The following is a 129,087-nucleotide window of genomic DNA, read 5'->3' as shown; positions in this document are numbered from 1 at the left end:
TGATACCCTCACTATCTGGTACCACCATCTCCCCTGCTCCCTTTCCCATGGTGTAACCTTACCTCCCAAACTGATCTTGCTCTAATGGACACACACTTGCATACAGCCTGCTTCTCCAGCTTCTTTAGTAGGCTATGACTAGTTTTATCTATCTATCTATCTATCTATCTATCTATCTATCTATCTATCTATCTATCTATCTATCTATCTATCTATCTATCTATCTATCTATCTATCTATCTATCTATCTATCTAATATAGGTTTTCACAGTCAGTGGCAGTTTTGTGGACAGCTACACTATATGGACAAAAAGCGTGGGCCACCTACAGGAGAAACTCAGCCATAGAAGCCTATCCAATGAAGCTACAGACTCACAGTTTTTGTGCTGATGTTAATGCTTGAGGAGGAAGGGAAGAAATTTCACAAACTGGCTTGTTGCAGTTGTGGCATCCTGCATGGCTAGGTGCTTGATTTTATACACATGAGGCAAACAGACCGAAAACACCCGAATTCATTGATTAAGAGGAGTCACAAAGTATTTTTGTCCATACGGTGTAGCTAAATAGCAAACCTAATGTTAGTGTAAAAAGCTGGTTGGTTGTCTGTCTTCAGATTAAGTTTTGATTTTGCGCTGTCTCATTTTACAACAAATATAAAAAAAGAAATCTTGTAATAATGTCTCCTAAATATCCATTTGATGGCTATATGTTAAAAGAGTGAAGTCTGCCCAGTAATTTTATGATTATTTTGATGTCATTACACTTGAGTCTATAGCCTGCAGCACTTTCAGAAGCGAACCTTTTTAAGTTGAGTTGACATCAGCAAACCACAGGTCAGCAGCAGCAGTGAGAGGACAGCACGACTCAGCACTTCACAGTCAGTGTAGGTTTGGGGTTTTCGTGTGTTGAGTCAGAAGGTCAGAGGATTGGGAGATGGCGACGTGGACAGAAGGGGAAGCCCAGATTTCCCAATCACCCCCCCCACCCATGAGAGACCCAGTAGACTGGGTGTGACGGTCATGGGACAGGGGCATAATGAGGATACATCACTGCAGCAATGAGATACTCTATCACAGGCACACACACCAAGTGACAGGCACTCACAAGCAGGCACAGTGTGTACCTACTGCGCAAAAGCATCCATGGAGGCCAACATCACACTGATATATATTGTTCTTATTATGCACAAAACATCAAATGATCCTCAGCTGCACAACATTCCCACTGTAAGAGACTAAGTTAACCATTATGAGTGATCCAAGCCCAGTGCGACTGTGGGAACACTCTTTCCCCTTATCCTTGTCACTGGAGTTGGTTCGTTTCTCTGGGAAAGAGGGAGAACAACTTTTCCTGTCGCCTTTAGTCACCGCCACTGCCGAGCAGTAAAGCAGCCAGCGTGCAGTAAAATAATGCGAGGTGCGGAGAGAGTTGGACTGATGTGCAAAGCTATTGGCTGCCGAGAGGCTCGTAAAATAATAACACTCCATCGTAAAACAAAGTGCTTATTAAATCATTTTAAACAATATCGCACAATGCGGTGCACTCTGTGAGCGGCTCCACAAAACACAAAGATCTCATGGGGAAAGAAGCCGAACAATCAAAAGAAATTTAATAAGCTGATAATCATCGTCACAGTGGGGCTCCTGGGAGACCCTAGTGCTTCTACCAGCACCATCAATAAAATGACACTTGGCCATTATGTGGCTATTACTTGGACTTGAAGAGAGAATTGTAATCTGCATCAGAGGAGTTGTGGAGTAGGACTTCAGTATTTTCTGCATTTCTAACTAGGCCTGTGGTGTAAAGAAAGACAAACACACAAACACACTCCAGGTCATGCGTGTGTGTACAACAAGTTTATTATTATTATTACCTGTTTATGAACAGGTTGTATATTTGATTTTTATGTCTGAAGAAAATACACCTTTCTCTGCACAGGTGGCCCATAAACACATAGACAAATACAGCAATCTTTTTTCCACCATCAGTGCATAGGAAGTGTTATTAAAAAAGTAAGGAGTCATGATTTCTGTCAGCAAAAAAAAGATTTTCTTATGGATCAGTGCAGAAGGACACTAGACTACACATGACAGGATGTAAACTGGGTGCAGCCTGGGAAAACAAACCGTGCTGAGTACACTTATCAAGATGGGACGGCACCTTTGTAACAGAATTATTTCAAGGCAAAATGCTTTTCCTGGCTTTTCCTTCCTTTTTTTTAATCATTGCACAACTCTATCAAACATTTATTGTGCCCTCCAAATGCAAAGACTTTTGATTTGATAAAAATCTCTCATATTACGTTAGTATAAAGTACACAAATGCCTCAGTTTATATGGCTGCCAGCAATTCTGTAAAGAGAGCAGATTCAGTCTTTTTCATTAAGTATCCAAATCACTACAAGACAGGAATAAGAGCTGATGATCTACTGGTTACGTCAGTAGTTCAGATTTCCAAATCATTCTAAAATGAATCAATCACCGCTGATAGAAAGTAAAACCAAATAAAGTTGGACATTTGGATGATTTTGGATGATGTTGTGCTGCTGCTGCCTTCATTACAGCTACTGAATGTAAAACAGTATTTTTTGTGGGCTTTATTTATTTATATTTCCTGCTCTTGTGCATGCTCTCTCTGTCCTCATATTTACTGTTTGTGCTCTGGTCAGCATTGGAATTCAGATATCTTTTTTTCCCCACTTTTCTCATATAAAGACTTTTCTGTTCCTCTTTCAAAACACTAACCATGTCCACTCATGTCCACAATCAAGGGTAAATCTGTTTTCCTTGTAAAATTTATTGCAGCAGTAACATCAGTCTCTGCTGCTTTGTCTCAATTGATGCAGAGTAAAGAAAGAGAAAGCACAATTCCTTTTTGTATCTGGATTAGATTGGACTGGACTGCCTGTGGAGTGAATTATAAATATTGCCAGGTTGTGTTCTGAAGAAACAAACATAAAAAGTGGAAAAACAATTCACTTAGCTAACACAACCAAACCATTGAGCGTATTGTACAACACCTGCATACTCTTTGTTACTGTACCTTGTACATTATATATATACAAAACAGTTTTCTTATATAGACTGCAATACTTCATGTTTTTTGTCCAAACAGTTCTGCCACATGTAATCAACTCTAGCTTCTCCACATCTTGAAAAATGTAATAGCCTGAATCCTGCAGATATTTTTTCTTTTCATTGAGATTAAATGCAAAACCACTGAATGGGTGCAGCTTATGTGAACGGCAACAAGCCAAAATCCAAACCTTTTGACAATCTGCATTTTAAGTAAGTAAAATCTAGTCCTATAGCACATTTAAAACCAAAGTCCTTTACACAAAAGTAAAATGGAACAGGTTCTTTAAAGAAATAATGATGCTACACACATTCACAGTTAGCCCTCCAATCACAGTTCTCGAAAACAGCAGTTTCCAACAGCTTGACTGGAGAGGTAAGTCCTCAGCTTAGGTTTGGAAACAGTCACACTTGATCTTTGTCTGGTCATTTGGGAGGTTATTCCAGAGCTTTAGTGCAACAACAGCAAAGGCGCAAACTTTTTTTGAAATAAGTGGAGTGATTGAGAAGCAGACCTTAATGATCTTCAGAGGGTATGGATGGAGCATATCTACCACATATGCAGGTGCAAAAACCCTTTAAGACTAAACACAAGCAGTGTCACTTTAACCAGATCCTCTAATCCAAATCCACAGGGAGGCAGTGAAAAACTGCTAACACTAGACTAATGTGGGCTTTCTTTTTTTTGTCCTGGTCAGTAATCTGGCTGCAGCACCTTAATTTTTATTTATTTATTGTTTTTCATCTGGAGATTGTTCTGAGCTGGAAGTCACTGCTGTTAACCACTTCATCTATTTGTCTGTGAAATTTCAAATTTGTGTCAAAGATTACCCCACTGTTCCTAACCTGTGTTTTAATTAAAGGAGTTAAAAAGTCCATGTTATCCTTTAACCTTTAGTGGAAGGCCAAACAATATGACCTCTGGTTTGAACTCCTTTAACTGTAAGAAACTGCAGGAAGTCCAGTTTTTATGACCAAAATGCACTCATTGAGCCTTCTTATGGAACAGTGATTTCCACGATTCAAGGGTATATACAGTTGTAAATCAGCTGTAGTGACGTTTTTTAAAATGGACAGTCAAAGGCATCCTTGTATCTTCCATCCCAGTCTGAAACCCCTCCAGAACCAGAAGCTCTAATGATGATAAAAATGAAACATGGATCCCAATATTGTTACCTCTAAGAGACTGAGTTCACCACAACAGCTGTTTAATAGAAGGTGACAAACCTGTACCCACTCTAAACCCTTTTTATACTCTATGCAGTGGATAATGAAACCTTTCAGCAACATATTTACAATTTACCTCACCAATCGTTGTCATCAGGCTTGTCTTCCCAGTACTTCCGCCTCAGGGATAGATTGCTGCACTCAAAACTTACAGTACACTGAAAAAAAGGCCATGTTGGATTTACTTGATTCAATAGTGGACATTTGTTGCACACAAATGTTTTGCTTTGGCAGAAACTTAAACAACTGAGTTAAATCAACACAACTTTTTCATATTCAATAAACCTGTGCATTTTGTGTTTCTAAAACGCGATTGAAACATGTTCAGATGAAGTAAGTTGAGCTCTTGGAATATTTTAATCCTTCACAATTTTGTCATTTTATTTCAACACTATTCAATAACTTTTACCCCAATACTACTTGGTCACTTAAATACTACATGTTGTCTTCATATTACATAATGTTCAACAAAGTCTAGATCCTGGTTACCATAAAAATTGAATGGATTTACAATGACTACCATCCTCTGGGTTGCAGGAGAGCTGGGAAATAACCCTGAAGTGATAGGTTACGAGGCAGGGTACACCCTGGACAGCTCACCAGTCTATCACATAGAAACAAATAACCATTTACACTTACATTCACGGATAATTTAGAATCATCAATTAACCTAGCTCTAATAGCTGCATGACTTTTAACTGTGGGAGGAAACCAGAATACCCAGAGAGAAACCAGTGCAAACTAGCCAGAATGTGGATTTGAACCCAGGACCTTCTTACTGTGAAGCAACAGCACTAACCACCATGCCAACAATCTAGGAAACACAGGAAAGCTATGATTTCCTGTGTTTGATGCAGAATTTTTTTGTTTTTATCCTTGACAGGTTAATCCACAATAAATAGCAATAGCATGCATGTGGTGTGTGTGTAGTTGTCTGCCTCTTATAACTCCACTGATTTTCCTGCAGTTTGAAATCTTGTGCGATCTTGTGAATTTCATGAGTTCAGCAACTAACCACTCTTACTAGATTGTATCCTGTCATCTCAACAAGAACAAATTAAGTTTTTGAATTCCATGCAAATCCTACATGATTTAATTACATTCATAGAAACATGAAATTATTGTGTTCAAATTACAAGGTAGACTTTTTTAATGTAACAACCACCCAATTTACTTTTTTTGGTATACCAAAAAAGAGTGCGAGACTGAAACCCATGCAGTGTCGCGGGATTTAACATTGCTATATTATTGACTTACTTCACTTGAACATGATATGAACAATTTAATCTACCCTCTCTGCATATCATGTAGTTTCTACACTATATAGTTACACCTAACTTTAAAGCATGAGGCAATTGTGTTAAATACACGCAAGATGCTTACGTAAATCCAAGAGCTGGCCAATCCCTTTTTTTCAGTGTAGACTTCTTACTCTACTCTGTAGTTTTGCTTCTTATTTTCACGATACGCCTGTTCAATACCTCGTGGACACTATTCATCCAATCATGTACAATGTAATGTCATAATCGGTGACTATCCCTTAGACACTCAGAGCTGTAGATCAGATGGAGAAAAAGATGATGGCTCAGTTATTTTGTTTTAGTCCTTAAATTTAGCATTTGTTTGTGTGTGTGTTTTGCAAGAGGGCATATTTTCATAAAACCATTCACACTGTACAGAATTGGTTAGACACATGTTTGTTGTCACCATCTTTAACATGCTGCATGGGTCAGCATTGTTATATCATTATGTTTCTTGTCATTGCACACAGAAGATTACAGGCTAGCAGGATCCGTGCTTTTCTTGAAGAGTTGGGCTTTTCAGTGGGTTTTCCCAGTGCATACAACTATAACATCCTCGTTTCACTAACATTACACACTTAGACTGACACCTCTTTGGACCGCATATTTAAAATGACAGTGAAAAGCTACAAGTAAATATAAAGTAAACGCTTCGACTCAACTTCATATAGTATGTCTGAACGAAAAAGTAGAAGAGAGGTCACGTGACCACAAAACTGCTTGTCAATCAATTGTCCAAGTGTTTTTAAACCTCTGAAAATGCGAGGCTGTGCATAAAAATTGCTGTAATTTCTAAACGGTTATTCCAGATTTTTTGTTTTGTTAAAAAAAATAAAAAACTTCAGTCTTGACTTAAGACTCAAGTTGCATCTTTTTGTGCATCTGAAACAAATTGCATCTTTGTCAACCACAATGGACCTAACTGTAAGTTTTGGTAACTCTTGAGTATTTAACACAACATGCCTTTGTTTAAATTTCGCCATATTCAATAGATGAAACCCTGGAAGGTTAACAAATAATGTTTGATGTGTGTTGCAAAGTTTGGCGTCAGTAATTTAAAACACTGTTTGTTCTGTGCTAAATCTGAATATAATCCCTTTTCTGTTTGGATGACGTGTATCAGTAGGTCATTTTCCGATGCAGCCTATGTATATTTTTTATTCCTTTTGCACTCAATATAGCCTAAACCTGTTGTGTAGAAGCCCCTGATAACATTTAGCAACTATAACTGCCGTTGTATTTTGTCTCCTCTGTGGTAGATGGGTCTGCTGGTTGGTACTTTTCAGTTACAAAGTTGATCCGGCTTGCAACACAATAAGAAGCCTGCAAACTAGATTTTCCTTGCTGTTTGAATTAATTGAACCGGTTTCCAAGATCTGCTTAGTACTCGCGATGTTTTGGGCCCAAACGAAAGACTTTCAGTTATCATATGTTTAAGGAAGTGGACATTTAAAAGGGATAATAAGAGTTTTTGTTATCTCTTGAGTCGTTAGGGCTGTAAACTTGTGTTGAGTTGTGCTCTGAGCCACAATTCTTTCCAAATTATGACATTGAGCTCTGTATTGCTTCAAAGAACCACTCTACAAAACCAACCCAGTTTATCTGGATTGCTCAGGGGACAGATTCTATCTTGGGTCTGCGCAGAGACCCTGAGAAACGGTGTAGCCGCCACTTAATTTGAACAGCTAACGATGAAGATTTAAGTGCATCTTTTGATAGCCCGGATGCGTCATGCTCTGTATTGCTTGCTTTTCTTTGTCACATAAGCACGCAGCAGCCGTCACATTTTCTTGCTGCACATAGCTGTCTCCGGTGCACCGTAAATAATGTTGATAAAGACGCCTCCGAAAACGACTTTCACGCGTCCCCCGATTGATTTAACGTGACCTCCGTTTTCCAAATGATATTGGAAGCCTATTTAAACAGATGAAGGCTCAAATTGTCTTGCTTGTATGCGCATTAATCTCTCATTCATCATCATTACTTGGTGATTGGTCCATCCACGCCTCCGCCAGCCTCTTGCGTTACGACAGGGGTCTGTAAATTAGGATGTAATCCAATTTAAACAGCGGTAACAGCAGCCACAGATCCTTTTTTTTTTTTTTTTTTTTTTTTTTTTTTTTTAAATTTGCTGTCGGTGGACAGCTGCACTACACCGCCCCTATCAAAATGCTTTGTGTTGGTTGTGGGAGCTGGGGAGACCTGAGCCAATTCGCTCTAATAGGATCTTATAAGGCTGATGTAATTGCTGTTATGTGCGCAATCTACGAGCCCATCATATCTTGAAGCTCAGTCACACGCAATATTCCAGCGATTAAATAGCATGTTGATGCCGGATTAGGCCAGTGAGGATTCAGCCGTATAGTTTCCGCGGCGAAGAGATGGGAGCCCATATGTGTGGCTGGGTAAATGTGGTTGTAATTTGCCTCACTTTAATGCGTCGTTTTGGCACAGTGTGACTCGAGGTTTAGATGGCCGTGTAGTGCTGCTGCTCCTGTTGAAAGTCAGATCCAAATTTCCCAGACTGTTAAAAAGGAGAGAGAAAAGAACCCACCATGAAACCATTTTCCCTTTCCTTTTAAAGAGACTACACATTCTGAATATTCTGTTAGTCCGCCCCGTTCATCTTTATTTTTATGGTGCGATTTTATTATGCACAAACTAAAGCAATTTTCTTGCGTGACCCGTGTCCCCATCAGGCTTAAAGACACCGGCTGATAGTTTACATAAATCTGCCTTGTGGTTTCGCCTCGACCCGGGAGGCTTAAACGGTGTATTATTCCAAACATATGCATTTTAATCAGCTCGGTCACACTTACAAGAACTCCAGTTAATAAGGCCATCAATCAAACGCGTGCGCGGGAGGGAGCAGGGTGGGTTGGGGGTGGACTCAACGGTGCCGTTTTTGTGGGTGCAGTAGAGTTTGATTAGAACGAGTCTAATAAAAAACAAAAACAAAAGCAAAAACAAAAAACACTGTACCTAAAATCATATTTGGTAACTAAATTGTTCTTCTTGGTGTCTGGCTTTACTGGCAGGAATCTTCATATTTCATATATTTCAAATTCCAAAATCTTCATATTTCGGAATAATCAGAATAAAGGCTCGAGGAATTTCACCTAAATTTGAAGCATTTAAAAAAAAAAAAAATCATGTTCGATTATGTAAGCGCGCAATTGGCCAGTTTTTCGTTTGTTGTTGTTGTTGTTGTTTGTTTGTTTTTTACTTCGAGGCCCAATTGAAATACCACACACTTTCTCGCCCATCACTGCAATAACTTCTAATCCACGACCTAAAACTCCCTTTAAAGGGTGATTTGTGTGTCTCTCCGCGGGCCGCAGCACTTAGCCAATCCTATTACGCTCCAAAAACTCTTTTAATTTGCTCGGGCCCGGTCAAATGCGGCCAATTAAGATCCCGCTGATTGTTGGCGCTCCTCTCCGAATGATCGATCTCTTTGCATTTCCAATATCTGCAGACACCTAATTCTGTCGCGTCTATTAAGTGGTCGCAGAAAAAAAATATGAGTGGCGTTAACGGAGCCCGGGGACCACTTAACTGTCACGGTCAATCTAACGGTCCCATCAGGAAATAGGAGGGGGCGCACTCTGGTGTTTTGACAGCTACCACTTGAGAACAAAATTAGTGTTATTATTGAGGGGAGGCGGTAGGACTGGCGGACCTGAACCAATTGTGAATGGAGAAGATACTCAATACGCTTGAAGCTGAACGAAACCAAACCAAAGAAGATGACCGGGAGAAAAGCAAAAACAACAACAACAATTTTTTTTTGCTTGAATCAGTTTTATTCTATTGCCTTGAGTTTAAATTGACATATTGGTTATTGGCTATTTAAATTGATCCGAAATACGCGTATAGATCACTCCGCACGCCTTCGATGCTTTGACAGTATTTATTTGCAAATTAAACGATAAGGACAACCCAGTCATAACACAAAAAACAAAAACAAACAAACAAACAAACCAAAAAAAAAAACAGCGAACCAAAAATAATAATAATAGTAAAACAATGAAGAAAAAAATCAGTCACACATTATTCCGTATTCCCACACAAAATGCTAAACCGGTGTAACAGTGCAAAGCGAAAAACGGTTTTAAAGAAGGCCCGTGGGCATAATTTAATCACACTGTCTCTTTTACGGTCATGGGAGAAAACAGAGAAAGAAAGAGTGTTGGGTGGCCTTAAAAATGCTCATTTCTTTTTTTTTTTTCTTTTTTGATTGTCCTCTCTCCATCCTCTTTCTGATCTTTCTCTCCCCTCCCCTCTTCAGATCGTGCCGGCTGTGGTAATCCGTTCCCTCGGCGCCTTGTTACCTTTTGCCTGAAACCTTCCTGGCATTATCATTAATTCAACACTCAAAATTCACCCGGTCTTACATATACATCACTTAATAATTTTACTAGCATCTGCACATTTCGGCCCGGGCCGTCGAGAGGGCCCCGGTGTGGAGAGCTAGCTATAATGAGACGGCCGCAGTCTTTTAACAAATACCCTTGTTAAAAAAGAGAGATGGAAAGCATCATTCTTGCGTAACTAACAATACGTGTAGGTTGATTTTTGGACGCATAAAATAATGATCAAGACCTTAACGTCATCAATCACGGAGATTTAAACGTTTCTCTGGACCACCCCGCTTATCTCTCCCCATCTCTCTCTCTCATAGCAGTCACAATAATCTTGTAGAAATCAAATCTGAATTTCTGTCTATGCGGTCATATTTCAGCCCAATGTCCCCGGCTCTTCGATGGGATTATTATATTTCAATAACAGCAGGTCTTTTGCGCGTCTTATAGCTGGAGAGCTTTCTCTTCTCCCCAAGTATAAACTGGCTTTCACTGTTTATATACTGGCTACCCCACCCCTCATGCTGTTTCAGTCCTGATCATATAATACGTTAGGGTTAAAAAGCTTGTGGTTAAAGGCTTATGTGGAGCAAGAGTTATTTTTTTATCTGGTCAGAGGCACTTCTTCCCTCTGGTCCAGTGTCACAGATGAGGATTTGCTGAGCACTGAAGGCGTGAAAGTGACAAACGCGTCAGTCCTGCTTGTTGGGGAGCAAGCGAAGTCCGAACCGGAAGGCCTGGTTGAGATGGCGTTGGACTGACTGGAGTGACACGCCAAGCAGGAGCACGGAGTTCCTCCGGGACCTAGGCCGTGAGTGGGACCTGAGTACAAGGAAGGGTGTCTGAAGGCGCACAGGAGCTCGGGCCTCTGGTAGGGATGAGACAGCATCCGGAAACTATCGAGAGAGCGCAGGGGGGTTGAGAAAGGGGCGGCTGCAGGAGCTGAGCCAGCCCCGACGCCCAGGTGAGAGTAGTAGGGCAGCGGCAGGTGCGATGGAAAGGGGTAGGGCAGGTTCCCCGTGGCAGCCGCGTGGCTCATCATGTAGGTGTAGAAGGCCGGGTCGGCGGGGTGAGGCCAAGTCATGGCCAGACGCTGTCGTTTGTCTTTCATCCTGCGGTTCTGAAACCACACCTGTGAAGGAGACACAGCGGATCAAATATTAACCACAATCCCCCCCGTGACCTGAAACAACACAAGCACATGCGTAGATAATGTTTGGCTTTTTTACTCATGACAATATTTGGATTTGGGTTGGAGAAACTTGTTACTGTAATTTATTTATTTATTTATTGTGGACTGCGTGACATTTGACTATCATCCAATCAAAAAATACCAACCCAAGTAAATAAATAAATATGACCTGTGGCTGCATAACGCGGTGCCTGCTTCTTAATCTTTTTTTTTTTTTTTTTTTTGCCTTTTTTCCTGTATGGACTATTTTGATCTTACTCTATGAGATTATTTTCCATGAGATTATTTCTATCCATACACAAATAAACCACTGGCAGTCATTTACGTAAGCCTGACCATTTTGCACTCGACGTGGATTTGATATGCATCACCACAAACTCACAGACTTATTGATGGTCAAGAGGCCCAATTCAGCCCCACTTTCCTAAGATGAAATCTTACTTTGATGGTGGTTTCGGGTAGATTTAAAGCGGCCGCAAGTTCGCATCTCCGCGGCCTGGACACGTAGTTTTCCCGGTAAAACTCCTTCTCCAGGCGTGCTATCTGCTCTCGCGTGAATGCTGTTCGGTACCGGCGAATCTGATCTGCTGCGTAAGACAGAGAGCCCTGACCCGGGACATTCTTACTCGGCTCAGTACCGCACTCGTTCGGGTGGCTTGGAGAATCCCCATTTCGACCTGAACCAAAAACAGAGAATAAGCATATTTTAATTAGAATCAGGTGTAAAACGCACACATTTACAATTTAAACAGGACCCAAAACAAATCGAAACGCTTTATTTATTTCATTCCCTGCCATTTGAAGACTAGCAGGCTAACTCCATTATTTGTTTGACTTTTAGAAAAATAAGAGACATCCTGACTGCTCGCTTAGCTTCTCATTTGGTGTGGTTTTTAAATTAAAATGCAATTTCCACTACTATTATTTTTTTGATTTGATATGAACAATAATTTCCCTTGGTTGAAAATAATCAATACTTAAACTGTATTGTTTTCATTCGTTTGTTACTTTACCATTCGTTTAGTCTGAGGTCTGCTACTTCAAATGTTTCATGTATGAATGTTTATTCATAAAGATTTCACACAGAATGATATTCACAATAAACTGAGCAGTGGGTGCTTGCACCTTCACAGCTGCCTGAACCAATTGACAGAATTTTTTCTTGAATCTCCAAATTTTTCCTGGTGAAGTAGCCCATAAGCACATTTGCAGTACGAGTAACTCGCTGTCAAAGTCAGTGAGGGAAATGTCAGGTTACACTGTGGGTGTCACCTCAGCGTTTGCAGCCACACCGATCAGTTGACAGAATAGCTGTATAGCACCGACTGCAGCTGCAGTGTTTGAACCTGAAGCAGACCCTGGATCTGTTTCATTGAGCATAAATATTAGATTTTCTATTCCACCCTACAGTGCCAATATGTTTATTGCTTTTTGCCTTTCCTTCGCACAAGCATACAATCCAACCTGCACCCACACAGCCTACCTTTAGCTGTTGGGTAGTCCATGCTTTCAGGCGTGCAGCTGACATCAATTTCCTCATAGAAGTCCGACTCTGTGTCTGAGCTGCTGCCGTCTTTGTGATGATGATCAGCCTGGTGCCTCTCTCCGGAGGCAGACGTGCCAACCAGCCTCGCGTCGGCGCTCATATTTCTCCGTGCGCTATCCTCCGCCGCTAGGTCGCTCCTGTCGCGGGAATAGGGTGCAGCTCCTGGGCTCAGACAACCTCTGTGGCCCGGCTTGCCTGGTGGTTCTCGCACGGGGCTCCCGATGGCTTCCGACAAATTAGAGCCGCTCTTGCCAAGCTGACCTCCCTCTGCCAGCATCACCATCTCCTCTCTGCTTTCCATCACAAGCACGACTTAAAAGCAAAAACAAAACAAAACAAGCAAACCTCTTCGTGGCGAACCGTCAAAACCAAGGAGATGAATCTCAGGTTGGAGGGGTGTGCGCGTGTGTGCGTGCCGCGGGGATGGCGGTGGGTGGGAGATTGCGTCCTAAAAGAGAAGGAGAGGCTTCTGGAAAAAAAAGAGGGGATGCAATCCGGTCTGAACCTGAGAGAAGACCGCTTCAGAGTGCCGAGTGGGAGCTCTGGGAGGGATCACCATTTACCCTCTCTCTCCTTCCCTCTCTCTCTTTCTTCAGAGCTGTCATTCTTAATGACCCAGTCTTCACGATGGTCCCCCCTGATGACGACACTCATTGACTGAATCTGTGGGTAAACAGAAGGAGCAACGGCAACGGCGAGATGGGGGGTGGGGATGTCAGAGGGCACAACAAGAGGCAGCAGAAACAAGAAAGGTTATCTATACAGAATATTTAGGATTTACATGGTGATGTATCTGTGGTGTTGAAATATTGAAATATGCATTAAGTCATTATTATTATTATTGTTATTATTATTATTATTATTATTATTATTATTATTATTATTATTATTATTATTAGTAGTAGTAGTAGTAGTAGTAGCAGTAGTAGTAGTAGTAAAATAATGTTTGCTTAAGACTTAGCTTTTTATTGTATCTTATTGTATTACAGTATATTTAAATTACTAATAAGCCTTTTTAACGCCAGTTAATATTCTCAAATATTTTGGTTTTTTTTCTACTTATTAAATAAAGTTCAGCTTTGCTTTTGCTCAAATATAACTAATTAACACAGAGTCATTTCGTAAAAATCATATCAGTCATTAAAGTTACATTATGTATTTACATTTTATTCACCCCTCCCTCCCCCGTCACCTTCCCCTCTCTCTTGTGATTGTTATCATCATCTTAAGTGGAGTCAAGTAAAGTCTCCAAAGGTCAGGTCTTGCGGTCAGGATTTAGATAAAGGCCGATTAGAGATGAAAAAAAAAGGAAACGTTGAACCGAAACCATTCTCTTTATTCTCTATGCCCGAACAAGTTATGAAATGTGGTACCGTGATTTGCATTGCTAATTTGTATGATCGTGTGTGCACAGCATTTGCTGTTCCAAATTAAAGAAATCCAAACAAAAGCATGACACTGTGATGGGGTTCTTTGGATTCTTATATTGGCAGTGGCCGTTTTTCCAGTTCAGTGTTTCAGCAAAAAGTCAATGAATGGTGATAATGGGAGCGCTAACCTGCTGCACATAGGGCTTATAGCTGCTGTTTAGAAGTGGTCACATTTGAACTCTGCCTCCGAGGCGTAAAGACATCTTCACTGCACCAACGTGGCCAAAACATTTATTTAACACAGTTGCAGCAAATACAGTTTTATTAAAAGCTGGTGTGACTGTTTCTAAACTCCCAGCTATCAAAAATAGTAGGCATTCGTGCTATAACTTAAAAACAATTACAGCTTGGGGACAACATTCAAACATCAACGTACCGTTTAAGTGCAACATTTTAAAGAGCCGAGGCTGATGACTTCCTTAATCACGTTTCTCTTTGAGCACACTGAGCTACTTTATCCAGGTGGGTTATGACAGAGGTGCCTCCACACATGCGCTTTTCGCGATTTTTGAACTGCGAGGCTGTGTGTGGCTGCATGTATGTGGATGCATATCGTGTGTCACAGATAGGCGGTGTCATGTGGTCTCACAGAGAGGAGAGGGACATACTGTGGGTTTCCAGCACCCTCCGCTGTCCTTGTGCGCCCTCGCCTGTCCGAAAGTGAGAAAAGGCCCCGAGCAGCAGCCACCCCTCCCCCAGAGCGACGGATGAGAAGTGAGGGAAATTCCTTTGGCTTTCGCGTCCAACTCTTTCATCTGTTTGGAAAAAAACCCTCACCTCTCTTCTTTCTTTTTGTTGCTCTATCTATCTATGTAACCTTACCTCCCAAACTGATCTTGCTCTAATGGACACACACTTGCATACAGCCTGCTTCTCCAGCTTCTTTAGTAGGCTATGACTATAGTTTTATCTATCTATCTATCTATCTATCTATCTATCTATCTATCTATCTATCTATCTATCTATCTATCTATCTATCTATCTATCTATCTATCTATCTATCTATCTATCTATCTATCTATCTATGAGTTTAGGACACCTAAACTTAAAATAAAAAATGTACTGCGCAGAGTTAAAAATTAACCTGGAGTTGTTAACTACAAAATGACATAATTACGCCTAAGAAATGAAAGAACTTGTTACCTTTGTTTTGAAAAATCATAAACACTGGTCATCGCGCAGTGTTTGTTGGTCAAGCGCCAAGATCCTCGCTCGTTACGTAATGGGTCGTGTCCGGGGCAGATAAAATCGTGTGATCACCCTGAGATAACGCTTCGAAAATGCTTTTGCGCAATTGGTGACCTTGTGCATTTACAGTACATATTGTGTCTGGCTTAGATAGTAAAGGAGAGCGGATTGGGTTGGAGAGCTTGCTGGGTGTGGAACGCGGTTTACTTATTTACATAAAGCAATTTCCAAGGCATGGAACGCAGTTATTATTATTTTTTATTCAATGAACATTTGATCCACATTCTTGTGGCACAAGTGCAGAAAACTGGACTGCAGTGTAGGCGCCTCTCCAGTGTCTACTTCTTCAGGGGAAGATCAAAGAGTGGGGAGCGCCCCCCGTGGCAGACACTGCAGAATGCGCCCCTTAGTTTTACTAGCCAGCACAACTTGAACTTGACCATGGAGCCTGCGCAGTCTGCGTGTAATCCAATCCTTGGCCCCGGCGGTGCAGATCTGTCACAATGTTTGCTTTTAGCACAAAATGTGCTTCAGTGCGCGATGGAATTGCGCACGAATTAGTTTGGTGGTTGTTGAGCCAGCCGCTGGCTGAGGCGCACTGCGTTTCACACACAAGGAACCTGGAAGAAAATAACAATCTAGACTCTCTTCACTAAGGTGGCCCCTCCCGTCTACGTTGCTTCAACTTGGCCTTGAAACGGGATGACGCAGCTACCAGAGAGTTAACTCGTTGACCTTGGAGCGAAACGAGTCCTGATGACTATACAGCTGGAAATCTCTGTGCTGTAAGAACTTCTTTTATCGCACTTCCGTGCTTCATCCCGCACACCCTACGCTATTACACCAAGGGCTTAGCAAGCCACTGAGATCAGACCTGTATTACCCAAATAAAAGGGGAAGCATCACGGGGTATGGCTTACCATTAGTTCAGCAGCAGCAGGACAACACACCAGGTGCAAAGCCCCGATATTTCACAAGAGTGCATGCAATTCTTTAGTCTGGTATGTGGGTCCCTGGCATCTTTGAGAAAGGTGATATTTACAAGTCTGCCTGGTTGCAAATGGGGTTTTTTCTTCGTTTTTTTTTTTTTTTTTTTTGCCAGAGTGCCGCTGTCATCAGTCCCCACTGCATGCTCATGTGCCTCTGTTTTCTCGCTGCTCTCCACTAATTTTAGCCTCTAATAATGAGCCCTATTGAGTTATACTGCCGGCAAGATCATCCTATTCACATTTCTGGCCTCAGTTTTCAGGGTTTTTTTTTTTTTTTTTTTTACCACAACCGCCGTTCAAATAATGATGTGTGGATGCAAAGCAACATACAAACGGGCATCCCGTTAATTTGCATGTAATTGAAGGCGTGAGACAGATAGGTCCCGCAGTGAATAAGCCCAATGTTTTAGGAGTTTTGTAGTTTTACAAATCTCAGTATAGGTTAAGTTGCTGCCTTTACCACACCTGGTTGACTAGAAAAATACCCGCACGGAGAGAGAGGGCCTCACATCAACTCAACTACGTCTGCAATTTTTTTTGAGTTGTTTGCCTTTAGATTGTTCATCCTGTGGAGTTTTGTTTTGTTTTTTAATTAAACTATCCAAGTCTTCATTTTTTCATTAAATTCCAGCCAAACGCCAAACTGTGCAGGCCTTTCCCCTGCAAATGCCTTAAAATCAATGCTACTTTGATAATAATGGTTTTTAAACTATTTTGCAAGTTTCAAAACTCAATAGAAAATTATTAGGAAGATAGGAAAACAGTCCATGCAGACGTATTTGATTTCTGAAGTAACGAAATGCAACCATTCTATTTCAATCTCCATATTCCGACAACATTTTAAAACGGGCGAGCCATTTCAGTCTCTATCTTTATAACCAGACAAACAAACAAGGAAAAATCACCTTAAGGTTAAGAAAAAGAAAACCCAATCAGTCGTTTTGTGGCGTTTTATTGACAGAGCTGCAGTTTTAATGACATTTACAATTTCGTCTTTGCTTTAAAGTGCAGAAAGAGCAAAACCTCTGTAACGCAGCTTAACAGGTGCACATATTTAACCTCACTCCATTGCTCAAAATGTATATTTACAGTTAAAAAAAAATGGTTAGGCTACAATTTAGAATGCAGTGTTGCTTATTTGGGAGGAATTTTAGCGCTCACGATGCTATTATTGAAAAAGAAAACAAATGCACTGAAAAACCCGCTTCGCTAAAAATATTTTATTTAAATTTTGCAAAAATAATAATAAAAAAATCCCCAAAACACAACAACAACAATAATAATGTGTGGATCAAATTAAAAATGTAACGATGATGCTAGATAAGGAAAAAATGACTTATTGTCGGCCTGATGGCATTTAAAAGCAAATAATACTCGCTGCAATCGGACGGTGGCCTCGGATCAGGAATACAACAGATGTGGAACCGACTGAACATGCAGTGAAAGGCAGCGCAGATCTGTATATTTACTGAGGTTCTCGCATGCCAATAAAGTGATTTCACATGCAGCTTACAGGCTATAGTTTAGCAGGCTGTTAAGGCAACGTTTGAGCCCACGGCGAGAGAAACTGAAGCAGAGCGAAAAGTTGCAGCAAATGTGTCAGTCAAGAGGGAACATTGGGAACACCGTGGGAGTAAGGATTTCTTAGAGAACTGTAGACCTTTAGTTTAGACTGCATGTGTCGTCGTCGTCCCCCCCCCCCCTCCCAAAAAAAGAATGAAGTGGGCCAGCTTTCCTTGTTACTTTTATGCAGTCCGTCATAATCACAGTGCAGGCAGTCGTCCAGAAAATATGGAAAAGACAAGTGTGTGACCGCCTTGTGGTTCCCTGCTTTAACCACAAAAACATACTGGCTCTTATGTTTTGACAGCTTTTTTGACAAAAGCACGTGCGATCAACACCGACATTTGACTGCACGTTCTTAGCACCCTGTTTTATGTCCCAATTTATGTTATTAAGGATATAAATTTATAGCTGAGCATAACTTTATATAGACTGCTTCACCAAGGCTTCAGAGGCTCAGGCCGCGGATCAAATGCGCTCTTTCTTTCTCTGACTGCATAACTTCAGTGCCAGTACAAACAAGGGATTGAGCCTTGATAATGACCTCAGAGAAAAGCCTCCAGGCTCTGCTGCCAAATCCCAAAGTGCAGTCTTAGAAACTTTGCAGGATGCTTGAAATAGATCAAGGGGTGCACGTCAAATTTATGCCATTTAGATTCACTTTGATTTAGTGGAACTTACAGATATAAGATTAATCACCGTTTAGTCTTTCATTTTTTATCCCGCTTACGTTTGTGCGTAAATCAGAGAATACAATGCAAATCCGACAAGAATTCAATAGTGAATCGTTTAAAAGGTGTTTCTAACGAAGGTTCCTGCCACACGATTTAAGCACAAGCCAGTGGTGAATTGTGCGTCTCCTCGGCGGGCACTGGCCCCCTCTTGTTGTGTGTTCATTGTACTTTGGGATGTCTCGTGTCTGGACTGACCACATGGACGCGCAGGCAGCCCCCATGGCCGGAGGAGAGTAACATGAACAATTAAAGGACAGAACGGAGATTAAAAACACGATTCCTGATTTTTTTTTTCAAGAGTCTCTCTGGGGCAAGAAACTTAAAAAAAATGGATAGAATACTGACATTAAATGCAGCTTGATTTAACATGAACAAAGTCCATATGCCACAGTGTGGATTAACGCAACCGTGTTTTGTTGTTGTTGTTTTGATTTTGTTTTTTTGTTTTTTTTTTTTTTTAAAAAAAGCTTTGCTTCGACGAGAACGCCACGAGGCAACAGGCCGGGCCTTGTAGCGAGACTCATAAATATTGTTGCATATTGCTGATGAATGATTTCATTACTTGAGCTTTCTTGTACGATGACTTCAGAACCAACCCCGACCAGCTCGTGTTGAATCCCCTTCACTTCAGCCTTACAATTATTCAAATCCACCGAATGCAATAACTTTTCCATTTGACTACTAAATAAATGTTGCATGTGACGCTGTTTATGGGTCTAAACGGAGATGTCTTTGAAAAGGTAGAGCCTTTGCAATCCAAATCCAAGGGAGGAACAGATTTCCCTTTGATCTCAAAAAGACAGACAGCAGCCTAGTTCTGAATGTCATAATCCTTCACATTAATAATAAGCGTTACAAACCCGCGTTTAATGGCTCGTTTGAAAAAAACAAAACAAAGAAAAAACTTGGTAACGATAATCTGCTATTTATTATACATTTTTAGTCAAACTCAAAACATTAAGATTAAATCTCTTTGGGTGTTCTCTCTTTTGGATAAATGTGGAACTCATTAAAAAGAAGAGAAACAAAAATATCCATCCCAAATACTCTCTCTCCATCTGCATCACATGCCTCTTAAATCAAGCACCTCCCCCCAAAAAGACAAAGCATCAGCACACTTTTTATTTATTTCTATTTTTTTTTTTAACACAAACTGCTGTCTTAAGCTTCCTTTTGTTTAACAACCTCAGTCCATCCCTTTTTTGTCGCCCGGTGCCAGCAAGTCTACGGTTCACAATATAAAACTAAACTGCCTAAATCAGTGTTTACTGTTTATTAATATCTAGTTTCACTTGATATATTATCGAAGTTAACGATGTGTTGGAATTTACTGTACAGTTGTTCATATTTTAGATAACAAATGTGACGGAACAATTTTTTAAAAATGACTGTTCTCATATAAAATATTTGGCTTGAAGCTAAACGCCTCCATCCATGAGAAGCAGCTTCTCTTTGGGTGTTTAGTTCCCCAGTCTCATAGCAGAAACAGTACACACGGGGACATGTAGGTGACAATTTATGGTGGATTTGGAAAACCTGGTAACAACCACGAGGGAAAATCCACCAGGTCCTACTGCAGTGAATAGACGGAGAGCCACTGGTCATAAACACTAACCAGCAGACCAGACACACACACACACACACGCACGCACACGGTTTCTTTTTCACACATGTCTACCAAAAGAAGAAGAAAAAAAGAGAGAAAGAAACACCCCCAAAAGAATAATAAAACAAAACTCCAGCACTATTCTTTTTACATTTCCAACGCTGGGATTCAAAGGTAGGCCTACGTGCCATCCAGAAGAAGAAGTAGAAGAAGGAGCGGGTTCGAACTAGTTCGCAAGAGTAAACAGGGGAGATAACAAAATGACAGTAAAAGTTAATGTCCTCCAATAGCGTTCATTGGGACAGGAATTCTCACCCCTCTTCCGCTCTTTTCAAGAGCTCAGACGGTCTCTTCAAAGCCTGAATAGGCCGAGGGACTGGATGGCTAGACAGCAACATTCAACTTGACCTTGGCCTCCAACCGCGTTTACGTCCTATGCAAAAACACGCACACATACCATGTCGAGAGCTTTTCTGATTTCTGATTTTGCATACTGTAAACATGTAAACATGTCTGAAGTCAAGTGTACAAAATAATCCCCCACAACACGAGATGATCTCTCATGTCCTCTTTTCTCTTTTTTAAACTGCTATCGAAATACACAAGTGAACCCTGTCTCCTTTTCAGAACTACACGCATGCGCCTCATTATACGTGTTTATATATATTATATATGTGTTATTTCAATACCTCCAAGTTACTAGGATCAAACTTTTTTTTATCTTACACGTCCTATCGGATAAAGCGCAAACAGAGGCGTATCAGCCAGACAGAAGTACCCTGTTTAATTCCGTGTATATCGGTGCAATGCACAGATATATCAGACTTTATTTTTACACTAAGAAGGTTCTGTTGTAAAGAGTGTTATAATATTAGAATTTGTACAGCGAGGCAAACAAAGGCAGGTCAGTATGCATGCTTAAAGGCCAAAAGCGGTGCATATGAGTCATATGTAACTGCCTGGGTCACAACGGTTTTCTTTCTTTTTTTAAAAAAAAAAAAGTTGCATACCTTTAAACAATCGACTCTTGTTTGTACTTTATATGTGAAAATAAGCATTTCTCCTCTCAAAATGACGAAATTCTATCATTTGGACGCATGAAACCTAAATGAGCGTAAGCACAGATTCATGTAAATTGTACCTTACGTTCTGTTTTGAAATTAATGCACATCATCCATGCTGGTTAAATCAAATATGACAAAAGTCAAACCCCTCGATAGGTGCAGTCACCTTCCCTTCGCCGCATTTTTCTCCATTTAATTATCTGCTGATGTTTACCGTCCTCTTTGCATAGCCCGGTCACGTGACCACATCTGGACCAATAACAGCGCCACATCTGCGCTCTTGTGCGCGTCAGAGTGGCTTTACTCTCCGGGAAGCAGTATCTCCCTTTTTTCAGTCTGAGGGCTTTTTAAAAAAGAGCCATAAGCTTCAATGTTGGATGCCGTGCTATGACAACGTCACTGCTCCTCCGTCCTCGCTGGGTCGACCCGTCGGTGATGTTCCTCTACGACAACGGCGGCGGTTCCGATGAAGTGAGCAAGAACATGGAGGGTTTTGCTGGTGGCAACTTTGCTGCGAACCAGTGCAGGAATCTGATGGCGCACCCCGCATCCCTGGCACCAAGCACGGCGTACTCGTCCAGCGACGTGCACACCTCCGGGATGGGCGAGCCTGTGAAACAGTGCAGCCCCTGCTCTGCAGCTCAGAATTCGTCCAGCGCGTCCCTGCCGTACGGGTACTTCGGTTACCCGTGCAGAATGTCGCATCACAGCAGCATAAAGTCGTGCGGAGCGCAGCCCCCCTCCGCGTATGGGGAGAAATACATGGACACGTCCGCTTCAGGCGACGATTTCGCCTCCCGGGCAAAGGAATTTGCTTTTTATCCAACGTATCCCTCTGGCCCATACCAACCTGTCCCCAGTTACCTGGACGTCCCAGTAGTGCCAACTATCAGCGCGTCTTCAGAGGCCAGACACGAGTCTCTTCTGCCTATGGAGAGCTACCAACCGTGGACTCTCGCTTCCAACGGCTGGAACAGCCAGGTCTACTGCGCCAAGGAGCAGCCTCAGCCCGGACACATGTGGAAATCCTCCATACCAGGTAGGCATGTGCCTTACACAGAATCCATCCTTTACAGGAAGCAGCTTTTTGACAATTTAAGTCCGATAGTACACACAGCAAATCCAGTATGTATGGTGCAGTAGTACATGGCGTGTTGATAAAATCTCCCTCACTGTGGGAAGAACATCTCAAATGTATGCTATAACCACGTTATAGCTGAAACTATATTTTAACCACAAATAAGCGACAATACAACAAAGAGCGTTAAAACGACTAGATTAATACCAGGACGCTTTAAAATTCGCTAAGTTTTCCTTTGAGAAAATTACACAAATACATTTTTCTATTGTTTTATCAATCACTTATCATTAGAGAGTCAAGCCTGTCCAGTTGATTTGAGGATTTCCCATTTTCATCAGTAACCTCAAATATCCTGAAATATTTTATTTTATTTAAAAAAAAGTTGAAAGTGTGTCACTCAGCTATTTACATTTTCTTTTTTTTAATTTCGTGGGAGGGAAATTTTATTCTGAGAGTAAGTTTAGAGGCAGATTATCACATGTTCTTTTGTCTCTCTCTCTTTGTCTTTTTTTCCTTCTCAGACGCAGTGTCTCACGCCGGGGGAGACTCCGGGTCTTATCGACGTGGAAGAAAGAAGCGCGTGCCATACACCAAGGTGCAACTGAAGGAACTCGAGCGCGAGTACGCCGCCAATAAATTTATCACAAAGGACAAAAGGAGGAGGATATCCGCTCAGACCAACCTGTCCGAGCGACAGGTCACGATATGGTTTCAAAACAGACGCGTAAAGGAGAAGAAAATCGTCAACAAGCTGAAAACTATCAGCTAGTTTCTTTTTCTTTTTTCTCTTTTTCTCTTTTTTCTTTTTTTTTTTTACACATTTTTTTGATTTTTAGATGACGGACAAAATCTATGGGACATTAAAACACACACGCACACACACGCACACACACACACACACACACACACACACACACAAACGGACACATGGATTAGGGCAAGCAGCTCTTTCATGACCGATTATGATTCATATGTATGTAGGCAAATGTTTTCCCGGAGCTCCCCAGACAAACTTTCCGGACCCACCTCTTCCTGCTACTTGTTGTTAAATATTGTTCAGAGACTCAAGTGGGAGAAAAGAGAAAATGTATAGCTGCAGTAGGCGTGACTTCTTCTTCTTCTTGTTAATATTATTATTATTTTCTTTTGGCATGCTCACTCTCAAAGTGACCTCAGGTGTGTGCGCCACCGAGCTACACCTTTATCTAGACTACAACTTTTTAACGAGAGCGATAAATGGAAGATTCACAGGAAGTGACGGTGTGACGAATTTGGACCTTCGGGGATGTTAAATATTAATCAATCCCGGCTTCTTCTTCTTCTTCTTCTTCTTCTTTTTTTTTTTTTTTTAAAACCTACCCACATGTTTAACTTGTATGAAGTGTAGTTTTATCATATGAATCCGTGCTCTCATGCATATTCAGTCCATGGTGCAATTCTTATTATCATGCTTAGATAATCGTCATATGATATGACTGATGTGTGTTCATGTCAATCATAGCTTTTATAATGTGTGTGCATATTCTTGTGTTTGTAAATAAGTGTAAAAGTAAATTCCGGCGTGATATCCAGGTTGTGTGTGAGTCCCAATATATCGGCGTTAAAGTCCGTCCCAATAAAAAATGGACTTGGTTGAATTTTATCTAAGTTTTTATCCTTTGAGTTTATTTGAGTGATTATAGCTCAATTTAATATAAACATTATTTTTCCTTTAAACGTATTTACCTTACTTAAGAACAAAAAAAGGCGAATTTTCCTTTTTTACGAGATAGGAATTTAAAATACGATGAAGGCCCACAGATTTGCTGTAGAGACGCACAGCCAGCTTTTACAGTTATACTATCTCGTAGTGGCTTTGCTGGGTTTGAGGTGAACTTTATCCAGAAATGCTATATACAAATTCTATTTAGAAAGTCAAATATTTGAACTGTGCTGTAGACTCCCGTTTGGCTCTGGGATTAGAGGAAATAAATCAGTTGAGGCTGGTCTGTGCTGAAATATAAGCTTACATCGCCATCTAGTGACGACGGTGGAAAGTACTGTAGTGGTCAGGACATCCCATTCAAAGCTTAGAGGCCTGAATAATAATAATAATAATAATAATAATAATAATAATAATAATAATAATAATAATAATAATAATAATAATAATAATAATAATAATAATGCACTTAGTCAGTAGCCCTAGTGTTTTAGCCTTGACTTTGACCACGCGGGAGAATAAACATACGCAGGAGGTGGAACCACAATTTCTTTTTTATTGAAGACATATTAAACTTTGCGATATGTCCGCAGTGCTCACACGGACTCACTGCACACTAGAAACCATTGATTTAATATTAAAGTTTTTTCTGTGTGTTAAAGTCAAAGTTAAGCGTTTGTAAAAGAGCGCCGAGATTGTGTGTGTTTTTTTTAAACACACACAATCTCGGCGCTCTTTCACAAACGCTTAACTTTGACTTTAACACACACAAAGCAAACAAAAATGTATATTAATATTTATATAATTTGCAAAAAGCCCAAATATTTTCCAGATTGATGAATCAGAAAGTTTCTTTTGGCAAAGTATTCACCTTCGTTGGTCTTTGTTGAAAATGTGAGAGAACAAAAAAAAACCCAGTGAACACCCGTATCTGTTTGATTATGCTTTATTGTTTTAAGTAGGCGTACATTGAAACTCCCTTTAAAAGATCTAAGAGAATGCCTTAGAAATTTCGACCTATTCAACCCGACGATTAGGACTGGATTGCAGAGTTTATTCAGAGGGTTACGTGTTTGGTGTCTTCCAGACAGCACTGTTTCGCACGGAACTGTTTTATTTCAAAACAATGAAAAATAAAAACATGGAAATAAATAACATATTTAATGTGTGCTTAGATTTATTTTCCTAACTAAAAAGTGAATTAAAAAGGTCAGAATTTCTAGGTATGGTGTAAATGTTGTTGTGTACATTGTGTCTGTCTGTTAAATTGTTATCCTTAAATATTTTCTTGAGAGACTACGTAGAGTTGCGTACTACAGTTAATCGCATTACCAGATAGTTGTCAGTCGTGAAATCGCAGACATCGCTATAGCCACTGAGTACTAGGGTAACCTTAAGGTTTAATAAAAAATAATACATTAAATATTTAAATGTTGTTAAATATATATATATATATATATATATATATATATATATATATATATATATATATATATATATATATGTATGTATGTATGTATGTATATATATATATATATATATATATATATATATATATTTATATATATATATATATATATATATATGAAGAATATTTAAATAAATATTTAAATACTGTTAAATATCATGATATATCTATCTATCTATCTATATATAGATATAGATATAGATAGATAGATAGATAGATAGATAGATAGATAGAGATAATTATTATTAATTTAAACATCTTATTTCATCTTATCATGTTTTTTATCACCTAATGACGAGGATAATGTTGTTAATTTATTATTATTATTACTTTTTATTATTATTATTATTATTACTTACTATATAGTTTATTCATTAGCATAATCAAGATCCTCTTTGTTGTTTGGATATAGCCAAAACCCCAGTCGCTTAATCTGACTGAAATTGTCAGCCTTATTTGTGTCATTTATATCCATAGGTCTAATATCTACTTTATGTTCCTTTTTTGTTTGCTGTTCTTAGGCTTTGAACAGATTTTGATCAGCGAGTTTAACCATTAATTTACCATTCATACGGTATTTGTTTCTTTTGCGCGTTAAAAACCCACCTTAGTAGGATGAAAACAAACATTTGCTATGGATTGCATAAAGTAAGTCAACAGTGGGACGGATTATGAACTCCTGTCACGCACATGCCCAGCTGGCTGATCAGGACAAACACCAGAGCCATGTGAGACAGCAGTCAGAGAGCAGGAAATGCGATGTTACGTCTCTGCCACGTTTTCTGACGTCGGCGCGGCGGGGCGCGCACGTGTTAAACAAGCACATAGATGTGGAGAAAAGTTTGATGTCTGACTCCTGAACGCGCCTCTGTTCCCGAAAAACACACACAGGAAAGCGTTGAAGAGGCGGAAGCTGCGGAGCGGAAGTTACTTGTGGCATTACCTAAGTGTACGTTTATTGGATACGAGGAAGTAGAGCGTGTTGCTATTGGCTTAGTGAAAACCAAAACAAACACGAAAGTCCCGCCTGCAGCCTGAGAAACAACGTGAGAGTCCAAAGCTCAAAGCGCAATGCTCCGCCTACCCCTCTCTCCTCGCGAGAGCCATCTTTGATTGGACAGCCCACGGACCGTGGCTGGAAAACTCTGGAGGCTGGACCGCACTGCGTTCAAAAATTGAATTCTGCTGCCACACTAAGGATAAAGAGTGTATTACAGCTTGTTTTAGAGAATAAAAAAGGTTTCAATCAGCATGTTCTAGAATGTCAAATAAACTAGAGAATGAGTTTTGAAAGCGCAGACATTTCAACGCGTTTCTATTTTACTATCAGCTTTTAATTTACAAAGTGGGAGGTAATGATAAAAACAAAACAAGCAATGGACAACAGTCACTGTTAGTGTTTTCTTTAAATAAAAAATTAAATAACACTGGACAATTTGACATGCTTAGATTGTAGAAACTGTGTTGTACACGATGCACAATATCACTCCACGCGCTGTCAGCCGTGAATGAGCTCTGCATTCAGGGCCGGCTCTTTGCGTTGCTCTTTACATTGACCTTCGCTGTCTCTGAGCGTAATGGAGGACAGGCCTGCAACCTTCACTTAGCCTGCAGTGCAGCTTTCAAGCTTGATAGCGTGATTTTGGAAGATAATCTTGTAATACAGCACAAAGACCCCAAGCGGACATAAGCTTACCCAAGACCGTGACAGCGGTCAAATAGAAGCACTTGACCGAGATTATATGAAAGCCTCCTCCATGCCCCAGTCGGCGCCTCAGTCTTTATAGGCAGAGCGGGTTTCCTGTCAGATCATCTCATTTGGTTTCAAGTATAAATGCCCCAGAATTTACTGTCTTCATTCACGAAGGGTATACAGACTAGATTTAAAAAGGCAAGTATGCGTCATGGACGCATACTTGCTAGCCACTAGCCACTCGTTTGTAGGTTTGCGAACACCCCCAGCACAAAATGTTCATTTTAAATGGTTGTCAATAATAACAAAGATCATTATACATAATATGTCGAATCAATTGTGTGATCAGTTGATCTGTGATAACTTGAATTCTTATTATGTGGGCAAGTCGAAAATACTCCACGGAAACGAAGGACATACATGTTGTTGTTGTTATTGTTGTTGTTTTTTAGAACCTGCTGTCCTTCTCTTATATAAATAGCAAATTCACAGAATCATCTCACCTGATTTAGAAGATTCACTTATAATAAGTGAAGCAAATTTCGGGAGTTTCACATTTGTTTGTGAAACCACGTAAAGAAAAAAAAGAATTAAAATCCACTTGACAGTTCAAAGTATAATCCGTTATTTCACGATGATTTGGTAACCATGAGGGCCATTTATATTTGTGAACGAAAGTAGAATATTTGAAGTCGCCCATTATTATTTGAGCTTAGATTCAGCAATTAAACAAAAGAAAAAAGAAAAGAAAAGAAAAGAAAAGAAAAGAAAAGAAAAGAAAAGAAAAGAAAAGAAAAAGAAAAAAGAAAAAGCAAGAAACTCGGCGTTGCGTCCGCAAGATGTCAACATCTTGAGAAGATCATTTCAGGGCCGAGCAAGCTGAAAAAATATACAACAGAAGAGGAAAATACTGAAGGTTAATGTGGTGTAAAAATGTGACTTTTTAGTAAGAAAGAAAGAAAGAAACGCAGGTCGGGATTTGCGTTATTTGACGCACACTGCGCCTGTTTTTAGACCCCAAACAGATTTTTTCTCTCTCCTCGTTTAAGTAAAACTAAACGTCGCATGGCCGTGTAATTTTTATCAAATGTCCTTTCAAAACGATCGTTTTTCATGTTGTGGGAGATCACAACTAAACACTGGAACTCAACCAAAGATCTGGCGCATGTAGGCTTCTAGTTTTATTTATTAGAGGACTGAAATCCAACTGGTTACCTATAAGAAATAAAATAACTAAGATCTTCTAAGAATCCTCACAATTTCTGGGTTTATTTGCCGAACGCTTTTTATGTTAAAAAAATTGAATTTTCTATTTCATTATTCTATTTTGTACTCTGTGAGGTGTTTTTTTTTTTTTAATTAATGAAGATGAAATCCTTTAATTTCGCTTCACTCGCGTCTTGGTTCTTTCTCGTATTCCTTGTTATTCTTTCAAATGACCACTTTGTAAATGTTCTTTTATTCCCACACTACAGTCCACTTTATGTCCTTTTGTCCAGTCCCGCTCCTCCTGGCGCCCTGTTTCTCATGACACCCTCTGCAGGCTAATCCAGCCTTGTGATTCTCCCCTGACTAGCCGGAGGCGCTCCCGTTGACCGTGGAGTTGGTCAGTTTCGCCCTGGAGCCCTTGTGTGGTCCGTCAGGCCTCTCTGTCATCGCCCTCGTTTCTGTCACCTGTGGATAAATCAACAGATGTTCGCTTAATCAGGTTCACGTTTGCTGATATATTCCAGCTCGTTCGTTTGTACGCAACCAAGTGCGAGCTCTGATTGTTTCATGTTTCAGTCTGATGGTTTTATAATCCCCCAGCAAGATGGTGGCGGCTGAGCAAGCCCATGTACAATTCAAGTTCAAAAACACTTTATATATTAAAGTAGTACGATTTTTTAGGACACACAAGCAGACGAATTTGCAGTTTGAAGAACTGCTTTGGCGAAACAGAAATAAAGGAAGCCATGATTAGCCTACTCTAGGCTAATCTGTTGGCTATTTTGGTAGTGCAGTTCCCGGCTGGTTTATGCGCAATAAAGCAAAGTGTTTAGTAAAATTGTGTTTTATTGAAAATATAGGAACACGCTCATTAAAAGGCACAATCAAACACCTGTGTTCTTTTTGTGTTGGTCGACTGTTTGTGTATTTCTTTAGACTAAGGAAGACTAAAGATTTTGAGATGAAGAATCTAGTCAATAGATCCTCTGAGGTGCAGGTGTGGTGGCCCATTTCTCAGCCACAGAATGAAAACAAAAAACAGCCTGTAGTAAAGCTCTAAGCTTTTTCTTTTCCTTGAAGACTGAAACTACAGGAGGTTTCACTGCAGGAGATTGAATACTCCTATTTAGCCCCCTTTACGGTCTACAGGGCCTACCTGACAGGGCGTTAAACTGTACTTTCAGATCCTCCCCACACTCGATTGTTTACTTGTTGTCTGACAAGGTTTTATGGCACAAGGATTGGGCAATCTACACGTCGCATTCTCTTCCTGACTACAAAAAAAGAAAAATAAACCCGGAAAAACAATGCCAAACTATGCCACTATGCCAAACCAAGGACTCTTATTTTGAAGTGTTGCTATGTTATGCACAATTTTCTTTAATTGCGTGTTTGTTCTAAAAAAGCAAATCCAATGTGTGTTTATCCGTGCTGTGTGCGTTAAAGAAAACACAACAAGGAAACTTTAAGGTCAGAAAAAACGAGTGCCCTTGAGTAAAGTCACTTATTTGTCTGTCTTGGTGTCAAATCTATTGAATAGTCTCGCGTGGTTATGTCTTATACCCCAACCCCCTTTATTATTACTATCATTGTTATTATTATTATCATAAAAATATCAACTAGATGCTGACTGTGGATACTAGGCACGAGACAAAGCTGAACTCTAAGGGGTCGCTTTGAGCACGAAGTCACACAAGGAGTGTGTTGTTTTCTCTTCTATTAATAATTTGGATAAAACCTAAAAACCACAGCAGACGATTAGGGCCCACAACTCTAATAACAGACATACTATTAGTTCCTTGCAGTTATAAATTCACGTTATCAGGCAATCTTGCGACTCAAGGCATGAGTGGATGCAAAGGCAATTAAATGGAACTCCATCCGGGGCAAATGGAGCCCTTTGCTCTTTGTGAAGGACCCCCTCTCTCCCCGAACTTGAAGTCGACCGAAGAGACAAAGCTTTGGCTTTGAGAGCTTTTACGCAGCGCCAGACGGCAGTTTTTTTTTCTGACCAAAAACAACACACGAAAGGCGGACTGAGGATCCACAGAACGACTTCCTTTAACGAAAGCACATTTGACATAAATCTGGCTCTCAGCTCACTTGTATCAACTGTTTTATGATCACTGTCTTTGTTAAAATTAACAAAATTTGTAATAATTTCTAGACATTTCTTAGAGAAATACCGATTTATTAAAAGGAGAACTCTTACCTTAGCTGTGTACAGACACATGTTTCTATGTTGCTGAAATTCCCCAGCTGCTGACTTTGAGTCAGTGTAGGTGGTGACTTCCTATCACGCTTGACCGATTTTGTGGTGTCTGTCTGGCTTGAGGGGAAAGGCGCACAAGAATACTATAGCAGCTATAAAAACCCAGGTCTGTGCAGTGCTGGCTTTGGTTTTCCTGGGCATCCTGTCCTCAATTACAGCTTAAAAGCTTCGGCACAACTCTTAGAATTTGTCTGGTTTGACCGAGAGGCGGAGCGTGTGACCGCAAAGACACTCAAGTTGTTTGTGTCTCTGCAATTTATCCATATTAAACTGCCTGTAAGGGTCGGGAACGATTCATATCATGGGTTTTTTCCGTTTTTCTTTTTGACACAATCGCTGGGTTCTAGCATTAGTTGGTTCTCGCACAGTATTATTAGTATGTATGATATTTCAAGGTCATGTTTCACATGTGCCATCAAGAGCCCTTCGAATCCCTATATGCACATTGGGCAGTGGGGGCAGACCAGCCGCGGCGGTCTTAATCCGAGCTCAGGTCTCTCATTCACAGCACATTAGAGTCAGGTTGCAGCCTCTCCAAAACAAGCTCCGCGGTGGCCTCAGAGCAGGGAGCCGGGGAATGTGCACTGTGGCGTGTTTCCCCAATTCAAATAGCAGAAATTTATTTCACAGGATTCAACACATTTCTTATCGTGTTTTACTTTAGTTTCTGTGAGGAATAGACCTCTGTCTGTAGGTTTTCTCTCCATATGACAATCTAAACCATTTGGATTATCTACATCCAATACTTAAAAATATTCATTAGTATTACATTAGTTGCTAACATGTTCCGAGCTATAACTGTAAAAATACTGACAGCGCTGTTATTTTAAAATAATCCATTAATATGTGTTTAGAAACGATTTTACACGGTGGTGAGATTTACGTAAATGTTTTTCGTTGTTCATCTGGGTAAAATATCACGGAACTGGTGGAAGTTATTATTTGTCAGTGCATAATGATATCTAAATTTCATGTAAATTTCTGGACGCCGTCTTCTTACTTAACAGTGCACATTTGGATACATATTTGGCCCTAAATGCTGCGAGATCGCCATGCGTAAAAGTGGAGCAAGCTTGAATGTTGCAACTGCCAGCAGATGCATAAAATTGTTAACTTGAAGCAAAGCAGAAGAGCGAGGCGAAACCCGTTAAAAATGGAACAATGTTGTTATTCAGCAACAAGCTAATTAAATATGGACATTGAAGCATTCTATATTTAGGCAACAGAGTGTAACTTTCAGCTGATGAGTAGTTTTCTCAACAATTGATCGCTGTTGCTTGTGGAATATCTGTCGGTTTCTTCTAATGTCGTGGGTACGTATTAACTATCACAATAATTTCAAGTAAACGTCTTAATATTATTATTTGATAATCCGTTAATGGCACAAGGTTTTATACACACACTGTGTGTTTTATGTCTTGAAGTTAGAAACTGTTCCTCGAGCTACCTATTTTAAAGACGTTTTGAATTTATCCTGTCAAAATTCCAGTTTGGTCTTATAACGGTTCTAACACAAGGCTGTGGCCAGCTGAAACATTAGCCACTACTTTGAACATGACCCTGATAACCAAATGCCCACTCAGCCAAATGCTGTGCCGCAAAAGCCACCTAATGATGACCACTCAGACATTTCTAAAAGCGGACTTTACAGATAAGCTGTTTTCTTCCTCTGATAATGTGTTGTTCGAGTTATATAGTTCATATTAGTACAATGAGATAGCGTTTGGACAATGTAGTGTTCATGATCCTTCTTTTTTTTCATTTTGCTATTAAAAAAATCTTCATGCACATTTCCCCCCGAAAGACTGAAAAGTGATTTCAGCATCTCAGGTGTCTGCATAAAACTTTGACTGCAACAGGCAGCATCCATTTATGGTTCATCATTCTCCTGACATGGTTGCATGTTAAGGAATTTATTTTTAAGCAAACATGGCGATAAAAGCACCAATGTCAAGCTTTAGGACACACAGCAGTCATGTCTCTTACACTCCTACACGCACACACTCTTTCCTGCAAGCGCACGCGCGAAGTGGCGCGCGCTTACACACTATACGCGCGCACACACTGCACGCACACACAAGTGGGGCCTGAAAATCTGTCAATTTCTGCCGTGTGGTCGGTCACGTGACCTCCTCCTCCGTGGAGTGGATGGAGATGACTCTCCACGTCAGCCTACGTCTCCCAATTTCTGCTTAGCGAACCTGCTTCAAAGAGGCAAGAGGCACGGCGCTTCAGAGCCATGTTCAGGGCGGTTATAGAGGAATCGTAGCCCAGCAGAGAGTTGTAGAAGTGGGTGAATACGATGATGGATTTTGACGAAAGGGTCCCCGTCGGATCGAACATGTATCTGCCCAGCTGCACGTATTATGTGTCGGCGGGCGCTGATTTCTCCGGTCTTCCATCGTTTTTGTCCCAGACCCCGTCCACTCGCCCCATGACATACTCCTACTCCTCTAACCTGCCGCAGGTTCAACCCGTCAGAGAAGTGACATTCAGGGACTATGCAGCCATTGATGCATCCGGTAAATGGCCGCACCGGGGGAACTTGCCTCAGTGCTACCCCAGCGCGGAGGACATGGTACACCGGGACTGCCTGTCAGCTCAATCCGCCGTCGTAGGGGACATGTTCGGTAAAAGCAGCCCAGCAGCCGCCGCTGCCGCATACCACCACCACCACCATCACCACCACGCGAGCGCTGGCTCCGCTGCCACCAATTTCTATGGGAATGTGGGCAGAAATGGAGTGCTGCCGCAAGCTTTCGACCAGTTTTACGAGACGGCGTACGGGAACGCGTCGGAGAGCTCCTCCGCGAATGGCTACTCAGGGGACAAAACGGCGACCAAGCCTCCCGGCTCCGTGCAGGAGGAAGCGCCATCGTGCCCGGACAGCGAGTCGAAGGAGCAGCGGGATGAAACGAGCAGCCCGGAGTTGTCTTCCGGCAACAATGAGGAGAAAACCGGCGGCAGCAGTACGTATTAAAGTCAGCGCCTCGGTTATGAGAGAAAGTTTGCAATCTTGCGCGCCGCTGTTAAAAATTTTATATGCTGTTTTATAAGCATATAAGGTTTATAGAGGGCCTGCAGACCCCCCCACCCCTTCCCCACCCCCCAACAAAACTTTGTTATAAACTGCAGGATCACGTGTTTGGAGTTGAAATTGGCCGTGAAAGACACCAAGGCGGATATTTTTCTGTAAAACTCCCTGATGTTTACCAATATATATAATATTTATAATATATTACCAATATATATATATATAAACCCAGTAATACCCGGCAATGAGTTGCTATACAGATCCGCGTAGATTATATCCACTTATTATGACCGTGCTTGTTTCACGGGTTCTTAGAGTTAAAAAGAGCCCTTGCATGTAATGAGGGTGGTGCCTCTGGTTTAAGGTTTAGCACACACGAGGTCTTATGTTAAAGCTATCATGGAGCTGCTGTTTCCACTTGTACGTTTTCCCTTCATTTGCTCTGTAAAAAACAAAAAACAAACAAACCAAAAAGTTTTAACGTAAAACTCAATGCAGCAGAGTCTCATTTACCTGCGTCTACCAGAGGCGTCTACTTTAAAGTGAACTTGTTGTTTTCACTTGCTAGTAAAGGTCAAAGCCCAAGTGTATTGTCTAGCGAGTCAGCAGCGAATGGCTTGGTAATCTTTCCAGTGTAATATAATATCAGTATATATATGACATTTGAAAGGTTGAAATGGGAAATATGTTATTAATGCTTCATGTTCAGGAAATCCTCTCATGCGTAATCTGGGCGACATCCCACCCGTATAAATCTCTTTCTGTAAAATAGTCAAGGCTAATTTGAAGTGTTTAGATTTTCTGTGACGCCTGTATTTCTTCTTCTTCCTCTTCTATTTTTGTGGCTTTCAGGTGGACAGAGGACCCGGAAGAAAAGGTGCCCTTATTCCAAATATCAAATCAGAGAACTTGAAAGAGAATTCTTTTTCAGTGTGTACATAAACAAGGAGAAGCGGCTGCAACTGTCTCGGATGCTCAACCTGACCGACCGACAAGTAAAGATCTGGTTTCAGAACCGTCGCATGAAGGAGAAGAAACTAAACAGAGACAGATTACAATATTATACGTCCAATCCTCTGCTTTAGGGGGGCCGGGGAGAAGACGGCCACAGCTCCATTAGTCCTCTGCTGTGTGGGACTGGTTACGTTTACAGACTGACTGACTCGCCTGGCTGTGACTCTCCCTGTGTACATTGTGTACCACATTGGCCGCAGCAGCAGTAGCAGCACTGCTCGATGGTTAATTTCAAGTTCGAGGACAACAGTATCTTGTGATCTGCAATACTCAAACAAAGAGGGAGTACGAACAGAGGCGGTCTGCGGACTTTGATTTCGCTCCTCATTGTCTCACTTTTGAAAATGTAGATTTTTTTGACATCGCCAAGACTGTGTTTGCGAAGGCCTTGTTCATAATGTGACCTAAGACGCTTCATTTTCCTTTCGCGCGAGAAAAAAAAAGAAAAGAAAAAAAGACGTAATGAATTGACTGATTTTGTATTCAAAAGATCTGATTTTTTCTCCTGTTTTTCAAATCAGAAAACTTGTGGATTTAGGCTGATGGTGAATATCTTGCCAACCGAATCTATATTGGTGTGACCAAATAATGAATCCGACGGATGACAATGATGTGTGTTTTTTCTTGTTTTGTGTGCTTATTTATTTTGTAGCCTCTCGTTTACCATCTTACTTTGATGCCACGGCTATCCAAGCTAAAATCGGTTAATACACGCTGACTACTGGGATCCCATGTAGTAGTTTGAGCTGACCTCAAAACGAGCTTTTGTCGTATTTTCTGTGCCCTGCAAACCAAGGACTAGCAGACTAATTTTGTATTTTGCGTATCTTTCAATTTTCCAAATCAATTTTAAGATGTCTCTTTTGATTTTATCAATCCAGTATTAATAATCCAGGTCGATGGGTCCGTGTGGATTTGCACTGAGGTACACGCCCCGAGATGTTCACAACAGGTAACCTTACGCGGTGGGCCCCTTCGTTTTAAACAAGATTTTCAGTTCACGATTCTTGAATCTTGATAATTGTCGTTTAAATAAAACAGAAAAAAAGAAGAGAAAAAGAACGATGAAGATTAAAAAGATTAATTTTCAAATGTACCGTCAGGGCGAGGCTGGCCAGGGTGATCACACTGAATTTAATTGCTTGGTCTGCCCGAAATATTGTGTATCATCATTATATCATTATATTTCCAAATAATAAAAAGTGGAATATTACCGAAAATCAACTTGACTTGTATTTTGTCAGTGACTTTGCTTTTTCAATGTGTGTGTATATATATATATATATATATATATATATATATATATATATATATATATCACACTTACAGCACAATCACAATGAGCTGCCTACAGGTATGAAACAAAACAACGTAAACAATGACTTTCAGGGAATTTAAAGGCTCAAATACGAAATATTAACCAAACAGTCGCACTCTCTACCACACTACTGCAGATTAAACTCCTTCTGTGTGAATGAAGCAAAATCAATAAATCATTAAATAAATACCCAACAATTCAGAGTCTTTGCCAGCTGTGTGCTTAGATAGGTAACACAAATATACAAATATAAAAACAATAATAAACCGGAATCGATACTTAAATTATGTTTGTGCTGCTGTGCTCTCCAAATATTTTTCAGTCTCCCTTGCTGTATTTTGAGTTATATAACATATTTTGCAATTCTTGCATTCCATCTAAAGGAAATCTTTGTTACTGAGTCTTTGCAGATAGCTTATAGGTCACCTTTTATCTGTTAGTCATATTTATTGTTGCCAACATATTGCACCATGTGTACTTTATTCTCGAATCTTTTCTCTCTGCTTGTGTCAGTCCGTGTGCGCAAACTGTCATTTTGCTGATTGGCTTTGGAAACCCTCTCCAACTGAGTCTCCTTTGGCGAGGGTCGCCATATTTGCTGTTGTTATCGCTGTGTTTATGGGAGCTAGCCGCGGCGCATTGGCGTTCATATATGACAGTCAAAAGGGCCATAAACTCAGGGAGAGAGGCTGAAGTTTATGGTTGCCTCTCGCTGCCATAGTCCGGCCTTGCCTTGCGCATCCTTTACTGCGCGCTGGAATTCCGTCCCTAATTACGGGACATCCTCCCCGTTGCCGCAGCAACGCGGCCATAAAAGCTGTCTGAGAGTCTGGAGCATTTGTACAATTGGAGTGCAGTGCAATAAACCGTCTGAGACCCAAGGTTATTAACTGTGTTACCAAGGAGGCGACAGCAACGACAGGCAGAGGACGGATAGGAAAAGCTTCTGCTCGCTCGCTGCACCGGCTTCATTTGAGAGGCTTTTCCCTGTAGCGTGGTTTATCCACCTCAAATCATTCCTACGGAAAAGGCTGCACTTGGGATTGGACTCTCCTACCACCAGGCGGCGCTATTGGGACCAATGTCACGGCCTTGGATCTTTTGATCTCCAAACTCACCTTAAAAGCAAACAGGTAAAAGTCGCCCGGGAAGCCTGTACCTTGAATAGTTTTGCTCTGCACTAAAAAAAACAACAATTGTTCATCGCTTGAATTCTTGCCTTGCATGCAAGCCCTGTTAGTCCGAGATAAGAGCCTCTTTTTTTTAGTTTAGTTTCCACATTTTTCCTCTGGTGCCCAAAGACTTACGCGCTAGAGAAAGTCTTCCTGGGGGCCCTAATAAGGCAGCACATCTGTGCCAAGGCTTCATGCTGCATGTGCTATTCATTTTGCTGGGCTAGAGCTTTTTAATGGTTGGAGTGTAGCATTGCCGCCTTGTACCTGGAGAGATCTGCAACCCCTCCCAAGTCTAACCACAAATGTTTTGTATTTCGGGAAACTCTGCCTTAATTATTAGATAAAGGTGGACATTGCTCGTACGTTAATAACACAAACTGGGCAGTGGGTGCTGGAAGGAAAACAAACGGTTTTATTTTTCACATACTAATGCAGTTCATCTTAAATCACAGTAGTCGCCTCTGTGATCATTCTTCTCCGTGCTCTTCCTATTAAATGAATCCATTAAAATCATTTGACGTCGTTCCAAAACACACAATTCCCTGTCTACGTGCCAAAGCTGTGATTAAAAAGGTCGATTTGATTGCGATAGGGCAGCAATCGCGTCTCCTTTTCCTTCCTGTAACAGACACTAGGGCTGAGGTTTGAGGCTATTCTGTCTCAGTCCAAGTGGCGAGTGGCTATTCTAAACCCTAATGCGTGTGGACCCAGTCTCTTTTTTCCTCTCTCTCTCTGCTTTGTCTCTCGTGAAAAATAAATGCTTCCGCTTGGACGTAATAAAACGCCGCGTTATTGTTCATAACTGCACTCGGGACGAACATGATACGATTCAAACGGCCTCTTCGGCCACGATTATATGGGCCTGATCAAAGCCAGTGGTGAGACTAAACTGTGTTCAGGATATAATAGCCGGGCAGCTGTGAAAATGAAGATTTAATAGCTACAATTAATAACTGCAACACAACGGTATCGATAGGCCCCCGTGCCACTACAACATCATGAAGTGTGCGGGCCAAAACACTTTAATACCAGGCACACATAATTAATTGAGGTATTTGGTTTCCCTGTTGGCTCATGTGTCCCACGTGCAACAGGCCACTGTGGGGAAAAGCACACATGATTTTAAACCTATTGTTGTTCGTTTATCTGTGTCACTGGGCTAACAGTGTTGTGGTTCATTTTATGTTTTGGGGGAAATTTTTACGAACGGACACAAACGCTCCGGCCGCTCACGGCCTTTATTCTGAAATCTCAAAACGCCTTTTAAAAAAATACAATTCCATAATAGATCATTTTCTTCTTAAATTGGCCATTGCATTATATTTTCATGCGCATAAATAACCCGCATCCAGCCTCAGTCATTTAAGTAATTTGAAGTATGCTCGCACTGAGCAGCAGCGATTGACAAACGTCCGCCGTGACTCGGTAAAACTCCAAGTCAGTGTACATATAGATGACAGAAAACCTAAATGGGCTCAATTTATGAATAACTCCCGAATTTCCTCTTTTTTCTTTCTTTTTTTTTTTGCAAAACAAACTGGGGGGGGGGGGGTTGTAAGGGCCACCTGGGCCTGGTAATGGCAAAGCTGGCCAAGATTAACTTCAACCTGGAGACACAGCAATGGAGTGCACATGGCCAAGGACACGACAAGATGGAAGGAGAGTTTTATTGTGGACCTTATTGCCCCAAATTGGACAAACAGGATGGCTTGTGTATGTGGAAGCTTTATGTCGGCTTTACTGTGGCGCAAAGGGACTTTCCCCTCACAACAACGTGATCAATATTTTGGGAGATTAACGAATGTAAATTTGCGTATTGAAGTCCGCTTTGAGTTTTTTTTTTTTTTTTTTTGAATGTTTGTAAGAAAGGAATCCAAACAGCGCGGTGCTGTATGGTGATATCATTTGTAGCGTTTGAGCAAAAGCACACGCAGGCGTGACCTTTTTACATGTTACCCGTAATGATTACTTGGATACAATTAAATACATTCTATATTTTGCGTTTTTGGAAAAAAACAGACAAAGAGCATAATTATTGCGTTGTCTAATTTGAAATTGATAGATTGAAAAAAAAAATGTGTTCATGTTCTTAGTGTAAAATTTAAAATTATATGGACACAGGATTTATATAAAATTAAGAAAGTGCCTTCAGAGGCTTTGTTGGATGGAAAGTAGAACGACAGAGAATTTTAGAAATTTGGTTTTTAAATGATTTAATTATTTAAAAAATGTTTCTATGTATTTGTGCATTCTTCAGTTGCGTCCAGACCCATCGACAATGTATTTTCTTTGTCACGCAGCACTGCTTTGTTAATCTTCGCGAATTTTCCAAGAATTTAATATTTGCCCAAACTCTCAAGTGAAAAGTGATTTTGCTACAAACATGTATAAAGTGACTTAGAACAGTACAACTAAACGATCCGGACTAAAATGAAAATATGAACTTTTCAGAGGCATTATCTTCCGCACGTTTGATAACAATCACTATATCTGTAGGCAACAATATTCCAAACACCTCTGTTTTTATTGCGGAGGAGCTCAGACTTGCTTTGGGCTGCAGGATGGACAACATAAAACAAGACATTTTGCCAAAGGCGCATTCTCCCTACAGTCAAAAAGACTTTATTACCGTTAAGCTTTGTCTTGTGTCTTTGTTGGTGGGTTTCAGAAGGCTCACACGTTTTAAATTGATCTGACACCTTAAAGCCACACCGGCTTAAAACGAAATTGTATAATAAATTGTATTATTTGCTTATATTTTCCCACTTACATCACTTTTATCGTTCAGGGGCTTGGCAGGTTATAAATATAGTATAGTTATATATAGCTAAGCGTTGTGCTAACATTTGATTTGCATTGCATTTGTTGGAAAGTGGAAGTCAGTGCTTCAGGCATTTGTGTACTTGTGCAATGGAAATAATGCTTCCAAAGCTTTTCTAAAGAACACATGCACAAATTACACAATTCAAAGACAGATGTTTTAGAACTTCTGAATCGTGTTGCACCTCGTCACTTCAAGGTAGCGCATAAGGAGAGGTGAGGCACTGATTGCTGTGCTGTCTTCTTTCTCTGCCTCAGCTCCAAGATGGATATCGTTACGTAGCCCCAGAGTGGGAGGGACTGCCCATCTTCCAGCTTTTCCATTGGTTTCACAGTCTGCTCGGCGGAGAGGGGGTGCCTCTAATCATATCCAGCATGTTTTGCACAAGAAATGTCAGCCAGAAAGGGCTACCTTCTCTCTTCGCCAAAATACACCACAATAATGTCATGTTCGGACAGCCCGTCAGGAAATGCGTTTCTAGTGGATTCTCTGATCAGTGGCCGCAACGAGAGCGGCGGAGGTCACTACACCGGGAGCGCATTGTGCGTGCCTCACAGCACTGCCACAGAAGTGCCTTACGGACTACACAACTATGGATACTTCCCAGGTATGGGTAAGCGGAGCGAGGTGGGTCCACAAAACGTGGTTTCCGCCTCGGGCGCCTACATGTCCACCATGGAAATGTGGATGGACGCACAGAGGTCATGTCGGATGGACCAAGATCACCCGGTAGGTCCTCAGGTCGCGCCCTGCTCGTTCCCGCAAAATATAAAGGAAGAGAGCACCTACTGCCTGTACGAGCAGGCGAAGTGTCCTAAAGCCTCCACCGCTGAAGATCTCACATATTCAAGGTTAACTGGAGCCGGCCAAGGGTCGAGTTCTTGTACAGTTACCGATGGCGGCGGCGGGGGCTCAGTGCCTGTGCCGGGCTACTTCCGCTTGTCTCAGACGCACGCACATTCTCATAAACTTTACAACTCCAGCGGCCCCCAGTCGAACCCTTCCCATTCCCATTTTGGCCTACACCCCACTGCTCCAGCTCGCTTCCACACACCTCCAACCTCGACTTCTGCTCCAGCCACGGCACAGGAGGGGAGGAACACCGAGGGGCCCGTGTCCTCGGGAAACGCAGACCTGCAGCCTCACGCTGCGACTGGGACCGAGGAGGCACGCGACTCCTCGGATGGAGACGCCTCGTCAGCTGAAGAAACAGAGGAGAACGACAAAGAGAGAGCAGTACAGTCTAATAAAGGTAATGTCACGGTTCGTCTGCGCACTTTTGTTTTGTTAGCGTTCAGGTAGAGTGGGGCTTTTTAATGACACCTGTCAAGTTTTATTTTACTGGTCAGGGTGAGGTGACAGTGAAGACACAGGTCTGTAAACACTGCTTTTGCATATCACGTTGTTTCTTATGCTAAAAAGACAAGATTCTGCGAGAGGAACGCCCTTAAATAAGCGTGCATTTTTCACGAATAGACAGAAATTGTACTGCGTAAAATTAAAAGAGAGAAGCAGTGATTATGAAGGCAAATTTAATTTTGCGTGATTATACAAACCTACAGAGTGACATGAAACTCTTTATTGTCGTTAAACAAGCACAACAAAATTAATAATACAAACCTACAGAGTAATATGAAATGAAGTACTTATTATACGATGCACGTTAAATACCTGCAGCTTTATCCAGTGTTGTTTTTGTTTTTGTTGGCTGCTGCATAAAAAGGGCCCAAATTTATTACTTAGGCTTTTATGTTTTTCCAGTGCTATAACGTTTCTGTAATTTGCATCCATTTATGATAGCAGCATAATGTTTGTGTCCCTGTTTACGATTGGCGGAAAATTATGCATATGTTGCTATAACGTCAACTGCAAGTCTGATGAATCTAACAAAGAAACTATACTTTCCGCATCACACACACACACACACACACACACACACACACACACACACACACACACACACACACACACACACACACACACACACACACAGAGTAATCCTTTCATTTCGTACTTATAATCAGAAACATTTGGTTTATAACACTCTTATACTCTGTTAATATGCAGCTAATGTTAAGTCTGTTTTACTCTCCACTCCAAGCATGCAGTGGTGTTTTATTATAAGGTCACTCATTATCTATTTAGATAATGTCAAGTTTTCAAATGCAGTTCATCAGTAAACTCTTACATCCACATTTTAACACGTCATAAAACATTTATTAAATGCACTGCTTACCAAATATAGGGAATTTAAGGTAAAGTGTTGCCTGTTGTTTTAATATGAGCGCAATGCAAACATATGGATTAAAAAAAACCTATGCTCTTTGTCTGCCTTTCTCTCTTACACACAGTGGAGTTTCTCATGTTTACAGTGCGTAAACCCGTTTATTTACCATTTTCTTTAGGAGACACAAAAAGTGAAAGCACGGCCAACTGGCTGACAGCAAAAAGCGGCCGTAAGAAACGTTGTCCATACACCAAGCACCAGACACTAGAGCTGGAGAAGGAATTCCTCTTCAACATGTACCTGACCCGAGAGCGCCGCCTAGAGATCAGTAAAAGCGTCCACCTGACGGACAGACAGGTCAAAATCTGGTTCCAGAACCGCAGGATGAAGCTGAAGAAAATGACGAGGGAAAACAGGATCCGGGAACTCACCTCCAACTATGGATTTTCGTGATGAACGAGAGAATCACGATGACACAGGAGAAGTAAAATAAAATTTAAAAACAAGATATATAGGTGAAATAAATTACATTCGCCACCTCACCTCCTTGTCCACACAAAGACTCGTTTCACCGTGGGGTGCAGCGTCCTTTAATTTCCAAACACGCTTAATGTCAATGAAACGTCCTCTGTGAGCTACTGAGAAAAAGGAAAAAAAGGATCATCTGAATGTTTTTGACTCTGTTTTTACCCCTGATTGTGTTTTTCTTTTTATATTTTCTTTTTGTATTGTTGATCCGTCACCTCCGTCGTATGTTTGGGTAGTGTCGTCAGTGCAGTTAAATCAGTGCAGTGAACACCCACTCACCCCCCCCCCCCCCCCCCCCCACACACACACACGCACGCATACATGCACACACACATGGACCTGCGCCCTGGAAAGTGACGGGGCAAATCATCTTTTTCATCTAAATTTTTAGAAATAATTTTGAAAAAATATTTAATTTTCAAATTGCATGATAAGAAGTTTTTATTTTATATATTTTTATTTTTTCGAAGCAAATTTAAACCAATCTGGAATATAATGCCCTTATATAACCAGGGAGAAATGACAAAAAAAAAAAAATCCTTCACCCTGTGACCATTAAATGTAGTACTATAAGTCTAAACTATGTATGAGCTGAATGTATAAATTGGAACTCCGTTCGCGTTGAGGGCGTTTACACGAAAACAGTGTGCAAAGTGAAGGAGGAATGTTCCTTTTTGTATATTTCTGTGTACATATGACATTGTGTTTTTTTGTGTAATGCTTAATAAATTATCAGCTCGCACTGAACCGAAGCCGTTTGAATTTTTTCTGTGTTCGTGTATGTTTTTTTCTATAGAAGGAGACAGGGACACAGAGAGAGGCTGGAGGGGGAAATAAGCCTTGTCTAAAATGTAAAGTTCAAAAATAACAGGGGATCCTACACTTGATATTCCTTCTTTATTATTATTATTATTTTTGAGTGTGTGTGTGTGTGTGTTTGTAGCAGCTGAGCAACAAACTGTTTCTAAGCACTACTGCACTGGCCATCGGAAATAATTAAGATATTAGGCTATAAGCCGTCTAGCTGCATACCCAGCCGGCTATTGTAGAGTTTTATGACTGGCTGGTATATGAGCTTTCTCCCTCTCCTCTAAGAGCTGCTTCAGTCGTGAGAGAGTCTTTCGGACGGAGAGGAGGCCCGGCTCACAGCTAGAAAACTGAACTATGCAAACACACTGTGGATAAAACACGATTTCTGCTCAAGTCTGGGAATAACTGGGATTAACGCGAGGATCGCGGTAAGTTCATTCATTGCTGTAAATTTGTCCATTTTGCGCCTTGTTGCAGCGGGTTCACTGGAGTGCATATAGCCCATTAAACACTGTTGTGGCTTTCTCAGTACATTTTTTTTGAACACATGATGACCGAAGCGACGACCACGGTGCATTATGAACTGGCTGGCTGTGCATTCTCTCGAGGCCCGGATCGACTGTCGAGTGGTTTAGGTAGTTTCATGTTGTTGGGGTCCATTTCTAACTCTGCAACATGAAACTGTCTTAATTGCCCCAGTTACATACATCGAAACCGAAAGTGAAGCAAATCTGGGTTATAAAGAGGGTGAGATTTGCTTTTTTTAAAAAGTGGGGAGCGGTGTGTTGGTGACACGTTACAAACCTTCCTATGTGGAAATCAGGGAGGGGTGGCTGTTGTGTACAAGCTCAACCTGTCTTCCGTAGTGCTTTCTTTGGAATCCTCTACTTGCGTTGCTTTCCTTCTTCTTTCTTTCTCTTGCTAGAATACGTCTGAATGGGCACGTGTGCTGAATATCAACGTGATCAAAGCTGAGTTGCATTATACATTGTGGACTTGGGATTAAGGGTAAAGCCGTGAGTGTTTTTCGTGAGTAGTAGTGACGCAGACACGCCAGACAAGGCCTCGGTTACGACCACTGCAGTGGAGGGGAAGGGGAAGGTGAATGGGGCAACAGCGACCTCCGTGGGCAATGAGACCGGATGCTTCCACTGCGCAATAGTGGCTCAGACAAAAGGAGGGGAAGGGCTTTATGGTGATATTTAGATCCGCCAGACAGGCTGTTATCTGCAGAGGCAAAAGAAGTGAATAGCCCCTGCGGTAAACTGAGTGAAAAAACACCCTGATTTAGGTTTACAGCCTTAGAGCCATTGGCATAGTGCCGTCTTTTCCTGCTCTGAAGGTGTTTGTCTATTCGAACTTTTAGTGCACAAATAGGCTCACAGCCGCTCCTTTCCCCCTTCGGCTTGTTTGATGTCTAGCCAAATATTGAGCAAGTACCAGCGAAGTGATAGCCCGCATCTAGAAAGCAAATTATGGACACCTTGTGCATTCTTCTGTGTTCCTCTTTTAGATGCATCAGCAGAGAGCAGATAATTTCTACGTGTTGAATTGCCTGTGGCCTTGTGGGGGAGTTGGCCAAGCTCTCACTTTATTTGCGGGTAATAAAAAAAAAAAAACGGGCATGCAGTACGTGAAAACTCAAGGTTGCTACTTTGAAACCTGCAGTAGTTAAATTCGCAGATTTAGGATTTAATGGACACGACAAGCTTAGGCTTACAGCACCATGTTTTTAAAAACACAAATAAATTCTGTGTTAAGCTCTATATGGGAAAAAACCTGAAAATACAGTATATTAAATGTATCCTGGTGCAGGACATTCCCCGCGCCATTTCCTTTTAAAAGGGGGAAACCACAAACACCACATTGCATTTATTTTTAGCTGCATCTAAGAGTAACGTTACACCGACGCCCTGGCACCTAGCTGGTATTACAGATAATTTGTTAATGGCAGTGATGATACAGGCGTATACTAAGTGATAACAGCGGTGTAAATAATAAACGGGTTAGAATGAGGCTCTGGTATTTTATTAAAATAATAATTACATATATTATTTATTAGTTAACCACTTCTATAATTTCTAAAGTTTTGGCCAGCGTGTTTGAATCCAGCGGATTATTTCAAATCAGCAAAAAATTATGCATTTAATTTATTTCTATTTTCTCTGTTCTTCTTAAAAAACAAAACACACACACACACACACACACACACACACACACACACACTAGGCCTGCTTCACGGCACGATATGTTTATATTTGTCAAGAAACAAATATATATATTATTTATATATTATTAAATTAATATATTATTAAATTCTGTTACAGCGTAACTGATAAATCCACTAAAAGTACTCAAATAAGAAACCCTGTTATTATTCTTTTTAAAAAAATCTAATTTACAAAAAATTTGAAAAACAAAACAAAACATTCTTTCAATTCTCCAGAAATAACGACAAATTTATTGATGTAGTTTTACATAGTTAATTTAACACTATAGCTTTGTTGAGAAAAAATACTCAAACTCCTGCAGAAGCGTTAATTTCATGGAAACTTCGTGTATTGTGATGAGGTTAATTAGGCGCCAGAGACTTAGTTCCAGCGTGTACAGTGACCTGAAGTAGGCAGGAAGCTTGATTATGGTAGAAAAATAACCCTATACGAGAATTCTCCATGTAGCCTGCGCTTAAGGTTTAACTCACATAGGAATACAACGTTTAACAGAAAACTACTCAGCCTCATAATAGACTTACGTATGTTTCATTATTGGCTAGCTTTTTGTGTGTATGATATGTATTTAATGCTTTAAGCTGTAGCAAAGAAAAACCTGCAGAGGAAAGCGTATGGCCTGTGGGGGGAGAAAAACTGTTATAAAGTGTTATAAAAAACGATTCATAATTCACTAGATAGTCTTATTCAGATCATTGAGCTGCAAAGTTTCTGTGATGTGGTGCTGTTTAAAATGCGTTTTGGTGAGCAGCGATCGTAGGGTGCTTACGTGTCCTATAAAATGTCTCGTAAAAGAAGGCTTCCAAATACATTTTGTTTCGTTTTGGATAACCGAGAGGGGATTGGAACAGCAGCAAGTGCCAATAAGAAGGAGCCCGGTGTCATTTATTTTATTCATTCATAATTTTCATCTCGCATAGCGGTTCCTGCTCAAATCTTGATAATTCTTAAAAAGTCGAAGTTGTTATAGGAGAGAGGGTGAGTATTTAATGACCGTAGGGATTGATTTATCCTTTATTGTTCAGCCTTATGATCACGTGTGTCTGCTACCCAATGGCATGGCAGCCTGTCTCCCCATTACTTTCCCACTGTAGTTCTCCGTGGAGCGAAGTTGCTACTTGATTTCTCCACATTGTTATTTTGTGAGGCTGGGTTTACTGCGTGTGTATGTGTGTGTGTGTGGTGTGTGTGCGCGTCTCGCTTTTGCATGCATCCGCTGTATGACTGTGTACATGTGAAAGTGTAATTTTTCTGCCATGTCGACATCTGGAACGCTGACTAGTTACTACGTCGATTCCCTCATTCTTCCCGAGAGCGAGGAGCTCTCTGTGCCGAGGTACACCTCCGGTCCTGGGCTCCAGCACGCCAGGCAGCATGCCTCCATCAGCGACCACAGCGAGATCGGGACTTGCACCTTCCCATCCAAGCCCCAGGTATTCGGGCCGTCTTGGAGCCACGTCCCGGCTCAGTTTCCAGCCACCGTCTCCTCTGTGTATCATCCCCACTACGGGCATCCCCAAGGCCCAGTAGGTGGAGATACAGATGGCCGGTATCAATCCTGGCTTCTGGAGCCCATGTCCGGTTCCCTGCCGTTGACCGGATTACCGACGACCCATCACTACGGGATCAAACCGGAGGGACTGGGGGCGCGGGCTGAAGGAGGGCTGCCCGGATCCCACACGGCTCTGCTGCTCTCTGATTACGCCAATGGCACCGTGGCGTCAGCATCACCGGTGGAAAAGGACGAACTCTCCGTCCAGGCAGGGGATTTGAGCGGAGAGGGGGAAGAGAAACCGGGCCTGGATCCAAGTAAGTCAAAGCAGAGTCTTTTATGTCATTTGCACAACATGAAGCTGGGGTGCCTTATGGGGGTGCGCGTCCTAACAGATGCCATTCTGAACGTGCCATTTCCTTATGGGGGGCTGTTAATAGCCCAGCTCACATTGCTGTATTAGATAACCTCTTGCAGCCTTTAAAGTGAGCGTGAGCAGTGAGGGAGGCAGAAGGGAAAAAACATGGACGGGGAGCTGTAGAGCTGTGGATATAGCAGAATTTAGAGGCGCACATCCGCTTTTACTTTATTTGTATTATATATATATATATATATATATATATATATATATATATATTTGGTTAGTCAGAAGCTCAGGACCTCACACCAGTGTCGCACCCCACTCTTTTCAGATAACCCAGTGTCCAACTGGCTCCACGCGAGTGCCACAAGAAAAAAGCGCTGTCCGTACACCAAGCACCAGATCCTGGAGCTGGAGAAAGAGTTCCTCTTTAACACCTACCTGACCAGGGACCGTAGGTACGAGGTGGCGAGGCTGCTAAACCTCACCGAAAGACAGGTTAAAATTTGGTTTCAGAACCGCAGGATGAAGATGAAGAAGTTCAATAAAGACGGCGCACCGAAAGACGAGTGACTGAACCTTAGACAAAAGCAGCATTAGACTGATAGCGAGCTTGATGTGTAAGAGCTCTTAACTCTGCTGGACCCTGTTTTTAAACAACATTGTCATATTGTTCTTAATAACAGCTATAGGGTATTTGTCTTGTAAAAAACAAAAACAAACAAACAAACAAACAAAAAAAACAGCATGTTGGGCTTTAGTTTTTGCAACTACCATTATATTGCACAGTTTTAACAGTGCACCCTCGTTTTTTTTAAACTTGTTCTTTTCTCGTGCTGATTTGAATTAATACCTCGTTAAAGTGTATTAGTTGGCCTTGCCCCTGTGCTTGTTTGTGTACGACTGTTTCTAGCTCTCTGTGTTCCGGATTGTAGCTATATTTGTTGTCTGTCTCAGAGCCAACTGAGCGTATAGTTTGTAAAAAAAAAAGTATTTTATTGTTGTTTCTCTCTTACTATTAGGATAAGACTTTGACTGAATTTGAATCTAACGTTAGAAACTGTAGGGAAAAACAGAGTAAAATAGGCGCATAAATACAAGGAACCTCCCGAGAACTCTTACGAAATTTCAGTATATATATGATAGGCTAGAAGTTGTATTACATAACATGATTGACTACCTATGTCTTTCAACTACCTACATACCTACATTGACCTTTGTTTTGCAGTGGTGGATTGTAATAGATTTGTTTGCATTACTGGACTACGTGTGACTGAATTTCAGGGAGTCATTTTCAAAGAGCGTAATATTTGTTAGTGAGTGCAAATGGAAGAAAACACTGTAGGCTAGCTACTCATTTTAATACCTCGCGGTCGTGCTGACCGTCTGACTTTTGGTTCACAAATGTAATTTGTACTTTATTTATTGAATAAAACAAATTATATCTGCGACTACAAGTATCTTACATTCATATCTCACTGCACCCCCATGCCAGACTGCATTTCATGCTTTCATAATATTTGAAATTCTGAATTCTTGATACGCAAAAACAAACAAACAAAAAAGCCTGAGCTGGCGCTGGTTTGCGCTGCCAAAAATTATGACACGTGAAAATACAGAAACAAAAAATAGAGTAATAATAATCAGTTATATTTGGATTATTGCATACTTAGTGAAAATGAGCTTTTGTGTTTGCTTCAATATTTTTAATTTGTAAAAAGCAAAAAAACAACCCCCCCCCCCCCAAAAAAAACAAAAAAAAACAAACCCGCACACACCAATGAAACCTAACACACCTAGAACACTGTGTGTGTGCGTGTGTGTGTGTGTTGGGGACAGAGCTGCATCTTGGCAGAGGATGTTGTTAGCTGTATACAGCCATAAAAGACAATTACCGCTATAACCTTTTATGGGGTGCAAAGCGCTGCGAGGCGAGAGGACACAAAACAAAAAAGACACCGTGGGCTTCGACTGCTGAAGCCCAAAATAATACAGCCGATGTGTTTCTCCTCAGCCCAGATATGACAAGGGCGCTTGGGCTAATCTGTCATGAGCCATCACAGACGGCGCTAAACAATTTACAAGAAGAGGAAAAAAAAAACCCGCATCTTTTTAAATGTATTTTGGAAATTTAGGAATTTGTTTAAACACACACACACACACACACACACACACACACACACACACACACACACACACACACACACACACACACACACACACACACACACACACACACACACATTTTGAGGTCAAACTGTCCAACTGGCTTTGGAGTAATGGTGTAGGTCTAGTTTAAAATATGGCCCCTTCGTTTTAGTGTTAAGACTGGTTCAAGTCTCTGCATGCTGGAGAAAATATTTGACACAAAAAAAGAGACCAGCAAATCCGATCTGAGCTACAGTTGCATGGTGTCCTGATCGATCAAAGACAGGAGGAGCAGGTAATTCAGCTTTCATTAAGGGGCTGTACAGAAACTATCGATTATGCTGCTTGGAGGCTAAGACGTACTTTAGTCCACAACTGGAGTGCTGTTGTGACGCGTTGGGGGGGACGCAGATGGACCCAAACTTCAAAGACTCGGCCAGAGACAGTGCAATAAAACGCCTGGTCTGCTATACTGTCTGGCATTCCAGTTTTAATGGCTTTATGGCCGTCCAGACACAATTAGGCCGCTTCCAGAATGGCACCCATTTGTTTTTTCTTCTCTTTCTGTGAGACTGCGGTCTGGACAAAAGGCCCGAGCGGAAACGATCAGTTTTATTGGATTCTCCTCGATGGGGACGCGCAGGACTCATGGTCATTTGGAGGGATCCTTTGTTTCTACCTGGGAACCTTCCGCCCCTTGCTCCTTTGCCGGGCCTTCCTAAAGGAAAAGGCAGCAATAAAGTGAACAGCTAGTTTCAGACACAGCAGTGAGACTTGTGTCTATAAACACGAGTATGTTGCAACACCCGAGCATTTCTCCAAATCATACCCAAAATAAACGAAACGTCACCTCCGTGACATCCTCCTTTCTTTAATCTGCTGCATTCTATCGGATTCGGCATTAAAATAACAACGCCTGCGCAGTGCTGCCTCCCCAACGCTGCAATTCCCACGAATCACCAGAGGGTGGCGACACTGTTCTACATCACCCCTCTGCTTTTTGTAACACCCCCTCCCTAATGAGCCTGCACTGGGAACAAACTGTAGCAACATTTTAAGAGTCCAGAGGAATAATTTCACACCTTTTTACAGTCTCAGTGCAGAAGCTGCTTCATGAACCTGCAGCTCTGCGGGGGGGAATGAAACAGCCTGTGACTGCTGGATTACTGCTTGCCAAGTAGTCGCTCTGTTCACTCTTGTCGTCCTGTTGTCGTGTTTAAAGGTAAACGCCTTAAATTAAATAATTAGTTTAACAGCAAGACTTTGCTAAAATCTGCATCCTCCCGCTCAATTGTTCATTAATTATTTCAAGAATGCATATGTTTAAAATATGATATAATATATGATTTTTTCCACAGGGAATAATTAAGTTTACAATCCGTATTATTATTATTATTATTATTATTATTATTATTATTATTATTATTATTATTGCTTAAAATATTACTAAAAATAACAAAACTATTACCTTAAAATAATATTAGTTAATAATTACATTATGATATTAGTAAAGTTAAATAATTAAAAACGTAATATTACTAATACTACTACTGATCATTATTACAGACGGTAATCGTAATTATTTGAGGTAAAGTAGTGAAATCTAAATATTTATATTTACTAAATATAATATTTTTTTCAAGCATGATTTGTGGTAATTTATTGCCCATTTATGGGTAACAATATAATCCAATTTTACCAACAATACCAAAACAACAGGAACAACAACGATAATAATAATAATAATAACCGGTCATATTGCACGGATAGATAAATATAATGAAAACTAACTTGTGAAAATATGTTTTAATGGCACGAGCCATTTTGTAAGACCAAAAGAAAATATACAGATGTTTTTATGTGGTAGATGATCAAAAACTATTTCTTTAAGTACTACTAGATAGATAGATAGATAGATAGATAGATAGATAGATAGATAGATAGATAGATAGATAGATAGATAGATAGATAGATAGATGGGGTACTTGAAATAAAAAAAGGAAGCAGAAAGCTTATAAAATGATGATTAGTGATGATATGGCGAAACAAACCCATGAGAATTAAATTCAGCCAGTTACCCTCGGCTTATCGGGACCGTGTGAATTTCTTGCATGTGTGTTTATATCTGTGTGCGTGTTTATGTGTCTGAAGTGTTAATCCTACTCCGCAGTCCTGTGCCATAATAAAACCCACGTCTCTGCTGATTGGACGAGAGCGACCAGGCCGGGGTCACATGGGTGAGTTCTTTGGTCCAGAGTAAAATGGGGTTTGGTGTAAATCTAGGGTGTATTGCTGTCATCTATCACACTACCTCGTAAAAACGACACTGAGGATTCTGGGCCAACAAATCAGAGAGAAAAAAATATGAGTTCTTATTATGTGGATGGTCTTCTTAGCAAATCTACGACGGGCAGTTCCCTGTTCCCAAACGTGGAACGAGCTTCTTGCGGCATCGGACCCCGTGGGGACGACCATAGCTCTACTCGGACTGCTGCGGCCATTGCATTTGCGCCATCCCTCTCTGGAGTTTACAGCGTTAATAATACAGTGTACCAGAGCCATACTGTGTTTACCTGCGGCTATGGCCAGGGGCAGGACGCACACACGTCACACTGCAGCCCGTTTGACCAGAGCCGCCTGTTCAGCGACAGCTGCTGTCACCCTGGGACTGAACCCCTAACCTCGTCGCCGGACAAACAACACCGGATGTACCCCTGGATGCGACTATCAGGTATGTGCTGTTTCAAAGCCCCCGGGTCAGTGCTCTTACAAAACATTGTGATACTTAGACTGGCCGTTAGTGGTTCAATTAATTTCGTGAAGCCATTGGTGTTGCATGGAAAGAATCGTAAAACTTTTATTGCGCAACTAATGAGTTCTGCAGCCATAAATTCATTTGGCCAGCGCTTGTGTGTGTTCAGTACGCAGAGACCTTGCCGCTGGGGGTTTTCTCTGCACTCCTATTACTCTTACAGCCTCTTCTCCCCTTTGTGGTTGTAAAAAAGACCGGCCTGTTGTGTAAATCAGCTCTCCTGCACTCTGCAGCCCCTTTCTAATTGGTTCTGCATTGCAGAGGCTCTGGTATTTTCAGAAACCTGGATCAATATGCGCCACTACTGGCCGCTACACGGGGAAGAAAATGAAACATAGTAATATTTTTTGAAGTGGGAGCTGTAAGTAGTTTCTTCGGTGTGTAGAGCCTGGCTGGCTTTTAATTGGAAAGGCATGCAGAGTATCAAAGGAGGCATGAGCCAAACACCCCAGCAGGGCCACTTTAAATTGTTGCAAAGATGCTTTAAAAAAAAGTTGCGTTAGCGAATGCGTGTGTGCAGGTGGTAATTGAGTAATTACAGGCTGCAATTAAATATGCACTTACAAATGAATTATAGACATTTAAATCTGCTGGTTTTTATTGTAAGATCCAATTTTAAGAACACTTTAATTAAAAAAAATACAAATACAGTCCCACATTACAATAACGTTATTTCTGTTCACGCATCTCATCTTCCACAGATCCAAATCGAAAGCGAGGACGGCAGACCTACTCCCGACACCAGACGCTGGAGCTGGAGAAGGAGTTCCACTTTAACCGCTACCTGACCCGCAGACGCAGGATCGAGATAGCCCATGCCCTCTGCCTCTCAGAGAGACAGATCAAAATCTGGTTTCAGAACCGCAGGATGAAGTGGAAGAAGGACCACAAGGACGAGCCGAGCAACGAGGAACAGCACCGTGATATTCAGGCACCGTCGGAAGGCAGGGAACCCAAAAGTGAAGACACCCGAAGCGACCGTGTTGACTCAGGAACAACTGCAAAGTAACAGAAGAGATGGACAGAAAATCAAAATAAAGAAATATAATGTGTTAAATATTGTGTTGGAATGTATCGAATATAACTTCTGACATAACATTTAGGCACCAAGTTTCACTAATCCTTTGAGAGTAGCCTAATCCACATTAAAACACTACACTGCTTTTCTGGATTTCATATTTAAACTAGCACTAAAAATGCTTCACGTGACAAATACTAACTACCTACCCTAACTAGCCTGTATTTTTATATCCTCCGCATATGTCGCACAGGAGTACTACAAATATGGCACATTTTGGACTACAGACAACTACTACTGAGTTAACATTCCTTCAATAAAAAACGACCTAGTATTTACTTTATAATTTTCAAAAACTGACACGGAAATGTAAACACGAACTGAGCTGGTGATTTAATTGATGGTTTCCTGTTTTCCACCACGGTTGTATTTTCTTAAGGGAAGAAATACAATTGATGTGCCTTATTTTGAACCGGTAAAGGCAAATGTTTTAGTTGACTGATTTTGATAAAATAATTACTGAGTTTCTTCTTCGCCCCCCCCCCCCCCCCCTTTTAATTAACATGGATTTTAATCCGCCTGCTAGGGGTGAGGATTTAACTATCGACGCAAATATTTGTTTAGTTTTGCATGTAACCTACCTCAGATTCCTCACCCGCTCACTATACCGTCAGCGATTGTGCCGTAGGCTACTGTGAATATCTAGCTTTACAGATTAGTCTTTTAAATACATGTACCGTTATCCAGCTGGCAATATCCATAATTTTATAATCAGAGAAATATTCCAGTACAGTGAGCAAACGCTGCTGGCTTTCAATCAAAGTCTGCTAGGCTTGTAGTCTGCCCTGTAAATGAAGTGAACGCGCAATCATTTAATAAAAATTCTTTTACCCTCTCTATTTGGTTTCATTCCATATTCACCGTGTTATTAAAAAATATCCATCCAAGAAAAGGATTGTAATCGCGCCCTGGCTCGAGTAATATTGTGTTCACAGTTACCATTAAGTGACCTTCAGTGTGACCAGTACTGGGTTGCATGTAATGAGACATGTTACAGTCCATAATGGGGGTTAGGTAAACAGTGAAGTTGGGGAATGTGAGCTATGAGGATGCGAGATGGGACAGGCTGCAGATGAAGGGAAATTACTGTTGAACTCTGCTTTCCCTCCTCGCTGGGTAAGATGGCGCCTGACGCTGACCTGCCCTCCTCCCTCCCTCCTTTTTCTGTCTCTTTCTCTCCCCCCCGTCCCTCTCCCTCCAGCTCTGGGCCATAAATCCGTTGTTGTTTATGAAAATTTACAACATAGCCATACAAGTTTACGACGCGGCCCGGGTTCCTATTGGCCGCAGCTTGTCACGTGGCGGGGAGCCATGAACATGAACTTTTTTTTCGCCCCGTTTTTTATATTTAATTTTCAATTGCGGGATAGAGGAGCCTTTCATTTAACGGTCTCGGGCTTCCACGGGAACCTTTTCACAGTCGACCTTCGACATTTTACCATCTCTCACATCTACTTTTGGGGATTTTTTAAGGGGTCGGGGTGAGATGTTAGGCAGAACCTCGACGAGCAAGGAGCTTACAGTAAGACATGACTGGATCATTTGGGTGCCTAGGCGGAAAAATGAGACGAAGGAACCGACCCCCATGGAGAAACAAGCTTCCGAAAGGGGTCTCAGCCGGGAGACTTTTCTCTGTCACTGCACCTGCCCACTCCCTCCAGTCACCCCCCCTGTGTTTACATGCAGAGACCTTCACAAGGTAAGGCAGCTTACGCTTGTCAGCCGGTGCATGTGGTTGACAATGTACTTATTTGCATCTTCTTAAAGCAAGCAACTTACTTTATGGTTTCGCCTGCTTTGATTTTGGTTAGAGACTGAAATCTTGGAAAGAAATGGTTTCGTGTTACATTTGATCTTCATCAGGATTCCCATCACTGATGCTTTGTGTTCGTGTACAAGCTCTTATTTGATGATGATAATTATTATTGTTAATAATATTTTATCATGGCTATTCATTTTTGCAGTGATCTTAGTGTTGTTGTAGGCTGTCTGGATTGTATTTGTTGTTGTATTTAAATGGGGATGTGCTTTCGGGTGGGTGGATGATGGGCAAAGTAAGCGCTCTTTGACGCCCTCCTGTGGAGGCAGTGGGGCTATCGCGCTTGCAGCTCGTCGTGGTTTGTTTTGTTTTGTTTTTTTTGCTGCAAATGAGAAAGGTCGACATCTGTGCATCCACGTGTTTTATTCTATTGCCTTGTATGTGTGCATGTAGGCCTCAGCGTGATGTGCATGGGATTAATGAACAGGATGACAACCACTAAACATTATTAAACTTAAAAATGCTTTTTAAAATGATCAGATATTTTAATTGCAAAATGTTTCTTTGCATAGATGTTCTTGTTAGCGGTATTGCCGAGCGTAAAATCAGAGAGTCATGTATGTTGCTAGACTGCAATTAATATTTAATAAAATGCATCGACGCAAAAAAAAAAAAGAAGCATGCAATGTATCCCCCAATCAGTCCTAACAGGGTGATTTAAATGCATCAAATGCAGTGATAAATCTCCCTGTTGTAAGTCATTTCTGCATAAAGAGTATGATTTTACTTTCCTTTCGATTTTTTTGTTGTTGCTTGAACTACCGTAATTTCCTGAGGTAACACGTGGATTATAGGCCACGAAAAAGAAAGTGATTTTAAATGTTTGCTCAAAAGCTACTACGGGTGCGTGCGTCTGCAAAGTCGGATAGCACCGCCCCCCTTCCTTCACCAGTGACCATCGTACCCCCTTCACCCCTCTCTCAACCCGACAAGTCAGACACCAGCGCGCTCTCACTCCGTTGCTCTCCTTTCTGTTCGATGCCTGTGTTTTAGTTCCTGGGTGTGTCCCTGGCTCAACTCAGAGAAGTAATTTTCGTGGGAACTTTGTTGCCATTGGCCAACCATAAATCAGCTGTTGTTGCTCGACTGTTTAGCCAACTCAAACTCCGCGCATAGCGCTCCTCTCATTGTGGGCCCACACTGGGTGTGTAGGAGCCCGGTATTCACCCTTCCTAAAGTCGTGCCTTCTGGGAGTGTGTTAACGCACTCTCTCTCTCACACATACCTGGGACTGAATAAATCCATCTCACTGCTCCTGTCAATCCTAACACAGGAATGGGCTTGTGCTGGTCAAATGCTCTGCTCCGGGGAAACGGCATGTGGAGGAAACCTTAGGACAAGTCACTGCCTTCGAGAGGCGAAGGTGCCATAAAAATTCCACAGGGAGTAAAACAAACGGGAAGCGCCTGACTGCGCCATGCCTGTTACGCTTCTTTTAAAATTTGTGATTTCCTTCGTGAATTAATTTGAATGAAAGTCTAAAGCTGACGAACCGTTTTCAAATGGTGAATCGGTCCGGTTACAGCGTTAAACGAAGCTGGACCAAGTGTGCTGGGATTTATTGAGCAATGATACACGACTGCTGCAAGGAATAGCTTCTAACACATCTAAAAATAACATTATTGTTTATTATCAATAATATTTTTGACGGTTTAACTGATCGATTGCAGAGTTGTGTTGAGAAATTGTTTTGGGAATTTTTTTTAATGATCACAGTGGCACAAATGAGGAGAAAATCTCAAGATCGCCTTTTCTCTGTCGTTGTAAATACGTATGTGCTTTTTGTATTAACCCCTAGGAATATAAATATGCAGTTCAGCTTTCACCACACTCGCAAAATGATGTTAAAGTTTGATTGAGTATTCTACATTTCGAGGACTTAAAAAGCATCAACTTCACTTCTAAGCAGCAAATCCTTTCACCGTGTCATTTTTGCAATAAAGTCTATTTTTTCCACCCCTCCACCAATTTCATTAAATTCAAAAGTCATACTTAGCAAAGCCCCGGGCTTTGTAGTTTCTCGGGTTATAAAAAAGAAGAAATAATCAATCTTTAGCTTATATGTAAACAAATAAAAACACGAGAAACTGCAGCTTGGCATGATTGACTGTTTAAAGGTCAATATAGCAGAGGAGTCGCCGTTAAATAAGAGCAAAATAGCATCGGGTTTGGCGCAAAAGGCTTGTAATAGCTATCATCTGAGCATCTGTTCCATGGAGGCCCATAGTTATATATTTTAACCTGCTTATAAACGACATTCGTGTGTTCATATAAAGCCCATATTTATAGTTATTAATTTTTCAAAGTGGCGTAAAAAAGCAGGCCTCGGATAGCACTTTCTGTGGCTTTATTCGATAAAGTGATGTTTAGCTTTTATTCTTCCCCCAAACATTTATTTATTAGTCTTTTTTTAATTTTTTTTTTGCTCTTGAAGTCGTTCAAATATTTCACGATAAGGCTATATCATATGAGAGAAAACGCAGCTCTGTTGCGAATGGGCTTTTATTCTATTAAGTGCGCAGACTGTTTACACTCATAGCCCATCATAACATGCATAACGGATTCTGATCGAATTATTTCTGTACACTATCACCGCCGAGATTGCACTCTCAGCATGTCACTTGTTGTATTGTTCAGGAGCTTTTTTTTCTTCCTTTTTTTGCCGCAATGGTCGTTAACCTCCGAATGACCCCGTGTGCAGCCCACGCCTCGGAAAGCGCCGCAGACACGCAGTGCAACTGTTGAACCAGAGGATGGCGCACCACGACAATCCAAAACACCCAAAGCCTCGGCTCAGAGTTTGCCCTAGCCACGAGCGCAGGGAAAGCGCGCACCCTTTATATCCCACCCAGTATTTCCTGCGTGCACGAGTTTACCTCTGGAGGTCACCGAGCAGGATTTACGACTGGTCAACAAAAGCACGTGATTCTTCGCCATACCCCATATTTGGGTGCCTACGTAAGAGAGAATCAAGTCCATGTCCCACTCATTTCCATAATTCATCATAAATTGTGCAAGGGTGCTATAGGACGCGCTAAAGCATAAGAGCCACAAATCAAGAACACAGGTTATGCTATTTTACCGCTAAAAATAACCATCAAAAACAAGAGCAATACCTACAACAAGCAAACGGTGGAACTGTCAACAAATGAGCTCCTATTTTGTGAACTCATTCTGCGGTCGCTATCCCAATGGCGCGGACTTCCAGTTACATAATTATGGAGACCACAGTACGGCAAACGAGCAATATAGAGACTCAACAGCCATGCATTCCAGCAGGTATGGCTACGGCTACAACGGGATGGACCTAACAGTTGGCCGGACCAGTACCGGACACTTTGTGGGAAGCGAGCGGACACCGGGCTACTCCCCGAGTCACTCAGCGGCGACAACACCCGCGGTGGAGCCTGTCAGGTACAACCAGTCCGCAAACAGCACCGGGAACTCGTCTCTATCGCCTCCACCTGACTCTCTACCGTGCTCCTCGGTCGCCAGCTCGTCCCCAGTGACCGAGACACAGTCTCAGCACAGAGCTGTGAAAAACTCCATAACGACCCCGTGCTCAACCCCGTGCTCAAACTCGAATGGAGCCACGCTGCTGCTCAGCCGGGACTGTGTGTCCAAAGCTTCCCCTCTGGAGGAAGAGAAGCCCGCGGGAAGTGCACCGACAACTCCTCAAAATGTAACCGACTCAACACAGCCTCAGATATACCCGTGGATGAGAAAACTACACATAAGTCACGGTAAACTGCTTTGTTTAATAACGTCGTACTGATTTTGATCTTTTGCAAAAAACAAAAAGCTGTTGTCTGTTTGTTTAAAAAAAGAAAGAAAGAAAAGGGACGTGGTATCATCTTATTTAAGACATTTTATGAGCACAAGCCAAATTTTGGCCATTCTGGCGTTAAAGTGATAGAAAGAACACAAATAAACGTAGTTTTGGAAAAGGGGCATGTGGCGCTATGTGCACCTCTCACCTGTTTGGTTTATATTTGGTTAGCTAGACTATCAGGTACGGGATAGTGTAGCAACAGATGCGAGGATAGACTAGTTAAATGTATCTGACCCTTTTCTACACTTGATATTTACTAAATGTGCGTCTTAAAATGGTTTTAAATAAAAAAGAGGATACTTAAAATATTTTTTGCTATTAACCCTCTTTCTATGGACTTAGTAGTAAAAGTGTGTGGTACCTTGTTACTTGTAAGTTTTAACCATTCAAGCTCTACGAGGTGCCAGTCGTGTGGCAGCGATTAAGACATTCATACCTATAATATTACCAAACACAGTATTGTAAAATTGAAAGAAACGTGTTCAGGAAAGTTGGCGCAAAAGTAAAATTATTATTTAATTCTTCTGCGTCTGATCTGTTTTCTCTTTTTTGTGTGTGTACAAGATTTGTCTGGGCCAGAGGGGAAGCGGGCCAGAACTGCATACACTCGGTACCAGACCCTCGAGCTGGAGAAGGAGTTCCACTTCAACCGGTACCTGACCCGCAGGCGGAGGATCGAGATAGCCCATGCCCTCTGCCTCTCAGAGAGACAGATCAAAATCTGGTTTCAGAACCGAAGGATGAAGTGGAAGAAGGACAACAAACTGAAAAGCATGAGCATGGCGGCTGCAGGCGGAGGAGCCTATAGGCCCTGATTTTTACACCTTTTAATCCTGAAAAAAAGAGCACTTCAAAAAACAAAAAACAAAACAAAGATTGTCATATCAACTTCTCCTCCTATTCCAAAAAAAGCGCAGAGACTTAGCGAGCTGTGTGAGAGAAGGGACAGAGGAGTGGGTCACCCTATCTATAAACCTTCTTTATGTCCAACAATATAATTTCATTTTTATCCCTACCGTGGTTATGCTTATGTGAGTAAAATGCATTATGTACAGTTCTGTCTAGATTTAGAAGATGAAAAAAAGAGACATGAAAATAAATGTTTGCTTAAATTATTTCTTCTTCAGACGGGAAAAAAAAGTTAAATAAATAAAAGCTTGAAATGCTACCCGCCTAGCGCAAATAAATCCATATTTTCTGTGTGATGCACTAAACAATAACAGCTTAATAAGTAGAAGGTTCAGGTTGAGCTACATTTGTGTTTGACCTTTCTTTTCTCTGTATGTACTGTATATGTATGTATTTATTTGTTTGGTGTATTGTATCGAGTTGTCAGATAACTTGCTTCCAAAAGTAGAACCAGCAGTAAAAGCCTTGTGTGGTTATTGTATGTGTTGTGAACACACGTGGACAAAGGTGCCGACTCACCCTTGTATGTACATTAGCTGTGCCTTGTATCTTTCTTTTCTTTTTTTTTGTTTTCTTTTTTTTTTTTTGCAGGAGCTGCTTTTATTCTCTTTCTTTCCTTATGGTTTTATTCTTATATTTTTTTCTTTTTGCGTTCTTCACCTGGGCGCAATATCCGAGTAAAAGCGTGTTTTAGCTGTTTTTAGGGTCCCACCGTAAATCTTATCGCAATGTGTATTATTTCCATCGTGATAAGCTTTTTTTTTTTTTTTTTTGTAAATGTTTTTCAGAAGACTGGAAGTCAAACTATAGTATGATAATAATAATGATGTTCATGATGACGACGATGATGGCCAGAATAATAAACTTTGTACTGGAATGGCAACACCTCACTGAGTGTACGTTTTTGTCAAATCTTTCAGATTCAGGGCTGCTGTTTTATGGCGGAGAAGATTTGGGGAGTTTTGCTGGTTGATCTAATAATCTTAAAGCCACTTGTATGAGCTCTCAGAAAAAAACCAAGCTGGCAAAGTTTCCCCAAATCTCTTTGAATTCAACAGGTCCTCTCGTATTAAAGCATCCAGTTTTACTCACCTTGCTCAGGCGCTGGGGTCCTTAACTGACTTCAGGGGCCGTGGGTCCCCCCTTTGCGCACAGACTCCCGAGCTATTCCCAGAGAATTAGCTCGACTTTTCTTGCTGTAAACTTTATTAGGGCCGTTTCTGGTTCTCTGACATTTGGGTGCTAAATGAATGGGGGGTTTGTCTATGAATTCGATCGTAAAAATCATCCAGAGAGCGGCCAGATAGGCTCACTGGCCATAAACGGTCACGTGGTAGCCATTAAAGTAAGTTTTATGGTTTTGGGGAGTTGACAGTATATTGCACATAACATATAATCGCACTGACGGCGAGGCTTCGTCTGACTCTCTCTTTGCAGGCTGTAAGTGTTACTTGACCGGTACAGACCAGCTCTATTGCTCAGTCTTGCCTCAGTATGGACCGGACGTTCTCCAGGATGGGGACCGCGTCTGTGGGTAAGTTTCACCAGACTAGACGGTAGCTTGAGAACAGCCAGTCTGTGTTAAACAGCCTTATTATTGTATTCGCTCCCTCTATCCGTCCCTATTAGTCCATTACACTAATTTGTCAGTTGTGGAGTGCTGAATACTGGTCTCGGCAGATGTTGCGCAGGGTTGGGTCCAGCTCATGGCTATTTAATTGCTTCCTTCCCCGTGTAACTTGTTTCCCTCCATCTGTGGTGTAACTCATAATCCATTTTTACATCTTGGATAATTATCTGTGTCCATTTCCACCCCCACAAACTTCAACTTGTTGTCGTTTTATTACATTGGAGAAGTCACAGAGCGTGCGCCAGAAAGTTTCCAGGGGGCTCGTGGAGCGTGTAGATTTCCTTGATAAAGTTAAGGGTTAATGCAGGCCTACAGATTTACAGCTCGCTTGATTGGATTCTGTATGTGCTGATGACTTCTGAAACTTGTGGGTCCATCGCTAAAACAAAAGTTGCAGTTGTTATGCTGAGGGCTGCATGCGCGCCACATGTTGGCACGGTATTTGGCTTTAGGGCAGGCTGTAAACAGTGTCAAGTAAACACAACAAGGGAAGAAACAACAGCAGGGACACGTTTAAAAGGAATTCCGTTTTGTGTCAACCAAGTTGGTTGAAAAGTTCAGATGACCTCTTAAAAGTCACTCTCGCTTTGTGGTGATCTTTTGTCCGAGCAGAGTCGGGGCCAAACGGGTCACTAGTGGACACAGATTCACAGAAACATGATCTGAAAATGAAAGTGTAAACTGTATATTGGGTTTTTTCTTTCTGTGGAAGAACTGGTCTCATTTTTACATTTTTTTTCTATCCCGCACTGCAGGATGTGTTACTGGATACGCGCCTTCTCTTCGTTGAAATTTTCGGTGCAAATACGCACGAAATCGAATAAAACTGAAAATATTTTGATCTTATAAGTCTTATCATGTTTTGCCAGCCAAAAAACTTGCTGAATGTCTAGTGAACTTTGGTGAATTTGTTGATTCAGCGGGTTTTCAAAGGCCATGCTGTCCGCCAGTCTGAATAATTTAAATATCAAAGGTTCTCTGTTTTTGTGCAGAGGCCTTCATCATTTTTTTTATTCATCGGTGAATTCTAAACCTTATGACACGAAAACAAATATTTATATCGTCAAATGACTTTAAATCGTTTATACTTTAATATATGTTCACCAATGCTGGTAGGTATTTAAAATCTTGGCACCTTTAAAAGTGTCTTGGATTGCTTAAATTGTTTTGATTTCTTCTCATCATTATCATCAAGAAATCCAAAAATTCGGCATTTGCATTTTGTTCTCCCAATCTTTGAAGCAGTGCTTTGCGAGTTTTTTGTACGCGTGTGTAAAGTAAACGCCAACCTAACAGAAACACAAATTTATACTCTTTCCAGTTTAATTTGAGACATATTGAAAATAAAACAGGACGGGTGGAGGAAGGCTGTTTGGAAATTAAAATCCTTGCCAATATTTCAAAAGGAGATATTTCGACAGGGCCCCATGTGCGGCATACTGCCAGGCAGAGAAAGAGAGAGAGAGAGAGAGAGAGAAAGAGGGGAGCGCAGCAGGTTCATCTGGAGGTCAGCCACAGCACCAAGATAAATCTGCATCCTCTCTGAGCCACCAGCAGAGCTCGCTTTAGGCCAAGTTCACTGTCACCCTGCTGCATAGAGAGAGAGGAAAAAAACCACAGTGGCACATCCGCGGTAGCGCGCACACGCACACACTCACGTTAATGACACGTTTGCTTGGCGTTGCCTATAAGCATAATGCGTAAAAATGAAATTACCAAAGGATGGAGAGCCTGTGGTAATATCCTGCACGAGAGGAAAAGACTGCGCAAGAATAGTGGGAGGAAAACTTGCAGTGTTGCCTTCAACAAAGACTTTTGGCTGCTGTGGTTGCTCTAACACTAATGAGTGATTTGCATATTTTACGGCCCTATTAGTCTTGAGTGGGAGCCCGCCGGATTTATCTTACGTCTTTGGGAACATCACAAAGCTACAATTGCATTTTAGATCTTGTGATGGCATCTTTGCTGCTTATAATTTTTTTTGACAATGATCATTGTGATGGCATGAAATGTAGACATTGTTAAAATCAGCTTTGTCGTTTCAAACGGTATGGAGGGATGCGCGGGGGCGGGGGGGGGGGGGGGTATCTCACTGGGCTGGGGCTGATGAGAGCGAGATAGCTGCAGAAGAGGAGGAAAAATTGGGGTCAAAAGTTTACGCGCTGAACAACTCTCCGTCATCTGTTCACTCGGAGCCTGATGCCAGCCTTATAATAGCGATCTTGACTCTCCACACAAAAGACAGAATAGCTTTGCATTACATATGTTGCATGGTGCACTCCAGGTGAACCCTGGATGCGCAGTGACCTCGCGTTTGAAACCGGGGGAGGAGACCCCCCACCCGTCCCCAGCAACAAGATTGAGTGGTTGGCGTTTTATTAGGGCGGCTGATTGGTGAATTTCCTTTGAATAAATTGCATTTGATATGTTTGGGGACGAGGGCAAAATTAGCATTTTGAGGATTGATACTCTCGACCCGGTCACAGGGTAATGCGAAGGCCCTCAGCCCCCAAAATGAGCCCCCGGATCCCTTAAAAAACATTTAGCCCCACTCTTCCTGATCAACTGAATAGAAGCCTTTAAAAAAACTGAAATGGCACAGATGTTGCGCCTCATAAATAGACCGGCTTAATATATATATAGATATATAGTATCAATATATTGTAGTTTTGAGGTTTTTTTTTTCATAAGGTCTACTTAGTGGCATTCAATGAAATAAAGCTATTTTAAGCAAGTTCAAATAGTGAACGTTTTGTGAAAGTTGTAAGGGCACAATGGGAACGCGACAATTGACAAGAATAATAACAAATAACAATAAATGTCGATTTTTTAATTTCAAAAATACATTAAGGTCTTGCTTCTTCCTTTAATCTTAATACTGACTATACACAGTCAGCAATAATTGCAGAGAAAAAGGTTAAATAAATAAATAAATAAATAAATCTATTACATGAGCATAAAATCAGTGTAAAAAACAATTCTTCTTAAAAGAACTAACAAAATCTGAATATATCACCATTTTCGTTTTCTCTGGAACCTCTTTTTAACACGTTAAAAAGAGGGGGAAAAGAAGATAAACATTTGAAGGCACACATATTTAAATCAAATTCATCAGTGGAAAATCTACACAATTGCAGGCCTGCGTATTCTGACTGGTAGAAAATCAACACATTACGCTTATGTGTCGCTTATCTACTTAAAAATTTTCTGCGCCTTGCAAAGGATAGGAGCGTTTAAATGTCCAAAAACAATGGGATGAGCTCCGTTCCACATTCTTTTGATTCAAAGTCTTTTTTTAATAATTTCATTGAAAAGTAAAAAGTCATTAATGACGGACAGACAGCGAATTCGTTCGCATTAAAAACACAAACAACATATGCTGATTGTACACACGTTTTATTCTCATAAATGACAACATGCACTGAACTTTTTTTTTAAATGTCTTCAGTTCATTTTATGCAAATATCTACACTCAGTGTTAGACATTGGTTATCTGTATATTCCTTGCTGCTGTGGCTCTCCTTGAAATGCATGTCTAATAAATTAACCTTTAAAAATGTAATTGCTTAAACATTTTTTGCTGCAGTGAGTCCGTGGATTATATTTCTTAGCTTTCAGGTTCTGAAATTCTACTGCAAACCCCCTTCCACGTGGAGGAATAAGTAATATGTAGTTGCTCGTTTAGCAATGAATCCTCCAATAGTTTAAGCTCTTATTAAGTCTAATCAAAATTAGCAACGGTAGACAAAGGTTAGTGACTGTTCCTTGCATTTTGGAAAACCAATTCTTTCTTTTTTCTGTGTTATGGCTTTGGACGCTAGGCACACGGCACACTATGCTTAAGGATATATTTTATTATGAGCGTTTACCCATATCCAAATGTTTCCATAAAGGCAAAAATGTGTTTTTTTGCCCGAATCTCTTTCCCATCGTGCACGTAGAAAGGATTTTTTTTTTTTTTTTACTCCATCGTCATTTAGAGCTCCATATAGACAAGAAACCTTGTGAGAGCCATCTGCAATCTGTCACCATTGTCACGGCACTTCTCTGATAATCTAAATTTACAGTAAACTGTCAGCAAAGATGTATATTGGTCAAATAGGCCTTCAGTTCCGTGAATATGCTCTGAAAGCACCCTGCCCTTGTACAAAGCTTATTTTGTCCGAGAATAAAATTAAGGAAAGATTTCTGAAACAGAATGGGGTTTAAATACAAAATTATGTGTACAATGTAAGTCAGTATCACGTAATCCAAATACTGTCCATTAGTCTACTGTCCACTGAATACTTTGACACTATACAGTAGCAGGACCTTACAATATATATATACATATATATATATATATATATATATATATATATATATATATATATATATATATATATATCACTCACACACCAATTACGCCTAACATTATGACAACTGGTGAATGAATGAAAAGTTAGCTCTCAAAACTTTGATTCACTTTAATATGAAAAAAGGCTTTCATAGAGTAATATAAAAATACATATAGCAACAAGTAGAATGAACTGTCCATCAGAAGTCGGTTTTCACACAAGAATAACTTACAGTAAGTGGATAATAGCCGATCTGAACTGGCCCATATTTATACAAGGTATATATATATATATATATATATATATATATATATATATATATATAATAGAATGGCAGTGGACTGTAAATTTAGATATCATGTGAAGTCGTCTTACCCGTTGACATTATGTTGACATATTGCCTCTCAGGTGGTCTCTTGGCCATAAGGATACAGTGGATCTTTGGCGCAAAGTACAGCAGCTGCCATTTACAATGAGTTAGGTGCAGGAGAGCCTGTGAGATTCATAAAGTAGCAGCTTTGCCTTGCAGCAACAGTGTGCTAACAAGAAAAGAATGGCAATTTGTTTCGAGAGAGAAAAAAGGCCTTCGAGTTTTCAGTCCTCCGCAAGAGCATATCCAAAATCTAGAAGTTTAGTTATTGAGAAAAGCTGAGAAAAAAATCATAAAAGAAAGTAAAACATATACTACTTTAGCCGATCTGCAGTTGATCTCTTTAGTTTTGAGGTCCCTCTTTTAAATGCAAACTTCTATCTTCTGATCTATGTCATGCAATGCAGTAGTAGTTGGACGTGTGAGCTTCTTAAATAGCTCTAGGTAATTTTGCACATTTAAAACTCTTTTGGGGGACCATCCTGGGCGCTGACCCGCGCTAAGTGCTCCCCCCAACCCAACTACCCAAAGCTGAACAGAGCCCGCAAAACTGAAGTCCAAGTCCGGGGTGAACCCCGGGTCACTGCGTCTAACAGATATGAAAATGTCGCCTCTTTGGAAAAAGGGCACGCCTTGTTGTTTAACAAAGACTGTCAATGGGCAAGATTAATCAGAAACAAAATGGAAACGGTGTCACTATGGGGTCAGGCAGAAGTTATCTCTGTTTAGGGGAGCGAATAGAATAGAGGGGGGACGAGAGAGAGAGAGAGAGAGAAAGAAGAAGATAAAGAAAATGGGAGAGAAAAGAAAGCTTAAAATATTTCCGAAAATTTGGCCTCTGGTTTCTCCATGCAGAGGCCTTGTTGATGTGGACAGCGTGGATCAGCTTTATGAAGAGCTGCTGCATCTTCAAGAAACTCAGATAAAGTGTGGAAGTCACCTCGGACGTGGAGAGGAAACTGGGCCTGGACGTGATGGCTGCCGGCGAGATGAACGGTCAGAGACTTTTATATCATCTAACAAGCAGTCAGGAAAACAAGAAATTATACTTTACATTTTATGATTCCAGATCATGTTATTATTATTATTATTATTATTATTATTATTATTATTATTATTATTATTATTATTATTATTATTATTATTATTATTATTATTATAGGTTTCTTGGTAATACTGAGCACACTGGACTTTTCTTTAACTGTTACTGTTACAACGCAGGACTGCACTGAAATCTGTGCAAACTGCTCCTTATAACGGTTTTAAATACTTCAAAATTTATTCAGAATTAGAGAAAAATGCTCAGGTATAAGTCATTTTTGCTGTGCAGACTAGTTGGAGCTGGCAGGTCTTACTGTACGTGCAGGTTTAAAATCACAATGTTTTGTTTTGGCATCTGGCTGTAATGCAAGACAGGTGCCTTCACGTGTTTGTCCGCTGTTTGGACGAGCTTTTCCCTGACATGTAACGCACAGAGGCTGTTAAGCCACAGAATGCGTGCAAGTAACACTTAGCAAGTTTGCAACGTGATATTATCAAACAAACAGACCAGGAATAGCTTCAGATCACTGCCATGTGCTGGCGAATAAGGGGGAAAGTGCAATTTCGAGTTTTTAATGCAACAGCACTCGCCAAAGGAGGTGTCGTGCATTTATACACATTTGTGCAACTTGAGCAGCTCGTGCTTTTTTTTATTTGCAGCATATGTGTGATCTTCTAGGTTTTTATAGACAAGCAAGCTTTATGCGCATGCTTTGATGCTCGCATAGAAGCGGCTCGTCAGTGCTGGGAGTAAAGCTTCTGCATTCACCGTGCCTTTGTCAGTAATTTGAAGGCTGTTATATTACACAACACTACAGTTTGCATTGCTGTGCTGGCCTTTTTTTCTTTTCTTTTTTTAACCCCCCTGCAGTTTCTCTTTATTAGGATGCAACAGATTAAAACTCCAACAACCTCTTTCCCTGTTTGTTGGAAATGGCGTTTTGTTTACGAAAAAAACCTTAAGGGTTTGAATTTCATATCTACTTTCTGTTTCAAGGGAGGCGGATTGTTTTAAGCGCAGGAAGCCTCGCCCGCATAAGTTTGGTCCCGTGCAGTAAACAACTTAGTTGATTGGTTTTGCTTTATATACCGTGATTTAATAAGGAAAACACTAACGTAAGCCAGTCCAAGCAGTGTTGGTGGTGCCAGTGCCATGCTTTCCATTGGTTCCTGTTTACATGATGCCCACAGGACACGCCGTGATTGGTGGCTCTTCACACGTGACCAGGCAACTTTGTACATTTGACAGGGAGTAGGAGGGTTTTGTGGAGATCAGAAAAACGACAGCGCGATAAAAATTAGTATTGTTGCACTTCACAAATTAATGACCATGAGTTCCTACTTGATAAACTCCAACTATATCGAGCCTTCCTTTCCTCCATGCGACGAATATCAGCAGAGCGGATACATCCCTAACCCCGGTGATTATTACGAGCGGCCAAAAGATACGGGTTTCCCCCATCACGAAGAGCCATCCTATCCGAGGTCAAACTACACAGAATCGGGATACGATTACGGTAACGTCCCCGCCACCGGACTCGACGATTTCAACGATGGGCATCACGCGCAACCGCAACCGGTTCCACAGAGCCACGGTCCTCGCCTCACGGCGGCCCCAGACGGTGGCGCAAACGCCAGCAAAGACTGCAGCCTCGCCACTGAAGTCTATCCCGGCGTAGCGAAGGGCAAGGAGCCGGTGGTCTATCCTTGGATGAAAAAGGTCCACGTTAGCAGCGGTGAGTTATCATCACGGTTAAATAACTGAACCACTGAGAAACAACCACTGGAACACACGCAAGCCTATTGAGGCAACACTAGTAGCAGCCCTTACAACAGCAATTTACGACTATCGAGCAGCAGGGTCGGTAATTAAGGACCCTCGTAAATTTTATTGCCTGTGTTCGTCTGTCGGGGCCATGTGCCTTTGTTGCTTTTTAACCCAAACTACCTCCACCACTGGAGCCGAGCCAAAGTAATATTCAGCCCCGCTGTTTTTGTTAATCATTTCCTAAGCTTGATCTGTCCCTGGATGCGAGTACTTGTGCACTCGGCATCTCCACATTAAGGTCATGTCCGTAAACTGAAACAAGACAGAGTGTAGAACAAGCGACTGCAAATTTCCACCAAACCCACAAATTCGTGCACGATTTTCAAAGCTAGAATGTGTCCAGTGGCGGATTTAAGGGTTTTGGAGTAAACGCAATCAACCTGCATGTAACACCTGCTTGCCTCCCTGTCTATGGCTTTCCCCCCTCCCAGTCAATGCCAGTTACAATGGAGGAGTGCCCAAGAGGTCCCGCACTGCCTACACCCGCCAGCAGGCTTTGGAGCTGGAGAAGGAGTTCCACTTCAACCGGTACCTGACCCGGCGCAGGCGGGTGGAGATTGCTCACACCATGTGCCTGTCCGAGCGCCAGGTCAAGATCTGGTTCCAGAACCGGAGGATGAAATGGAAAAAGGAGCACAAGCTTCCCAACACTAAGATTCGATCCTCAAGCTCGGCCTCAGCTTCAGCCTCGGGGGCCCAGCAGCAGCAGCAGATCAAAACAGGCCAGCAGCTTGTCCCCACGCCGTGCACCGCAGGTCTATAGTGCATGAACGAACCCCCCATCCCTGAAAACCCCAATCCAGACTGAGATGGCAAATAACACAAGTGGAATTTGATGGACCGATTCTCAGTATTTTACACACACACATGGTGGTATCTCTTTCACCTTGCCTCTGCTATTGGGCCCCTGTCACGTCCTTTGTGCCCTTACCCCTCTCTCCGGTCGTCCTCGCCCTCATCATATAAGCTTGAAATTCACCTTTAATTGCCACGGTGGCAACTGAAGTGTTTATATATTTGTTTATTATTATGAAAGAAGGATAATGCACATCAAACTTGGATGAAATGTATAATTGCAGTTAAAAGTGAGTGAGGTAAAAAAAGTAAGTTTGACCTCATTTTTTCTTTTCAATGTTCTCTTTGATATTTCCTTTTCTTTTCTTTATTGTTGCTCATGGAAAAGTTTTAATATACTTGAAAGATATTTAGCGAGACTCTATAGATGCCAGTTAGAAAACCACACGGCATTTTATTTCTCAATTTTTTAATTTTTTTATTTTTTTTTAGAGGCATGGCATCAGTCAGAGTATAGCAGTGTAGTATGTGTGTGTTCGAGTGGGTTGGTTTACTGTTGAATGTAGTCCAGGTGACTTTCACATCTAATGTACATAGACAAATCACAATGATGGCACAATAAGGAAAGCGTTTCGTCAACGTAAGTTTATGTTTGTTGGTGTCATATGGTCTAGTTTTATTTGTGCTATAGTGCGTCCATGTTGTGCTGTGTTCTAAACTGTGAATATTTGTATATGTTGTCTCAGTAATGGCCGTTGTGATGTAGGCTAGTTTAGAATAAATCTGTCCTTGTGAAATAAATGTGTGCTTCACTTATAAGGCTGACATGGCTTCGGATGTTTTGTCACCGCAAATACGAATTTCACTTTCACGACATTCAAGGTGCCATTTTTTTAAAAACTGATTCTCATTTGTTCATTTATATTTTTGTTCATATTTTTTGCAGAAATTAAAACTTTGAACTCACATTGTTTATTTTGGTTTACATTGAATTTCTATTCGGTGTGTGGACTATTGCGCTCTGGTTTTGCTTTTGGTAAGAAATCCAGCCATTTGAGATGCGTATAGTGGTCACATTGTGTTGCAGTCCCGAACAATTTGCCTTGCAACATGTTGGCAACATTGTGGCTGCGTTTTCTTGCACTTTTTAACACTTTGCCAGAGTAGAAAGAAAATATTTGCGATAAATGTTTTTTTTTTTACAGAAAGGTTTCATTTGATAGTATTGCGCACCTCCGTTTTAATACATTCACGGTTGATCCGAAAAGATATTTTCACATTACGAATGCGCAAAATCGCTTTAGAGTGAAACCTAAGAAATGCAATGCCATGAACAAACTTTGACAAAGTGAAGGCATGTCTTATGTCTTTTTGTTACTGCTGAGTGTTCTGAACGCCGTGCGCGTTTTCGTGGATTAGGCTGAGCTGTGACAGAGTATATCAGGCAGGTATCAGCTGATAGCTCCAAAGCTTTATAGGCTGTACTGACACGGGAATCAGACCAAACCCAAACTGTTAAATGTATCCGGCAACACATATTGTTCTTACTTGCCATTACGCGCTGTGCACCAGAGTGTGAGTGTTGGTCACTACCTGCTACATCCAAACAATAGAGAGTTCAGCTGGAGGACACGGCCGGCACTGGCCAATCACCGGCTTAGAGCACTTCTTCTGACCCTTGACCTTTCGACACACACAATGTTAAGACCATATATCAGCACCGAGAACTCCAAGAGCTTTTTCTTCTCATTTACGGGATACCCAAAGAGGGCGCGGAAACAAAAACTGTGATTGTAAGTGTGAATCGGAGGCATGAGACAGCTCTCCTGCAAATAATCACTGAAACGTGCCTGTCAGTGCACGAAGAAAGGGAGCAGATATGAGCAGAAACGGATAGATGTTATTTAGTATGCTGGCACTGATGGTTTTAGCCCACTGATTATGCCACTAACTGCACAGTGGATGGGTCTGCAATGAAATAAATGCAAAATTAATTGGAGTTTTTTTTTAATCCTCAGAGTGAGAAATAGATAGTTGTACATTTTCGTGTATGCTTTGCTTATTGAATGTTACCACACGCAATAAAAAAATGTGTTGTATGTTGCCGCAGACATCCTGAAGCTCCCCATTACTGTGCAGCAGTTGCTTCAGATATGGAAACTGTGCAGGAGATGACGCTGAGGCTGATTGGCACCAATTTTGCGCAGACTCCAAGAAGTCCAATTCTGCATAAATTACAGATTTCAAGTCATTTGAGTCGCGAATAGAGGTCACTTCCAATGTACTGAAATTTTAATTCGCCCGTTCACGTGACTCGCTGAATAATGAATGCCCCGGGGTCAGAAATAGATGTGAAATTCTGACTTATTTTCATTTGAAGTGATCCGCAGGGTGCGAGTCAGATCTCTTCTCCTCTGACAAAACTCTGTCCGCTGGACACAGACCGGCATGACTTGTGAGTAGACATGGTTGCTTCTTATTTTATTTTATTTATTTATTTTTTTTTAGCTTTGCAGTGATATCACAATTTTGCATACAATATCCCGGAAGTGCAGTTTGCGCCATGATCTTTTTGTGCATGTCACTGAATATTGCAATGGAAAGAAACCTTTCCTGTTATTATCGCGCTTTGCTCTCTATGGTCCTCAAATCAATTTTAAAATCGGATCCATATACATTTTTATTGTTTGGAAAATATACATATATATGCCTTTGACATACAGGGTAGCCGTAGCTCAGGTATTCGAGCAGACGGGCTACTAATCGTAGTGTTAGAAGTTCGATCTCCCGACCCCTCCACACGTGCCGAGGTGTCCTTAGGCAAGACACCTAATCCCAAACTGCTTCCAGTTGAAGGCTAGCACCGTGCATTGGAGCTTAGGTGCCAAATTGCAAAGACAATGCATAGCGCTTAGTTTACCAAGTACTATGTAAGTGCAGACTATTTAGCCTGCTTACTGGACCTCCTATGGACAACAAGAACAAGAGCATTACGATGGTCACATTCAGTCTAAACTTTGCTTTTAAATACAGATTTTAACTGAACACAAATCTGTTGTAAAATAATTAATACACATATAAGTGCAGAGGTAAAATCTACTGCGTGTGTTTCTGTGTCTCTCTCTGTGTGTGGCAACTGAGACGCTTCTATGCAATACAATTTTAATGAACCAAAATAAACAGTCAGTATTTATGTTGGCAACGTTCAGCTCCAAATAACTGCATGCACTAAACCACGCATCCCAATAAAAATAAATAAAAGTAATATAATATTAATAGCAATCTCGAATGATGATAGCAAATATTAAACAGCGTTATTATTATATTGCTTTAAACCCTTAAGTGTAAGAAATAAATGGAAAATTCAGTAAGAGTGAACACAATAGTCAAGTTATTATTATAACTTGTCCGTAAACTGTCCGGAACGGTATTTATTATTATTATTATTATTATTATTATTATTATTATTATTATTATTATTATTATTGTTGTTGTTGTTGTTGTTATTGTTGTGAACGTAAGGCTATTTCCAAAATTTACTTGCAACTAAAGCTTGCTGGGTCATTTCCAATAAAAAAAAAGCCAGGAGTCTGTTCAACATGTAAATTAAAATATCTTTATTACAACAATCTCATGCAGAAACATGTCAGTCGTCCTAGTCCGCCACAGTGTTGGTGTGGGCTCATCAGAGGTGGCTCCCCTCAGCTTCAGGCGTTGAATTTTGCTTTAGCCTTGATGTTGGGCTGTGTAAACCTCGCAGAAAGAGTTATCTTGGTCTGAGAGTGTCGGTAACCCAAGCCCGGCTGTTAAGAGCTCCCAGTGTCAACATTGTGGGAAGATATGGACCGCCGTCTGGCTAATATCCAGAGGTCTCTGCCTCTAACTCCTCTTCGCTGACAGTGATAAGGAGCCTTGATTTGTGTAAATACCTCTGATACAGTTGTTTAATGCGAAAACAGCCCGAGATTTAAAACATAATCAATCAGCTACTTTTGGCTCAAGGAGAAAGTTTTAACTGCTTTATTGTGCTTTGTTTTCTTCTTCTTCTCCCGAACAAAATGCAAATCTGGAAAGTAGTAGGTTAGGAAAAAAAAGTGAAATCAGTAGGCTACCAGCTGAGGACTTTTGATTTCCAACTTCTCCTTGTTTTTGAACTCCAAATAACAAGACTCCATGCCTCTGTCCTGGGTCAGGGAAAAGTTCAGGTGCGGTGGCAAAAGCTGGCGTAGGGGTTGTCTTCCAGAGCAGGGCCGTGTCAAGCCATAAATCCGCTGACAGCTTCAAATCTACAGAAGACATTAAACAAAATTAGCATTTGCTTTAACAAAGGAAAGAGAGCCCATCTCTTCACATTCATGCTTCCAAAGTCTAAAGTGCAAATTTAGCCTTCTTTCTCTTAACTCTTATCCTCATTTTTCTTTCTTTTAAGAAATAAATGTTAAATGTGAGGAAGGTGAGCTAATAAGAGGGGCTCTTCCTCTGCTCCTGCCTTTTAAAAGTTTACCGCTCAAGTTGTAGTTTGAGAGGACAAAAGCTGATGTGGGAGTGGGGATGCTTTCTATGTCCGCCCCAAATGATTAATAGTTGTAGTGGAATTTTTTCCACGCCCGCTGCTGCTTCAGTGTTGACGGAAAACAAGCGCCAAACGGTGCCGTGAAGTACAAAAGCTCTTCCAGGCTGGGATTTTTGGCAGTACCTGGAATGTTTGAAGGCGGATGTATTTCACTGTGGTACATTATTTATATAGAAACTGCTTCATATCAAGGCAGACATGGTGGAATGATAATTTTTAAAAAAAATCCCCCCACAACCCTTAACCTTTGCGCCAGCTTGTAATTTCAACCATCACTCAGCTGTTCATAGGAAACGCGTAAGTGCATGTAGGTCTAATGGGGGTCCATGTACTGATCAGCGGGGTCGAGCAGCCGCGCTTTGGTCACCTCAGCTCCGCTTTCCGCTCTCTGCTGACTGACAGGCAGCCCTCACATCCACCAAGACGCTCAGCCTCCTTCATGTAGGACAGGTAAACGTGTAACGTGTTTGTATTTGTGCAGACTTTGCTGATGGAGGACCAGAGGCTGACTAAGTGGTGCCAAAGCACGAGTCTGACAATTAGGACTTGGGGGGCGATATTGAGTTGAGTTTTCTGCAAGGCTCCTCTCAAACCTGACTGTGTTGTTACAGAGAAGGAAAAAAAAGCACATTCACTGCCAGCGAGGAGTAATTATTATTCCACTCTTAAATTATATTTAGTAAGGTGTGTGTGTGTCAGTTTTAGAGGTGGGGGTGCCATCCCCATGCATAACGCGAATTATTACTCCGCAAAACACTCTCGTTACAGTGTGGCTCGGGGCTGCTGTGCACTCGAAGCTCAGCATAATACGGCAGGATTAGCTCTTTCAGCTGCTAACAGGCACCAAATATATGGCACTTTAAAACTGACAGAACAGTCTTTACCCCTGAATGGGCGACACGTGGAAAAAAAAGAAGCTGCTTCCCCTGCGAGAGGCTTGCTCCTCTGCCAGATACATTGCAGTGTCACATACCCCTCTTTTTTCTCCCTCCAAACTGATCCGTTTCTCCTCGGGGGCAATGACTGCCTCCATTAATGATTCACGGGCTCAAATAAAAGGGATTTAAGTTGACGTTGCGTCACGTGAGCGCGGCGCATAATACTGCGCGGTGTTATGGCACTGGGAAGAAAACCGGAGCCCTGGTCTGGCCATATGATGCAGATTATATGCGGGTTACCCCCACTTTCCGCGAGGGGAGTCCTGGCTTTGTAGTTTGTTTATCCAGGGGAGGAAAAAAGAAAGTAGAGGCAGTCTGAGAGAAAGAGGATTCCGGGTTTGTGGATGTATTCTGCTGTCACGGACGGATATGTTTTTCCACGCGGACGGAGTCAGAGCTCGAGCTTTGGGAGGATGGATTTTATTTTGAGGTATTTCCGCTGATTGTTCATTACTGTCGTGAGTTATTGCTGCGCGAGGCAGAGGTCAGTAACAAAGGGTCCAGGGCTTCTTCTTTTTTTATTTGCAGGGAGATCAAATTGACACATATCAAGAAGCTTCATTTATGTATTAATATCTCAGTTATCACAGCTAAAAGAGCGAAGCAAATACCTTAGACCAGAGCGATTTATACAGATTGTACGCATATCCATTTAAGGATTTGTCTGGGTCATTAGGGTTGAGACATTGTTCCAGTTTATGCTTGTTTGCCCAATGCTGTGATAAATGCAGCTTAAATTTCAATCCAAAACTTTAAACAGAGGCGCGAAAAAAAAGGGGGGGGGGGGGGGCAGAGAAAGAGAGATTTCAGTTTTAATTGCTGCTTTAACAGCGTGAGCTATACCGTTTGGATTAAGAGGCCTGTGTTGTAAATACAGCAGCCATTTAAATATCGGCTTCCAAGCAAAAGCTAAATAAATAAATAATAATAGTCAAAGCGCTCGGAACCTCTGTAAAACAAAACATCTCGTTGCTTTACGTTTTTGTGCGTAAATCATACATCAAGATGAGATCCGTGAAAGAAAAAAAAAAGTATAGGAAAGCGGTGGGGTTGTGTCGCTCCGCCAGGGAAACGAGGATATAATGGAAGACGGAGTGCCATCCAGGACCGGGCGGCCGCTCTGAGGTCACGGCGCTCCTGCTTGATTTATGGGCGCGGGGACTTGGGGAAGATGGTGCGGCAGAGCTAATGACTATTCGATCCATTTGTGGAGAAATTGCTTGCCGGCCAGCAGGGAAACAACAACTGCGTTATTTGCATATAGGCCAATTTTTATGTTATTATGATTTTGTGCTGATAATCAGCCGTTTGTGGCTGTAACACTGTTTGTTCACGAAGAATATCAGAATTTGGCCTTTTACTTTCTGTTTTCTATTTTGTGTATTTGTTTTTCATAGACTGACATGGTCTGTGTGTAAGTCTGTGTTTTTATGTTAAAATGAATTAAAATTGACTGCTTCCTTTAAGCTGTAAAGATATCTTTACTTAACTAAAAATAGCTTGTTTTTGTTTTTGTTTTTTTTTTTAAAAAAAAAATACGTTTCATTGAATCCTGCAGTTTAATCAAATAATCCCAAATAAAAGATGACTTAATTTCATTTGTTCTTTTTTATTTATTTATTTTTAAAGATTTATGTTTGACTTTTATTTTTTAAGTCATGACGCGCGGGCCTAAACAACGCACGTATAACAACAATTGCCTTATTATTTATAATTAAATTCGATCTTAGCAGTATATTGGAGCCCTGGATTTAAAATAAAACCCACACTAATTTAATTTACAAAATCGTTAAAATGTTGGATCATTCTCCGTGAAAATGTAAATATTTGTTCTACTCCTCGTTGCAGAATTCCAGCTTAGTAAATTCTGGCCAACGCACGGTCTCCCAGACACCTTGAACTGCCTTCGGTAAGTCCATATATCTTTATTGATTTGTGTTATGAATGCTTGATGGTGATATCCTTATTCAATTTCTAATAAGCACCACACACGCCCACCGAAGCACTCGCAGGGATAGAGAAGCAGCCTATGGCTTGTACATTTCCTTGTAGCAGCAATATGACCAGCCCGAGAGCAATAATTCCTTCTCTTCCACTTGTCTTTGTGGTGCAATTTGTCACTATAAAAGTGACGAGAGGAATCGCAGCTCTTGGAGCGGTGCCTTACTCATTTCAAAAAGCACTTTCTGTGAAAGCCATCTGCTTCTAGCTGCCACAGTTTACAGAACTGAAGTTTGTGAAAATATTTTTTTCTTTTATCAAAATTCCTTTCTTTCTTTTTCCTCTTTTCTTTTCTTTTTTCCTTCCCACATTTTGCGCCTTATTATGTCCGGCAGTATACGAGCCCTGCTGACTTTTAACCCTCTCCTCAGGGCCACATTAAAGAGAAAGTCGAATCAGCATTTTAGCACAACACAAAGAAGTAAATAATTATACAGACTGGCTACTTTTGGTTGGGGGGGCAAAAAAAAGCGCAGTTAGCTTAAAAAACCCTCACATGTGAATTTTTGGGTCCCACTCAACCTCCCACGCCGTCCGTGTGTTCTACAGTTTTTAATTGTGTCACTGAATTTTGTCCCAGAGCCTGAAACCAGCAGAGAAGCTGCAGCTCTGGACGTGTTTACAGCCCGGGGAAGCTGAGAGGACATAAATCTACTTTTCTCAGGCTTTCTTTTTGGCTGCAAAAGACAGCATTAATATGCTGAGGGATTCCCCCTGCTGCCGCTCTCTTCTCCCCTGGTCCTCGCTGCATGTCCTCCACTTTGCCTTTTGGTGATGAAACTTGTGCCCATTTTTCACACCATGCTCCTGGAGGGGGTTGATATAAATCGAATACAGCTTTGATCAGCCATGCTTTCATAAATCCCAGCTATTTGAAAGCACAACTATATATACATATATGTGTGCGTGCGTGTGTGAGAGCGTCTCGGCGTGTATTTCGGTATTTATTTTATTCTCGTGTTAAAAAGCCATAAAGGGCGTACCTGGCGCAGAAAATGAAAACGCACTGTTGTCTCCTTTTTTTTCGCCAAAATGTGCAGAAATGCGGGTTAATGATCAAGCCGTGGATAGAAGCCCTTTATGTCCCATGGAAATGGAAATGCAGCATGGTCGGGGCCTGATTATTCCTTTGTATTCCACCTCACTCTCTCTCTCTCCCCCATCTCATTCACTGGGTTCATAATTCCACTGCAGGCCACGGAGTACATAATAACAGAAAAGATTTAAAACACTTTAGGGAAGGACTGTGCTATTTTTGTAGAGATATAAATATATATATATGTATATATATTTTCTTCTAGACGCACTACCTCATTTGGTTGGGGGAGGAGGAGAGGCAACCACTTGACTTGAACAGGCTTTCCAAGGCGCTACTTCATTTGCATAATTTTTCTTGTCTATGGTGACGCTCTGGTTCGGGGCAGTTCACTGGTGACTGCATGGTACTAGTGAAGGATCACATACACCAGCATAGCCTTGGCCGACTTTAATATTGCTATGAAGCCCTGGTCATAGCTCTATAGCAGGACGATACATTCAATCTTGGGGCCAGATAAGTCTTATCTCGTTGACCCGACAGCTCACGCCTGCTTTCGTAATCTCGGTTTACCCGTCCACGTCGAGTAGGAAAAAAAGGAAAAGAGGAAAAAAAAGGGGGCTTCTCTTGGCTCTTCCTTTTTTTTTTTTTTTTTGTTGTGGCTGCTAATGCTCGGTGTATGGCAGGGCGCAGTCTGCTACCGCTGCTTCACCCAGTCAGCCCTGTCTTTAAACTTTTCTCTGGATTACTGCTTTGATCGATTTCGTCGCTGAATGAGAAAATATTGCTTGGTGCTCTGCATTCGTCGTAAGAGGATAAGGTAAGCAGGCCAGGAATAGGCTCCCTCGGTTGTAAATGGCTGAGTTTGTATGTCGCGCGGTGATTTATCACCGTATGACTTAGATCTCGGTTCAGGAAGAGTTCACACACACACACAGTCAGGCGGCCGGATTTCTCCAGCGTGGAGCGGAGGGGCTGCGCAGAGAGCTCAAGTCTGTCTTTTGTCTCTCTTTTCTCTGCCGTTTATGACTATCGCAATGGTTCGCCTGGAGATACACACCACAGAGCTTCGTGATATCTTTTCCCGGTCATCACGAGTGCAGACACGGTGAAGACCTTTCAGTCTGCGGTTTAACAGCGCTGAGGGCATTTTGAAACTGATTTGCTTTTTGTTATTGTATGCAGAACGGCACAGGCCAGAATTGCTCGACATTTACATTTTCCGTGTGCTCATTTTATGATGATGTATCGCATAGTTATGTGTCTGCTTCGGGGCTATGGATTATGAAACATGCAAGAGGGCTTCTTTTTTGTTTTAAACCCTGTTTTTAAATCATTTTTATTGCCCGGGTAACTTTTGCTATCAGACATAAAACAACCCGACTCATCAGTTAAAATCTCAACTGTGTTAAATGCAGTATATATATATATATATATATATATATATATATATATATATATATATATATATTTGCTTTATTCAAACGATGTATAATGGCTAAATCTATAGAATCTACAGAGTAGACAGCAAATGCGAAAATGAATGGGAATATTTTATTTCTACTGAAAATCATTAGCTTAATAATAATAATAATAATAATAATAATAATAATAATAATAATAATAATAATAATAATAATAATAGCTGTTCAATCCACTGTTTCATTGTTAATGTCCCATTAATGTCCCATTATAAAAAGATTTCCCCCAAAAGAGCAGTGATGTGTGTCTATCATAGTTTATAGTCTCTCCCCGAGGTTACCTACGTGAATTATGGTGCTCCAGCAGCAGCCTCTAGCTGTACCATCCCCGGGTTTCTGTCTGCTTAATACTTGCTTTGTTAGGGCTTGGCTGCTCACCGGGCCGCTCATTCCGAGCGGGCAGTCCCGGCTCACTGACCCCCCCGCCCTCATATATCACCGCGACCGGCCGCCGCGCAGACAGCGACAGCAACCATTATTATGGGCCTACTATGGAACAAAGTTCAAACCATGGGCATGGAGATGCACGGACGCCGGCCGGTTTTTCAGGTTTCCTCGGGGCCCTTACATTTTTTCTACTATTACGAGGAAACGTAGAAAAAAAAGGGGGGGAGGAATAAAAAAGAGACAGACTATGTGGCAAGCTCAGGGATATTTTATTCTCTTAAAAATGATTAATTTTTTCTAAAAGTAAAAAATAAAATGGGTTGAAAGTTTGTGGATCCGACGGTATGTTTTTCACTCGCTATACAGGAAATTAGATACACCGTTGACAGCCCTGTTGGTAGAATAACAGTGTAAAAGAAATATTATTTTCCTGTGTGGTAACTCTCTAACAAGCTATTTCCACAGCGCATTTCTCCATAAGGCCTACTCTAACTATATTCTGCTTCACTGTTAGTTAGAATCAAATATTTTATAACGCCACCCGGCGTCTTTTCGCGTTTCTAAATGATTTGACAGTCTGAAATGCTTTTAAAATGGTTTTATGTTCGCCACAGATGGTAATACAAGGTTAGAGCGTGCCTCTGTGCCCCGTGTAAGCCATAAGGTAAACGGTAATAGTCCACAGAATTGTTGGCCCTATCTTGCCTCCATAGTCTCCTGTGTCAGGGCTGCATTGAAAAGTAAGATGGATCGCCACCATTTCTTCTCCTCACAGTGCTTCTTGTAACCCTAGGTTCACCCAAGGAGGCCATTGGCGGAGAGGCGTCACGTGACCACGGGGTGCCAATGTTATTCTACAAGGGTGTCAAGACCCTGTCAGTTTCTGAAATAAATATTGGGAAACGGCGAGATGCAAAAGGCAACCTACTACGACAGCTCCGCAATTTACAGTGGCTACCCATATCAAAGCGCAAATGGCTTCAGTTATGATGCCAATCAGGTCCAATATCCCCGGGCCTCTCATGTGGAAAGTGAGTACCATCGACCTGCCTGCTCCCTGCAGTCTCCTGACGGCTCCGTGGCTTTGCAAAAGCCGGGGGAGATGGCGGAGAGCTGCGACAGGACCACAGCCATTCAGGCGGCGCAGTCCAAGGTTCATCCCGAAAGCAATCAACCGCAGGTGCCGGTATCAGGCCCACCCCCTCCCTCACAGTCCCCCGGTGCTATCAGCCAAAACACAAGCAACGGATCCAACCAACCAGTCAGTGCCAAGAACGACTCCCCGACCTCTACCGCTCGCAGCAAGCAGATCTTCCCCTGGATGAAGGAATCCCGTCAGAACACCAAGCAGAAACCCACCAGTAGCTCCAGTTCAGGTACTCACTGCATTAACATGACTGCTCCTCTAATATCCACACTCTTTGTTGGTCTGCAACCAGAAAACTGCTCATGTTTGGTTTAGAGAGGATGCAATGCACAAGGGGGTGAGCAGGTAAGGGGTTACGAGGAAAGGGGGGTGGGCCCACAACAGAACAATACTTCCCCTGGGAAGGTCACAATGGTGTGTTTTCTGCATCGGGGACAGGGAGTTGTTAAATGTTTTAAATCATTAATAATCAGTGTGTCATTGAATTACATTGCTATTGCTGTAATGTATAAGTACCATAATCCCACACATACCCTTTACTATTACATTTATTTATTCTACACTGCAGTTGTAGTAAAGTGCAGTGTAAAATGACAGACTGGCTACACTGCATCCTGGTCAAAATCTGTAAGGATTGTTACAAATTATTTGCGCAATATGACGTTTTAGACTGCGGAAAAACTGTATGCCACATTAACAATAGATATCACCATTTGTTGTCTCTTTTGCCCTGCAGCTGACCTGTCCCTACTGTAAACACACCTCTCCTCTGATCTCATAATGGTCCTGGACAGACAACAAACACACACAACAGTTGTTTCAGTTTGTCCTGCTGTTTTGATTAGCGAAAAACTCTGTGGGTCAGTGTGCATGTGTGGGAGATGGTCCGTATTTACTTAGAGGAAAGCTAAACATTTCGAAATGCACACCTTCCCACGAACTTCTTATTTTGTAAATTCAGTGGCTATATGCTTTAATTTCGGTGTGCAGGTTATAGTGTACCTATAGAAGCAAAGGCGCGTGGCTCGATGAGTATCAGGAGAGGTTTTTTTTGTGTGTGTGTGTTTTTTTAACAATCCGTAAAAAGTCCCAACCCTTTACGCACGTTCATGCACGCAAGGTAGAACCTGCTAGTTTTGACGCCAGGGAAATTCGGGGTCAGGGGTTCTGAGTTTAGCTCTGGGTAGTCAACACTTCTTCCTTTCTGTAAAAATAAATGGGTAATAATCTAATGACATTCCAGGATCTTACCAAGTGCAATCGCTGAACTGCAAGGCAGTGTGGCGCTTTTCATTAAGTTTAGTTATTTCAAGTGCAGCAAAGGTTTTTTAATTTGTTTTCAGCATCACATAGCCGATTTATGGAAACCCTTGATGCACGTTCAAGGTTTATAAGAACGGCAAATCTTATTATTGAGATCTCATTGTCAAGATGAAGACACTGTAGTGGTTTGAAGAGTCTTATTTTTACTTCCATAACGAAGAGTTAATTTCAGAATTGCTTTCAAAGACCTTTTGCAAGCTGGAGGATTTTCTTAATAAATTAAGCAGCAGTCTTCAGTGAATGTGTAATGCTCATAGCTTTGTTACGCCGTTAAGAAGTCTTCATGACGTATGCAACATATAAAAGCCCAGGCTTTATAAATAAACAACTTTGGAAAGTCCTTTACATTTTACGCAGATACTCATTCCAGTACCTCTTTGTTCACTGGACAACTCAGGCCGGATCGGGTGGATCAGGGCTCTGTTTTTTTATTTTTTATTTGTTTTGTTTAGTCAAGATGCAAAGCAGACTGGTTTCAGCCTGAATGGTGCTTGGAAGGGTGTGTTAATGAGTTCGAAGAACGCCCGGAGCTTCCAGTATTTGTCAGAAAAATAATTTATACGCACCTGTTACTCACGTAGGAAAGATTCATAGTGCTTGACACATACGTTACAGTTAGCATCTTGCATGACCTAAACTAAGTGGCCTTTTAAAAATCAAGTCGTCAAAAAAGTAAAACTAAACCGATCCGGTAATAATCGTGTGATTCTAAGGCATTACGTCAAATCCACGTGATCACGTATTTCTCATCCATAACATAACACAATGGACCAGATTATGTCATCCTGCATTGCTATTACTTAAGATTTGGGCGAAAGGCAGTGATAGTTATTAAATGTTGGCCGCCTGCCATAACAGTAAGTAGACTAGCACCTTGCAATTCTGCAGCCAAGATCCAGCCTCTTAAGCTTATCAGTGAGGGCAAGGCGAACTGTTTTATATACACCCTGAGGAATGCATAATGCTTGTGTTTGCATTATGTGTGAGCTACCCTGCAACTATGGGGGGAAATGAGGGTCAAGATGTTTTAGTAGTAAACCTGAGGTTACCTGATTCCATATCAGATACTGAGCCATTATTGTCCAGTTGCACTTTTTGCTTTGCAGTCTGTGAAGCTGTGCATGTGACTAGCTGGCTCATGGAGCCTTGATGATAACTCCTGTGATTTGCCATAGGGGAGTGGGTTTATTAGAAATATTGAGATGTTTGGAACATATGCACATACGCACGTTATTAGTGTTACTGATCATTATGATACATATTTAAGCGGGCAAACTTATTTAGTAAACTCCCCAGTCAACACCACCGCCCCCTCCTGATCACAGAGTTTGCTAACAGCTATGTGTTGTCACATGATGTCGCCTTCACTCTCCTGTCTTTGCCTCTGTACCGCTCTCTGTATAACGAATTACTGACTGACATCCTCCTCTCCTTCATCCTGACAGTGGAGAGTTGCCCCGGAGACAAAAGCCCTCCGGGGTCAGCAGCATCAAAGAGGGCCCGGACAGCTTACACTAGCGCTCAGCTTGTGGAATTGGAGAAGGAGTTCCACTTTAACCGGTACCTCTGCAGACCCCGGAGGGTAGAGATGGCGAACCTGCTCAACCTCACAGAGAGACAGATCAAAATCTGGTTCCAGAACCGCAGGATGAAATACAAGAAGGATCAGAAAGGCGTCGGAATGATGCCTTCTCCCGGTGGACAGTCCCCGCGCAGTCCCGTGGGCCCAGCTTCCGGTGCTGGCGGTGTGGGAGGCGGATACCTCAACTCTATGCATTCTCTCGTAAACAGTGTTCCATATGAATCCCAGTCGCCGAATTCTTACAGTAAACCTCATCAAAACGCATACGGTATGCCTACGTCATACCCCCCTCCTTTAAACAACTCCCTCAACAACTGCCCGCCCTCCCAGAAGAGGTATCCCGGGAACGACTCTGCCACGCCCGAGTATGACGCGCATCCCCTCCAAGGCAATGGCAGTTACGGGACGCACATGCAAGGCAGCCCTGTTTATGTCGGCGGAGGTTACATCGACTCAATGCCCAGTTCTGGGGCCTCTGTTTTCGGTCTGGCCCACCTTACGCACCCACCGTCCGCAAACATGGAGTATAATGGAGCAATCACAATGGGTAACAGTCAGCATCACGGAGTGTGTGATCCAACACCGACGTACACAGACCTAACGCCGCACTACTCTCAGGGAAGAATCCAGGAAGCGCCCAAACTGACGCATCTGTAGCAGCGGCGCTGCCTGGATCACTCCGCCCATTGTCTTATCCACCTCCAGACATATTACTGCTTTGTTTATGCGCCTCCTCACGGCTCCCACAATCTCTCTGCTTTTGTTTATGTTCCCTATAGTTTTTTTTCCCCCTTTTTAATTTTTTTGGTGTGTGAAGTAGCGTAGGAAAAATAATCACGACTTGCTTGAATTTGCTCGTGTCATTGTCTCACAGAGACCTTTATCTGGGCTGTAGGCGGGAGGGGAGGGGAGGGAGGGGGGCGCAGTATATGCATAGACTTATTTAATCTTTTTTTAATGTTTTCTAATCAAAAACTCAAACAGGGTATTATGAACACATGTTATCCATTTTCAATGTGAATGTGTCCGTCCTCTTATTTATCCGCAATTGAAGAATTATGTTTTCTCTCTTTTTTTTTTCTTTTTTTTGTTTTGCATTTTGCATTTTGTTGCACTTATGTGTAAGCGTCCTTCAAGAGCCACGAGTTGGGATTAAGAGGGAAAATACGTTTTCAGAAGCAAGGGTCATAAGCTTACAGGCAACCCCTCCCCCTTGCTTGTGTTTTGTTCCATTTTTTGGACTTTCTAATGTTATTTATTTTGTTTGGTGTGAAAGATGAAAGAGTCCTTTAGTATTATTTGACACCCCCTCCATCCTTGTGTGGGTAGAAGGTTGGTGGAAAATTTGCGTCTCGGCCCTTTTTCAGCCCATACATGTTAGTCTGTATTAGCTCCTCAGCAGCAGAAAACCCATGTTCCTGTTAGAGGCTGTTTCTATTTTTTTCTTCTTCGAAGGAGGTGTTTTATTTTTCTCAGCGAATGTAAAAGTCAATCAGTCATGCAATAAGGGTGGAAAAGAAGGACATATTACGTTAGCTGTTTCTTTATTGAAGTAATAAGAAACAAACTTTTTTTTCGATGTCATACATTCCATGCTGCTCCAGTTAGAACAAATAAATAAAAGAATTGAAATATACCGAAAGCATAGCCTTCGATTTTAATTTAGGCTTGGCAGAAGCATTGCACACGATCACAAATCACGAAGTGGACTAAAAAGTATAAATATACATCTTTAGGTTTCTCTGCAATAAAATGGAGGTGAAAAAAAATCTAATCAGTTTCCAAATATATAGTCAGGCAAATAGACGTAAAGGAAAAGAAACAAAAATGTTTTAACAATAACAAATCATAGAGTAGCCTATCACACATATAAAGTGGCAATATATTTTTATTTTTTCATACAACATAACGTGGAATATTGGCCATAAATATTATCCAATAACATGCAGGCAAATATTGGCAGATATAGTAAAAATGCGTAATAAACGATGCATTCTTTTTTGTTTTATTTTATTTTATTTTCCTCCCCTTCACTTGATTCGAGGTGAAGAAAACTCCAGGGTGGCCCTCTCCCCTCCTCTCATCTGCGTGGGCACATCCATAATAATAAAAATGTCACCGGGGCCCTTCTGGAGAATCTGCAAGAAGACAACAAGCTAAATGAGAAATCGTTTAAAAAATAATCCGCTGATATTTTCAGTCAAATGCGGTCAGAGAGGATACAGTCTGAACTAGAATCATAACGCGGCTTATTGGTCTCATTATTCTACAGATTTGCAGATGCCAGAGTTGTAAAGCCAGCTCGGTACGAAGCAGCTCCGTTGTGAAGATGGCTACAACAAAAGGAATTATCAATTCAAAAGTTGTTGTTTTTTTTCAAAAAAAGGACATTATATTCGTTTTTTTACTTTTATAAAATTAAAAAGGTGCTACAAGAATTACTGTTAGTATTATCATTTTAATATCTGTCTTAGAATTTTTGCAGGCATTTTCAGTATTTATAAATTTCCAGTATACAATAGAGACACAGCTGGAGCTAAAAGACTACACTTTGGGTGTGCAATTAACTAAATGTGGACAGTGTATACATCATTATGTTTAACATGCTCCTTTTATTTCGAAACCAATGTTTACAAGCCTACTTTTTTCTACACTTGCTACATTATTTGCTCTCTTTAATTTTGCACTAAATAATAATAATAATAATTATTATTATTATTAGAATTTCAGGCCAAACTGATTGATTTAAGTGGGCATGAACATTACTGGCCCTGACATATGGCTAGCAGGCAAAACTAGAACAATTGAACCATGGTCTGTCACTGCAAAAAAAAAAAAAAAGCTGATGGATTGAGTATTTCTGCATCCAACACAGCCACACACACGCAGACATCCACGCACACGCGTGCACGCGCTTTAACAACAAGGCAAAGATTTAACCCATAGGTAGCACGCTGATATAGTTTTAAGTGAAAGAGAAGACTTGGGCATCTTACATCCGTGGGAAAGTGGTTCTAAATCAGTCCTGCTATAAAGATAAGTGTGTAGGACAGGCTGGGGTCCACTAAAATGCAGCCACCCACTCCTTTTCTTTCACACAAAGCCTGTGCGTAATTCCCCCGAAAAAAGTCATCCGTCTTTGCCCCTAGCAACTCCGTCCGTCACCCCGCTTTCTCACATGCTACTTAAACGAAAAGTGAATGTAGTTTAAAACGCATTGAGAATTCAAAGATAAAAGCCAGGTGAACACGCTGCTTCGCCCTACTCACCGCTGGCGCGTTACCGCCTCCTCATAAAAAAGGAAATGGTGGCATCTCGTGTAGCTGGATTCGTATTTATCTTTAAAAATATCCCTCCAGCGACAGCTAGACTATGTCTGTGAACAGAAACTGGTTCTAATCTGAGGGGCCAGTGTTTCTCACCGGCTTCCTGCCTGCATTTGATCCGGCAGAGAGTTAGAAGCCTTAAATGTGTTGTGAGGGCACCGAGCTGTCAGACCTTTTGGCGAGTAAGATTGATCGCGCGCAGGCTTCCAGGACTCTTTGTTTGGTATATAAGCAACAAACTGAGAGAAGCCTACCACTTCTCTTCTTCCATCTCCTACTCACCGAGCCACTTTTTAAAAAATGAAAATACGGTATGTGCTGCCTAACGAAAAAAATATCACAAACGTGGTTTTCACAGATTATTCTGGAAGAGGCATGAAACCAAACACGGCGGGGAAGGGCAATTCAATAACATTTCCATCCGCATAATAACGCTGCAAATGGATTCGTTGTAAGTGGTCGATTGTAACTGTGTTTGCTTCATTGCAATTTCAGGTAGAAATGATAATGGGAATACAATGAGAGGCTTTCTCAGCACTGTAACCAGTGCCCTTCCAGTAAATCCAGGCTTAGCCCGTGGAGTGGCTTCCTGCTTAATATAAAAAAGGAACCGTTTCAAAGATGTGCAAAGGCAGTAATTATGGTAGATTTTAGTTATCGAAAATTGTGACCAACACCAACAATAATAATAAAAGAAAAAGCTCCTGTGGGTTTACTATAATATTTGTTAGTAGCTGCACGCATACGAGCGTGCATGACCTCGTTATAATACCTTTTTGTGGAGTAAACGAAACTGCTTCGTGCCTTAATATCATATCTGTCAAGTCAGCATAAAAAGCCTATAATAGTAATAATAATAATCATAATAATAACAAAAATAACACACGTTTGTGAGCGCATATGCATAACACATGCCTGTGTGTCCCTGCGCAAATTTCTGCACAATAGCTGTAAATGTTCAACCACTGTTATGGGTTGGTGAAATGGTCTGAACGTGCCATATCTGTCAGTATTAACTTTATGGATGGGCCTTTTTATTGCAACACATGCCAGCGGATGCACTGCATATGTCATTATTATGAAACCTTTAAAGAATCACATTCATCCTGGTGTCCACACTCACCTCACAGTGAACAGACTTCATTGTTGTGGTTTGTTTCTGTCGAGAAATCTCAAAATCAGTTTTGAGCGTTTCATTTTTTTTCCACCTCTGAAGGCTGACTCTTGATTGTATGAATAGCTGGGCTACTGGCGTGAAGTGTGTGTGTGTGTGTGTGTGTGTGTGTGTGTGTGTGTGTGTGTGTGGTGTGTGGTGGGGGCGTTCTCCACTGACATCCTCAAACAATACGAGAAAGACGAGAAAGAGGAGTGCACGAATCCGCGCACCCAGGCTGTGCTCTTTCCCTGTAATAGTGAGCGCGTCAGCCATTCTTAAAAAACACATTTTGTAGCTTAGTGGAGTGGACTGCAGGGCGAGAGGAGGATAAACTCAGCAGACAAAGATGTAAATATAAACAGTCGCCCCCCCCCAGCTGAGCGAGGCGTTCTTCACCAGAGTTTTGGATCAATCAGGCAGACAGTGGCTTCTTTTGATTAAACCCCAAATTGTCATTGGGCAGAGGTAATCATGTGACAGGCAATTCGGTCCAATTTCAACCTTGTCTCCATGAATTCAATAGTTTAATAGCAGCTCGGTCCCCATACGGCCGTAATCAGTGAAATAGAAAAAAAAACACCACAAGGAGATTTTTTTGATGATTTTTTTAATTTTTCGTCATCACTGAGCTGCAACATTTTTTAAGAAATACGCGTGCAAACTTTCCTCGGCTCTCAGGGAGAGGAGATGAATTACGAATTCGAGCGAGAGAGCGGTTTTATCAATAGTCAGCCGTCGCTTGCTGAGTGCCTGACATCTTTCCCCCCTGTCGCTGATTCATTTCAAAGTTCATCAATCAAGAGCTCGACGCTTTCACGCCCGACACTGATTCCTCCTCCCTTTGAGCAGACCATTCCCAGCCTCAACCCGGGCAGCCATCCGCGGCATGGCCGGCCTAGACACAGCCCCGACGGATGTAGCCCGCTGCCTACCGCCTCCTTACCCCCGGAGTACCCATGGATGCGGGAGAAGAAAGCCTCCAAGAGGAACCACCTGCCGACTTCCACTGCTACTACCATCTCCAACGGACCCGTGTGCTTCTCTCCGAAAGGTGGGTTATTTCAAAGCAGAACGAGCTGCTGTGATCTATCTTCACTCTCTGGTGCTAAATTGAAGACCTGCAAAGGCCCTTCCTCGAAACAACAAATAGGCTTTAAGTCGGTTCATTGTGGCAGATTTATGGTTGTTGCTTTGCAGTTATTGTGTGTGAAGCAATAAAAGGAAGCAAAAAAAAGTTTGGGTAAAGTTTGGTGATGTAAGATGATTTATTCCCCTAGCCGAGGCAGAGTTTTGATGTGTGACAGTAATGAAGAGTGATGGAGTGCCTTTGCCGAGGAGGGCAGCTGGAGCATTCATTAGTATCCCACACCAGCCTGGACCTCACTGCTTCTAAAGTGCACTGAGTTTAGTTCACGCTCACGCTGAGCCTTATTTTATCTATAAAACAATCTGATGAAGATGTTTACAGAGCGACGATTTTTTTTAGGGGGGTGGTGAACGCTGTATAAGTTTGGTTCGGTATAGCTCCAGCGGCCATTTTGCTGCAGCGTGCTGTGAGCCACTCTCTGGTGGACTGTGATAGCCATAACGTTAGATTTATGAGCAGCAGGGTTATGTAACTGCTGGGTCCTGCGTTTTTAATCCCATGCTACTGTGCCGCTTATTTTCTAGGCTCGCCTGAGATCGTGGAGAGCGGTGGGGGAGGAGGGGGCTCCCGTCGGCTGAGAACAGCGTACACTAACACACAGCTGCTGGAGCTGGAGAAGGAGTTCCACTTCAACAAGTATCTGTGCCGGCCCAGGAGGGTGGAAATAGCGGCCCTGCTGGACCTGACCGAGAGGCAGGTTAAAGTCTGGTTCCAAAACCGACGCATGAAGCACAAGCGGCAGACCCAGAGCAAGGAGAACCACAACGGGGACGGCAAGGGGCTGAGCGCCGAGGACGGCATTCACAGCGAGGAAGAGGACGAGGCCCCCCAGTACGAGCAGAGCGGGGCCCTGCTGGAAAGAGATACCTGCTCCTTTCAAAACAACACACAGCAGCTCCACAATGGAGAGTCGATGAGCTTTGCTGCTGCGCCGCTGAACAGCAATGACAAAAATCTGAAACATTTTCCCAACCCGTCACCCACTGTTCCGGGCTGCATGTCAACAATGGGCCCCGGCTCGGCATCTGGCCCGGACAATGGCGACAGTCCCCCGGCCCTGGATGTTTCTTTACACGATTTTCAACCTTTCTCCTCGGATTCCTGCCTGCAGCTCTCCGATGCAGCCTCGCCGAGCTTGTCAGAGTCTCTGGACAGCCCCGTAGACATTTCTACGGACAGTTTCTATTTTTTCTCGGAGTCTCTAACTACAATCGACTTGCAGCATCTGAACTATTAACTAGAATCAATCAAATAACCTTTTTCCCTTCTTTCTTTCGGGACAATAAATATCAGGCTACAACAACATTAACCCCGATGTTATTTGTATATTCGGCACATTTATTCTGTTGATATTTGACTTGACGATTAATACAAGGTAAGGATGAGATTAAATCACTGAAGCAGCTTAAACGTGGCTTGTAATTACCATAACAACTTGTTCTCTTGGAATGGAAATTATGAGTGTTTGTGAATAATTATACAATATTAGGCCTATGGAACCTGGTCATTTTTATTTTTGTATAGCTTCCAATGTCTTGGATATTTTTGTTAGAATACAATTAACTTGCTACAATCTTCTTTTTTCTGGTGTTTGAGTGATTTATTATCCATTTTCCAGACTTTTCTTTTTTCTTTTGCTTTTTGCTTGAATTATTCATGTAGAAAAATATACAAAATAAAAATAATTTTTAAGAAGTAGGACATGGAGAGATAGAGGCGTTATGCAAATTTAACAACAGGTTGGCAATGAATATAAATAGGCTAGACTTCGACGTGTCGTTGAAGGCACACACGGTGTAATCTTTTTAAACCATAAAAAAATTAAATCAGTTTCCTGAAATCTTAAAACTTTGGAGGTTACACTTTTTTTTTTTAAGTAAAATGACGTATAATTGTACACAAACTGAAAAAAAAAACACTGCAAAATTGCAGCATTTCTTTAAATCTTTTGGATAATTCGCATTTACACTTAAACATAAAAAGATGGTTTTACACTGTTTGATTAAGCACCAACACAGATTGTTTTTATTTTCTCCTTCAAACTATTTTGCAGAGAGAGAGAGTGGGAGAGGGGAAAAAGCAGCAAATATGGCAACACGAATCTAGCCATGACAGAGCTCTTAACATTGTATGCATGTTGCAGGCAAATACGCGAGCCATGTTTGCCTTCAGGAGCTCATAAATCACTCCGTGGCATGAATGAGACGGACATTAAGGAGACCAATTGTGGCGTAATGTGCACAAATAAAACCCCACTTACATTTTCATATGGGACTCCCCAATTCCTGGGCTAAAAGGGGCTGATTCTCTGCATGCGTTTGGTAATAATTCATTTTTATAGCTTGTTTAAACACGGCTCTGGCTCGGCGACAGCAGCAGCGGTAGCAGCCTGCTCAGGTTATGAGTTGCACACTTTCCCTCGTGTGTTAAAAGTAGACTAAACTCAAAACAGACTACTCGTGGACTAAATGCGATTCATCAGATAAATAATTACCAGTAAGAGCATGCTTGCTGCATTGAACAGGGTCCGCCATCACGGCGTACTTTATTAAGAAAGTATCTGTACTTTGGGGGGATTTTAAAATCACTTTTGCACTTGTTTTAAAGGGCTTATAAAGTGTCTTGTTGTGCTGTATTGCACCTGATTTCACTTTGGGAAACAGTTATGAGCTCAACTAAAAAAAAGTTATAGTGCACTTAAACAGGTTTATCTGCAACATGCTTAAAAAGAAAGAAGGAAAGAAGGGAAAAGCCGCATAGGCCAGCCTGCCTGCACGGATCGATCCAGAAACTCATCTACACGCGCGACATTTAGAGGATCCAACGTTTATCGAATAATCTGGAAGCCATAAGCAGCTCATTGACTGGCTGGACATTAGTCTTACTGAGCAAGTGGTCTGTGTTTGAGTTTAAGGAGGAGGAGAGGAGGGGATGTATGGGTAAAAGCGGGGGCAGATCTCGCACTCCTGCACTCTGACTAACCACAGGGCCAGTTTAACCAAATCATTCCAAGACAGCGCGCCTTGTCTGCGCACATGCGTTCACACACAAAGAGCCAAGAAAGCTCCGAGGCCTGGCGAAGTTTCCATAATCAGGCAAGGCAAGATCCATTGCGCCCACTCACTACTTTTTCACAGGCAGCTGGGAAGACAGAGGAAAGGGAGGAGGGTGATGGGTGGAGGGTATTGACCCTACTCCCCCCTCCCTCCAACTGGTGGGAAGTTTGCACCTCTTATCTTTTAAACACTTTGAAGTATCATCGTTATGCGATTATCGGTATGCATTTCTATTTAATTTGCCATACTAGTGGTAGAAGCATCCGCATCATTTACTTGTGTTAAAATTCACAAAATCAGACTACATTCAAATTCTTAATTAGAACAACTTCAGTGAATGAACACCTCCAAAAAAGTAACTGTATGGTATTGCTGCATAACATCGCACATTATTGCACGATCCTTATTATTAACAACCAGTAAGCATCATCTGAATGATGTGCTTGTCCACGTGGGGCGCCTTTACACACTGTTGTATTATTTAATTAAAAGTGAGGCGTAAACAGTGGGCTCCAGTAGTCCCCTCTGACATGTTGTGGAGTCAAAGCAGCGCAAAGAATTGTAAATAATTGATACAGTGACAAAAACACCAGCTGTCTTTGATCCATAACCACCGCTGCGTAAAGTGTTCCCTGGAATGTATAGCGATAAAATATCTCCAAGAATACGATCATATATTTTCTCTAGAGGTTAAAAACATTTCGAGATTTCGAGTGCATGACCACATGCGACCTTTGGGGGCGCTCATCCCTCCGTGTGAGCCTTTCTCACTCGTTCCCTCCCTCCCTTCTTCCCGCTTCATTCCTTTTGCTTCCTCAGTGAGAGGTTGGGCATCTGCTGCCGCTGCCGCCAGTCTCCCACGCACAAGCTCTACCCCTTATCAACGCCGCTTGTCGCGGGCATTAATTTCGCCAACAGCTTTATTTGATGAACTTAACAGGATAATCAGCCCACACTTGCACCTCGGGCTATGTGGATGCATTAGCTCCACGACTGGCCTGGCGTTATGAGATCATTTGATCACTATACATGCATAATGAATACATGTGGGAGTGAAATCAGGGTGGATAGCAGACCCTATGACCGGAGCAGAGGGTGGAAAGAAATTAATACCACATCATCTTAATGTTCTATGTGTTGTCTTGTCGCTTCATCACCTGTGACCTCCCGGCAAAGCGAGCAGTCATATACGTCCAATGCGACCTTGATGGGAAAACAAAGTTGTGCAAAATAAAAAGGCGGTCTGTGACGGGAGATACGTTTTCTGTCTTTTGCTTCCCTTTACCGTCACTCTGTGACAATATTTCTCTCAATGTTCAAGCGTGAAGTGAAACATTTTGCAAGGGAATGTGACATTAATAGCCCACAGATAGCCCGTGGCAGTGACACGCACCCATCCATCCACCCATCCATCCAACTAGAAGATAATGACACCGTTATACACATGAAATCGCAACTGTTATGCGCACGTGTCACACACACACACACACACACACACACACACGCACACACACGCACACACACACACCTATTCTCGTCTCTGTTCCAAAAATACCTACCTGAGGTCAGAGTGCTAGGTCGTCCTCATGGCGAGGGTGCAGAGGGACAAACGTTAATCTCTCTCTGTGGTCGTGGAAGAGCGCACAGTGGAGCTTAGAAGAAACAGTTTTAACAGTGGCCCCGGTCTTCATGCGACCCCGAAGCTGTCCACCGCTGTCTGCCTCGCAGCTCATTGTTTGCTCGGCCAATACATTAGTGGCGACGCGCGTCACCTTGATCGACGAGTGCTTGGAATTTAAATAGCCCCTCAAACACCAATCTGTCACCGGCTAAAGGGATAAGGACAAGTACCTCACTGGCTGACCCGGGCCCACGTGACAGAACCCGTTCATTGATATCGGCCCGTGCGACCCCCTCCCTTCTCTGATAAGACCTAGTATAGGTAAAGATTGGCACGGTCACTCGGGGTAAGAGGGGAGAAAGGAAGACATCAGGGGGTTGTCTGTGCAGAGGACGGTCCCTCGTTCCGGTTAGAAAAAATGCTACAATGAGCAGTTTCTTAGACTACACGGTGATGAGCGGGGAAGGTGGCTCATGCACTGTTAGGGCTTTTCACTCGGACCACGGGATTACAACTTTCCAGTCGTGCGGGGCCACTGTTAACAACTGCGGGGTGGATGACCATTTCATGGTGAGCAGAGCTTCTCCTGACTGCGTCTCTCACCAGCCGGGGTCGTACCAGTCTAATGCCAGCTCTCTAAGTCTCCCCTATGGGGCGCACCCGGCCTGCAGCTCTAACTATGGACCCCAAAGTTTCTGCACTAATTATAACCACCATGCCCTCGCCCAGGAAGTAGACACCGCAGCTGCATTCCCTCAGTGCGGCCCACTGATGTACTCTGGTAACATTTCCTCCTCCATGGTTTCTCAGCATCGCCATGGTTACAGTGCCGCCCCCCTGGGTCAACTGCAGTATAGCCACACTGCCTACAGCGGCGGGCACGAGCAAGCGCCCCCTTATCCAGGGTGTTCAAACCCGCTGTCACCTCTGCATGCAGCTCATCTGGAGGCTTGCTGTTCACCTCTGTCTGAGGGCGCATCGTCTGCACAGACTTTTGACTGGATGAAAGTTAAGAGGAATCCACCAAAAACAGGTTGGTGCCAAGTATAGTGGGTGAAAGTGCGGGTGCACAAAAATGCTGTCTTATAAATGATCCAAAATCTTTAAACTGGGAAGTTTTTCAAAAAATAAAATAAGCACACGAAACACCAATATATGACCTTAACTTTTAATGTAGTACTTTAGATCCTTTCATTTTAACGCAATCCACCTGTGTGATAACACATGTGTTGTATAATATTTGAATCTCTTCTAAGGCCGTTGTTGGATGTTTTTTCGAGTAGCTAATGCTATTTGGCTCGTACCTAAAAGTTGAGTCTTGTTGCACAGACACAGTACAGTCTCAAGGCATATGTGTACTCTGATCAGAGAAGAAAAAAACCCTCTTCTTCAGAGTTACAGTGATTTGTTTTCCTCTTTGCAGGGAGGTCTGGTGAGTATGGTTATGCTGGTCAGCCGAACACGGTCCGGACCAACTTCACAACCAAACAGCTGACGGAACTAGAGAAGGAATTCCACTTCAACAAGTACCTGACCCGGGCGCGCCGTGTAGAAATTGCAGCCGCGCTGCAACTGAATGAGACTCAGGTGAAAATTTGGTTCCAGAACCGGAGGATGAAGCAGAAAAAGCGAGAGAAAGAAGGGCTGCTGCCAGCCAAACTTACATCCTCGGACAGCAGTCAGGAGAAAATGGACGATGCAGCATCCGAGAAATCTATCTCAGCCCCATCTACTCCTTCTCCCACATCCTCCACTGTGTCTTCCACGGGGGCTGATCCTTTCGCCTCCAACTGAGGGTCAAGTGACCCCTTTACTTCTATGGGTCAAGGCGGCCTGTGTATACCAAATTCCATACAAGTGTATCAAAGGCAAAAATTTGTTAATGGATGACAGTTGTGCACATACATGATGTGAACAATGCACTATTGGGGAACTCACGGACCCCTTCTGGACCATATTCGTTTTATATTGTGTGTTGTGTTTGCAAGATCTATAGCCTTGTCGCCCTAAAAAACAAAGTGCATTGGTTAAAATCTGTCCATTCGCTTTTGAAATTGCAATTCGCCAAAATTATGTTGTGCAAGGGACACTCAGCGCCATCTTTAAGTCTGCCTCTGAAGAGGCAAGTGTCACAAATCTGCACTCACAAATACCTCAGATTTGCCAAACTTGTGCACCCCAGCCAGTCTGATTGCACCGGATGCTATCAATTAGGCATCACACAATCAACGAGATAACCTCGGTTATGAAATCGTTAATGAGTACACTGTTCCAGTAGCCACTTAAACACTGTCTCTTCTGTGTTTCAGGTCTCTGTGTGTCAACTGTTTGTCTGTTGCGTGAGGTTTGCATGATGCGTAATGCTTTCATGTATTATTAGTGAGGAGCTGAGTTTTATCAGTTGCAGAATCGGTCATTTTATGGCTTTGTACGTTTGAAGCTTTAACCTGCTAGCTGTTAAATCGAGTGAAGCACACAACTGTTTGGTCCAGAGAGACGTTTACGGGTCAATCATGTGTATTAAAGTGCGTTTACCTCTAAAGTTTTTTTCCTATGTGTCATTTCTAAGGGGGAGAGAGTGCTGCAGACTTTCGATTCGTTGTCAGAGCAAATGCTATGGTTAAAATTTTCCTAAACCCAGCAGACAGAAAAGCAAACCTATGTTCATTTCCAACCCCCTGAGAAGCTGCACGCGTCTGCTTGACTCAACCCCAAAGTCTCTAAATGTATGCAGCCATGCGCGCCACTGTCCCCGGGGTAAAGATTTACTGGCATAAGAAAGGCATGTTTATCCAGGGCAAAGATGAGAGCGAGGACGTCAGCGTCATCTGTGATGACAACCTTATCGAGCACTTGGCTTATTGAAGGGACAAAAAGAAACTATTGATTAAAACATCGAGGTTAGGCTATTGACAAGCATGGTGCCCCCGCTGGTCCTGTCACTCCCCTCCCACCCTCACCACAAGTTACACGGCGGTGTCATCATCCCCACCTGATGACAAGCTGAACTGTGACAACTTGCAGCATCGCATGTCATAATTGTGTGTGCACAACACTGCTTTGACCAGAGTATTTATATTTCAAGCTTATGTCAGCTGTCAGAGGAAGAGAGAGACAGACTCATCTTATTTAAAAATATGCTATTTGGTCATTTGAGTTTTAATCTGATATCGATTGTGTTGCTTTGGAAAATAAACTCACGCTATGAGTGCAATAAACGACCCGTGCAATGATGCATTTTAAGTGGGAGCAAAACTGGATGCATTTTTTTTTAACTGCTCTATTCAAGCTAACCTATATCCCCATTTTCAAACTAAAAGAGGGTTTCCTGGTTCTTTTGTTGCTTTAATTCCTGGTGTGCACGACGCGAGGCCATCGTACCATAAAAGGGCAAAGAAGCGCCAAAAGAGCCATGATTAATGAGCAACATTCTCCTTTACCTTCGGATCCACCTGCGGGAGCTGCTATATTTGAGCTGCGGGGACCTGCTGAGGCAGCAGCGCAGACTACTCTGTCCAATTCAGCCCTAACAAACACGGAGAAGGAGCGTAAGTTACGTGGACAATCTGTCTTTTATTCGTCTATTTATTGTCGGCAGGCGGTGCGTCGCGTTTTCCTACAGAGGACAAAGGATGTTTTGTGTAAAACCTAACAAGGTTATTTTGGTAACTACAGGTACCCTCATTTTGCTTTTCGAGAAGTTGTTTCGGTATAAATAATCCGTACACAGACTTGTTGCTCGGGGCCTGCTTTGGAGACCAGTCTAATCGAGAGCAGAAGGGCTGGAGAGAAAATCTCGAACCTCTGGAAATGTTCATTTTATTTTTATTATCAAAAGAATAAATAAATAGATTTACGAAACCGCATACAAGCGTTCAGTATTCATTTAAATGAACGCTAATGACAGCCCCCCCCCCCCCCCCCCCACACACACACACACCCCTTTCCAGGATTTTAACTGGAGATCGCAAAGAAACATATAACACTAAATTAAAAAGTAGTTAGTTACAGTGCCTTATTATGCGCGCAATTCTGCTTTTTTGTTAAATGGCTTAGGCGAACACATTTTTAAAAATAAATATGTTATTATTGATACTGAGAAGGTTTAGAGGAAAAGGTCGAATCACTAAACAAATAATATTTCTGATCCACTATTTACAAGATAGAAATACACATTTCACTTGCAATTTATGAAACACCAAAACTTGTAACGGACTTTATATTAATGTCTTATTTACCTTAAATTAATTTTATTTATTTATGTGTTCCAAAATATTACGAATGTACGGAGGGTTTTAATAAGTATGTCTAATGTCGTTTAGTTGCCGTTTTAAAAAGCTATCTTACTCAGATTTTCCACGGTGATTCTTTACGTTTGACCTCCATTTATTTTACCTTAAAATATTTTTGTTTTGGGTGAAAAGTGTGACTTTAGTGCTAAAATTAGAACACAGTTAATCTCAAGTTTATGTCGTAAGTTAATGGTGAAGAAACTTTACTTTTTATATACTTTTTGTCTTACTCAATTTACCTCCATGTCGTCACTGAAAGAAAAGTATCTATGTTAAAGCAAACCTTTAAATCCCTTCAACGACCCTTGGGTGTCCCTGGACCCCAGTTTCCCTATACGACCCCGTGCGCTCTAGAAGCCATGCAGAGTGGGGGGAAACACTGAAAAAAAGGGTCAATCCTCGGTCACGGTTTGACTTTTGTTGTCACAGCACCACCCAAAGCTAAACAACAGTTTACTGGGTAAACAAGCACCTCAACAATGCATTCACAGTTCAACTACGACGGCCTGTTTGACCAAAACACTTTCAGATTCCGTGTTAAACTGTTAAAAAAATGACCTCAGCGCGGTGAGATAGGGCGATTTCACTGGTCCGACCGTCAGAATCCAGCACTGCGCGGCTGATGTTTCCCATTAAGGACCTGAGATAAACACGTGGACGATGACAGATGTTTAACTCAAACCATTAGGGCTTTGGTGCGGATGACTAAAGGTTTAAAGCTTATGACTTAACAAACTGATGCAGGAATTGGATTCCTATTACAATTCAAAGTGACTGAAACAGACGTCTTGTAGGCGACCAAGCATATTGTGCCAGTATACTGAGTTAATTACAGCATTTTTTTTTAGCTTTTCAAATAACAGTAGAAACAAAAATAAGTTTGAATTTCAACTGAAATATCTGGCGTGTCTTCCTAACTACATAGACGCAAATTTTAAAATTATTTTTGTGAAAACTGCGAAGCAAACAAAAAAAATAAATAAGTAAATTAATAAAAGTAAATTTAAACGAATACAAAGAGGCACTTGGGAAATACTATCATTGCAAAAAATAATCCACCAATTGTGAAAAAGATTAACTTATTGTATAATTAAATTAAACCGATAACATTTAAAAAAGAGATAGAATAATAGAATAGAATAATAAAATGTTATTAATATCAGCTCAAACATTCACCAATATTTAAATTTAAAGTGAATTTGGAAAACAAGGAAGAAGCCCTCCAAAGTCTACATAAGAAAGAAATGATAAACTTCTAAAGCAAACTGCATGACAACAATAATAATAATAAAGTGTCTAGGTTTTTATTCAGTTTCAAATCAAAGTAAAATTAATTATTTTACTATATTTTAACCGAATTAAAATATTTGAAAGATATTTTTCTATTTTAATTTGAAATATGCATTTTTTTCTGTTTTGTTTACGTTTTCTTCTCTCACTAACAATAATTGTATTAATGGCCTTCTACTCCAGCATATTGAGAGCGATTCTTAATTAGTGATTAGTGTGTATTTTAGACTGTTTCGGCAACCAATTAAACACTTCGGATTTTTAAAAAATGTTTTATATTTTTATACTGCAAATAAATTATGAAACAGACCATTTCTAAAAGGTGATTTAGTTTAAAAGCTCAAGTACACTGCCTGGTGGTGACTGACAAATACTTTTGAAATACTTGTTGAAGCGTTCACTTTACATTATATTGTTGCATAAAAAATAGTTTGTGGCGGTGTCTTTCCTCCTGCATGATTTATGAGAGCCAAAAGAGAAGCAGTTGATGAAAAAAGACCCACAGGCTACAAACCTGAGAGCAAACAAATCTGTACGTCTATACACACATATCCGCCTGGAAACACAGTACTGCATATAAGAAATCTAAATGTGACAGTTTGAAAGTATTAAGAAATGATTTTGCACGTGCAAGCACATATGCACACACACACACACACACACACACACACACACACACACACACACACACACACACACACACACACACACATGCAAACACACACAAACAATTGAAATATAACTCCAAAGATTGCATCTCTACTTAGTCTTAAAAGACTATTAATTTATGATAAACTTGATAAAATCGGGAAAATAGAGGAATGGGGTTTCAAAATAAGCACATTATAGAAAGTTCAAAATCTGGGTCATTACACCATCCATTGTAAATTTTAATTGGACACTGATATCAAAATTTGTTGCTCAAAACCTTTGCAATTAAGTTTCATGCCTCCAGTGTGTCAGAGAAACTGCTGAGTAGCCTATGCAAATACAAGGTGAAGGCAGATAACTGCAGAAATAATTGTCATGTCCTCACACTGCAAAGTTCATTTGCTTTTTTTTCACATTTTTACAATGTGTTTGTGTGTGTGTGCGTATATGTGTGTGAGTGAGAGTGGGTGCATGTGCACCTGCAGGCACACATAAAACACATTATAGAATCCGGAAATTAAAAAGAGTAAACATCATCATCAGGCATTGCAAACAATGATGCGGGGATATGACCACAGACAGTAATATTCTTTTCAAGGTCAGTGAAGATGATTTTCAGAGCTTTACATATGAATGAAATAAGCAGACTGTGCTATTACATATTCAAGCAAGTTTGTCGAGTTTGTTTATAGTCAGCTGTAGCATTATACAGTGCATAAACACACACACACACGCACAGGGCACAACAGAGTAAAAAACAAATGAAGAAAAGCAGAGAGCCTCCCTCAGACATAAAGTGTTGGAAACCCAGAGAGACTGAGAGACAGAGAGACAGAAGTCACTCATCAGGGTAGTCGAGGTATTGGCACGTCTGCACTCATTGACCACTCCCCTGTTGTGATTGGCAGCCAAAATGAATTCCTCCATCGACAGATGTGCATCTCCATGTGCCGATAAAGGGACGGAGCCGATGGAGGGATTGACAGAATGATGGTGGAAGAGAAGGAGGGGAACAAGAAGAGAGGTGACATCATGTGGTTAGTAACAGTCTGTCATGCCAGGCATGTTAGACCATGGTCGCTAGGGTAGTTTAGGGAAGGCAGAATGTGTATTGTAATGATTAGAGGTAGGAAAAGTAGAGGTTACATGAGTAACAAAGGCTGGGGAAAGTGGTGCACAGCCACATCTTGACAACAGAACTCACCTCAAAGAGATGTCGGCAGTTTTCGCTGAGCCCCTTTTGTTTGATGAAGCACTCCTACTTCGAGTGCCAAATGGAGTTATACAAAGAGATGTGAAAAGAGAAGAGCACAGCTAGGATACTTCAGCAGGTCTGAGGCCCACAGGAGGAGTGAGGACTAGCTAGTAGTCTAGAGACAGTGGTCCATCCATCACACAAGTCCTGACCCCAGGTTGACCTCAGCATGGCAGCCAATGAGGCACCCCCAAACCCCCTAAAGAAAGCCCCCCACCACACATACGCACACACTTATCTAGACACACACACACATTCAGACACACACACAAAAATAGGAGATCGGGTGTCACCGAGGAGCCTTGATACTCTTTGTGTTGGCCATCATCTCTTCCCAGAATCCTTTGTTTTAAACATGACTAATGTGAGTACCAACACCTGACAGACAGGCTGTTCATCCTGTCTGTCTCACCCTCTTTCTCTCTCACACTCCCTTTCAAAGGGGAGTGCGAGAGAACACGCACACACACACACACACACACACACACACACACACACACACACACACACACACACACACACACACACACACACACACACACACACACTTCAGATCAAACAGGAATACCACAGAGAAACATTCTGGCTGAAAACTGTCAGTTAGAGTAACTGTGTGTCTTACAAATAAGAGACTTGGCTCAAGGACAGTCAATGTACAAAATATTAGGTCCTTTAAAAATTAAGTACAGAGGTTTATTTAGTCTACAGAATAGTTGAAAATGTACATAAATAGAGACCATGGAGAACCATAGACCACGAGTTCTCACACTAGTCATCTTCAAAATCTTTTGACGTCATACAATTAAAGGAAGATTGTGACACTACTCTGCTGACAAAATCTGTCCACAGATAGAGAGACATGTTAACACCTGCCAAATAGTCAAAGCTGCCTTTGTGGTGGATCCCACTACAGTTGGTCTGACTGCATTTTGCCATAATGCCAAAGCATTTCAGTAAGGTTGAGGTCTGGACTTTGACTGTACCTTTGAAACACCTTGACTCTTGTTTTCTTCAGTAATTCTGTTGATTTGCTGCTGTGCTCGGGATCATAGTCCTTTTGCACAACCCAATTTGGACCCAACTTTAGCTCTCAGACAGATAGCCTCACATTTGACTCTAGAATATTACAAATGCTACTCTAGCATAAAGATGGATTCATGCTCGACACGATAACGACAAGGTACCCTGCAAAACAAGCCCAGATCATAATCCCTCAACCACAGGGCTAGACAGTTTGTATGAGATGTTTGTGCAAATATGCTAAGTTTGGTTTTCTACAATTGTGGCACTGTGTGTTATGGTCAAACATCCCTACTTTGATCTTGTGTTCAAAGGACATTCTTTAGATGCAGTTTTGCAAACCTAAGCCATGCTGCCATGTTTCTTTTTGAGTGAGAAGGTTTTCAATTTCTCTGAGAACTGCAGTCTTACATTGGCGTGAAGTTGTTGGGACATCCACTCCTGAAAGGACTGATGACAATCTTGAAACATTTTCCACTCTTTCTCACTGCAGAATGACCAATCATTTTGGAATTGATTGAAAATGATCCTATAACTGTTAGGATCTAAAGTCATTGTCGATGCCTTTTCTTTTTGGTATTGTACAAACATACATCTAAATACTCCAGACCAGCAAACTGCCAAAACCTCTGCTTTCATGGAGGCGGTCATACTTGTTGATCAGTTATCAAGTGCATTTGATTAGCAGCACCTGGCTGCTAATTACACTCTCAATTTCTTAAAATAAAAATAAGTGAGGGTGCACTTAGTTTTTTTACAAGATTGAGCAGAGACCTTTTTCCCATGACAGAACATGTCAAACTAGACCGTAAAACTGATTGCTTGGAAGTTGTTTTTTTGTTTGCTATTTCTTCCATTATGGCAGACTCCAAAAACTGAAATGATATGTGAGTTTTACTATAACTAGAACCTGCTCTTCATTTTGGTGTCAACTATATGCGTGAAGGTATACATTTCAAGTTCAGTCACTGCATTGTGTCCACTGTATGGTGACAAAATCTGCCCACACAGAAAAATATAAACATCTAATGATATTCTGAAATAAGATGAAAAAAAGAAAATAATTTAGCCAAAATTTCATGTCTGGCAAAACGTTTTCTATACTTACTGTAATCAGGCGACACCACATGCTTTTAGATAGCTAAACCTAGAAAAATGGAATAGAAAGTTACAGCTAATCTATTACTTACTACTTATTATTCTCATACTTTTAATATTATGTAAAGTCCAATCAAGTGTAAGACCACAAGGTAGGCTACGTGAAATTATTAGGCCTATTTGCTCAGCTCAATGACCCAAACATGTATTTTGAATTAATTTTCTTTGTACATGTTGTGCGTACCCATGCCTTTTGTTATGCATCTTATAGTTTTCCTACTGAGCCAAAGAGTTACTGTAAGGTTAAAAGAGCCAAAATATAATCCCATAATCTAAACTGCATGGCCAGCAGCACTTGTTAATAAGCAAGTAGAGCCTGAGTCAGGCCTTTGATATTAAGGTCTTTGAGCCTTTGGTTTCATGAATAAGTAGACAGATGAAGTAGCAAATGCTGAAACGGCCTCAAGCAGGTAATTGCTAACATATCAAAGCAAAAAAAACACAGAGCTATAGTCATAGTTTTCACAAACAGATATGAACACACACAGCTTCAAGGCACAAGACAGGTTTCAACACCGCTGTGTCAGCAACTGTCGGGATGTTTGAGCTCACCTGACACCATTCTACCTGAAAACCACCCGTCAGTCTTGCCCACAGGAAGCCCAATCGCAGTCATGTACATTGTGATAGAAGACCATTGGTAACACAATATGAGGAAGATTAGGGAGCCATTTGTGCGTTAACTGACACAAATTAGAGTATTCAGCTTCTTTGACAGTTACTGATATAAGTTACTAGATCAGGTCACACCAAAGACATTTTTCAGCATGTTTTGACCCAGCTGTTGGAGTTTTTTAGATTTCTCCTCTTACATTTTTTAAGGGGAAATCACCATATTTTGATCTTTTTGAGCCAGACAATACCCTCAAAGACGAGTTGATCCCAACTACACGACAGTGCTAGTGTGCTGTTTTGAAGCCAGAAAGAGACACAGCAGTAAAGCAAGCATTGGTGTTAAAATAGGCAGCAGCAATACAGAAGATTGTTATTGTGAAGATGTTTAAGTGACAGATGTAAGGCATAGGGTAACTCTGAGCCTCTAGTATGTACACTCCCTGAAGCGCATAACACTGTGGGAGTTGAAGAGCAGGATTGAAACTGAGCACTGATAGACTTGTTCCCTTCAGGCAAAGAGCAATTTACATTTCAGACTTCCAACTGTAAGCTTAGTGAGACAAATTAATGTTCAGTTAAATCTCTAACGCACTGTGTGTAAGCACAGAGTACTTGCTTTGCTTTTTCCTTACAACACTTTTGGTGTTGAGATGTTGACAGCAGAAGTGGGCAGCCTCCCTTTTTCGTATTCCAGGTTCAAGACCTTCCTGGCTTATCTGATGCAACTGCTTACTGTAGATAGTTTGTCATGAGTAACCCATTTTCAAGCATACCCAGTGTTTTTGGCAATGGAACCACTTTGAGCATTTCCATATCCAGTTGTGGTATAATGTGGACTGTACATGGCACAGACTGGTAAAAGTGCTTTTCAGTTTTCTATGTCATTTACAGTAAATTGGGCGCAAACAAGTGGCTATATACAAATGAATCATTGCATTTATTCACTTGTAATTTTGTCTATTTTTGCTATTAGGTTTTATTTTTAAAAGAAACAGTGACTCACTGCTCTGCAATAAACCAAACATAAATCTAAAATATTAAAAGATAATTGCATTAAAATACTCCTTACAGTGCCAATAACACAAATACAGATAAGAGGTAGAGTTCAGGGGTTTGATTCAGCTGAAGCAAAGCCTAGCAAACCTGGGCATTTTTACATGGAATCTGTAGAGATTTGCTCACTTTTGGGACCAGACACAAGTGGCCATTAGAGGAACTGCGGTTTCTAGCATTTCCTCTTTGGCATTTTTTTTCTTTTTTTAGAGAATGCCTTGGGGTTAGCAACAAGTTATTCTGATGACATTTGTTGTCAATGTCATCTCATACGATTAAGTTATCAGGTAATCCATTTATTGGCGATTTGCCCTTTGATGCACAAAACTTGTCTTTACTACCCTTGCTTTCTGTGGTGTCATGTGGCCCACACAACATACTTGATGTGAATTTTTCAGTCCTGACAATTAGTTTAATAGATACATAGGAGTGCTTTGATGACCCAGACATACCTGTTGGCTATGATATGTCGACACCTCTCACTGCCTTTGGAAGCTCCTACAAACTGTCATCACTTGATCCGATCTTAATTTATGCTTAAGGGTAAAGTCTGTCAATAGGATATACCTGATCAAAGCACACCAGATTTGCTTTCCTGCTTTCACTCTGTTTGTTAAAGAAAATGATGCAGAAAATTGTTTGCTCTTAGTTTCAGTGTTTATAATTCCTTGGTGCGTGTGTTGTAAGTGCCAAGTACTGTAGTTCCCACTTCAAAAATCCCCTGAATCTGTAGTATTTGTTTATTTTAACAGAAGCCCAGAAACTTAGATATACAATTTCACATTGTTAATATTACAACTGGAAAAATAAACGTTACAGTTGAAAATTTGTATATATAATTCAACAAGTCATTAGTCTTTTGAGAGTTGTCGAGTTTAAGCTACTGTACACTCTTAGGTGAATAACTGAAGCAGGAGCAGAGTAAGCTGAACAGACATTAGCTGATTAAGAATTAAAAAGTGAAAACTCATCAGACACCCAAATGCTTTGTGTATATTGAGCTAATAAGACTGCAACATCCAACACCCCAAGATTACCTGCAGACAGCTGGACAGTCATCCTTGTCAACCCCCCGCTCTTCTTCTCCCATGCTCGTTATCATTTGAGCTCCGCAGAGACTCTTTTAATGACAGCACTTGTCTATAATGTCGTTGTCACTGCTCGTGTACGTGTGTGTGTTACCCTGTGTGTGTGTGTTTGTTTACATTTGTGCACTCAAACTAGTGCATGTTTGCCCTGTAATGACAGCGGCTGTCTATAATGCCTGGTCCTGGCAGGGATCATTCGGTCCTCCGTCTCTCCCACGTCCGCTCTCCGGTGTCACTGATGTCCGGGTGGACGATGATGTGATCTTTAGTCCCCTCTGCGATCTATAGACTGGCATTTGGCTCAGAGAGCGTCCCCCGGCCCTGACATGCATGCTAAAGCTTGCAGCCCTTTTGCCGATATCCCCAGCCCCCAACCCTGCCCGCCTAACCTTCCACAGACAGGAAGTTAACACCAGCCAGGGCAATATTAGATACTGGAGTGGCAGTTTGTTACTAAAGTTTGAGCATTTAAGTATAAAATGTAATTGATTTCAGTTGCATGTCATGGAAATGCCTTTTCATCTTTAATGAAATCCCAATCCCAGCTAGTTTTATTGAAGCTGATAGTATTAAAGTGATTTGCTTAATTATTGAGATTTTCTGCTTACAGTCAATAAACTGTTTCCCGCAACAATGCAGGTTTGCTGCACCTGATGAGGCTGTGACCTTAAAGACTGCTTGTATAAAGGAATCAAAGTCTGTGATGGTAGCATATCTGCAAATGTTAGCTGGATATGCTAACATGTAGATGCTTGTTCTTGGCCTGATAAGTCAATCAGAGGTTGGGGAATAGTGTTACCACAGTAGACAGCCCATCAAAATACTGTCAGTTTGTTCTGAAATTAAAATTATGGTGTTCATTTGTTGATAGAACCACCCCCAACACTAGACGGTATAGCCTACATGGCAGAGTGCTATCGTGCGCTAAATTAGCATTAGCATGCAGTACTTGTGTGGTATTTTTTCATTTACTTTGAGACAGGAGCAACAATAGGAAGCTCCTTCTTATACTTTTATTACTGCAAATAAAACTATAAAACCATTTCTTGTTAGTTTTGAAAGAAAGAAATTATGATGAATAATAATAGAAGGTACAGTGGCTGTCTTTGACAAAATGACGCCAAGCATAGTACAAATCGCACAAAGTAGGGGTGCAAATATATAAACTTAGCAGTAAGATTATCCCAGTGTTTCACTTTCTGCCAGTGCAAGAGGCTGCTAGGGTCTGAGAGGTAGTCTGTTCTTACCAATCAATTTTCTTCAGTCCCCACTTGGTTTTGTTGTAGCAGCTTTAACCTAGAAGTGTAATTACATTAGTTACAAACATCTCATGTCATCCCATCTCATCTCACTGAGATCAGCTCTACCACAATACCTCTGCCAGACTGTACATTGTGTCTCAATTCAAATACTTGTACTGTTAGTAGATGTAATTGGTGACCCCTCCCCATTACATTGCATAGCTAAGATGGTGGCCATTAAGAGTTAGTTGTATTCCACATTTTTTGACCATTATGGGTACCTCATCCAAATAATTAGAACAAAAGTATAACATCCATCCATCAATCCATCCATTCGCTTCCGCTTATCCTTTTCAGGGTCGCGGGGGGTGCTGGAGCCAATCCCAGCTGTCATAGGGCGAGAGGCGGGGTACACCCTGGACAGGTCGCCAGTCTGTCGCAGGGCTAACACGCAAGGACAGACAACCATTCACACTCACATTCACTCGCACATTCACACCTAGTGGCAATTTGGATGAATCAATTAACCTATCCCCACAAGCTGCATGTCTTTGGATGGTGGGAGGAAGCTGGAGTACCCGGAGGGAACCCACGCAGATACGGGGAGAACATGCAAACTCCACACAGAAAGACCCCGGCCTGATAGTGTAATTGAACTCAGGACCTTCTTACTGTGCGGCAACAGTGCTAGCCACCATGCCACCGTGCTGCTAAAAGTATAACATTTCAGACAAAATAGTTGATTGTCACGAACCATAACCTTTGATAATTGCCTGCTTCTCTTGACTCATCTAGTTCTCTGTTTTTTACAGCTCAGCCTGCTCCCACTCGAGTCGTACGCCAAGCAGACAAGAGGCAAAGGAGTCACATCGAAGCCAAGTCAGGCACAGGATAGCCAGCTCCCACTAATCTGATGTGGTTACAGATCTTTCTGAAGTTTGCAAATTTCTAAAGGCAACTACAGCCACCTTACTGCCTCCCTTTTAAGAACTCTATCAGTTGTAGTCCCCATAACAAGACAGCATGACTATGTCTCAGCCTCTTATTATTTGCTATTTGGCACACTGATAAATTCACAATCAGCCTTTCCTTCATCTTTTGTCATCTTCTCCAAATTTACATCAAATTGCACCCAGGTTTACTTAAAGTCTCCCATAAAAAGATTTGTGAAACGTAACAAAACATCTCTGTAGAGTTTCATGAGATATCATCCATATCCAGGTTAAATCTGCCATAAAAATACATACTTGATATGTAAAAAGCAAGTAAAATAGGATTAAGTGGACAAGGTTTCCAGTCATTTAACATTTCATTGATTTTGTTGTATACTGTGTGTTTAACCATAAAAATGATCCCAATTAACTTATTGTATAGGCACGTTTGTTCTGTTTATGTGTCTGCACATTCACCTAAAATAAAGGTTTTTTTGTTCCTCTGTGTGTGTTTGTTCTGGCTGGAGTGCGGTCCTGAGGGATTGGTTGTGTCCACCTCTGTATCGATGCCATCACACTCTCATCTGCATACCTGACAGCACAGACCTTTCTTTCATCTGCCTCTTTGCTTACTCCAGTGCAACCTTTTAAAGCCATTTTCCATTTCCTCATGACTTGCATGTTTTCTTTATTCAGATTTTTTGTTGTCCTGTTGAACTTTTTTCTTTTCTTTTTTTTACTGTGCCTTCTCACCCTCTTGTTGTCTTTTTTGTTTCGGGTCAATACTGTGAGTGCTGGGGATTCAGCAGTTGCAGTTTCTAGATAAACACCCTGTTAGCAGGATTATCCCTGTTGTCCTAACAATGTAAACCCGGGATTAGACCTATCTCCAGGGATACATGCACGCATGCTTGTGTGTTTGATTCAGCTTGCCAGCTACAAAAGGCTTCCTGTCAGAATGCATAAGGTCTTAGTAGTTGTTGCCCTGAAGAATTTTATCATTTTGCAAAGGTCACAGTGGCTCTGATATTGTTATGAACTGGAGTGCTTTGAGGTGGCTGCTTTGTGACAAGGCAAATAAAAAATAAAATAAAATCAGACTACTGATTTATGAAAGAAACCACCAAGTGACTAAAAATAATAAAAAATCAACACGACCACTTGAGCTCAATGATAAATGTATGTTTTTAGCATTTTTTTTTAAATTATTACGATAAACATGAATGCATTTTGGCTGAAACTGCACATTCACATAGTCCCACGTGTCACTATTCTGTCTATTTTTGTATTTGTCTACACTGAGCACCCAATACATGGTTTAAGACTTGAGGCTGAGCACACTGCTATGTTGTATCATATCTTGATAACGAAAACCACACATAGTGGTTTTATGGATTGTTAAATACCAGATTTTGTTTTGGCCAGGTGCAGAAACTTCCTCCTTTTGTGGTTTGTGTGAAATTTCCAGGCAACAGACATCCAAGGAAGTCACTGCTCCTTACCAAAACCTCGATTAGATGCACCCAGAGAGTAGAAACAATTTTCATATCTAGAGGCAACCCGCTAGCAGTGAAACCCCAGTTCAATAAACAGCTGTACTTTGTTTGCAGGTTAATCCTGTGTTTCTTCCTGTGTAATTCCCATAACATATTTTATAACTGCCTTTCTTTACTTGTTTATGCTGTATTTTATCCCTATGTCCACTAATGGTGAATGGGTAAATGATAACCAAACTGTTAGTGAAAGACTGGAGGAAGCGCTGAAAACAAATGAAGGCAAGGAAGCAAGTAAAGGGATTGTTAAGAAAGCAGGGTGAGTGCTGTGGTGGAGATGAGGAGGTGCAAGGTCAAAGGTCAGCTCCCCTAGTGATATCTCCTGTGCCAGAGAGGCAGTCACGACCCGGTCAGCAGAGGTTCAGGTGTCAGGGAGACGACTGACTGACAAGGCCAAGCGGGACCTCTCTACAGTCCATCCTGATTGGGCCTTTTATCCTCCCTTCCCTCCCTCTCCCCATCGCTCCACACCATGACCCATCTTTCCCTTCGTTCAGACACTACCCTCTTCACTCTCCCTACTCACTCTCTACCCACAGAACCCTAGCCTGTCATTCTCTCATCTTTCCCCCTTCCTTCTCCCCCACTCACCTTCTTTTTCACCCCTTTAGCTAAACATTACCGCAGATTTTCACTCAGCGGGCCAGGCTGACTGGGGCAGCTCTCTGTGGGACTGCATTTGTCTTCAGTTCACCGACATGCATTCACATTCACACACACATGCAGTCACTGCATATACAATGTTTGCACAGAGGTTTGCTCAGGCAGACGTACACATAGGAAATGATACACAGTTTTAAAGAAGTAAAACAAATGAGCTCACACAAATACGGCTCCCGATTCTTTAAAATCAGGATCTTTACCAGAAGGAAGGAACGCCAGTCTTCTTGAAATATCCCCCCATTGGATGTTTTGATGATGTTAGTAGACGACTCTGCCTACCTCAGACCAAAGTCTCCTGTTAACACTCAGTTTGGCTTGTGGTAAGCTATATAGTACGATTCACATCATTTTCATACTTTTTAAATTATTCAGTGATCCCTCACCATCAAGATAAAAATGCTTCATGATCAGATAAAAGTGATCACTCAGAACAACTTTGTATTGATTGGAGTGACCCTTTCCGCTAAAGGGACAAGTGGATCCAATCCATGTCAGCAAAATGTGCCCCATAGCATAAAAAAAACTGCTGGATACCCTCACTGTAGAGGTCAAGAGTTCAGGTTTTTCCTTTATATGATATAGCGTGTCATAACTGTGGATACTTAAAAGTTATTGACTCCTTCTGACCTGTATTCCAGCCAGAGATGATAGATTATCTGCAACTGACCGCAGGTCTCTGTAATGGTTTCATGTCATCAGCTTCTGGTGATGGACGAACAAACTGCAGCTATTACTTACTGACAAAGAAACTATGATGCCTATTGTTGTCGCACACTGGGAAAGATCATTTATTCAGAGATTGCTTGTGGCAAAATTCTACTCAATAGAACCATCACTATTTAAAGGACAATTTTAGTCTTTGCTAATGGGCCAGCATAAAGTAGATATCACTGTTCCTTCAGTTGTATGATTAGTCCCAGTGTCATGATAGGGAAGTCCGTTTTAATCAAGGACATTTTCATTTATTAATTTATTTAGTTGCTTATTTGAGTGAATGAACACCATTACTTTTCCTGTGCCCATTTCAGGGCATAATACAAAATACAACACTGCAGATCCTAAAACCCAGACACCAGACACGAGCATCAGTGCTGATCAATACGGGTAGTATAGTTTGGGTTTTTTTATTACATTGAAAATAAGATCAAGGAAACTATGGTGTATGTAAGGGAAAACTTATGGTAAGTTAAGTTAAATTTGGCAACTATTTTGTATATTTTTAGTTTATTTTTTAGGAAAATATCTTCAATACAGTTTTATGTACCTGCATGAAAATGTTCCTTTTTGATAAAGTATATAGTTAGAGCTGGATCAGGTGACCTTGAACCTTCCCTTAGTTACACTGCAATGCTCCTGGGGGCTTCCCAGGATGTACTGAGTGTTTCTTTTTTTTTTCTTTCATTCACTGTGTGTTTATACACCACTTTGCATTTAATCTTTTATTATTAATCTCTGGCTCTCTTCCACAGCATGTTTTTGTCCTGTCTTCCTCCCCTCACCCCCAACTAATCACGACAGATAGCTGCCCATTCCTGAGCCTGGTTCTGCCAGAGTTCTGGTTCTGTTTCTTCCTGCCAAAAGGGAGTTTTTCCTTTCCACTTTCTCATAGGGCATCATTTTAAATTATTTAAGTTTAAGTTTAATTTTAGGCAGTCATTTCTGATTGTTGGAGTTTTCTCTGTGTTATTGTAGGGCCTTTACCTTCAGGTGCAGCATCATCTAATATCTAATTCAAAGTGCCATTGGAAATGATTCTTGGTATTAGGTAAGTTCCTAAAGGATTGAATTCACATATTGAAATTACAATATTGTGGCTGTGTGTTACTTAGGGCTTTTTGAGTTGATTGCAGAATCTATTTGCTGTTAATGGCTGTTAATGACATTAATATACCAGCAGCTCTATTAAGAGATCATCTTGTTGCAACAATTTTTAACGAAAGGTATGCAATGTCAATCAAGTGATTCAGCAAGCCTCATTAAAGCAAATAATGTATCTCATCTTTTAACTAAAGCCTGTGATGATGGGTTCTGAAACATAGCTGAGTTTTTAACGCTTCAGAAAGATTTCTCTCCAACTTTCTCATGACTTCTGGTGTGGGAACAGGAGTTTATATTGATAATCATTTCACGTCTGCAGAGCTTCACCCTGAGGGTATGAACAAGGTTCTCATCACTCTCTTACCATCTCATCATCGTGGTGACTGGCACGCCGGAGGCCAAGAGACAACTTGACATAAGCACTGGCAGGTATGCGCACACAGACGTACACTCTGGCAGGTGCGGGCTGCAGGAAGGGCTGCCAGTCGTTTCTTCATTGTTGCTTTTCATTAACTTGTCTAATGCAATCAAAGACTGTCAGCGAGAGTGAAAGAAGGAAAGAGAAAGAGAAGACGAGAAGAGAGAAAGAGAGATCGCTTACTTCTTTCCACAGATATGACTGCCTAAAATTAAACTCGTTCTTTCTTTCTGATAACACTGCGTCCTGCCTTTGGTTGCTCTTCAACGTCCTCAGGCGTTTTTGCTCAGACAGATGCATCACATGCACACAAATGCAGAGGTGAGAAATGCTCACGGCAGCATACATGCTATAGTGTCAGCTCATCATAGCATAAGCACACACCTGTAAAGAAAAAGAAGTGTTGTCGAAAAGCAAAATTTTCAGCAATGCATTCAGGACTTTTAGTGAAATGCCACAGCTTAATGAAATTACGACACAAAACATTTACCTCCCTGCATAAACCTGTGGCATATTCCTTTGCTTTTGGGCGGCGCGTCACTCTGTTAAAGGTTAAAGGGAAGATATTCTAATCAGGGACTCTTTACACAACAGCAGCTCAATAAGGTCAACTAGTGTCACAACATTCAGCTTGGTGTGAGGAATGTGTGTAAATACAAGTGTGTGTGTGTGGTTGCTTTTCTTTTCTTTCTTTTGCTTGTGGAGTCTTTCCAAATAAGGTCTTTTCAGCCCTTTGGTGCAATCTTTCTTGTTCTATGCATTTTCCCATGAAAATACCATCACTAAATAACTCTAACAAACACACACACACATATGCACGCTGAGTCACATGTAAAGCGCTGGTGTCTGATGGGGTGATCCGCCGGCCAATCGGCCGTATTGATTATTGGGCCAGGGAGGCTGGTGGAGCGGCAGCAGTAATTAGGGCTTTTTGGTGTGGATTAGCTGAAAGAAAAGGTCACCCACTCAACATCAGTGGCAGGACCACAACCAGAGAGATAGGGAGGGGTGGACAGACGAAGGGGACTGTCCCCAAATGTGATGACCATGATTGACAGGGCCACGTACCTACAGATACAGAGATAGGCTGAATGGATTCTTCAGGCTCATCTAAATTTTGCCATTTTTTCTCTGTCCTTTTGATTTGTGGTGAAAACACTGTTAAAACTGAAGTAATACAAGAGATATGGGGATACAGTACTATTGAGAGTTATACAAAATATCTATAAATAGTATTAATTATAATAATATCTCTTACAAATTTAATCAGGTTGTTTTCTACAGCAAATAAAGTTCAACCAGTCGGTGTGTATGGACTTTGGGTTTTAAAGAGTTTGGGTTGTATTTGCATTGCAAAAAAGCATAGTTCACGTATAAATGGGTGTGGATGGTTGAATGTGGTATGTTGTATCAAGCGCTTTGCTTACTTAAGTAGAGTAGAAAAAACAGTCCATTCACCATTTACCAATTACCACTCTTTGGAAGAGCTGCACTTTAGAACAGGCCGCAATGTTTGATAATATAGCTAAAATTTAGCTAAAAAGCACCAAACACCAAAAACACAAGTTAGAACTCCTTTCAGTGACTCAAATTAGCTATGAAGGCCAGCTTCCTGCCAGAGTGACCCAAGTTGGCACACCTGGGTCAATGCAAACCTGCAGTATAAGTGTGTGATAGAGGACATTACTTGGAAAAGTAATGCGTGCAGATGAATTGAATGAACTTTCCAGCAAGTCACTTTTTATCTATAGCTCCAAATCACAAAAAAACAAATTGACCTCCAAGGGTTTTGCAATTTGTACATTTAAATCTTAAGAGAAGAAATTTCACATAGAATGCCTGAGAACGCTAATGAATTGTGTTACATAGTTAATCCCTGAACAGAGTAATTCTTTGCATTACTTCTGTGTTACCCATTGCATGAACTGTCACATAATTACCAGTTAACAATATAAACTTTAGGCTGCAGTCCCACGCACTGACACCAATCCCTATTGTAATGAGGACACACACATCTTTGCCTTGTTGTTTAATAATAATAATGGATTGGATTTATATAGCGCTTTTCAAGGCACCCAAAGCGCTTTACAATGCCACTATTCATTCACTCTCACATTCACACACTGGTGAAGGCAAGCTACAGTTGTAACCACAGCTGCCCTGGGGCAGACTGACAGAAGCAAGGCTGCCATATCGCACCATCAGCCCCTCTGGCCAACACCAGTAGGTAGGGTAAGGTGTCTTGCCCAAGGACACAATGACCAGGACAGAGAGCCCAGGGATCGAACCGGCGTTATAGATACGCTTCCCAACACCCTGAGCCACAGTTTAAGCCTTAATACAAAGTTGTCAGCAAAATTAGTAAAAAATAAATAAAAAGCCTAAAAGGCACTTTACATGAAGATTTTGTGGCCACGTGTATGGGTAGAAATGGAATCTACAGTTGTAAAGGCCTGACTCTGTGTTGTGTTTTGCAGTTGTGAATTCTGCTGTGGGCACTTTACTGTAAGACTCTTGTCCGGAGAGCATGACAACTCTTTAGAAGTTGTAGACTGCACTACCATTTCCCCCTCCTTGCCTTTTCTACTCACTATGCAGCAAATTAAAGAACAATATAATGAAATTAATGACATAATTGTTTGCTTAGCAAATGCAATGTGATGACTGAATTGCGTCCGGTAATACGTTGCATTACAATGTAGCATTACTTTGGAACACATTACATCCCCCACTGGTGCAGAATCCATAACTTTCAAATCCAGTTTAAATTATGGAAGAGAACTGATTGTATAAGAGACATAAACTATGCACTGATATGGAAAAAAATATTAATCAGGTGCATGAACGCAGCTTTAAATGTTGCTCAAATTGAACCATATAGGTGCAGCTTTACGTGTTTTACAAGTAGCAAAGCTTCTTTCTGTTCTCTGTGTCTTTAAGACATGCAAGTTGACTTCTCAGTGGTATGGCAGGTCTAAGTGTATCTAAGGAGGTCACGACCCTCTGAGGGTGTGATCTGGACAAACAGGGCTGAGGAGCTGTAACAGCACATGGAATGTCTCTTTTTTTTGTTTTGTTTTGTTTCAGTTTTTGGTAAAAAGGAGGAAAATTTCTCCTGCTGCAGTTGCAGGTAGGAGCGCAGAAAATGAAACAACACAACACAACCCCCCCCCCCCCCCCCCCTCCCCCAAACTTCTTGGCAAAGAATGAAGAAGGGTTTATATAAGAAACATTACACGATAACAGTAAAACCTGAAAAAGCTCAAGAACAGCTCTGTGTTGCTATTTTCATATGCACTGTCTCTTTTCTCTTTGTGATTATCAGCTTTCTGACTGGGTGTAATTTATTATAAAGAACACATTAAACAAAATGTTTTCAGTGTTTTTATCCACATCTACTGGTCTGCTTTTTTAATGTGCTTTCCCCATTATATATGTTCACTGGTACAATGAAGAATCAATTGTTTCTTAAAGGAAAAAAAAAAAGCTGCTCTGCTCGATGGCATTTTCTGGGTGTCAGCTCCCCTTCTTCTGCTCCACAGCAGCTCAGTGTGAAGCAGCAGCAGCAGCTGTGGAAGATTTAGGAGCTCTGGTTTTGTGCAAAGCTGCAGCACCCCTAGTGGTGGAAACACAGAACAGGTGCTACATTTCTGCAAAACCAGCCAGACAGGAGGAGACAACTGCTGACTGAGGGAATTTGTGTTGATAAGTACTGCATTGCATTGCAAGCCTACGTGACTTTTCTGTCTGTCTCATCACACAAAAATATGTGTGTCTTCCTGAGTGTGTGTGTGCATTGCTGGAGAAAACTCTGTGGCACTTTGATATCTGTGCGCAGGCTGTTTGTGTTTGACCTTTTTTTCATATATATGAAACAGCGTGCTTGATCGGTAAATGTCAGCGGAGAGCCAGCGGAAGATCTGAAGACGTGTTTTGTTGTGTGACAATAAAGGACACACATAACTGAGAGGAAGGAAGCAAACACATGAGGGGCAACAAACCTTGAATTCTATCAGGGTCTAACACAGGCTGCCTTTGTCATTGAAGTGGATTTGAAGACAGTGAATGTAGCAGATATCTGCCTGTATCTGATGTCGAAATCTGCAAAATCCTTCTGCCAGTGCGGTGTTTTGCTGCAAAATATTATATCTGTGAGCTCACACAACACTGACTATAAAAAAATATAATCTCGGATCACAGATGATGATTAAGACTTCATAGAAATGTTGTTTCCACGACAAAGGTATGCAGCCCTGACCTTGTCTGACTGGGTTTAAAAATGTGTTAGGTGGTGGATGTTGACCGGGGCATTAACTGAACCTATATGGTACACATAGAGGCAGGACAGTCAAGGCCGGCCTATCCGGACGTTCTACGGCTCATAGAGTTCACCACAGGGTCAAAAGTGTCACCACATACATCACAGCTGTAGCAGAACGGCACACACAGTTGCCATGGTGATCAGCCATTTTTTTTCTCCCCCTTGCTGTGCTAAGCCAAACAGTGGTGGGTGGCTGCCAAGATACGGAAAAAGGACAAAAAGGATTGTGTGCTCGGCCTTATGTATTTTTCAAAGTGTGTATGCAAAGTAAGTGTGTTTATTTGGCCAGGCGTATTTTCGGTTGCTGTTTGCGTCGCATGTGTGCCTTCCTTGTTTGATCTGACTATCTGTGGTCTCAGCTGTACTCGTCAAGAACGCTGTGCAACAATGGCTAAGGTACCCGTGGTGGGAGCTGCACAGCATGATAAAGCTGGCAAAATGGTGGTGTCAGAAGCTCCATTGAACATAATCAGGCGGTAGTGGATGGGCTCGGCTGTTGGGTTTGGGACCATAAGTCTGGCGATTAAACATGCATGGGGAGAATCCTTCATCACAGGGGCGAAACAAAGCCGCCCTGCCCTTCCCACGTGTTCCAGCATCGCCATTGAAAAAGCCTGTTTCCTTGGCAACCGAACTGGCTCTCTTTGTCACAGGAATGGAGAAGGAGGCAGAGAAGGGAAGGGAGGGGCGTGTGTGTGTGGGGGGGTGTAGAGCAGGGGCATGACACTCAATGCTGACCTCCACCTGACCTCTAGGTGAAAATGCCATATCGGTTTCCTGGTTTCCTCAAGAGAACATTATGATAGGCTGTTTTTCTTTTTCTTTCTTTTTTTTTTTTTTGATTACTTCTATCACCTGAGTCCAGCAAAATTTATGATTTGTTGACCACGAAGACTACTCAGTGTCAAGTCAAAATCTTTCTATTTGAAGTATCATGCAGGGATACAATGGAAAGGGAACAACAAAACATTCCACGCCAGCAAAAGGAAGGTCATTTACACAGGCTGTCATTACTCCACACTGACAAAGAGTACGGTCTAAATGCTGTTCAAACAAAACCAACATCTTTTCTTCTACTGCCCCCAGTGGCAAAATGTACAACCAGTGAAGGTTGAAGGCAGAAAAAAAAGAGCTGAGTGAAAGAGAAATGACTCATAGTGAGGAAATGGAGGATGCATTTCAGAAAGCATAGTGGTGAGGGTGAAAAACAAGACAATGGCTAGTTAATACAGGCAGCCAGACAAAGAGAGGAAGCGAGAGGAAGCGAGACCAAGTGAGACGCCGCTTTTATGTCGACCCATGACTGTTCCCATAGCAAAGGCTGGTACTCTGGCTCTAATGTTAACCAAGTGTTTCCCTAATGGGCTTAATGACATATGGAGCACAGATTGCAGCAGGAGCCGTTTCACTTTGAAACCGCTGTCGCCTCCCTCAGGGCTTCGCGGGCAGAACATTATGAAGACGTGGAGACTGAGGACACAGGTCACGTCTGGTGAACTTTAATGGTTTTCAAATTATAACTGAAAAGGAGCTTTTCATGAGCTGAAAGATCTTTAAATGTCACTGTAAATGACTCTCAACAGGTGTATTGCTGTTCTTTTCCCGTTGCCGAAACAGCATAAGTAAAATGTCGAGGATTGCTTCTCAAAAGCGATCATTATCTAAGACGACCCATGATGATGCGTCTCATGCCGTAAATTCTCACCACTGGCCCACATGACATCTCCCCAAGCATCTCCTCGCAGCGTATCGCCCGCCATTTTGTTTCAATTTGTTCCCATCACCGATATCTCTTCGTTCTCTCAGCTCCTTTAGTCTGTCCACATCTCACTTGTCGTCTGGCTGTCATCTTCTCGTGGACTGTTACTGATGATATCAGGTTGCTGTTGGCTTTACGATGCTGGAAAGTGGAGCTAATGGGCTTTCAAATGCTTCATTGTGAATGCAACCTGTCAAGAGGGGAGAGATAGGATCAGATTTGATTAGGGGGCGACGGCAACAGAATAAAATGTATTTTAAAAAGCGAGGGAAGTTTGTTTTTCCGCACGGCTGCACGTGAGAGACAAAAGAAAAGAGAAAGTGCATTACGTATATGTACTAATTCCCTGCTGTGAACAAACCTTATTAGATTTCATGTGTATTTTTAGAAGCCTTTACATCCCTGCTCCCACTCTCCTTTTCAGTTTCCATTTTCTGCATGCGTCTCTCCCCAGCGAAGAAGAGAGTAACACTGCCTCTTTTGGCCGGATGTGGTAAATGTGTTTGTCTCTGGCAGATGAATGATGTCAAACAGACATATTTATATTCATTTAGGACTGAGGAGGAGGAGAACCCATCTGTAACGGATGTGATAGGAACCTCTACGCGTGAGCGTGCACATTTAGGGGTGTGTCTATGTGCAAGTGTACGCATGTGCATGTTTGAGCATGGCTTCCAAGGTATCCATCGTTTGTGAAAAATGAATCATGCTTTTGTGTGTGAGCTGAATCTGTGTTTGCGGACTTGTGTGTCTAACAGCTTGTGTGTGTGTGTGTGTGTGTGTGTGTGTGTGTGTGTGTGTACAACATGTGCGTCTGCGCGCTTGCGAGGTCATTCCCCGGTCACTTGTTCAGGCTGTGTGATGAATGAAGAGGAGAGGTGCCTGCAAAGCCAGAGAGATTTGGGAGAAACATTGTTCCACGGGGTTAAAAATGGTCTTGTGTTATGCCAGAGGCTGGGGAAACATTACTAAAAAAAATGTAAGACTGCAATTAAAGTGGATGTTCATCATATCCAGCATTTAATATCAATCTTGGCAAAGTAATAAACTAATAAAATATTCATATTAGCCATTTGATTATGCAGATTTGCTCAACGAGAGATTTTGCAAGTAAACAAAGTATCCAAAATTTGCTCCCACTATATGTCATATGTCCATTGATTCTTTCCTGCAGGAAAATTCAAGTGGAAATGGCTGTGTTTGGTTTGGACAGGAGGCCAGCGGGGTCAAAGACATCTCATTCAACAAGGAAGAATCGGGTTGCAGTAGACAGGAAGTTAGTGAACCAAACAGGAAGGACTTTACACAGAGGAGGCTACTGAAAGCCATCATTGTCTGTTAGCACAGGCCAGAAAGTAGGTCCAAGTATTATTTGTCTGTGTTCGAGATTAAATATCACTTTAACTTTTTTTGTTTGTTTTTGACAATTTTTTTTTTTTTATCAAAGTAAAAAAAAAATCACAGTAAAGATATAACAATATTAACACAACGATACTGTAACTAACGCAGTGTGTGTGAGTAGTGGTCATTTGCTTGGAGGCGGTCAGCTGGAATCTGAGGAACTACTGAGGTTAATTTATGTGTGTGTGTGAGGGAGAAAGAGAAAGAGAGACAGAGAGAAAGATAGACAGCTATTGAGAATGTATGCCTTGGACAGTGTGGTCAGGCAGAAGTGCATTGTGGGATCGATGTCCACACCTTGTCCTAAATTATTCATTCTGTCAGCTGGCCTGTCCACCATCTCTGTGGAAACCGCTGACCAAGAGCTTTACCTCCATCCCTGCGGATTCACCTCTTCATCCCCTCCTCAGCCCTCACTTCCTTTTCTTGCTCTCGCTCGCTCATTAGCTCTTCCCTGACTCGTTCTTCTACAGCATCTTTCACCCTCACTCCTACTTTCAGTCCTTCTTACCCCTCCGCTCTTTTCATCTGTCTCTCTTCTACTCCCATTATTCAGTATATCTGTCTTACTCATTAGTCCTGAACTCCCACTGACTCGGTTTCTATTTTTTTTTTCTTTTCCTCTTTCTCACTGCGTGCTGACATTCTCCCCTCTGCTACCCCTGTGTTGCTGACTAAGATTATAATGTGTTGGCTTTGTTAGGATGTTTATGTTTGTGTCTTTGAAGACTGCCCCAGTGGCCTTTTGGAAGACAGCCATAATCCTAGTGCACGGCCGGTGGTTGTTCTGCGCGCCGTTTGTGTGTGCGTACGTGTGCATGTCCGTACGTCCTCATACATGTGTGCACATGATCAACTCTGAGTGTTCTGTGTGTGCGTGCAAGCATGAGAATGTGAGTCAGTAATTGTGACATGGCTCATACATCATGGCCAGAGCCCGTTTGATTACAAGCGGAGGGGCCCGGTGATTAATCGTTGGATTCAGCTTCCTGGCCCGAATTGTGACACCCGGTCACAGAGCATCTGTACTGACACACCCCCCTACCCTTACTGCCCTGAGCAACTGTATGCCTATACCGCCTATACCTCTCTACAGACAACCACACATACACACAGATAGCCCCTGCCTTCATCTCACTTTCTCCCCTGCACTCCAATGCCTTACAGTTTCAGTTTTGCCTCGATCAGTTTTGCCTCTTTGCTACTTTACTTATCATATTTATATCCAGTATATCTCTGTTTTTGCTTGAGTTCGTAACATAATTATTAGGCCACAAAGAGGTGTGAAACAACCACAGATGATGTCATAGTACCAAATGATGTTGCTTAGCAACAAGGAGAAGACCCTCCCCACAAAAATTTGACTAGTGCTCATCCGAAAGACCGTAAACTCAACATTACATTTGCTTAGGTACCTGATATTACACCTGGAAAGTGCAGAAGGGCCGATTATTCTACAAGTCAATTTTCTTCTAATGGGACAAAATAATGAAAATCTCTACGAAGGATACGATTACCTTAGTTTCATTTTTAAAAATTTTAATAAACGTGGTAATGTAGCTATCCGAATTAGCACAGAATTAACTACAGAGTACAATTTCTTTATGGCAATGTTTTTTTGTTTTTTTGTTTGTTTGTTTTTTTACATTTGGGTGACCCTCTATGGCCTAATCAGACATTAGGTTCATGCAGAGTATACAGTTCATTGTTAATGAAAAAAAGGAGAAAAGGAAAATATAACATACAAAAGAAATCAAATTACAACCACTAATGAGCAAAGGTTTTCTACACACACAGATGTGAGAAATGTGATAAAGGTGAGAAAACAGAATATGTGTGAATGTAAGAGATGCAGGATTAAAGTCAGGAGGAAACAAAGGAAGAGAAACTGTGTGTGTGATCAAGCAAGCTAGTAGGAAACAGAGACAGTGTGTGTGTGTGTGTGTGTGTGTGTGTGTGTGTGTGTGTAGGTGTGTGTGTGTGTGTAGGTGTGTGTGTGTGTGTGTGTGTGTGTGTGTGTGTGTGTGTGTGTGTATGTGTGTGTTTGTCTGTTCCCCTGGCTCTCACCTCCATGCGGTATCAGGATGAGGAATGGTCCTGCCAGCGATCAGCCCAGGCCTGGACCAAAGCTCTGCACAAGGATTCCCTGCTGAAACCATTAGTCTGGGCATTAAACACCATTAGAGCACACAAGCGTGCACGTGCACACACATTCTTGTATGCCTGACTTCAAAGGACATTACACTGACTTACGTTCATTTTCTGGAGACTTACTCAAACGCTAACCACAATACTGCTAACCTCTACCATACCATAACCATTGCCAGTTGCCTAAATTTAACCTTAAAAAAATGTTGTCTACTTAAAACTGATTTATGGGGACACCACAAGGACACAAGTCCCCGTAATATCACTATGTAAACACATTTAGGTCCCCACAACATAAGTAATACCTGGCGAGTCACTACACCTTGACACACACACAGGCAGACACACTCTAGAAAAGACGAAGAACCAGTGCTAGAGGACCGCTTCAACCTGGGCGTACAAGAAAGCAGGAAGGAAAGAATAACAAAGAAAGGAAAGGATGGAAGATGTGGGAGAGCATTGAAAATTCACTTTTACTTTAATGTCTCATTTTTCATTCTATCATCTTCTCTATTTGCCTTTTCTAATGCATAATTAATTAACAACAAGTGGAGAAATTAATTTCCTGGAGGGCTTTTTTATTTTATTTTGGATAGGCTTACCTCATCGCTCCCTCACACCGCTCCCATCTGCATGTATTACGGGTCTTGTGTGTGTTTCTGCACTGTCTTGTTGCATGCTGGAGCGTGCGTGCGTGTCCTCAGTGATCCAGGTGTAATTGGGTTAGTGACAACCAGGACAATGTGACACCTGCAGGTCTCAGCTGTGCCTCTCCCTGCTGAACTGGCCTGGAGTCAGCTGGAGCTTTGTCATCTGGACTGGACTCCGCTGAAACGGCCATTCTGGGACTGATCCCAGGTTAGAGGCTCGGCTGAGCACAACACACATATCAGTCTAAAGCCCTAAGCTTTTGTCTTTTTAGCCTGACACGAAGCCCCAGTGAAGGACAGCAAAAAAGATTATGTGACATCCATCCTAGGGTATTCAGAAATGGTGGCAAACAAATCTCTTAAGAAAAAAAAACCCATTGTGGCAGTTTTGGGTATTTTGACTCCTAAAATAATAAAGTGGAGCAGCTAGAAAAATAGGCTGCATAAATATAGTTTGGGATTCAGCGCTTAGTTTGGTAAGTCTGACAAACAGAGCAGGGGTGGTACAATTGTCACTTTTAAAATAAATATTTGGTTTTACATAATTTCCTTAGAGATTAACCAAGTATTCTGATTCTGATTATTTGGTTTTAAATAATATAAATATATATCTGATTTAATCAAATGTAAACCAAATCTATATGAATAATATACTGTAACAAAAAAAGAAAAGGTTGAGAAATGCAACATTTCAAGGCAAAATTCAAAGCTTTTTGAGGCATTTTGACTTTTGACAGTTTTTGTCAACTTTACAAGAGTTCTGGCAACTTTAATTTTCTTTTTCAACAAAATCCAATATCTCAGTGAAGAATTTTTAACCATAAAATTTTTAGTTTGGCACTAATTTTTATGCCACACACCCTTTCTGACCCAACCTTCCCATTTATCTTGGCTTGGGAAAGGCGGTGGGAGTACACCTGTGATCCCCTTTGTGCACAATGCAGGGTTTTTTATTTCCTTCTAGTTGTGAACTTGGGCCTTTTAATGTGTTAAACAAACATGCTACTCCTGACATTACTGAAACGCATTAAATGTTCAAGGATATTTATGTTGCTATAATTGTGCCTATATGGAATACTGAATAAATAAACTAAGAGGACACAGCTGAAGCTTAACCAAAATATTATGTGTTTCCATAGTGTAGGGGTTAGCACAATCACCTCAAAAGTGAAAGGTCCCTGTTTGCAGCTGGGAGGCTTCTAAGGGGTGGTGGAGATAAATGGGAGGGCAGATTGATCTCCTGCAGGAAATACGGGAGGAGCCAAAAGTTGCAACTGCAAAGTTTTGTGTTACTGATGCTAGAAGTTCTTTTGTTCACTTAACAGGAATTTCAGTGTGGTTTGAAAGTAGAAATACATTATGAGCTTAGCCCAGTGCAATTTATCTAGCAGCATTTGTAAGAGAAAGAAATCAACTTATGTCAACTGATCTTCCTCATACTTCATGTTTGCGAAAAGAACTATCACTTCTTTATTGTTCACTAAAATAATTTGGTCCCAGAGTCCCAAAGGTAAGTTTAAAAAAAGACAAAAGATGTTGAATCTTGTTGCCATGATTTTTTTATGTTATTTGTTTTGTTTTGCTTTCTTTTCAGAGTGGAAAAGTTGATTCCATTAAAGGATTTACTAAGAAAACTACCAGTATGATGTGTTGCATGCATCATAACAGTCATCAAGAGACAATTGTTGTTGTTTTTGTGTAGGCAAAAATGGAAAAAATCAGCAAATCGTGCTGATGATTGTGAGGTCCACTGGTGGGAAAAAATGCTGGAAATGACACAAGTGAAGTTGACCAATTTCTGTGCAGTTTGGGGGGGGGGGGGGGGGGGGGGTGTTTGTAACTGCTATTTTTTTCTAAACTTGTTGATTCAGAGAGAACTGAAAGTAATGCATCCTTATGCAGGAGAACACAGTGGACAATTAATGTTTTGTCTTCTTGTCGTGTATGTACTGTACGTCCCATTCTTGTGAAACATATCTCTCTCTTTCTTTGAATTTGGAAAAAATGTTACTTGGACTTGAGCATGAACTGGTTACATCTTAGCAGTAAAACGTCAAAGGTCAAGTATCTCATGTTTGCCCTTTTCTTGTGAATCATTACACTTGGCGCAAAAGTCCAGTTAGACTCGAGGGTGACCTGCTTATAATTTAGCAGCCAAAAGTCAATGTTGTGACCTCTGAGAGTATTTATAGGGTGTTAACTCGTGGATTTACATGTGAATTATAGCAAAATTTTATAAGAATGTGTTAAGATAAAATGATGAAGTGATTACATTTTTTATCCGAGGAGACTGAACTTGCTGTTGGAAGGCATTCAACTACAAAGTGCTACTTCTACTTTATTCGTAGATTAAAATGATGATTATGAGCTTAGCCCAGTGCAATTTATCTAGCAGCATTTGTAAGAGAAAGAAATCAACTTATGTCAACTGATCTTTCTCATACTTCATGTTTGCAAAAAGAACTATCACTTCTTTATTGTTCAATAAGATAATTTATGAGCCCCAAAGGTAAGTTTAAAAAAAGAAAAAAGATGTTCAGGGTTTGCATAAAAACCACAGAGGAACAGCATCGCTGTATGCTTTTCTCTGAAAGGCACCTTGTGTATCACATAGACATGCAGCAAATCGTCACTGGTCTGTGACAGTTTCCCGGATGCCCTCTTCCTCTCATCAGGCAGAACTTGTGATCACAGACTGATATCATCACGCCAACGTCTCCTTGTCACATCCGATTTCTGCTGCTCATGTCTGAAAACTGTCTCTCTAGGCCATAGTGGCGGCAGACCATGCTAACCAGCGCGACGCCATTGGAAGCTAATAAATCATCTGTGGTTTTATTTCAGATTTATTTGGACCGTAATGAAGACGCGACGGGCCCCGGGCTGTAACCGACAGCGACAGGGTGACACTGATGAATGGCTGAAGGTGCGTTCTCTACAGTTGGAAGGAGAGCGAGGACTGTCGGGCTGCCACAGTGCGCTGTGTGTGCGTTTAATCAGTCACACAGATCTGCTAGATCACACAGTGGGAGCATAAATAGCATTACCATCTAATATGTAATTACTACTCTTCACAAAAAAAACATGTGGATACAAGCACCAGCTTCCCCATCAGCTTTGTTATCATTATCACCCTCATAATCATTATTACTGGAAAAGTGGCTACAGCCTTAACCACTCACTTCATCAAAATCATTACTGTATTTATAATCATCATTACAGTCAATATCCACGTCATCCTACACATTTACGACATGATCCTTGTCACCTCATTATCCACATTTTATTAACACAAAACACCGCGGACAACAACTATCACTGTAGCATCGCTGTTCTGCTGAATGTGCTTTTGAACGTTTCCATTGTTACCACACCATCATTAACATTACAACCACAGATATATATATCCTTCTATTCATCATTAAATTCATCACTTTTGTCATTATTATCATTTTATCAAAATCACAATTACAATGATCAAACTACATATTAAACTATATATTAAAATCACGGTTCCAATAGATTCTGCGATCCATTGCAATCTCTCACTTAGCGTTTCTTTTATTTGTTGAAAAAACAATAATGGCTTTTGATAAACCGGCTTTACTTTCTATGTTCACAGAAATCTTCATTAAGATAAAACTTTGGTAAACAAACAGGTGCTTCATTGAACTATAGCTACAATTTGGTTTGATCCATATCCAAATAAACTCTCCCCTGAACCTTTAATAACTTTCTAGGCATTGCTGTCTAAAACAACTACAGCATTTAGTCCTTTCTGTCCTGGTGACATGTTAAGTAGCTGCGACTACTATACCCAATATTCTACCTCAGTTACAAATGTTAGAGGGACTAAACAAAATTTTGCTTCTGGACCAGGACTTTGGTTTAACATCTTTTCTCACTGCTCTTTATACCTTCACCACCTACTGAATTGCCCAAGAATCCAGGAGTAATATTCAATTTTTCACCAAGACTGTTAATTGATGATAAACAGACTGTCTGTATATTAGCTGAATACTGCTACAAGACATTAGCTACTTCAGTGAAAAGCCAAAAATGCAGACTGTGAACACTTAAGTTTCACGTAATTGTGGCAAGAAAGAAAAGAAGAAATCGAGTTGAAAGATTTTAAGTCTGATAACGACACACAAGGGCTAAAGATGACAGAGCCGAGAGAGCTGAAAACACTTACATTTGTTCATTTTTAAGGTTTGGCAGTTTTTATAGAATTCAGCCATAGTTTTTCATTACGTGCAGAAACTGAGCATTTTCACTTTCGTGCAGTTCTTCATAGCAATGGTGCACAACTTCTTATGTGTTAAGTAAGAATCTGATAACACTTGTCTCTTCCACGAATGAATTAATCCAAAAACATTAACAAAGTAACTGTCATCCACATTGTCTTCAACGTTTTATCAATATTATCATCGTTATCATCATTGTCATCATCATTACTACAAGCAAAATTGAAAATCATTACATTTAACTTAATCATCCCTGTCGTCACCATTATCAAACATCCGACTTCTTCTCCTCTTCGTGCTGTATGCATTCTCTCTCCAGTGCTGTACTCTGTTACACTGGCTCTGTGTTTGAATAGCATGCTTTCCGTGTGTCATCACAGTCAGCCAAGGACAAATCGACTGAGCCAACTCAATGCTTCAAGCCTGGCAG

At 41.4% G+C, this 129,087-nt stretch overlaps 11 protein-coding genes across 12 annotated transcripts; 10 read left to right on the top strand and 1 right to left on the bottom strand.

The window, feature by feature from the left end:
* Window positions 1-9,605: 9,605 nt before the first annotated feature.
* On the bottom strand, window positions 9,606-13,215 carry evx1 (even-skipped homeobox 1). Its single transcript, XM_006787597.3, has 3 exons — window positions 12,642-13,215; window positions 11,600-11,835; window positions 9,606-11,098 (listed from the first exon to the last, which is right to left on the bottom strand). The coding sequence occupies exons 1-3, from the start codon at window positions 13,003-13,005 to the stop codon at window positions 10,571-10,573; spliced, it is 1,128 nt and encodes a 375-aa protein (XP_006787660.2). The 5' UTR covers window positions 13,006-13,215; the 3' UTR covers window positions 9,606-10,570.
* Window positions 13,216-21,641: 8,426 nt separating this feature from the next.
* Window positions 21,642-23,128, top strand: hoxa13a (homeobox A13a). The gene is made up of 2 exons (XM_006787598.2): window positions 21,642-22,317; window positions 22,881-23,128. Exons 1-2 carry the CDS (start codon window positions 21,666-21,668, stop codon window positions 23,126-23,128), a joined length of 900 nt encoding a protein of 299 aa, XP_006787661.1. The 5' UTR covers window positions 21,642-21,665.
* A 9,759-nt stretch (window positions 23,129-32,887) lies between these two features.
* On the top strand, window positions 32,888-35,915 carry hoxa11a (homeobox A11a). Its single transcript, XM_006787599.3, has 2 exons — window positions 32,888-33,672; window positions 34,590-35,915. Exons 1-2 carry the CDS (start codon window positions 33,006-33,008, stop codon window positions 34,820-34,822), a joined length of 900 nt encoding a protein of 299 aa, XP_006787662.1. The 5' UTR covers window positions 32,888-33,005; the 3' UTR covers window positions 34,823-35,915.
* A 1,090-nt stretch (window positions 35,916-37,005) lies between these two features.
* On the top strand, window positions 37,006-43,131 carry LOC102786840 (homeobox protein Hox-A10). The gene is made up of 3 exons (XM_006787600.3): window positions 37,006-37,202; window positions 40,323-41,317; window positions 42,471-43,131. Exons 2-3 carry the CDS (start codon window positions 40,456-40,458, stop codon window positions 42,743-42,745), a joined length of 1,137 nt encoding a protein of 378 aa, XP_006787663.1. The 5' UTR covers window positions 37,006-37,202; window positions 40,323-40,455; the 3' UTR covers window positions 42,746-43,131.
* Window positions 43,132-43,946: 815 nt separating this feature from the next.
* On the top strand, window positions 43,947-49,162 carry hoxa9a (homeobox A9a). 2 transcript variants are annotated; one of them, XM_087835106.1, is made up of 3 exons: window positions 43,947-44,058; window positions 44,556-47,667; window positions 48,043-49,162. In XM_087835106.1, the coding sequence occupies exons 2-3, from the start codon at window positions 47,115-47,117 to the stop codon at window positions 48,282-48,284; spliced, it is 795 nt and encodes a 264-aa protein (XP_087691232.1). In that variant the 5' UTR covers window positions 43,947-44,058; window positions 44,556-47,114; the 3' UTR covers window positions 48,285-49,162. The 2 variants fall into 2 exon arrangements, with proteins under 2 accessions (XP_087691232.1, XP_006787664.1); XM_006787601.3 differs by lacking the exon at window positions 43,947-44,058 and having other exon boundaries at window positions 44,339-47,667.
* A 1,748-nt stretch (window positions 49,163-50,910) lies between these two features.
* LOC102787439 (homeobox protein Hox-A7) lies at window positions 50,911-53,699 on the top strand. Its single transcript, XM_006787602.3, has 3 exons — window positions 50,911-51,081; window positions 52,030-52,590; window positions 53,373-53,699. Exons 2-3 carry the CDS (start codon window positions 52,224-52,226, stop codon window positions 53,678-53,680), a joined length of 675 nt encoding a protein of 224 aa, XP_006787665.2. The 5' UTR covers window positions 50,911-51,081; window positions 52,030-52,223; the 3' UTR covers window positions 53,681-53,699.
* Window positions 53,700-58,427: 4,728 nt separating this feature from the next.
* On the top strand, window positions 58,428-61,753 carry hoxa5a (homeobox A5a). The gene is made up of 2 exons (XM_006787603.3): window positions 58,428-59,311; window positions 59,965-61,753. The coding sequence occupies exons 1-2, from the start codon at window positions 58,717-58,719 to the stop codon at window positions 60,213-60,215; spliced, it is 846 nt and encodes a 281-aa protein (XP_006787666.2). The 5' UTR covers window positions 58,428-58,716; the 3' UTR covers window positions 60,216-61,753.
* Window positions 61,754-68,374: 6,621 nt separating this feature from the next.
* On the top strand, window positions 68,375-70,300 carry hoxa4a (homeobox A4a). The gene is made up of 2 exons (XM_087834554.1): window positions 68,375-69,423; window positions 69,947-70,300. Exons 1-2 carry the CDS (start codon window positions 69,012-69,014, stop codon window positions 70,276-70,278), a joined length of 744 nt encoding a protein of 247 aa, XP_087690680.1. The 5' UTR covers window positions 68,375-69,011; the 3' UTR covers window positions 70,279-70,300.
* Window positions 70,301-81,630: 11,330 nt separating this feature from the next.
* On the top strand, window positions 81,631-88,780 carry hoxa3a (homeobox A3a). The gene is made up of 2 exons (XM_087834553.1): window positions 81,631-82,102; window positions 84,642-88,780. The coding sequence occupies exons 1-2, from the start codon at window positions 81,637-81,639 to the stop codon at window positions 85,433-85,435; spliced, it is 1,260 nt and encodes a 419-aa protein (XP_087690679.1). The 5' UTR covers window positions 81,631-81,636; the 3' UTR covers window positions 85,436-88,780.
* A 703-nt stretch (window positions 88,781-89,483) lies between these two features.
* Window positions 89,484-91,985, top strand: LOC102788988 (homeobox protein Hox-A2a). The gene is made up of 2 exons (XM_006787608.3): window positions 89,484-90,311; window positions 90,932-91,985. The coding sequence occupies exons 1-2, from the start codon at window positions 89,948-89,950 to the stop codon at window positions 91,642-91,644; spliced, it is 1,077 nt and encodes a 358-aa protein (XP_006787671.1). The 5' UTR covers window positions 89,484-89,947; the 3' UTR covers window positions 91,645-91,985.
* A 3,456-nt stretch (window positions 91,986-95,441) lies between these two features.
* hoxa1a (homeobox A1a) lies at window positions 95,442-97,266 on the top strand. Its single transcript, XM_006787609.3, has 2 exons — window positions 95,442-96,117; window positions 96,508-97,266. The coding sequence occupies exons 1-2, from the start codon at window positions 95,511-95,513 to the stop codon at window positions 96,876-96,878; spliced, it is 978 nt and encodes a 325-aa protein (XP_006787672.1). The 5' UTR covers window positions 95,442-95,510; the 3' UTR covers window positions 96,879-97,266.
* The last annotated feature ends 31,821 nt before the right edge of the window (window positions 97,267-129,087 follow it).

Source organism: Neolamprologus brichardi, chromosome 22, assembly GCF_056152115.1.
Source record: "Neolamprologus brichardi isolate AB-2024 chromosome 22, ASM5615211v1, whole genome shotgun sequence".
NCBI lineage: Eukaryota > Metazoa > Chordata > Actinopteri > Cichliformes > Cichlidae > Neolamprologus > Neolamprologus brichardi.
Note: the sequence above shows the minus strand (reverse complement) of the source record. Positions and strands in the feature narration are given on the sequence as shown.

What these genes read in the sequence shown, in the direction of transcription:
- evx1 (XM_006787597.3), bottom strand. Translation starts at nt 13,005, where the DNA reads ATGGAAAGCAGAGAGGAGATGGTGATGCTGGCAGAGGGAGGTCAGCTT. An exon ending in GGACTACCCAACAGCTAAAG is followed by an intron (nt 11,836 to 12,641) that starts GTAGGCTGTGTG and finishes TTTTTGGTTCAG; the next exon opens with GTCGAAATGGGGATTCTCCA. An exon ending in TACCCGAAACCACCATCAAA is followed by an intron (nt 11,099 to 11,599) that starts GTAAGATTTCAT and finishes TCTCCTTCACAG; the next exon opens with GTGTGGTTTCAGAACCGCAG.
- hoxa13a (XM_006787598.2), top strand. Translation starts at nt 21,666, where the DNA reads ATGACAACGTCACTGCTCCTCCGTCCTCGCTGGGTCGACCCGTCGGTG. An exon ending in GTGGAAATCCTCCATACCAG is followed by an intron (nt 22,318 to 22,880) that starts GTAGGCATGTGC and finishes TTTCCTTCTCAG; the next exon opens with ACGCAGTGTCTCACGCCGGG.
- hoxa11a (XM_006787599.3), top strand. Translation starts at nt 33,006, where the DNA reads ATGATGGATTTTGACGAAAGGGTCCCCGTCGGATCGAACATGTATCTG. An exon ending in GGAGAAAACCGGCGGCAGCA is followed by an intron (nt 33,673 to 34,589) that starts GTACGTATTAAA and finishes TGTGGCTTTCAG; the next exon opens with GTGGACAGAGGACCCGGAAG.
- LOC102786840 (XM_006787600.3), top strand. Translation starts at nt 40,456, where the DNA reads ATGTCAGCCAGAAAGGGCTACCTTCTCTCTTCGCCAAAATACACCACA. An exon ending in AGCAGTACAGTCTAATAAAG is followed by an intron (nt 41,318 to 42,470) that starts GTAATGTCACGG and finishes CATTTTCTTTAG; the next exon opens with GAGACACAAAAAGTGAAAGC.
- hoxa9a (XM_087835106.1), top strand. Translation starts at nt 47,115, where the DNA reads ATGTCGACATCTGGAACGCTGACTAGTTACTACGTCGATTCCCTCATT. An exon ending in GAAACCGGGCCTGGATCCAA is followed by an intron (nt 47,668 to 48,042) that starts GTAAGTCAAAGC and finishes CACTCTTTTCAG; the next exon opens with ATAACCCAGTGTCCAACTGG.
- LOC102787439 (XM_006787602.3), top strand. Translation starts at nt 52,224, where the DNA reads ATGAGTTCTTATTATGTGGATGGTCTTCTTAGCAAATCTACGACGGGC. An exon ending in CCCCTGGATGCGACTATCAG is followed by an intron (nt 52,591 to 53,372) that starts GTATGTGCTGTT and finishes CATCTTCCACAG; the next exon opens with ATCCAAATCGAAAGCGAGGA.
- hoxa5a (XM_006787603.3), top strand. Translation starts at nt 58,717, where the DNA reads ATGAGCTCCTATTTTGTGAACTCATTCTGCGGTCGCTATCCCAATGGC. An exon ending in AAAACTACACATAAGTCACG is followed by an intron (nt 59,312 to 59,964) that starts GTAAACTGCTTT and finishes TGTGTGTACAAG; the next exon opens with ATTTGTCTGGGCCAGAGGGG.
- hoxa4a (XM_087834554.1), top strand. Translation starts at nt 69,012, where the DNA reads ATGACCATGAGTTCCTACTTGATAAACTCCAACTATATCGAGCCTTCC. An exon ending in AAAGGTCCACGTTAGCAGCG is followed by an intron (nt 69,424 to 69,946) that starts GTGAGTTATCAT and finishes CCCCCCTCCCAG; the next exon opens with TCAATGCCAGTTACAATGGA.
- hoxa3a (XM_087834553.1), top strand. Translation starts at nt 81,637, where the DNA reads ATGCAAAAGGCAACCTACTACGACAGCTCCGCAATTTACAGTGGCTAC. An exon ending in CACCAGTAGCTCCAGTTCAG is followed by an intron (nt 82,103 to 84,641) that starts GTACTCACTGCA and finishes TCATCCTGACAG; the next exon opens with TGGAGAGTTGCCCCGGAGAC.
- LOC102788988 (XM_006787608.3), top strand. Translation starts at nt 89,948, where the DNA reads ATGAATTACGAATTCGAGCGAGAGAGCGGTTTTATCAATAGTCAGCCG. An exon ending in CGTGTGCTTCTCTCCGAAAG is followed by an intron (nt 90,312 to 90,931) that starts GTGGGTTATTTC and finishes CTTATTTTCTAG; the next exon opens with GCTCGCCTGAGATCGTGGAG.
- hoxa1a (XM_006787609.3), top strand. Translation starts at nt 95,511, where the DNA reads ATGAGCAGTTTCTTAGACTACACGGTGATGAGCGGGGAAGGTGGCTCA. An exon ending in GAGGAATCCACCAAAAACAG is followed by an intron (nt 96,118 to 96,507) that starts GTTGGTGCCAAG and finishes TCCTCTTTGCAG; the next exon opens with GGAGGTCTGGTGAGTATGGT.